This window comes from Ammospiza nelsoni, chromosome 1 (genome assembly GCF_027579445.1).
Source record: "Ammospiza nelsoni isolate bAmmNel1 chromosome 1, bAmmNel1.pri, whole genome shotgun sequence".
Classification (NCBI taxonomy): domain Eukaryota; kingdom Metazoa; phylum Chordata; class Aves; order Passeriformes; family Passerellidae; genus Ammospiza; species Ammospiza nelsoni.
The window spans coordinates 42,529,945-42,674,123 of NC_080633.1; the positions used below are offsets into that span (position 1 = coordinate 42,529,945).

Consider the following 144,179-nt stretch of genomic DNA (forward strand, 5'->3'; position numbering starts at 1 on the left):
TGGCCGTGAACTTCCCTGTGCTCAACCAGGAGTGCCGAGGGCTCATGCAACACCCGATGTCTTCAGGTACCACTTGGCACCACTGGCCAGGCTGAGCCAGTCTCCTACTAATACTTTTTCATCAGCTGCCATGAATTCCCATCTGGGTCAAGGAAACTTCCTTCTGGAAGGGCTCAGTTTTAACTTTTTTTTTTTTTTAAGCAGCTCTTTGATTTATATTCTGAACTAAAGATTTTAAGGATCTTGAAGCAAATCCCACCTTAGATGGCAGATCTTGGTATTGCAGATGAAGCAAATAACCAGTAGTAAATAACATGACATGCACCAGGTTTTCCACACATCATTATGGAGGAAGCCACGTGCCCAGAAAAGATTTACGACGTACGGAAGCAGAAAACTGCAGAAGTAATGAACACTTTAAAGCAAAGAATATGCCTGTTTAATAGATAAATCTTCTTAATTAATGAAAAAGGGGTATTATTCTGAATATACACATTCAAAGTGATTTTCTCGTATCAATACTTTGGATTTTAAAATACTATCTGCTATAGATCCCCATGCATCCATCCAGGATATTAGCTGATGGCAGGACAGCTTGTGTAAAGTGTGTGCACACAGCTCCTGGAAAAATCTTGTTTTCTGTGTGACAGCCACCACCTCCCTGTGTGCCATGGTTATTTTGGGCAAGGTTGGGTGGACTGGTGTAGAGACAAGCGGCTTTGAAATCCTCCGCTGTGCTTTGTAAGGCAGGATCCCAGGGATGCAGGATGCGGGAGGAGGGCGGAGGCACAGGCAAGCCAGAAGGAAACACCGGGAACACGGAGGTGGGAGCTTTGGAGGATAAAAGCAGGGGACAAGGACAAACTAAGGGGGCAAATAAAATGCTAAAGACAGAGTGCTACATTGCTGAATATTTCAGGCATTTAGAATAACCATTCACACCTCAGAAATGCCATGGTTTATTTAGCATGTAATTTTTTGCCCTTTTCCTCCAGCCCTGAAGAGGAGGGAGCAGATGTGTGGCATCCCCAGAAACCGAAATCCTGCCCCCTCTGCCTTCTGCAGAATAAATTTGTTATGGGAGCTTTGATTGCAGTATTTGTGCTTTGCCAGCTCCTGCATCTGCAGGTCAGGACCCAGTTTGGATTTTGTCTGCCCCTAGGATTCTCTGAGCTGACAGCATCCACAGATTGGTTTTGCTGCACTGTTACATTTTCCTGCTGCAGTAAAAATTAAACCACTGAGTAAAATACTCCCAGTACAAAACATGAAAATCTGCAAATGGAAAGCAAGGGAAAGGTCTTTGTTGCCATGCCAGCCCCATATGCACTGATGAACAATGAAATATAGTGACTTCTGCAACATTCATAAATGCAGAGTGCCAGGGCAGACTTAGGGCTGGTAGAGAATAGTCTCTGTGGCTGTTTGGTTGGATCCAGAGGTTGGACTGTGTGCTCTTCACTGCACAAAAAGGAAAGAGAAGGCAGAATGTGAGTCTTGACTCACCTGCACTAAGCACATATGCACAAAAAATTACCAAAGTTTTTCAGATGTTATTTGAGCAGGGAAAAAGCAAAGGATGGTGGAGGGATTTCTCACCAGTTGGAAAAAATGATAATATAATTGCAAAGATGAAATATCCTCTACCTTCCCTGCTCCAGGTCTGGAGTTCCCAACATGAAATGTGCTGCTTTATTCTTTATGATGAGGACAAAATCAATTAGAGCAGTGCAGCCATGTGGGCCAGCCATGGAAAGCCAACAATTTTGGGTTCATAAAAGGAACACTCAGTGTCCACTCCCTGCACCCACCTGGTACAGAGTGGGGCTCAAGCACCCCGAAATCAGTGTGGCTCTGGCAGGTGCTCCAGTGGAGGGGTTGGCCCTGTGAGGCGACTGCAGCAAGGAGACAGGGATGGAGCCCTGGGGGCCCACTGGTTCTCTTTCCCAGGCAAGGAAGGAGCTGGTTGCAGGCGGCAGGAAGGCGGATGGGGAGGGATGCAAAGGAAGAACCCCCCGAGCAGAGGCCACAGCTGATGGCCGTGCCCAGGGCGCGCGCCCCGGCTGCTTCTGCTCCGGAAACGCCATCGGGGGGCCCAGCAAGGGCGAGCTACGCCGGGAGAAAAGCAGCCTCAGAGCATGTCTAAGGTCATGACACTTGACCTTTCCTTTTCTTTTCCTTTTTGAAACCTGATTACATCTATTTTTAGGCCCGTGCTCGGGGAAGGAGGGGGAGCAGGGGTGGGCTGACCCTGCCCGATGGTGCAGCTCTGCTGCATTCCCTCCTTGTGCCTGCCCCTGTTTGTACATTGCAGCGATGGCCCCGTGTGCCCACGCAGACTCCAAGTCACTGAGTGAGCCAGGAGTGGTACCAGGGTGCTCTCACCAGCCCCAAAACCTCTGCAGACTGAGGTCTGCTTGGCACGTGTGAGGAGCAGGAGCACATGTTACACCTGGTTTGGACAGGAGTAATGCTCCACAGTGAGCAGATTCCAAGGGGATTTGCTCTGGGTGCTGGGGAAGACACGGTTTGGTGCAAAGGAGTGAGGCTGCTGCAGATCTGTTCTGAATTGAAATAACTTTGAGGGTGCTGCTGGTGAGTGAGGGGCTGCTGGGAAGGTACTGGAGGGGAGGAGAAACTTGGGGATGTCAGAGGCAGAACACAGATATCTCCAACTTTGAGACTGATTACTGCAAACCAAGTAAGGCTTTGGGTTTTAGCTTTGGAGCAGGCCAAATCACACTTCAAGCAAAAAGGAAAAGGGTGTGAAATAATCATGGGTGGTGAGATGAGCTGGTTCCCAAGACAACATTGTCTTAATCAAGTATATTGTCTATTTTATTTTGCCATTTTAGCTTGTCTGAGCAATAAGAAAATAAAAAAAACCCCGCCATAACCTTCTGGCAGACTGTTTTGCCAGGCAGACACAGTTTTTCTCCCACTTCAGCTGCCTGACTACCAGGAGCACAAAGGGTGAAAGGCAGGAGCTGGAAAGCCTCCAGCGTACTGGGGGTCCCCATGTGGGGCTGGACTTTCCCTTGTCTCCCCAGGACCTAGTGTTACTTCATCCAGTATGAGTTTTGCATCCTGCAATTCCCACAGCTCTGGCCAAAAGCTGGGAGCAGCAGTGGTGAAAATAAGGGCTGGGGCTCTCCAGTACTTTGTTCTGTTTTATACATTGGTGTTTGGAAAACAATAATGGTAAGGTGACTTTGGGGATAATGCTGGGAGAGGGGTGGACTTGGCTCCCCAGGAATCAGCTCCTGTGATCATCAGTCTTCAGCTTTTCAGGGGGATGTGAGATCATGCCCTAAAGGGACAGTTCCATGGGCAAGCACTGAGAAAGTGGGCTTGGTCTTTCTGTATGGCAGAATCCCTCTCTTTCTTTTTACTTTAAAGCAAAGGTTATCCTGCCCACCCAAGGCCTGACTTGTTTCACATCACCCATGCAGCAGCATCTCACAAACATTCAACAGCAAAAAAAGTTGTGTGTCTGTTTTCCAATATGATATTTACATGTTATTTCAGATACCAAACACAGACACATACACACACACACACACACACACACACACACACACACACACAGCTTGCTGCTTTGTGTTTTTTCTTTAAAAGGCCCAGGGTATGGTCACCAATTCTCTTGGCTGCTTAGCAACAGGCAATTGAGCCTGCCTATCAATTCTCAGTTTATAATAACCTGAGGCAGACCTAGATTTTTGTTTTCCCTTGAGCTTTTGTCTTCCCTTCCCTCTATAATAAATACCAGAAATGTAGGGGCAGCATGTGTCAGAAATCCCGCAGTGGAATATCTTTCATTGCGGTGCCGCAGCTGCTCCTCCGGCAGGACAGAGCTCCGGGTCCCACACGCCCTACTCTCCCTTCTTAAAACATTTGAGAGATTCATTCTGCATTAGACCACACCCCATTGTAGATTTATCATTCAAATAGCTAAGTTAAAATCAGAAATTTTCTTTTTTTGGTGTGAAAAACATGATCCAAAGATTTCACCTGGACAGAGATTGAATGAAACTCTCAAGATACACAAGTAACCTGGATATGTCTGTCTTTGAAGGTGCTATAAACAAAACCCAGAATATAATTAATTTTACTGGTCAGTGGAGCCCTAAACAGCATGTTCTGCACTGCTGTGAATTAAGGGGCTGGAGCTGAGGGGCCTGGCTGTGCCCCTGGGGAAATGGCAATGGCAGAGCATGAATGGATTGGGAGCAGTGTTGTGCCTTAGTGAGTGCTGAGGAACTGCTGCCTTGTGTTGGAGGAGGCAGCACGTGGTGAGGATGGAGAGGTGGGTATTCAGCCCACCCTGAGAGGTGCCTGATGGGCAATGGGTGGGATGTACCAGGGTGCCATGGCCAGCTTTGCTGTAACAGCACACTTCCTGTGGAACACTCTTGTTTTCCACTGGCAGCACCTTAGGGGCGCTGCTTGCTGACCATCACTGCCTGTACTCGGGAAGGAAAAGCAACCTGTAAGGCCTGGAGATAAGGCAAACCTCTGGATGTAAAACATGAGCAAATGGGAGAAGCCTGTTCATCCGCCTCTGCCCCATGAGCAGGCCCATTCACAGAGCTTGGCTGGGGATGGTGTGGTGTTTTCAGATGTGACCCCTCCACACCAGGAGGACTGCAGTTCTCACAGTTACCCTGTACCAAACCTAAGCATTCCCATCATAATGAAGCATTTCCAGGAGGCTGACACATTTTTTACAAGCAGGTGAGCAGCCACCCCACATGTCCTGGATCACTCTAGAAGGAATCAACATCCCTGGTGCTGGTCCACAGCCCTCAGCCTCAGCACAGCTGGGGTACACAGCTCACACAGCGTGGTGCAAAGCTGCAGCCTGCAGCACTCCTGCCCACAGCCATGCTTTCCCTGCCCATGGAATTCCTTGCCCAATCTCCAGGTAGCCTCCAGCTCTCCTGGATGGGCTCCTCACAGAGGATGAGCGTTTTCCCTCACGTGGGGAGTCCTGGTTCTTTGGGAGAGGCTTGGCACCATCCAGCCCCTCATCTTACCACAATATCACTGCCCAATGTGGGTCCCTGCACTCCCCAGGCATTGCTGGCCTGTGACCCACAGCAGCAGCAGATGCAACATCAGATGTAGCACTAATTGCTGATAACCAGTGTGATAAGAGCACAGCACTGTCCCTCTTGGCCCTTATGACATCCCAGCCCGTCTGAAGGGGAGCTACAAACAACCTGTTGCAGGGGGAACTGAAATGCTCTCCTTTCAATCAGGTCTTGGCAAGTCCTGCCGGCAGACTCTCATCCTTTCCTGGCCTGCACTGTGGGCACATCAGAGGACCAAGTGCTGTTTCTCCCCAGACCTTCATGACCTGAAGGATGGTCAGAAACTGCTGGCAGTGTTTTTGCTTTCTTGATCTTTCTGTGTGGACGAATGGCTCATGCAGGTTCTGGAGATGGCAGAACTGCTGTGTCACTGACATATTTTATGAAAATCCTTTCGCTAGGATTTTTCTCCTGAGAAGCCTCAGAAAAGAAATGTAAACAGTAACTATCTGATAGTTGTGGAATGTGGTCTGGAGGTTGCTTACCAACAGTTGCATCTTTGATTGGTCTCATGTGGATTGTTGTTAATTAATGGCCAATCACAGCCAGTTGTGTTGGACTCTGAGTCTGTCACGAGATTTTATTATTCATTCTTTTCTAGTTTTCTGGTGTCTCCTTTTTCTTTCTTTAGTATAGTTTCAGTATATAATTTTCTTTTAATATAATATATATTGTAAAATAATAAATCAGCCTTCTGAAACATGGAGTCAAGATTCTAATCTCGTCCTGGGGACCCTCAAACATCACCCCACTGCTGTGGGTGGAGAAACCCAGTAATAGGCATGGATGTCCTCTCACAAGCACCAGACACCAGAATGTTCCTCTTGCAGCGTGAGGGGAGGTCATGCCCGGGAAAGAGACCTGGGGGTCCCCATGGTTCCAGCACAGCTCATGTGCTCACAGCCCTCCCCTCCAGGCTGGAGCCTGCTGAATTATTCTGAGCTGCTGGATCATATAATTCCATCACTCAGCTTTTGTTTGCTGGAAATTTAGCAGAGGATCCAGCTTTTTACAAAACAGAATGTCTGGAAAGGAAAGATAGGCAGGCTGTAGAAGAGGACTGGTCTAGGTGTTCCCTCAAGTGTAAGTTAATGGAAGCAGCACATCACTGGGAATGCACATGGACAGGACCTTTCTCCACAAGGCATCCTTCAGGAAAGCCACATCCCTGCATGATGAATATGCAGACAAGTGAATTTATCAGTGTGAAGCTCATGGTATGCTCTCTTCAGAGCCTTCCTACAGTGGGAGGGAAATGTCACATTGCTCTGTTGAAAGTTCAGTTGTAACAATGCTGAAGAATGTCCCAATCTATCTTCTCCTTCATGTTGTGCCCTCCTGTTAGGACAGTAAAATTACAGGACAAAACAAGCTCTTCCTTTCAAAATAGCATATTAAGGGGAAAAAAACCCAAACAACTTATCACAAAATCTGTGCATTTGACCTGTTCATAGCAGGAATTAAAAATCTACAAAGAAATCCTGACAATTGGTACAGTATTGTTTCAACAGCAATTTCTGGAGGCAAAGCATCCAACAGGGATTACAGAAATGCTGTGCAATCTCTCAGGAAAGGGGAAATTTTATAAAACACATTAGCTGGCTGTCAGGTAAATGAGAAAGAGCTCCACTGAAGTCACACAAGGACTTGTCATCACAAAATTGACAGCAATTAAAATATACATTTAGTTTACAGTTACTCTGGTACAATTCCCCACTGGAAAACCACTTCTGCAACAGTTAATAAACTTTCAAAAGTTTACTTATGGCTAAGACTATATGTTTAAAAAATAGAATAACCAAAATGAAAACAAAATATGGGAACAAATACTCAGACATTAGCATTTTAGCATCCTGGATTCAACTCTGGCTCTCAGAATGTTGACATTTTCCTAGATACCCTCTTCCCATAGATCCTTGTATATTTATGCACCTGTACATCTGATGCACAAAGTGGAATGAGACCCTTTCCCACACTGAGGATGCAGCACTGGTATTTGAAGAAAACAGCTTTGCTTTACCAAAAAAGAGTCAGCAACATCTAGAAAGTCCAAACCAGAATAACACTGAGGATAGAATAAAGCAACTGGGAGTGCAAACTGCTGAGAAAATAATTCATACTGAATCATTGTGTGTCCTCAACTATTTATTATGCTCACACACATGCTGATATATTAAAATTCTTGTTGGCAAAATGTCCATTCAAAATTAAATGATGCTTTAGCCTCATCATGAGGATTTTTGTTGTACCAAGTCACGTTTATAATAAACTTTATTAAATGTGATTAAATATTACGCAGCTCAAACAGAGAAATCCAACAGGGAAATCTTGTCCATTTTTGTTAAACTAAGTGGTAGAGCTTTGTCACTGGCATTAGAACAGCTCTGAGCTTTGCTAGAGATACGTTCTAGAAAATCTCCCCTTAGCTCTTAATAAATAATTGAAGACAATTTATAACCCAGACGCTTGTTTGCTGCCTCCAGAGTTGGATCCTAGAGGACCATTAAATTAATTTTTAATAACATATGCTACGGTTAAAGTTATAGGACACAAATATTCATTCTAAATATACTCATCATATAAAGAGTAATCCCAAGGTTATAACCTGGCTAGCAGGAGGTGCACAATGACTAAAAAAGCAGAAAGGGAAACATTAGCCCAGCTTACAGCTACTCCAAGTTATTTTTCAGATATCGTCTGTTTGTGCCCCTTACCTACCTGTTCCATGACTTTAACAGTGCACCATGGTGTGAATGCTCAAATTTTCCAGGGCAGTTCTTCTTGCTTTTCCTTTCACCTTTCCCCTCCAGAAGCTGGGAACTGATGAGGCCTTTTGAGTGTACAGGGTCTGCACAAGATCTTACCCATCTAAATTATTTATCAGTGAGGAGGCAATTTCTGTTAGTGCCTCAGGGTGATGCTGCAAATGTTTCACAAATTTATTGTCCAAGAAAAATTCAGTGTAATAAGTTGTCTGCAAAATAAATTTGTAGAGAACAATGTAATCACTTGGAAATCCAGCCCATTTCAAGTAATTGCTAACTACACCTAGGCCTCCATTAATCACTGCATAATTGAGTTTCACCTTATATTAACTCCGTCCTCAGGAAAGGCTGGTTTATCTTTGGAATAAATGAACATAATAAAAGAAGGGAACAATGAGGGAATGACAAAATCAGCACAAACTTTACACCAAAAAAGAACAGAGGAGTTACCAAGTACTCTGTGCCATGGATGACTCAGTGTTTGTATAGAACTTCTACAGTTTACCATCAAGATGAGCAGCATGCAAGAACATATTTGAAGGCAGGTAGAATACATTTTGAGGGGCTGTGATAGAACATGAGGGTTTAGGACACTGTGCCTGTGGCCAGTAAAACTTTTTTTTTGTTTTGTCAGAAGCAGAAAGCAGTTTTGGAAACCCTGGCTTGCAATTTCTTATATGCAGATATACTGTGCTCCCTGTGCAGACTTACACAGCTTTACCTGGGTGAGAGAATATACTTTCATTTTGGTATTTGAGGAAGTATCTTCAAGAGATTTTTCAAATAAAGGCATGATTAAATGTCAAGGCTTCTAAGAGAGACCCATGAGCTGAGAAGGTCCTTTAGGACTCCTCGAAGACATCTGAAGATACCTGCAAATGCAGTAAGGTCTCTGTGGCTTTCCCCTACTACCCAGTTAGGGACATGTTAATAAATTATAATTAGAAATCTCAGCTACATTAGGAAGGAGGTGGGTAAAAAGTCATAAGTGCCAAGCTGAAGCAATCCTAAACTTGGTTGTTCCTTTTCCTCACTTTTAGGCCAGAGCACAAACAGTAGATGAACAGTGGCTCCTGTCAGAAGACTACAGTTATGGTTTTTATACCCAGTAAAAAGGAAGAGAACCCTACAGTAGATGTAATTTTTTTTTTTGACCTCCTGACTTTGGCCATGAGGGGGTTGGACCTGCAGGGCTGTTGTCCCACTCAATTTTCCCCATCTCAAATTGAAGCACAGATTCCTGGCTAAAATCAGGATGCACATATATCCCTCAATTTACAGCACAGCTTATTTTCCCTCCAAAATCTGTCATGCCAGCCCAACAAAGACCTGAGCAGTAAAGAAAACTTTGCAGCCATATGGGCTTTTAAATTCTCATTAATTAATTTGATTTAATTTTGTTTGTGGTAATACAGAGTGCAAGAGACTGAGGTATTCCAGCCATCACACAAATACTGTCCAGGACAAGCTTCCCTGTTACTAAAACCTTTGTGAACTGGTTAGTCACATTTAGATTAACACTTTGTGACCTTTTAGAGAAAGGTCTTACAAGCTCAAAGATTAAACAGAGAGGAATGTGCATCTGATCATGCAATACACTAATGGCCCTGTGTTTAAATATCACCTGGCTGGAGGGATTGTATATTTTGAAGACAGCAACATCAGCCTCCAGGAATCTTCCCTTATCTGAATTATGCAAAATTGAGTCAGAGAATTGACTCAAAATACCATAAGCTGTTAATTCTGTCAGCACTGTTACAAACTCAGGCAGTAATTTAAGAAAGGCCATTCCTCACTTTTGTTTCTGTCATTATTTTTATTTTTATTTTACCTTTTTATTTATCCGTTTTTTCAGACAAGCAAGGCTCCTCAGGTCACTCCACCTGGAAGGCTGCTGTGATCAGTGTCCTCCCCTGGGGCTGCACAGGCACTCCTCATGAAGACAACATCGGCTCACCTGTGGTAGCTCAGCTTCTCTGGGGCATCACCTTCACTGCCCCCTGCTAGCAGGATGAGCCCCAAATCATAGAGTCTATGCACAGCAGTGCCCTAGCTGCCAATTGGTGAGAGAGATCAAATTGAAGTCACACCTAGTGCTCCTTGTTAAGTGCTTCATAGTGCTTTGAATTGTGTGAAATTGAAGCGCAATAAGAATGTACCCATGAAGAATGTACCCATCTATCTTCTCCTTCATGTTATGACAGTAAAATTACAGGACAAAGCAAGCTCTTCCTTTCAAAACAGGACACTAAGGGGGAAAAAAGACCTTTTCACAAAATCTCTGCATTTCCTTTTTTTTAGCACTGCATAAAAGTTGCAGCTTTGTCTCAAAGGACTGTCTGGAATCAATGCAAACTGAAAACAGAAGTTACCCATGCCCTTGGATGATAACACAAGCAGGATTCAAAAACTCAGTCTACAACTACAACCCACTGACTCAATGAACTTGAAACATCCCATTAAAAAAATAAAACAGCTCTGAATGAGAAGTTCCCAGGAGCATGACAAACCAGTGGGTAAAATAACGTGTGGGCTGGCAAAGAACTATCAAGGAAACGCCTTGATCTTGAACTGTGGCCGCCAGATCACAGAGCAGTCTTGAGGGAGGACATCAGGTTCCCATCCGATTGCTGCTTTTATTAAATGGTCCCAGAATATCCCATTACAGAGAGAGGGTGCACACAGCTACCACAGGCATTAGCTGACTGCTCAACTATGTCCCTGCAACATAAAAAATCAAATGACAAAGGAGATGATGAAAGAGAAACAACCAAAAAGAAATTAAAAGTGACTGGTGTCTTAATCTACAGTATAGTACCAACATCCCTGCCTGAATAGCTAGGCAGGGATGTTGGTACTAAATAAGAAGAAAATGAATCCCGCTCTTTTTATTTAATCTTGATGATAAGAACCATTCATGTGGCCATTGCAGCCATTACATTTGGCACAAACTTGGGCCACTCTCACTTTTCTGAAATCTTATTCCCTGTTCTGAGGAATCTTATTCCCTGTTAAAATCCAAGAGAACTTTACAAGGAGGGTAGGCAGCCCGATTTCAGGCATGTTGGGGGAGTCTGCAGTTAGCACAGTTCACAGCATAGACATTTAAACCTCTTTTGGTAAATACGTCAGCAGAAGCAAAAGGGTTAAAAATCATTTAAAGTCACTAAAATATGGAGCCACACAATAGCCAAAAGCTATGGAAATTGAAGATCACAGAAAAGACACTTTCAGAATATAAAAGCTGGCAAAAAATATTGAATTTCAGGTCTACTAAATAAAGTATCTTCTAAAGGTTTTTTGTCATAAAGAGATTGTTGAGCTCATAATCAATCAGTCTGGCTACTTAGACACAGCACCCCATCAGAGGATTTAGCAAAAATGAAGTACTAAATTATTCAGCACTTAAGCAATTGTGTAAGGAATATGTAGCTGAAAAGGATAAACTGCAAAACAAGATTATTTCCCCATTACATCAGTATATACTTTAGTTTTAACAGGGCTTTCCAGGGATGTATCTAGACATTTTTCCCATGCACAGAATTGAGATCCCAGCTTTTAATCTTGCATTTTAAAGTCAAATTACTGTAGTATTTATATGCATTTGAAAAGGATCACTGCTCTCTCAAATTTTAAAATTAACATTTTTACTATATTTACAGCTATGTTTTCTCTTTCTCAGGCTACTTTTCTATAAAAAATACCCAACAAAACTTCCTGCCCTTCTCTATTACAAATTTGCATAATGTTAAGCTTGTAAAGAAATACTAGGAAAGTCTGATCTTTATGTACGTGTACTACACACATACCATACATGAGTATGTCCAAGGAGTCACAGAGATAACACACTAAGTACTATATCTTTTCAGAAAGACAACTGGAAATTACTAAGTGTAAAAATTTCAGTTTTCTCAGAAAGGTTTTTCAAGCTGTCATGTTCACAAATCAGATGAGATTTACTTTTTTCCATGAAGAGTTTTGATGAATTTTGGATATGCTTTGATGCATCAGCTCTAATCTTCTGGAAGACTTTCCCTTTTTAAGTCTTTCTTCAGATTCATTATCAACCTTTTGAATGTCTTACAAAACATTAGAACCTGCTAGTGCTGGAGACTGTATCCCAGCTGTTAATACCCATAAGAACAATGACAAAATGGGCACTATTGCATGCAATTTCATGCAATTTTCATACACAGCTGTTAAAACACAGGCAGGAGTTCTGTAACACTGGAATTCACAAAGAACTGATACTGTAAAATGTTACACCAACACCTGACAAAATGGAAAATGTTGTTTGCCAGTGCCTGCAACTCAAGGTCACAGCATTAAACAGCATCAAAACAACTTGTTAAGGTGATAAATTTTGTCTCAAGCCCCCATCTCTTTTATTTTAGCATTGGATTTCCTTCTGGCAGCTGCACTAAAACACTAAACCATGCTGAGAGGCTGAATGACACGATCTGGGCATCACAGTTTATTGACTCATGATGGATAACCAACACACATTTCAATTCTTTGATCAGTGGTAGGGTTTCTTACTTACCTTTCAAATGTATGCTGCAAATTTCTGAACAGTAGAAAACCTCAAATCTAAGCCAAACAATAATGATTAAAACAGCAAGACATCAACTCCACCTAATTTAATATTAGGATTTGTTTTTAAAGAGGATGCTTCATGAAATTCATACCAAACGTTTTCAGCTATTGGTCACAGAGCAAGCAGGAGTGTTGTACTGGATAAAACTACAGTAGATGTCAGTATTCATTCAAATATATTTCCAGAGTTGTGACAGCACTGTCTGTTGAACAGAATTTGAGGTGTTCTGCACTATTTAAAAACACAAGAGTTTCAATTCATCATCTGTTTCCATGCTGCCATAGTGACAAAAGATTTTCAGAGTTCTAACTCCTTTTTCCCCCCTGCCATATATAAAATGTTAGAAATCAAAATGTAATTCTGACAGATTTAACCCATATACATTTACCTAAATAATGGATAATTCTGTTACTTTGGTGACAGTCTTCAAAATCAATCAAACATGACCAAATAAACACCTACAGCACCACCTTTTTTCCCCAGTTTTCTAAGTATGTTAAAGAATGTAAAGAGGTCCATATGTTTGTAAAGGCAACTTGATCATTCAGCAGCAAAACCAACTTAGAGAAAGTGCACTATAAAAAAACAGTTACACCCAGACCTTACAGTGCTGAATTACTGACCTACACTCACCCTTCATTTTCATACTGCTAAACTTATGAGCAGTTTTAGAGATTTCATAGTGCATCTCCTTCAGACCTCAGGGGAAAAAAAAAACAGAAGAGGGAAGGCACACCCCCATGGCATGTGAGACAACCATCCCATTGATTCCAGCACTGGAACTCTGGTTTATTAGACCCAAGACTCTAGCCTGGAGGAACCATCAGGAAAGCAAGCTGCCATGCTACCCTTTGAGGGCTGACATATTCTGCCAGAGGATTTTGGCTATTTTCCCTTAGAGAGAATGGTGAGAATCTTCAGTTGCATCCCAGATTAGAAGTGTTCTACAGCAACTGCTTCACTGCTTCTACACTTAAGCTCAGTCCCATTCCCCTTTGTCAAGCTTTGCCTTCTCCAACCCCCATTCCAGGTCAGGGTCCCCATTACTTGTGGAAACATCCCATGCTCTATTTCATACAGGCCCTTTATGTCTTCTTCTCCAGCCAGTTCCATTTGTCCATTCTGTGTTGCATGGAAAAGGCACAGTCACTGCTTTCAGTGACATTAGCGTCAGTCCTCACAGGATGGCCTCAGGCTCTTGTTTGCATCCACTCACCTTCCTTGGACCTTTTATTATCTCCTCTACAGTCAAACTGGACAGCTGCTTCTTCCCTCAAGCTCTGTAAGGAGTCATTCAACTCAAGCAGGAAAAACCCCACTAGTACAGTCTTCTTATTCCCAAAGACACCCTACTTTCCAAGAGCTGAATGAGGGAATTATTGCTGGGTACAGCTGATGGCACTGGCTCACTTTCTTGGCACAGGTGGGACACAGAGCAGCAGCAGTGCTAGATGGACTGAGGGAGGGCATGTGCCATGGAAGTTAACTACTTGGAAGAAACTGTCAATTGATCTTCAAAACCTCTCCAGGCCTTGCCAGTAAATCCCCCGGATTGAAGGCCTTGAGGAAGTCACAGCTTCTGTCCTGACATTTTAGAACAGATATTTTTGAGATCACAGTGGGGGTTTTTGCTTTAAGTTTGACATCTTAATAAACAACTTGATACTGAGCCTTCTAACAGGAGAAAATGGAGAACCACACCAATTTCCCAGCTCAATACAAATAAAAATACAAGGCAAGTAAGCATTTGATGATTCCTTTTCTTTTTGCCAGTTATGGTAAATTCAAATCCAGAAATGTTAAGCAGTTGACCTTTCTCAAATGATATTTTGCTAAGTAGTAGTCCAAATACCAAAATGCATCTTGGCATGTATTACAATGAAAAAGTGTTGACATGCATTCACACTTTATTTCATTTTTTTTTCAAGGAATAAAAAGTACCAGTAAGGATCCACGCATTTGCCATACTGCAAACTCCTTGTTCTTACTGAGAAGTACTTACTCTTGCAGACAATCCCACACAAATCAGTGCTTCCTTCCCTTAGATGTCACATTAAACTACTCAGGGTTTAAGTGTTGTGTATGGGATTTGCAATCTGTTATAGTGTAAGTAAAGAGGATTGTTGGTATTTATGGAGCAAATGCCAGAAAACAAAAAGAGAACGACATCTGCTTTAAGGTAACCACAGACAGTAAAACTGGCACATTTTGGAATTCTAAGGCAACAATGTTGGACCAGCATGTGAAATTCTGCTGTAGACTCCAAGTAAATGTACTGCTGTCTTCTGCAAAGGAGAACTATTCCAATGTTTTTTCCCTTGTTTTTTTCTAATTCAGTGATAGGTAGCAATATGAAATGCCAGCATTGTCACCAGATAATTCTATATTTCTGCATTCAATGAACCCCTTAAGATGGTATGTAATGCCTGGCTGGAGTAGCACACTCTTTATTTAAGATGATTTATCTGGCAATATTAATGTACATTAAAGATACACATGCACATTTTTGCAGACTTGAAATTTAATGTATTTTCAGAATTCACTACAAAAACGGGTTTCACAACTGTAACCATACACTGGGACTTCTACAGTAGTATGAATAATGTACAGATGTCTTTCCCAGGACTACCAATACTGCGCATTGTGCAAATTGTCTAGAACTGCAATCCTTCCTCAGCAGCAGTTGGAAGAAAATTTGTGAGCTGAATACTGATATCAAAATACAGATTTAAATAATTTACTCTTAAAAACATTCATATTTATAACCTCTTACAGAAAATAAAACAATTCATCTGATTATCAGATACATCCCTCAGTTTTTCCAGTTCCAAGGTATACACAGGTCTCCATCCTGCAGCACAGAGTAGAAATGCGAAATGCAAAGGTGCATGCCTTGTAGGTAGGGTAAGGATTCCTCCAGCAGCCTCTTACAACAATCTACCATCTGTGCACTGGAAACACTGGGCTCCTTGTACAGCCGGTCCAAAGAAAATCTTTCTGTGGAAGTGTTGATTAGCTCCTTCTCTCTAAGCATCATCCTAGCAAATGGAGACAACACACAGTGACAAACTTACAACTGCATCTCTTAAAACCCCTGCCTTAAAAGAAGCATTTCAATACATACTGAACATATATTAAAACAAGAAATACTGAAATAAGTAGATTAAATGCATGCAAACAAAGGTGTCAATTCATATACAGATATGGTGGAGCTGAGATTTTTGTGGCCCACGACTATCAAAGAAGTCAGAGTGAACATTCTTCCATGACTATGGACACCACATGACCATGGACTACATTTCAAAGACCATGCCTTGACATCTTTTTGCTCATTAAGTAACTGGGAAAAACACAAAAATAAAAATCCCGTGAGGCTCCATTTTTAATGCAAGGAATGAAAATACTTAAATAACATTGAAAGCTTAGGTTTTAAGCATAAAATCATGTTGATAAGTACCCTGTCTTAATTAAACCAGTACTCTGTATGTCATCAAAACCAACAACTGATGGGTACAGTAAACTGATGCATATTAAGTGTGTTAGTAACTTTCCAGTTGCAGAACTTTGTTGATGTGTTTGGACCCAATGATCTTAAAATTCTTTTCCAACTAAATGATTCTATGAATTTTGAATCCAGATATTGCAGATGATTTTTTCCTTCACCTCAGAGAAATAAGACACGACATGCAAACTCAAACTATTCAGAAAGAAAGTTAATGTGTAGATTTAATTAAGGCACTGGAGCTGTGACTGATCAACTGATGAAGAGACAAGTTCAGGTTCAGCCAGCCCCACCAGCTCGGGCACTGTGCCACACGAACACAGCTGCACGTCCAAGCCAGCCTGGCTGCAGACTCAGCTCCACTGCTGACCTAGAGCACAGACCCTGTGCTAGACAGGGGAGGAGCTCCAGAGCAGCAGCACCAATGGGATGTGAATCAGCCCAAGGCAAGCACAGACACAGCTACTGACACCATTTACCTCACATGAAAATGCTACTGTAGGGCCTTGCCACTACTCCCCAGAGCTCAGGATGGGACCTCTCTGTGCTTGCATGGCACTGAGCTCTGCTGAGGCCCAAGAGCCCAGCCCACTGTGGCAGTCAGAAATGAGCTGAGCCAGTGAGTTAACCCAGGGCAAGCCTGTCCTCTCTATGGACCATTTCCACTCCACCTTCCTGAGTGCATTCCCAAATACCAAGGCACCAAGCTTTCCAGTTCTGTGAAATCTTAGGCTCCCTTGAAGGAAATCCAGTCAGCTGGAGAACTGCAGGTTTGTTTTCTGTCCCTTCCACAGGGAGGCTTGCACCTTTATCACCACACAAACCTGACACTTTAAAGAAGCATGGGAAGGAGAATCTTGCATTACTACAACACTGACATTATCCACACAGATACCAGAACTTCGTAAAGCAGCATTGTTTGGATTTCCTTGTGCATTTAGGTCAGAATTAGAGCCACTCTATACTGTTTACTGCATGCAAAACATTCAGATCCATGTGCAAAGTACAGCCAGTACACCTCAAAGTATTTTCCTTTATCACAGCGCCTTTTTAATCACCACAAGAGGCTAAGAAAAATCAGAAGGACATGAGTAAGTCCAAGGAAGCATTAAGTGGAAAAGGAGTTTCCAGCTTCGATAAAAAACAAGTAAGAGGAAATGTGACACAGCTACAAAACAAAAGCAGAGGTGATACAGAATGACTGTTTTGTATTTCCTATCACACAAGAACAAAAGAACAACAAATGACATCATCAGGCTGCGGGTATATGAATCACAGAAAACCTCCACCCTCTTTCATATACACATGCCATATGGGATTCAAATATGAAGTTTGCTGCCATTGGATATTTGGAGCCACAAAAGGCAAATCGGCTCAAAAAGTAGTAAGGTAATTAAGAGGGGGAAAAATAAAAAGTCTACTGATTGCTATTAACATGAGATAATGTTTCCACCTTCAAGTACTTTCTTGAGGGCAGTCAGACACAAACTGGGAAGGAATATGGAGTAAAAAACCCATCACATTTTTTGCCTCAAGCATAAAGCCTCTCCATAAGCTAATGGATGATGGGGACATATTGTGACCCAGTATAGTTGTTTACTATTTCATACAAACCAGCATCATTCAGCACACAAGATATGCATCTTGGCTCTTACATTCTTGCAACACAGCTGCTTTTACTCTGAGGGCACAGTTTTCCTGGATTGGTGTCTTTATGAAGTGCAGAAGGGTGAGGTTTTTTGGAGAGTTACCCAGATGCAAATGCATATATTTACTACAACATCCCTCCCAAAATCTATGGACAATACTCTACCAGCTGTCACATGTGGACAGTTACATAGAGAGCTATTCAGTAGTTACAATTTATATGGCTAAAATTTAGCTTCCAAGCTGGACTAGGGTTGTGGAAAGATTCCAACAAATCATGTTTACTGAAGTCCACCTGCAAAACATACCTTTACAAGTAATGAGGTCTTAACAGAGATAAAACCATAGAGCCTTCAGGAAGACTCATGCCTAAAATAACTTCACAAGAACATATCTGGATCTATACATCATGTATATTGATGACAGTGTGATAGTTCAACAACTCATTAAAAGCTTTCCAAAGCAGAAAAAAAGACTTGCAGTAACAAGTCCTAAAGGAGAAGTACCACCCACTTACCTGTAACAGTACTTTATTTAAAAACCCCAGTAGCTCTACTTCATCCTCAAGGACACATACAGGGTACAAGGTCAAGAACCAAACTAACAGTTCTGATGGATATTACAGACCATAGCCCTAATATTAAGTATGGTGCTGTGACTCCCTATCATAATCACTCTCATCATCTGTGAGAGAGTACCCACAAGGTGTTTCTCTCATCATTCTTCCCCAATTTTCTTTTCCTTGCCTTGTTAGGTATTAATTAATATCTTTCTCAACTGCCTGATCAACAACTACAGATAATGATTCTCTAGTTGGTCTCAGTTATTTTGAGTTTAGATTTCACTGCTTTTTTTGTCACATTTTAATTAACATTAATAAAAATTGTTCCTTTTCTTATTCATTAAGAAGGTGTTTTCCACCTTTTCTTTGAGGACATTATTGTAAAAAATATTATACAATTTTGTCTTGTGAGCAAAGATATTTTACTTCTGAATGATGTACAATTGTCTCTACAAAGGTGAAAGAGGGTATTTTCTAATAACTGCTTGCATTCCCTAATGCTGTAATTCTTTACTTAGTAAAGCTGATGGGTAAAGTTCTATTTCAGAAACAAAAGGGGTTTTTTCAGCAAAAGAGTATGAATATATTTTAAAAAATTCTCCTCCTTCTTCAAATAAAAAACAGGACATGTAAAGATTTTAAAGAGCTGAGTGTATCAAGTCACATGAACACTTACTCCTCCTTTCTTTTCAAATTCTCTCTTGCTTCCTGTGCTTTGGCAAAAATAAACCATTGAAGAGCTGCTGGATCACAGATGGTTGGGATCATAAAGTGTCCAAGTTCATGTAGGCTTGGTGCATATCTGTCACTAATGAAACACAATGGAAGTAAAGAACAAGGTATAATTTTTTAATGCAACTATTTATATAAATTACATTCAGAAAAAAATCTAGAGATACAAGAATATAAGTTAATCACAATCAGAATAATTGGTAAAAAGTTACCAAGTTTAGTTTATGAGAATGGATAAATATAGTTGGTTATGCTTTTTTAAAATGACATTTCAAAAGGAGCTGACAATAATACTCAAAAAACATAAACACCATCATGACAGCACAAAACTTTTGATTTAACACTCTAAACTAGACAGAATTGAGACCAACTTGAATAAAACTAAGCAGGATTTTCTTCAATCTGATTTCTTCTTAACCCATAAAAATGCACTTGAAACCTTCAGGAACAAAAAGACTTTGACACAATGAAAATCTGAGATTACACTGCTTTTCTTCTTAGTGAGAACAAAAAGCAGTGTAACAAAAAAAAGAAAAAAGAGTAAAAGCTCTAAAAGAAATCAACCTTCCTTGCCAGCACTTACCTTTCCAGAATCATTTGCAAGCCTCGCAGACTGCGAGGATGAAAAGGTAATCTGCTGTCACGTAGTTTATTATAGAAAGAGTTCAGAGTCTCAAAGTACTCTTCTAGAGTCAACAGAGGCTGCAGTTCTTCAATGTATATTACTTGGATGCCTCCCAAAAGTTGGCTTATCCGATCTTCCAAAAGCAGCAGCCTTTTTTGAAGCTTATAATAATTTGGCAGTCTCTCAAAAATCTGTGCATACACATGAATGAACATTTTCTATGTTACAGAGCTTAAAAGTTAATTTTAATAAATTAAAAAAGTAACAAGAAACCATAAAAGAGACACTTAACAATGCAAACATGGAACCAGAGGGAAAAAATTACCATCAAAGAATACCATAGGTGAGAAATATCAAGTACATATGTTTTGGGACAAGATATAATCCAACAAGCTTTTAAGTATTTTCTGTATTTATAACATAAAGGTACCAAAAGGATGCAAAAACATGGATGAATATCCTCTATATATTCAAAAATTAATAGTCTCAGATAAAAAATATATATATATATAATCTGATGCCTATATAAAACATTTATCACCACAGTTATAGTGGTAGAGCTAGTCCTCATACAGTAGTCATTACCTACCATCTACCCTGTTGATATTATTTTAAAGCAGCTTTTCATACAAAACAGAAAAAGCTGCTGCCACAACAAGTCAAGGGATTTCAGACCTATCTCTTTAGAAACTCAGGAGAACAGTAGAATAGACAGTAGATAGTTCTGCTAGTAGAGTCAGAACAGCTTTTGGTACAATAAAATTTGGTTCAGCATTTGCATTTGTTACAGAGAAAACCAGCAAAAATCTTTTAAATATTGTATCTCTGACCAAGCATCCTAGAGACTGACTTGGACAGTATTCTACTGCTTCCTTCTTCTAGTAATTAGTAACAAAAAGTAATAGCACTTAGGACTGCTTTCTAAAATGAGGTAGAATTGGACAAATATGCTCTCTAGAAACTGACCCACCAACCTCATCAAGATTTTCACTGACTTTCTGTGTAACATTTCACATAATCTTCACTGCATTTCAAAATAAAAAGCCTCTGATTTCAGGTTCAAATATATACCACACTTTTGTCTTCCCAAGCAAATACCATCACTACAACTAACTACACACATTGTTCCATCTGCATGTCATTTTGTGTGGCCTTATGATGCCTTTGGAAAAACCTGCAGCAAAGGTTAGAGAGATGAAGCATTTATCTTTTCAAGAAGTCAGTTTTTATTTTAGTATAATCAGAACACTTTATTGCAATGACTATCAACACTCTTAAATCTCAGAAAGTTTTCTATTAAATTCTGGTTTCTCAGTTTAAGTTCTTAGTAAATTGTTCACACTAACAAGCCATGGTTTGTTTCCTCCCCCCAGTGAAACATATATAGGGAAAAATTCAAAGCACCACCAAAAAAAGAAGATCAAGTGTTAACTTTTCATATTATTCACTGACTGGAATACAGAAATAGAATATTCTGATATTCTAGCAGGGTGAAATTTCCAACTATGAAATTCCACCAATAATCCCCTTTATGAATAAATATTTTTGATAGAATTATCAGTAATGTTTCAGTAACCAAGATTAAAGAAAAATTCCTCAAGTGACATGTTTATATTGCAACATATTTAGTTTTTGGTCCTTTGCATACAATGCTATCATTTAGGATGTCAGAAAGCTTATCAACTCTGAACTTTACACAAGCAGCAGCAGAATTGACATAGTCACTAAAGATAAAATTCTGCAACATCCACATTAGCTGCCTAAAAGAACAAAATAGAGCGACAGGGTTGGTTAGAGTCATTGACTGAAATTATCAGTTCACAACTCCCTTTAAATCTCATATTTATAAAAGATGGGAATAAAATCCATTAGCTCTTCATGGGAATGAGCTCTTTATAATCACAAAGTATTCTGCCAGGACTCACTGCACAGACTGGAACAGTGCATAACAAATTAGTTTACTTTATCTCTAATCAGAAGTAGTACTGACTTACTAATGAAAGCAAAGATCTAGCAAAGACTTGTTAGTAACAGCACACACAGGATTAAATCTCAAATGCAGTGTACACTATTATGCTAAATGCTTTAGCTAAGTGTTTGCTTTACAACACTAATTGGTTATCTGCACCTATTAATATTTTGTGTTTATAGTTTAAAAAAGGATGTCACAACAAGGGGCATTTTCATTGGATTTGAAATCTTCTTACTTTGGTCCAGTGATGGTGAACATCCATGGTCCCCAGCATTATGTGACCTGCTGCACTCATACCCGAGCGGTCTGTAAATACCACCGTGCGTCCTAGAGATGGAACAAAGCTCTTTACTAATTTGGCTTACTGCAACCATTCCTACAATTGCTGAAGGCTTAACCAGGCTGCTAACATGTCACAAGAAATGTATTTCTGCAGCACAAATGCATGTGAGTAGGTGCTTCTGTTATTCTTCAAATTTTGAAAGGTTCCTGAAAAGTCCAGTTTAGGAATTTTTTTCATATAAACCTGACCCAGCATTTGCCTTCTCTCTGTTTCAACTTGATAGACTTTTATTTAATTGGGCTTTTTTCTTATGACTGCTTTTAAAATAAGAGAAAATCTCATCAGAGAGGATATTCAAAGAATCTGTATAAGTCATGTATAAAGTAGGAAATGCACACTATATATTTGAAGTATATGCAAATTAAAAGTTGGTCAAATAATTATGAATAAGCATTCAACTCTATTTTCGAATTCTCAGCAACATGCAAGCTGTAAGAAACACTTGCACATTATGTTTTCATTCTTTTTTAAAACAGAGACAACATAAAGGGCTAATTCTAGGTGAATTTTTAAGGGGATAAATCAGTTTTGAGTGTATGTTTTTTTAACAAAGATCTTCAAGATCTTCAAGAACAAAGTACAAAGATCTTTAAGAATTCTTTAGGGTAAAAGCACAGGCAACTATTTATCAAAATAAGCTTCCATAATTCTTCAGTGTGATGTATTAATCTACAAGAGAAGGCTTAAGTAGAAGCTCTTGCTCTTAGAAATCAGTGTTCTGAAATCCCAAAGAAAGAGCAACACTGACTTCAAGGCATCTGATGCATCCTTGTACCCTAAGGCCACATCAACTGTACTTGTATAGTTACTGATAGGTATTTATCCAGTGCATTACTACATGTCTTCAAAAATGGAGACTACATCAGGTTCACAAGACAGACTTCTGTAATGCTTTCTATCTTTAGCATGCTCAGGAAAAGAAACTAATTTGAAATCTGATACAATTTAAAACTACTACTCATTGTCCTTCCTACTCTGTCTTTTGGCAAAGGATTAGGTGAACCCTCAAATGAAAGCCACTCAAAACTGGGTATCTGCAGACAGGCATAAAATGTGGAATTACAATTAGAGGAAACAGCTACTGCCACAGGTCAAACAGCTGTATGAGAAGAATGGTAGGTCAGGTTTACAGAATATTTTAGTTTTTCCTGAGAAAATACCAAATTTAATATAGCTATTTTATGGAACTCATGAGAAAAGAAAGCAAGTAGCATTTTAAGGTATTCTAGCAAATCATTGCTAAGGTTAGAGACCTACTCACATTTTTGACTTGAATATACCATGGGCAACAATCTATTGCTAACTCAATCCTTTGAGAGCTTCAGTTTAGATTTTTTACTTTCATTGCTAATATTAAGCCTAGTGCCGTCAACAGACTCCACTTGCATTTATTAAGAAGCAAACTAGAAGCTGAGTGCAGTCAATCAATTCTAAGGAAAGGTCACTTTGAAAAATAGCCAGTAGCTTTAAAGGTAAGTTCTCACCAGCTTTTCTGTAAGCCTGACAAGTTTGTTTTTGCAGTTATCAAAAGAATAATTTGTAAAAAGAACTAGAGCTCCATTGTCCCAGGGGACTCATGCTCATTTCTGAATCAATGCTGTATTAGGATATATGAAACAGGAAACAGAAATACCTTTAACATTCTCCAATATTTCAGGTCGCTGTTGGACCAAGCGACCCAGACTGTGTAGCTGGCTACAGCGGTGAGCAATGCCCCAGCTTCTCTGCCACCTAAATAAAAATGTAATTGAAAGTATTTAATCCTCAATATTATTTTAAAAAAGTCACAGAAGTTGAGATGCAACTCAAAAGCCTTATAACACAAGCAAAATAGCACCTCAACAGTAATAAAAGCAAAGGCTACCCAAAAGCTGTCCATGTCATGTGCTATTTGAACTGATAAAAAGCCTAAATAAAATTCCAATGTTTCTTAAAGTGAGTCCCAAAAAACAAACAAAGAAAACCAACACCAGGAAAAAATAATAAAAATAATAAATATAAAACCAGGTAGACAGAACTCATAAATCTCTCCCCCAGAAAGAAGGGGGTTAGTAAGAGAACAGCACCAGACAACCCAGTATTTGGTTTGGTCATGGACCATGCAGTTTGTTTGGACACTGTGTAATGTTTGTCCAGAGGAGCAAATACAGTATGTAAGGACATTGTCTTCTTTTCTTTTTTTTTTGGTTCCTAGCCCAAAACATTACCACAATTCCAATGGAAAGTTGTTATTATTAATATTTTATATTATTAAGTATTATTCATATTTTTTAGTGGAGTAATTTTTGTTAAACCATACAAGAGCCAGGTGTTACCTTGCTGGCTTTAATACACATAGTTTTGACATTTTTTTTACCACAAACCGATCAGACTGATAGCTAAGCAAATTTCAAAAAGCATCTAAACTGTGAAATCCCAGTGTATTGGAAAAATACACCTTTTTACAGACTATTAATTGATGGAAAACTGTCTCAAAGTGGAAAATTCCTTTATTGTACTGTGTTTGTCTGGAATTTATTTTCTTCATAACACTCATATTTTATATTTTATTAATAGTGATCATAACACACCAATATTTTGGCTATTGTGCAGTGCTGGCACAGTGTCCAGGTCTTTACTTTTTCCTCCCACTCTGCCCCCCACCATCTGGAAGCAGGCTGGGGTGGACAAGGTGCTGGGAGGGGACACAGCCAGGCTGGGTGACTCCTACAAAAACCAAAGGGATATTCCAGACCATATGTCATGTTCAACAGTAAATGCTGATGGAAAGAAGGAAGGGGAACCTTTATGGCTGTGGTGTTTGTCTCCTCAAGCAGGCATTACACATGCTGAACCCCAACTGCCCAAAAGTGGCTAAACACCTGCCCATCAATGGGTAACACATAATTAATTTCTCCTTTTGCTTTGCTTGAACTCACAGTTTTGCTTCATTTCAGCTATTAAACTTCTACCTTAATCCACAAATTTTCTTGCTTGTGCTCTTCCTATTCTCTTCCTCCTTCCATTGGGAGTGTATGAATGAACGAGTGGTTGTGTGGGTACTCAGCTGCTGGCTGGGATCACTCACAACATCTCATTTAGGAAAACCTAACTGGCAAAACCTCATTCTTTGGTTTGCAGAGAATGGCACTATGCCACAGCACTTGTGAGGCAATTTAATGAAATACAAATAATTCAAACAATTATTTACTGTTATCTAGCAATATCACTTTGCTTTCAGCAGCATCAGACTGGAGCAGAAAAAGGTGGCCATTTCTTCATCTGCCCTAAACTTATACATGGAATAATGCCAGTGACCCAGCTATTTTTCAGATCTCTGTGAACACTAGCACAGGGCTCCAGAACCACAGGTCATAGTGCCCTATTAAGATACTGACTTGTCAGATTTCCAACACTCACATTCTTTTCTGAATTAAAACAATGTAACTCATGGAAGATAAATAACTCTTCATGGAACACAATAATGTTAATGTATTTTAGAAGTACAAATTATTTAAGAAAATTAATATAGGCCACGAATAAAATCAAACCTATGAGTTTAATACTGAAGACTGTTCCAGAATGTTAAAAACCCTCACCACAGAACAGTTACAGAGCATTAGAAATTGTGTTCAAAAAACCTGGCTTCAGCTTAAAGGAAACCAGGGTCTTTTGCAGGGTGAAAGTACAAAAGCATGATTTCAGAAGCTTCAACTCTCTCTTTCCTGGTTAAAAAAGTAGAACATAACAGATTAGTCCTTGAAATAATCCCCCGAAGTTTATTTTTACGTTTGTGAATACCTTCACTGCCACTTTCCCCACCCTGAATATGTCACTTCACAATATTCTCACTCAAATGCACAAAAATGAAAAAAGGATTGCAAATTATTTTCTGGAAGTATTCTGAAGAATCAAGACCTCCAACTGTACTCAGATCTTTCAAACAAAGAAATCTCCTCCTCTGGAGAGTGAGAAACTAAACACTAAAAGAAAGAACATTTTTTTTATTAAGCATTCACAGGATGTCATTAAGTACCATGTGCAAAGCTGCACTTCACTGCTGGTCTAGTTACCTTTGTAGACAGTAACTTGATTTCAGGAAATGCAATTTTAACCAGCAAAACATTCAAACTAACACATACACACCAGTTCTATTTCTGTGTTTACCTCAACTGGAGCCTACACTTTCAGTTACAAATAGGAGGTCTCTCAGAGCAGATTGTAACAGGAAATTTTTGATCCAGTAGAACACTTCTAGAAATTTACTCAGTGCAGTAACACTTCTTCATATATGAAATATAGCTGTTTTGCTGAAAGAAGCTTTTAAAGTTCATAGCAGAGTATTAGACAACACTTCCTTGCTTTGACTGTCTTAATCCAAGTTCAACTGATCTAATTAATTACCTGATATCTGAGAGCTGGAGTTCATGAGAAAGTTCAATTTTTAAACGTTCTAATTCTTTTCTAAGTGGCAAACTCTTTTTCAGCTTTTTTACTGCACTTGCTGCATTATCATCTAGCCAGGACCTGAAAGAGGAGGAAAAATACTCAACAGTAGAAGCATGCTGCTGTGTGATTTATCATGTAAGCAGTACAAGTAACTCAGTTCTTACTGACAATATGTTTCAAGCCAAATTATCGGGTAAAGGGATTTTTTAAAAATACAGGATAGAAGATGAAATTGCTAAATGCTTCACCTTAAGATATCTACAAAGGAAACCCTGGCACTTAGTATCTTTGGAGAGGCCTAAGAAATCTAATAATCAAAATCACTGACAGTGTTCAAACTGTAACACTTGGATGTTTGTTTAAAAGGCAAAAAACAACAGATCACTGTGACTTCAGGGGACACCTTCAGAACTCTGATTTAATTTAAGGAGTTTCCACATATGTGCCTTTAAAAAACCCGAAACAATCCCACACACACCAAAACCTAACAGAAAACCCCAAAGTGATCATAGCAGACTATCAAATATGGGAGGTAGTACTAAAGGGCTAGGTTAGGTAACTTTTAAAGAGCTGACATGAACATAGATTAAACAGGTCAAAGTTTTATAGTTTTTTTGCCAATAATCACAACCAGGCAAACACGACTCTTTGAGTACATCTAAAATTTCAGCAGGTAATTTTGTTTCTAGGAAAAGGTTACTATTTAAGAGATTTAGTCTTTTTCATAGTATAAACTAATTTTCATACTCTAACTTTTGCAAAACAAATAGTTGCATTCTCATTTGTATTTGAAAAAAATTCAAACTCAAGTAAAAAGGGAGGCCTGATGCCAGCTGTCTGTGTATTAAAACAAGACTGTTAATACGTAACTGTCTGTGGCACTCCTTGTAAATGTGTAAAAATAAGTAAAAATATTCTCTAGCATGTTAAATCTCAGTTAAATGCTTTATAATTGTGTATTTTAGAGTAGTTTTATTTGTGAGTTGGTATGCAGGACAAGGGGCATACTTTGCTCTGAAGATCCTTCCAGCATAGTTCTGCATTCATTTCAAATGGGACTTAAATCTCATCGTTACAAAAGTTTTTCAAGGCCCCAAAATGTGAATGTGTCAGAAAATGAGCATGTACAAATTTTTTTAAACTACCAACTTTACTACAAAACATGCTACATGTAATGCAAGTTCAGCATTTATAACTACACTGTTATATTCAAGTTTTTCTGCTGAACAACAAATGAGAAGCACAACACTAAGATATAGTGTTAACATGCATATTAAAACCTTTTAACCCTAGTTTTCATGTATTATCTTCCACCCTCAACAGAATGGGATAATGAAATAGGAACCATGAAGTTAACAGCAATACAGGTTTGTGTTACAGAAGTCCTATAAGAGGTAAGGAGCTATTTGGAGCAGTGGGGCCCCTGTCTCTTTTTGAACTGCCACCAATATTTCATAAATCTGAAAAACTAGATCAACCATGATTGACCAAACATGACTGCTGGGCAAAGCGACCAGAATGCTTCAGCTTTGCTGGCACTGTAGTTATTCCAGGAGCTCATCTGAACTCTAATTATAACGAGCATGGCAAAATTACATGTTGGACAATAAGGTTTTGTATTGTTCAGAATGTTTATTGCCTACCTTTAAAAAACTCAGCATTAGAATAAGACCAATTTAGGTTTCAAAATTTCAGTTCAATGAAAGCATTACATACAGTAAAGTTGTTTCCACTCTCTGGGCTTGCTCTAGTTCCTCCTCAGGATCCTTGAATCCAGTAAATGAATAATAAGTTTTATCCCATTTGATAGGTCTGTTCACTGTGCTTTTTGCTTCCTTGTGGGGCTGAGAGTTCCCATTCAAACTCTGAACATGCTCTGTAGATAGACTGCAGGAGTTGAGAATATCTAGTACTGTGCTCAGGAGATCCCTAGTATGTAATGTAAAACTGACCGCTCGAAACCCTGTAAAAAACAAGTATTATTTAATTAAAATTATTTTAAATGCATTCCCATTTATTTCCTCTTACAGAAGAAGCTAGGCAAGGCACAGGTAGTTGAAAATTGTGATGATACTGTTATTTCAATACTCACTGCAAAATTCACATGCAGCTTAACTATGTCCCATCACTTAGCTACTGGGCCTAATTTCCCTAATTAGAAAGTAAGCTTTTGACTCAAGAGCAGAAGACAGGTTCCAGTTCAAATGTTATGTTACGGAGACCAGACATAACCCTACTACCTTCTTGAAAAACAGCAAGATTTTATTTTCTAGCATGAGGGTGCCACACAATTTGCTCAAGTGTTTTGACTGTCAGGATACAGAATGTAAAACTCTTCTGTTAGGTAAGGCATATTGGTACTGCAGAGTAAAGTCAATCAAAAGCAACAATCCAAATTTGGCAATATTTTTTGTAGTCTCAAAGAAAAGACACAATGAAGTAAATTAAAACTTCAGATATCATAGAGCTTATTCTTAGAGAGTAAGTTCCTACTGATTCTACAAGTGTCCTGACACTGTGTACTACATATGAACTGCCATGAGGACAAGGACCCAACTGTTGCTCCAGTTAAACATGGCAATGGAATTAAAATGAGAAATATGATCATTTACATCCACCTTTTTTACTTTCTTATACTGTAACTTGACCTCAGGGCTGTAATGTCTCATTCTTTCAAGGCTTTTTAAAGCTTAAGATGTTTAATTACTTGGGATGGGCCCACCTGCCTGATCTAATACAGATTTTCATGGTTTGACAGGATTTTATTCAGTTGAAAAGTCATTACAACTGCACAGGGCTAAGCAATGGTCTGAAGGAATTTAAACACAGGAAGATACATTCTACACGACATAAAAGCACCTGAAGCACTGAAGGATTCCTGAACATTAGAAGAGTTTGGTTCTCTTTCTCTTACATAAAAAGTAAGCTGAGTTGGCTTAAAGGAACGAAATCCTGGTTTCTGTAGGTTCTCCAAGTAGCCATTTAGCCTCTTCAGAGAGTTTTCATTTACTTCCTGTTTTAAAACAAAACCAAACAAAAATTACAGATTATTAATTTGGGCATTTTTCATCTAAACCTTTTCAATCTTATATGCAGAATTAGGTTTCACAAAATGTAAGTTGCTTTTAACAAGTACTAATATGGTTCATATTCCCAGCATTTATAATCACCTTGTACAAATAAATTTGTATGGTGAACATGCTTGTATATTTGTGTACATTCCAAAACCCACTGGTTTTCAAGCTTAAAGAAATTAATTGATTCAAATACAATGCACAGCATTTCAAAGGGATAAAATATATTATGAATTCACCTGGAAGGACTCAGTACTTTCTTCATAACAATTAGAAAATATGATTAACAAATAAGGCACTTTCAAGGGACCTATCCCTGCTAAAAATAAAGAAAGTGCATCTTTTTGTTCTCTGGTACCAACCATAATTAATTCTAACGTTACTTTTCTCTCTCTGACAGCAGGAAAACTAGAAAATTTCCATCCTGGATACATGAAATATTTACAAAGAAAGCATACTAAAGTATTTTACCCTCTCTTTGGGATGCTGGCCAAAGAAATCTGGATGTACAGCAAAATAGAAAGGTCTGAGAGCATTGATGGCATCGGCGCCTGACAAAGTTCTTGACTGACGAATGCACTGCAGCAGTATCTTGTCCAGACACAACCTAACAAAGTAGTAAAATGTTTATGTATGATGTTACCAATTAAGTGACAAACTGATACAATTACACTAAAATGTGATAGAATGGAGTAAACATTTCTAGTTGCAAGTATAATAATTTAAAACTGGGGAATTTAAATTAGGAGTCTGAATTCTGGATCTTTCCCCTTGGGATTAACAAAGAGTGTTTTGACAGTGCCAATCCCATGGGTTTGAGGAATGGTGGATGCTAATGGTTGAGTAAGACCATGTAAGTAAGTACAGAAACTTTTCTCTACTTTCTCAAATATGCCTCAAATAAAAATTCCGAGTCAAGTAGTTCAAACTGGAAATACTGCTTTTAGTGCTATTTTTTGGTAGACATTGAAGCTGCTCCAAAAAGCTAACCTTTACATACCTTTACATACCTCTGAACCTCCAAGGTAAAAAGCCAAACCCAGTATTTTTCAAGCAGTGCCAAAAGAATATTAAATTTTACCCAGGAATAATAATCACAACTCAGTGAAAAAAAGTTCTGCATTAGTTTCTGAGCTCTATACTTGTGCCTATTAAAAAAAAATACCTACTTTCCTGAACATACTCTTTTATAGAAAACATCAAGTAAAAAGACAATACTTTTTGCACTTTCATCTTCATTGAATTACAAGAAACCAGGACTAAAAGAAATGTAACGGTAGGAGAAAAAGATTGTTTTACCTAAGATCAGAAGGAAAAGTTAAGTTGAAGAAGTTCTAGGAAGTTCAGAGAGTTCAAATTACAGAATGCCTGCAATTATGTAGAAATTAAACAACAGTTCTGTAAGGAGCACATTTGTGTTACAGAAGACTGAAATGGAAAGAAAAATCACCAAAATATCCTGCCATAGCTCAAAGGTAATATGCACGTTTAGCAAACTAAGAAGCAAGAGAGTATACATTAAAGCAGCAAGAAAACGTGAATTGGGAGATATACAATAGGTTTCTCCTTCAGCTGATTTCACAAGCTACAAATTGATCAGGGCAATTCTGGTGATTAACACTCATTTTAGTTTGCAATCAGAAGGGCAGACTCTGCTCTGTCAATGCAGTCTCACTCCTCACAGTGTCACTCAAACTGCAACCCCCAAATAGGAAAATATATGGCAGATTACAGACAAAGCTGCTTCCAACTCACATAAAACTAATAACTTTATTAATAATAGTTAGCAGGACTGTTTTACAGAGATCTATTTATCCAGCATCCTAGATCAAATAATCATCCTGGACACAAGACATGTGAGACTTTCCCAACTGCTATCATTAATTAAAAAAAAAAATTTAAAATCCCCAAATTTGTGCTCAGACAATAAGCAGAATGCTTTATTTTGGAAAATAATAAGAGATAATATTTGAGTTGTCAAGCAGAAGCAGTGACCCTTACTTTACCTTTTTTTCTGTCAACCTTCCCAGCTCTTGAATTAGAAACATGAAAGCAGTAAAGACTAATTTTTTCTGCCTAAGAGGTGGGCAAATATTTAATTAGCAAATCTTAAAAGTTAGCTTGCTGAAAACAGAGGTTATTGTAGAAAAGTGGGACAAAAACCTCATGATGTAAGAAAGCTGATGGAATTCCAAATCTGCTATGACTAAAAAACAATTTTCATGCATGTAGATGAAATGTAAGATTAAAAAAAAGCTAAAATATATCACTGGCAAACACTTCTACCTCTTTGTTGGCTTCATCTCAGAGACTCTAACACTAAAACTAGTCATCACTACAGCCCAAGATTCTACTCAAAACAGCAGGAGATGGTGAAGTACCACAGCAATATAATATTATTAGGGAGAATGAAAGCTCTTAATGACAAAATCATGCCACAGTTGCCCAGTGAGGCAGGAAAAACATCTCTACTAGACGAGGCAAGACAGGCAGCAAAGCACTCTGGATAAAAGTCCACTTGGTCATATGCTTTACCAGTTTGGAAGCACCAAAATAACTGTCTTGCTGAGAAAAAAAATAGTGATTTTTTTTTTCTCTTTTTTCAGGCAGCAAGTGGACACAAAACAGTAAAAAGAAAAAAATATTTGCAGCAAAGGAAAACAGTAAACTAATCAGTTACCCTTCTGATTGCAGTTGACTGACATGCAAGAAATTCACATCCTCCTAGACCAAGGTGCTAGGAGGAAGAGTAGCTCAGTTCTCTGTTCACCATTTCCCACATCCACTCTCAAGCTACCCTGCATGATGTTTCCAATAGTCCAGAAAGAAAGTTCAACATAGCTGGAAACCATTAATCATGCTTTTGAGTTTATTAATCATGAAGTTCCATCTGTTATTCTAGATGAAAAATGCCCAAGTATGGCTAACTTTAATTCCCTTGTTTTGTATCTAAACAACACTGTCATGCTAGAAGGAAGGCTTAGGATTCCAGCCAAAAGTCTATTTTGAACTTGCTTAAAAGAGAAATGCTCAAAGGCCAAAATTAGTCTGCGTGACAGAAGGAAGAATTCATTCACTGAAGGTGAAAGACAGAACTCCGAGGCATCTTTCAGCTGGAGTGACAAAGTAAGTGAATTAAAATGGATTTAGAGGGAGAAAATGTAAGAAAGATGTTTATGGCTTCACTCACAAGGAGCAAAGATTGTTCCAAGAGCTTCATTTAGATCTGAAGCGCAGAGAAAGGCTTCGTATCAAAATCAAGGTCACAGCCACTTTGAGGGCAGTGCCTCTGCTTCACGAAAGACATGAAACACAATCTCTACTAGAACACATTGTGCAATCATACTCCAAGACTGATTTAATTTATTGGTTTCATAATTCCCTTCAACTTCCTTTTTCTTCACATCTCTCCAAAGTTCAACTTTTTGGCGTAAAGCTTTGGCACTGAAAAGCTCTGTTAAATTAAGTTCATAGTTACAGATGTATTCACACAATTTGAAGCACTGAGCTTTAATAACTCAATAATGCAGTAATATGTTGGATATCATATTCATATTTCTCATAATTAAGCCATTTTAAAACCCTTGTTTTGTTGAGAGCCTTTTTAATGTCTCACTTGAGGACAGGCATATGGCTTTGGAGGATTTTCAACTGTGGATGCTCTGCTGAAAGTTCCAAGCTGTAAAGATGAGAATGTCAAAGAAATAAGCATGAAACAAAAGTACCAAACCAGTTTCACAAATATGCAAGTCATAAGCAAACACTGAAACATATGCTAAAGGTAAATTAGGTCAGTAACATGCCATACCTTCTCACGGTTCTCAAGCAGCAAAACATTTCAGCAACTTATTGGTTGAGCCAAATTTCAGCCATCCACTAACTCACTTAAAAAAAAAGGAGAAAATAAAAAAAAACCTTTTAGAAATGGACATGGTATTTCCCCCTGTTACTTGCCAATGCACTTTCTAAATTTTGGGTGATAACTTCTAAAGTCACAATAGTAATACAAAATTCAGCAAGCACATATAAAACCTAAAGCTTTTTGTAAGAATTCTTTCAGTTTCCTCTACTAACAGTGAGTCTTGCCAATATTATGAGTTGTTACAGTATCTTGATTTGAGAATGAACATTTAAAGGTATTCCAGTTAGGGAAAAAGAGCTCCTAAGAATTTAAAAAGCAAACAAATAGAAGCTTTCTTTAAGCACTAACACAAGTAAACTTTTACTAAGTCCTACACCCTAACAAATAATAATACCTTAAAAACACAAGTGCCAATTACTTTATGGGAGGGTAATATAAAACCAGAGGGAAAATCACTGTCATACAGCCTGGGATTCTTAATCAAAGGTTTGCTGACATTTATAAAAATGAATCAGCAATTCTTAACCAGTAACTTAGGCAATTCTTACCAATAACTTATGCACTAGGAAACTGTAGGCTAGAGTTTGCCAACAGCCGACAAACCACTTGGCACGTCAGAGTGCAAATATACATCTAATTATTAGGGATTATGTGGTAAACTCCCTATTGGCAATGCTTTCAAGCTTTTTTTTTTTTAATACACTTTGCACTTATCAAAATAACATGCCTGCTATATATGCCGTTTTAAAGAACCCGAGATGAACAGCTATCAGAGAAACATCATCTGCGTTCCAATACAGAATGACACTTCCTATGCCTACTTTGTAAAATACTTGAAGCTTCAGAAGTGCATATTACTAACACCAAAATACTTAATGAAGAACCTAAATTTTCACTAGAGGCAGATAGTAGGAGGCAAAAAATACACTGAGCTAAAATATCCCCAAAACATTTGGTAATTTTTGTCTTCTGATTTTCAGATAGGTAGGCAAAACAGTATCCGTGTCATTTGCACTGTCTGTAAGAAGAGTCCTAATCATAAATTAAGTTAAATACATTAACAAGCTCTCTGGTCATAAAACAGTTTTCCTTCACTGTAATTTCAGCTTCAGGCATCTGGGCAGAGGATGGAAAAAACTCAACAGTCTCACTTAATCCGCGGTGACGCTTTATATAACCAGACAAACGCATCATTGTTTCTTGCTTTAAACGCTCTATTAACAGCTTGGAAATTGGTACACGGCTTAGCTGAAAAACAAAACCTCCTGAGTTAGGCTAAGCTTCACCTGCACCCCATCTTAAAGACAAGCCCAGTGAAACACAACGAAATGTGAATTGTGTCGCAGAAGGCTTTGGCACCCCGAGGTGTCACATCGCTGGCAGCCCCGCTCAGCCCGCTGCTGTCTGTCTCAGGTGTTTACCCACACTTGAGGCAGCACGGAGACAGCGCGAAAAGCAACAAGATGACAGCGCTCAGAAAATCAGCTGGGGTGAACGTGACTCGCTCACCGCCTGGAAGGGAATCAGCTGCGGCGCTCCGAGCACTAATAATTTAAAGCACCGAAAACAGAGCCCTGTTACAATTCGCGTTAAGATCTGCTAAAGGCAAGGTCTTCCCAGAGGGCGGCAGAGCTGACCGCGATCCGGCTCTCGGGCCTTTCGCACCCTCAGGAACAAGACGCGGGATAAGAAGCGGCCGATGCCGGGCCGGGCCGGGCCGGGCCGAGCTCAGCCCAGAGCCGGGGCCGCGCGTGCCCGCGCGCACGTACCGCCGCCGGGCCCCCACCCCACCAGCGGTCACCGAGCGACGCGGCCCGGCCCGGCTTCAAAGCAGACGCCCCCCACACACCGCCCAGGCACGGCCTCGCACCGTCCTCCGGCCGCCGTCCGAGCGGACCCCCCGCACAGGTGGGCGGTGGGCCGCGCTGCCTTCGCTCACGCCCTCCCCTCGCGGAGAGGCCCGCCGAGGGCCCCCGCCCGGCCCCGCTTACCGCCGAGGCCGGACGGCGACCGCCGGGGCTCGGCCCCATCGCCCCCGCCGACGGCCCCGGAGGGGGCGGGTCCGGGGGATTCCCGCCGGGGGCGGGGCCGGCGCGCGCCTGCGCTCCCGCCCCCTGGCGGCTCCTCCGCCGAGCGGCCGCTCGGGGCGGGCGGGGCTCCCCTCGCCCCTCGCCCGGGCCCCGCCCCCGGGGCCGGACGCACGCCCCGCAGGCCCCGCCCCTCAGGGGTGCCTGAGGGAAGAGACCCCTTCCCTCTGCTGAGGCTGCTGCGCCCGTCAGTACAGCTATGCCTGCAGCGGGTTCTCACGGATACAGAAAATACGTGATAACCCGATACGGGAAAACCCCGACAAAAGGAATGCCTGCCCTTTTGCTCAGGGGATGGGAGCAATTTAGCCAAATGCTTGCGTGCGCTTCACGTAGCCTTTTGTTCTACAGAAAAAAACCCACCAAGTAGGCGAAGAAGCAGGCGTGAGCTCTGCAGTCCCCAGGGGAATGGAAGAGCTGCTTTCCTGCAGTTACACAGAATCAGTTAGGTTGGAACAGACCTCTGAGGTCATCGAGTCCAACCTGTGACCCAACACCACCCGGCCACTATTCCATGGCACTGAGAGCCACGTCCAGTCTTTGCTTGAACGCCTCCAGGGACGGTGACTCCACCACCTCCTTAAACACATTCCAGTGTCTAATCAGCCTTTCTGTGAAGAAACTCCTCCTATTGTCCAACCTAAACCTCCCCTGGCACACCTTAGACTATGTGCTGCAATAGTAACACTCGACGTACACATATATTTACACATCTCTTTTTTTTTTTTGACATCAAGCTAGTTGGTGTCAAAATGCACCTGATACAGGGACATGGAACCTCGGAGCAAAAATGTCTATTGCTGCCGGTGTTCGAGTACAAAGGGAGATTAACTGTTAGGGATTACTGTTACTTGCATGCAATGTATTGCATTTCCAGACAAAAAAGGTTAAAAAGAGAACCGTCAAGGTTTAGGAACTATCTGTAGTCCAGTGAAGCTTTAAATCAAGTTAACATTCTCACAGCCCTTGGGGGATTTTCATAATTTCTGTAACATGCAGTGTGTTTTTCACTTTTCAACAGAAGCCAATCAGTTATGTAAGCAAATTGGCTGGACAATTATGCAAATGAAAAAATAAATTTAATTGATTCAACAGAAAAGCATGCTGTTTGTTTCACCTGGATTTTCACTTGCTGAGGAATAAAATAAATTGGGAGAGGTCATCAGCAAGTCCCAGTGCCAGATACCAACTCCACCGCTTAGGGTACGTACTTTCAAACAGAGCACCCCCATCCTGCCCCAGCTCAGGAATTAATTCCTGCTTTTTATCTAAGTCCCAACATTTCTTGTGCTGAAGGGAGTACTGTGGTTTTATCTGGCCATGATATTCCCTATCCATATATCCATACCCAGGACACATCCCACTAGCTCAGCAAGAGCTGCACAGATTTCTAAATGGAAAGCTTGTTTTATACCAGATAAAATTATCACCTGAAAAAGTTTGTCTTGAGCCCTAACAGAGAATTTTAAACATTCTTGCTTCTTAATTCTAAGTTGCTACAAGTGGCAATGGGAACTGTTTTCTCCTCACTTGTTTGTTTCTGGTTTGGTCCTTGGTCTGTGGAAGGTCAAAAAATAGCATCAGTTTCTCCAATCCTCACACATGCAATGGTCCAGAACTCTTGCAACAATCATGTCAGTATCATTCAGATACTACACATCATTCTAGTAATTAAAAAAAAAAGTTATGCAGGAGTGTAGACTCAAGACTATAGAGCTGGATTTGCAAAAAAAACCCTCTCCAAAAAACCACAAAGGTGCGAGATGCATCTGGAGAATGTGAAAGGATAAGAAATGTGAATAATTGCTTTTAATGTGGCTAAAGTTTATTAAGCTGAGGAGTATGACATTGAGATTTTAGTAATTAAACTTCTACTACTACAACAGAGATATTTAATTTTACTCTCTCTCCTCAAGTGAAACTCTTACTAACATCCATTTGAATTCTTCAGTGAACTGAGCACAGCCTGTAACCCTGGCTGTAGCCTCCACTCCCAGTTAAAACTGGAAGCTGGCCATCTCCACAGCTGGGAGTTTCAGCCCAATTTATTCATGAGCATTCGCTACATTGTGTGCTCTGGTGTGATGAAGAACCGCATAGTCTGACTGATTTCACACTTTCTTAACCTCCTCATGTGGCGTATCATTCTCCAGGCTCTTGTAGTGGTTACAAGATATTAAACTCTCCACCTCTACTTTATTGCTTGCCTATCTTGCTGCATATCTAAGAGTGTTCATTACAAAAATCAGAATATAATTAAATAATTTAATGACAATACAGACTCAGATATTTTGAATGCTTTATATAAATATTAAAAAACATTTATTAACAACTTAACAACTCCTCCAAAATGCTCCCCCTCCCTCCCCCATTGCTCTTTATAAAACACCATAAAACTATCAAGGCTCTACTTCCAGTTTCTCACCTCTGTCCTGCATCTTGAAACTCTCAAAATTATCAATATTTGAAATAAAATTGTGGTAAGTCTTCCAAACCACATTATTCTGTTTTAGTTACAAGAAACTGTCCATACCCAACAAAAATAAGCTTTCCAAGAGCATAGTGTGAAATCAGTGAAAACTGAAGAAAGATTTTCACAGAGGGAATTTCTCATGTATCCAACAACATACTGAAGGAGCACAGTGTTGTCTACTCCAAGCTGCTGAGCACAGCACAGGGAAGTTCTTATTTGCACATTTTTCCGTCTCTCTCTCTCTGTAAACAGGTAAACATACATTTTATTTCCTATATGAAAAAATGATACCAAATATGTTGTTTAATGTCAAACAGAAGTCCTTTCAGCTTAACTTATACTGGGAGAAAGCAAAAATATGGATATTGCCTACTGAGTGGCTGGCTTTGCAAAACTGCATTGCCTCTGCTGTACTAAATGTTATTCTTCGGGATACTTTTTCCATCTTTCCAGGCTCGTTTCCATTCCACAGTGGGGTCTTGTCCTGTTTGGCACATGGAATTTCTCTAACCAAAATACTGAGAATGTTACTGAGTGTTACTCTGGCCTTCTGATACACATCAAACTGATGAGAATTGCATTGTATTTCACATGGACCCAGACAGAACAAAAAGTGAAATACAGGACTTAACAGCAAACTTGTTTCAGTTGCCTACTGGCTTATCATGGTGATAAATGGAAAAACACTATATTGACACAAACACTAGAAGCCTCAGTTGTAACAAAACTTCTGGGGAGCTTGCTTTGCCTGTTAATATAAAACATGACTGAGATTACATCCTATCAGCTGAAGATGATACTCAGGAGATGGAGCCAAAACTTTGCAAATATTTTACACAGTTCCAAGTTAAGCTTGAAGGTCAATGATTAACCTTTGTCTGAAAAATAAAGCAACATTCGCAGTTTTGTTCTGGGGATGATCTAAGTGAAAATTCAAGGCTGCTTATAGACGAAAAAATTCTGCTGTCTCTAGAACATCACAAGTTTTGAAGCCACTCAAAGAGAATTTTGTCCTTCTGTGTCTGTCAAACACACTATTAGCCACATCGGGTACCACTCACAGAAATGTGGGATTTAGCTGAAGTTCAGATAGCCTATGGCTTATTCCAAGGGACATTAAGCCACAAAGGATCTTACAAGAAGTAATTAGCAAAACTGACTTTGCTTCTTACTACCAGTTTTAGTTTGTTGCAACCTTTCAAAATTGCTCTTTACACTAACACTAGAGTGCTTGCAAGAGCATCAGTTTAGATCCCTCACCTGAAACCTGATTACTTCTTACCCAGTCTTTCAGCTACTGGGAAGCAAAATCAGCAGAATCCAGTTAGATTTGACCAGGTGGACACCCTTACAAATGGCAGAGCTATCTTCATGCATGTGAAGGGGTGGAACCCAAAGTTTGTTTGGACCAGTGCCAACTGTACTCTAAGACTGAGGTGAATGGCTTCTACAGAAATGCCATCTGGTACCACTGGTACTGGATCTACCATTTTTTACAAGGCAGGCAGATGATCCCTACAGAAGAATGATACCCTGTGAAAAAACAAGAGTCTCTATCCTAGCATTTTTCTGTACAGGTGGCACAGGAAGAAAGTAGCAATCTTGGTGGTCATCAGATTCAATTCTCTCTCTTCCAGTAGCAATTCCCTAACAGACTGGATGAGAAGTGGTATTGAAAAAGTTCAGGACCTGGCCCTCAGGAGGTCAAGAATCCAACAACTGACAATCAGATTCATGACATCAGATCAATGGCATAAACCACAAGACTGGAATGGCAACCTCCCCTAAAGACAAAAACCCCTGACACCAAAACCCTCCTCTCAACCATCCAGTACTAAGGTCATGATGGCTTTCATGATTTAGAGCTGCAAAGGACATGTGAAATAATGCTGCAGGAACTGGAAAAGGACTTATGCTACTCCAAAGGAGAGAGATATGTGCCCCCATCTTAATCTCACTTATGATGGAACAGCCTAAAAACTCATGAACTTCTATACCCAAAATAGCTTAAGTGTTCAGAACAAAAGGCTTTAAAGGGGATGGAGAGCAGACCAAAAGAGCTGTATTACTGGCAAGTTTGTGAAGGCTGGTGCTAAAGATCTAAACTAACAACACTACAAAATTGGTGAGCTCAGTAAGCATCAACTTTGACAGAGGCTGTATTGTTTTGTCATGAGAGGTTTTCTGGTATTAAATGTTTGGTTCTTCTTACTCAGGCTGTAGAATGTGTCTTATGCAACTCATGCTTTGAATGTGATTCAGGATTTTCTGGTGGAAAAAAAGCAGAAATCCTGAAGAACCAGGAATGGTGAAACAAGCTTGCTAGAAGTCTCCATCTCATCGTGCAGTTGGCAGAACCTAGAAGATGGGCAAACCCACCTCTCTCTAAGAGCCCGATCAAGGGAGAATGCAAGTTTTCCTTTTCAGTGGAAGCATCCATATATACAAATATGAAACCATACACAAGCTACTGTCTGCTTCAAACAAAGAGCTAATTAGATTATCAACTAAACCTTCAGCTGTGAGCAACGTGTAGGCTCTCAGTTCTGTGAAGAAAGGTATCCTAAATCAGGCATATCTCAAGTGATTTTGAAGTTATTTTATTCTCAGTGCTTTTTTATTGGGCTTTTGGAGCAAAGAAATTAAGATCTAAGGTGCAAACAGTTGGGACAGTGACCTCACAAGTTACTGTAAGGCAGACAAAAGTAAACAGGTGTTACTTCTACAGACTATGAATGAATGTGGAAAATATTTCACTCAAGAACAGCAGATGCACTCAACCAATGTACTTACCTACACCTTTATCTATGCTTATATTATACTTATATGATCATCTGCTGGGAGAAAGAAGCTAAGTGCTAATTCTTTGTAAGAATGGAGAATGTAGGTTCTGAGGCTGCAGCTTCCTCATTATCTGGTGATGCCATTGCAAAACATCTATATAAGTTAGTGTGATAGGGGAAAAATTGCTATTTCTGTGCTACTCTCTGCATTATCATCAATACAGTATTAAAAACCACAACTTGAGTTTGAAACCTTGCTGTAAATCAGTAAGGCACAGTCTGAACACAGTGGAAACTGTTTGGTAACTACTGGGACAGCCAGACCTTCTCAGCCCATTTCATATTCTCCTGCAGCCATTTTAGAGCAGATGAATGCTCCAGTCTGTAAACTTCTTCCATATTAACATTCACTGTCAAATGCTTAAGAAAAAGCTTTGGATCAGATAAATGAGCTGCCTGGATCAGCCTCTCCACTGCCTCGTGATAAGCACTGCTATTCTGAACTGTATCTTCAGATCTGTAAGGGAATTTTAACAAATATAAAATTAGGTACCATACAGGCCTATGTGTCACTTGTCTATCATTTTATACAGGCAGGAAAATGACAAAAACATTAAAATAATGCCTTGTATTTTTCGCTGATAAATATTATGCTAATTTCTAGACAGATTACATTACTGTTCTGAAGAATTAAAAAGTTATAGAAAGAGTATTTTTAACATCTTTAATGGTAATGAAAAATAGTAAGCTTTAATACCAGTGCAAAGTAGCTCTGCAATATTCACAGCACATTTAATGAAAATAAAAGTCTCTGGGCTGGAAGATTCAGTAAAGGAATGCAAACCATTTAATGAACTGGATATACCAAGAATTCACGTACATGCTTGAATCCATAAGGTTCACTCAGTTTTGGCATGTAATTACTTTTGGAACAAGGCTGTGCCTAAGTGACATGCCTACATTTTTTGCAAAAGCAGAACTTACTATTTAAGAAAACAAACAGATATATACAGTAGCATACACATGGGAACAAGAGATAAAAAACTTCTCACTTATCCAAGGAACAAAAGGAAGAGATGTATTCTTTGAGAAGGATAAGGAAATCAAGATCTATTACTTACATGATCACATGAATAAATACAATCAAAATGGTACATATCTGACAACAAACCTTTTCAGTATTATTTGAAGAGTCTGGCTAGTAGTCCTTGAACTTTGAATATCACTGGCATTTGAAACAAGAAATATCTCAATGGCCAACAGCATCTCAACTTCAGACAGGTAAGAGGGAATCTTCAGAAGTCTGTGATATAAATTTCCCTGCAGCTCTGGGTAGCAACCCAGTGATAAAGCATCTGAGAGTAAATGCAGAAAATGAGGAATTAGGATTGCCAATACTGAACACAGATCTCTCTTCTGTGTGACTAAATGTGGAAAAACCCCAACCCCAAAGCCTTAATGGATTTTACTATTTCACCTATGAAATGGCCTGACTGGAGAACACAGCACACAGCATTCACACTAATATTCACAGTTGTAAAATGTTGAGATTTTTTTTCAATGAGTTGTATCAGCTATGATTAAAAAGCTGCGTCAGAAGTCTGGAGACAGCAAGTCTGTGATAACACAAGTACAATTTAGGCAGGTCAGAACAGAAGCTGTTAATCATGGTCAAAGTGAGAGAACATTTGAACAGCATTTCCTGCTTTGTTCCCCTTTCTTCTGTCAAGTGATCCCAGAAGCCCAACACAGCATTTCAGGAGAAAAAAAAAAAAGAGCTGAGGAAAAACTCTAATTCCAATGTTAACAAAACTAAGTATCCATGCCAGAAAGGATGGTCTCTTAAAGAAGTCTGCTAACCACAATGATTCTAAGACAAAATCAAACAGTAAATAATGTGACTGTATGGAGAGACCCTCTGCAGAATGGCTCATCCAGTATTATCTTAGCTCAGAAATGGAGAGTTGAAAACAATTACAGACTATCAGTTTTTAGCTGAAATGAATTTTCTTCTAGTTGGGATAAAATAATTAGCTAGACTTCTCAAATCTTAAATATTAATAATTTTACCACCATAGAGATGCTGGTACACTTCTAGAGAAAAGTATCAGGAAATCTAATTTGCCTAGATGAAAATGTGAAGATGATGCATTTTTCAATCATTTCAGAGCTCACATACTTGAAATTCTGGAACTGAATGTAAAAACTTAATTTATCACAATTACATTTATTTCATGCCAGATAGTATGCACTCTTTCTTATTTTCAATTCACCATTTCCTAATAAGTATTTTTGGTTACAAATAAATTCCGGAGAGTGACACAGAAAGCACTGTTTTTCTTTTTACTCATACTGAAATGTTATGAGCACATTATCTAAAGAATGTAAGGGGAGCATATTATTCAAGAAGGAACTTACTTTTGTAATAGGTCCTAGCTTTGGACCATAAAGAACTTCTTCCCAAAGCTGTGATTAATCCTCTAAGTAAAACAAAATCAATAGCAATTTTTTTGGAAAGCATGAAGTCTACTGCAGAAGATGAGACCCCAAGGTTCTTGTTCTCAAAACAGGCATTTATCAGCTTGTTAAAAAGGCAGCTGTATTGAGAAGCATCTATAATATCTGAAATGAAATTAAAAATATTAACTACTGAATTAATGAAAATGCAAATCTAGTTGAAGGATCATTTTCTCAATCAGTACCTAAATCAGAACTCTTGCCCCTATCAGCAAGATGGAACAAGGTTGGGATAACATGAATGCTTTATTCATCAAAAGTCTTTTCATACAGTAGTTCGTTCACATTTTGAAGGACAAGTGTTAAGGTTCAAGTAACAATTTGCTGCCAAAACCAATAGAATCACATAAAAATACATTCACTTGCTCCAGCCTATAAATACAATCTTCATCTGATCTCTCAGATTTAAGATTTCCACCAATAAAAACCTCCTTGGTTTTCTGCTTCTACTCTTACTCTGAACTGTCACCTTTTTGGCAGGACTGAACAGCCTTGTTGTATTTACCTCATAACTTGAAGAACTAGGTTCCTTTCAGTATTGTCTAAAGTAGATGGTTTTCCAACCAATTTCTCCTAAAATATCTAGAAGTGGCAGTAGGCTGAGAGACCTACACACAGGAATCAGCTGAGGTTTCCTCAGTGGAGCCTAAGTAACTACATATCTCATTTTGAAGTACTCATCCAAAATTTGTCAGATAAATTGAGCCTGACAGAGCAGTTGGTTTTTAACATGGTACATAAGAGATGCTTAGGTTAACCAGCTCAGTTAAAGAAAAAAATCCCCACCTCATTCACCTGAAATTAAGATAAAATAAAATTAAAATATTCCTATTTTATCTCGCTGTATAGACTGTACAGATCCTTAAAAAATTAATGAGTCTTTCTGTTGCCCTGCGTAGTAACTGAGCAAAAGAGGACGGGTGTGTGTGCACATCCAAGAGTGTGTGCACAAGTGCAGCAAGAGCTGCAGAGCACAACACATATTTAACTGACACTATACTCTTTGGAAAACATAAACAGGCTTGTATAAACCCATCTTACTTCAGCAAATTTAGTTAGAAAACAATACAAGAACAGCACAGAATCATCTGTTAAATTTTTAGCTCTTTACACAATTATCTTTTTCTTTACTTACCAGAATGTTTCTGCAAACCCGGTAAGTTCTGCAGAACTTCAAATGCCTGCCTGTACAAACTCTTCCTCAAGTATTTGTGCACTATTGCACATAACAGATTATGTCGATTGAGGATGTCCATTTTATCACAGGGCCACAATGGTGCATCTGTGATCCACTCTGACTCTGTGGCAAACAACAGTGCAGTGTTATTTCTAGGAACTGGAACTTCTGATGTTGAGACTTTGAGCCATTAAGAATGTACTGTAAATTGTACCATGACACAAACTTCAGAACTGCACAGGAAGTGCAGCTTGACTTATTAATAATTTGTTTCTCATGACCAATATTCCTTAGACTGATTCTCTGAACTGTTATATTGCAAATCATCCCTTTTGTGAAATATCACTGCAGTAAAATGGACTTTCAGTGGCATATATGTATGTATGTATGTATCAATGTACAGCTATAAAACTGAACAGCAAATTTACATCCTCAATATCACTTTACAGCATACATTCTATTATTTTTACTTCTGAATTTCTTCTATTTTCAGCAGATCAGAGTGCCAAAAAGCCATATGTAATAATTGCATAAATATCGTTCTGTTCTAAAGCAATTATACTAAAAGAGGATCCTATGAGGTGCAAAGGAACATTGCATGGACCCAAGCCAGAAATTTGACACTGAATGTCCCCTAGTTCAAAGGAAAACTACACTCCCAGCATGGGACAGCATCATTTTCCAAGCTGCACTTCTCCTTCATTATGGCAGATTTTTAGGTAGAATGGTGTTGATACTGTGAAAGCATCTGAAAAAATTAGCTGTAATATTTCTTATACATATAAAGAAGAACATTAACCAGTAAGATGATCACCTTTCCTTTGCCTCAGTATTATTGACTGTATTTAGTAACACAGACCAGCTTGTAACTTTTATCTGAAATCTGTCATAGAAGTGAACTGTTCAAATTTAAGCCAAAATTTTAAGACAGGCTTACCTCTCAATACCCTTGTTGCTCCATCCAAATGTCCAGAATAAAGATAGATTTCTGCGGCTTTATTAACAATCTGACATCTGGATGCTGACTTCCCTGCACCTACAAGTCCTTTCAAGAGTGTAAAATCTATCTGCAGCTCATGCAGTTTATCCAAAACCTTCCTTCCCTGGTGTAAGAGGGAGAGGGAAAGAGGGAAGGTCAGAGAAAGCAATGGTATCAGTGAACACAGAGTATATTTATATAAAATATAACAGACTTAATTTGGTGACACAGATTTATAGGTATCGATGCAGTTACCTGTTCCAAACTGAGTCAGGGGTGAAGTCTAGTAGAATTTCAAATGAAGAATTTAGGGTTTTTTTACTATGTAGATAAAAAACTCTACCAACCTATTGTCGAAGAGTTCCCAACACACTATTACCCATAACATTATTTCTACTATATAATGTTCAATACAGTATTTTTAATATATTTTGTAATTTATTTTTATGTGCTTACTTTGGTTTAATATTTTTAATTTTGATTTCATTCAGTACTACACAATCTAAAAAGATCATACAGAGAATTTTCATTTTGCAGCAGAGACGTAATTGTTAAACTGAAATAATTACTCCAGCGTAAGTCAAAGAAAACACTGATGATTGTAAGCGGCAGGACTATAAATGGGAAGAAGCTGGGCCTATCTGGCCAACACTGTAACAACCAACAACTTTATCATCACATTCCAGATTGGTATTTAGACGGGTTTTCTTCAGAAACTTCATCTTAACAACTTTTTGGCTGTTTGTTGCATGTTTTTTTGAAGTACATCTGTTTTATGAAGTTTCCTTACCTCTTACAAAGAAAATTCTCTTCAGGACCAAGCAGCATACATATTTTACCCCCAAGAGCCACCAAAGCTCTGCAATAAAGGGGTTTGATGTTCATGAAGGAAAAATGATATGAAAAGCACATTTTGAGTTTCAGGCAGTCCAAAATATTCATAAAACAGCACAGGGCATGTCCTAAAGCCAAAATTAACTTGGGCAGAGCAGGAAGAGCAAATTCATTACTATCTTACTTTCTTGACTACCTTTTGGGCAAAAAAGACATGGACCAAGTAGATCCTAGTCCATCAGCCCAGGATTAGGGATTTATCTGATATATAATGGAGTGAAACAGGTAGAGAGAGGTAAGAATGACAGCTTCCTGAAGCAGAGATAAATTTGGGATCTGCCAGTTTTGATAAAAATCATTCAGAGCAGAACCTCATTCACACTCTAATATGGTGAACACAGGTTGTCTACAAAGCTTTTTGAGGATCTTGGTCAGTAATCTCTTGAGAAGTAGGTTTGATACTAACACAACACTCTCAAAGAAATAAAGATCTTTTGCTATAGACATGAAAGAAATCATAGTACTACTTTTAGTAACTCATGTTGTACAAGAATAACACTATATGTGCTTCTCACACATTAGGAGAAGAAATTAGGATATGAAGATGAATCTCCTTGAAATATCAGGGGTTATGCAATCCAAGATGAGGCTCTCCCTTAAGATGGACTGGAAAACAGCTAAAATGCCTGAAGGCACACAAACACTATATGCTGAAGAAGAGAGCCAAAACCCAAGCCAAACGAAACTCTTCAGTGGGCATGTGAGCACTGCCACTCCTCAATGGCAAGAATTTAGATTCTCTCTTCTGTGGTCAGGAGTAGCTTAACTGCTCTAACTGCTAAGTTTTATGGAACAAAAAACCCTAGAGTTCTGGTGCAGTATTATTCAAGTGCTAATGCAAAGACCCCCTCTCCTTCCCTTTACTCTTAAACAGTACCACACTGTGCTGCAGTTCGAAAGGAACCTGCTGAAGACCATTCAACTCATGAAGGTAATGCTGCAAAATTAATGGTTTATCAGAACAGGCATCCTGTCTCTAGACCAAGCACCTCTAATATATATCTCCTTGGCTTGACCCTGGAAACAGACTGAGCAGTGGACAGGTTTTTTATATAACAGAATTCCTGAAGGGCATCCCCGAGAGACAACTGTACAAAAGACAATTTAATTCCTCGATGTGAACTACGAAGGGTTCCCTGATGGTAATTTGCACAGAAAAGCCAACCTAAAACTTCAAGAGACAAAAGGGGACTGAGAGCATTTCCTTCTGTTCATAAAAATGTATGCTAAAAATCATCCTGTATGGGATGACAAACATCCCTAAGGGCTTGGGGATTGACCAAGGGGGGAGAATTCATGGGATGCTACACATCCCACTACAGCATAATTATTAGCGGAAAGGACCAGGCACAAATTCAGAATGGGATCACTGACCAAAACACAATCTAAAATGACTGGGGGTTAATATTACTTCTTATGCTATCACTTTTCATGTTACTTTCTATAAGAGATCGAGTTTGGTATGCACTGGTTCCTTCCAGGAAGAAGACAAATTTAACATTGAAATGGATCTTACTGCAGTGAAATTATGACCAATACTGCCTGGAGCATAAGGAATGTAAAATATCCAGTCAAAAGTCTAGTCTCTTAGCCCTGGCTCTGTGTAATGTTTGATAGCAAAGATTTGATTGTAAAGGTATTTCTTTGTGACCACTGGAGTTTTACAAGACTCACGGAACTTAGATTCAGTGGAAGAAAAGCACTTCAGCAGTTCTGGGGAGCAGGGAGATGACCAAGCACAGACGTGCTATACTGACTTTCTGTCTTCCTGGCCTTATCCATTCTATTTGAGGTCAGATGCAGAAGCACCAGTGCAGGAAATTGCCCAAACTTCTCTAAATGTCACTTCAGCTGGGAGGTCTCAGAATACAACATGATTGCCAAGTGGAAGAAAGTAATGTTTCTGGGAAATAACGCCATCAGCGCCTCACCTCAGAATCTCAGGAAGGCCTGTCTCTTAGTTCAGATTCAACCTCAGCTCAGAAAAATCACAAAATGAACATGAGCAATCAGTTTCTAGGTTGTAAGACCAAGTTATGACAGGCTCCATAGAAGACTACTGCTGAGAAAGCCACGATAAATGCGTTGGTCCAGCTGGACAGTTAGAAAGTGCTAAGACAGCAGGGAGGCAGGTGGCACACCCAGTCATTCCACCAGAGAAGCTAGAGTTTAATATCCAGAACAGAAATTGCTAATTCTTTTTCTCTTTTTCTTCCAGTCAGGCTTCTGTAGAACTGCATACCTTTATCCACTGCAGTACTTTGTGATACGAATACATTACGCTTATCCCAGTTCTTCCAATGAAAAGGCTGTCTGCTTTATTATGCTGGGAATTTTTCATTACTGGAAAGAAAAAGAATAAGACTTATTTGTTTATTTATTTAACATGTAAATGCAGTTTTAAAGAAATTACACATTTCAAAAACACAGTAATTGTGAAAATACTAAATGCATTTTTCTAAAATGTTTGCCATTGAAAGCAGCAACTTCCTAAGTCTTAACATCAGAAGGAGAGTAAATAACTATAGTTTATTCAGACAGTATTTCATAGTAGTCCAAGTCATCCATAAAATGACTGGACATGTGATGGCATAATTTAGTAGCATCATTACTTGTAAAGTAAGCTTTACATTTTATGGCACTATGAAGAAATGATGGCAATTGCAGAACTGAGTAATTACAACCTCTTTGGAAGCACTTAGAATTTTTGAGCAGTGGTCTCAAAATAGGGTGTGAGTACAACAATCCATTCAGCTGTGGGAAAGAAATATTTTTTGTACTATTAGAAAATAAAAATAAGTAAAATACTTTCAAATACATTGTTTATTTAATATTTAGCTCGTATTTGTAATTCCTGTTTTTGTGTACGGTTTATAGAGAATTTAATATTTTGGAGTAGTAGCACATGTATATAACATATAAATAAATAAATTGTGGGTCACTGCTCAAAAATTTTTTACTGATGGAGGTGCCTATCAACTGGGAGACCACTGCTCTAGGAAAGACAGACTAAGTTCCAAGCTCCAACAAAATCTTCTCTTTCTGTCACAACTTGAAGCTTTTTTATGATATGAAAGTCTGTGGTCAGAAAGGACACGTCACATATCTGGAATAAATATTCATTATGTTTTAGTAGATAATACAGGTTGAAAAATATCTAAGTAATCCTTTGCAAAACGATTTAATATTCCACTGACACTTTACCAAGCCTCAGTAATCTGCAAACTCATTAGGAAGAATGATACAGATATGCAAATGAAGGGGCATAGGGAGGAAAGAGGCAAGAAAACCTGCCAGAACCATTAAAACATTGGGTTCTCAAGCACCCAGCCCTTGCAGAAACCATTGATTCTTTGGAGAATAAAATAATTCTTAAAATCCAATTTACTAAAAAAAAAAAGGTAAAAATTATATACACGTTGTAAACTGTTCAATGTGTCTTAAAACACACAAGCATATATATACTTACAGCAGTAAAGCTTATTTATGCTATTAATATGATGTAACATTTTCATGTGACACTTTACATGAAAATACTGAAATACATTTGCTGTTGTTCTTAGCATAGGCCATTTTTACTGAAATATCATGAATTCTGGGCTCTCTTTTTGATTTCACAAAACTCTACTGCTCCTCCTTCTGAATCTTCCTTATGTGTAAGCATTTTATTTCTACTGGAAAACAGCTTGTACTGAACATTACAGCTGACAGTATTTACACCTCAAAAGATTCAGAATATTGTAACATAAAATTAACTAATAATCAGAAAATGATATGAATTAATTTTTTATCTCTTTTAAAACCTCTACGAAAAGCACTTCTTGCATCTTAATTTTACCTATATCAGCAAAATCACAAAAAGGGACTCCTGGTCTGTCTGCCTCAGAATCCTTGGTTAGAATTTCAGCAATAGATAAAAACAATTTCTGAAGATCCTCAAAATGTTCACATCCAGTTCTTGCATTAAGATACAAAGCTCCCAGCTTGGTCCAATCCCTTTTTTCCTTGCAGTGCTGAAAAGGAGGTAAAGGATAAATATAAGCAAACCCGATTCCAGAAAACCAAACCAGAAAATAAAGTGAAATTTGAGATATGTACCTGGGATAAGACTTAAAGGAGAAAAAATGCAGATGAAATGCTACTGCCAAGAACATTCATGGTCATATGGCAGTTACATGTTGCCAAACTTGCATGGACTGATAATTACTTCTATCCCTCAAGAAATTAAATTCCTTTTTTCATGTCATGACCCCAATTGAGAAAGCTCATAACTTATTCATCCTATTTAGGAACTGGCATTTATTCAGTATTTTTTTTCCCATGATGCATGCTGAGTTTATGGTTATTTTCTATATGAATTAGTCTTTTGCTTGCCAGATAACTTGATGACTTTGGTGTTAAAGGAGTAAAAAAATCAGTACTGTTTTTTCCCTTTTTATATTTCAATCTCTGGATCTACACAGTATGTGTGATAATATGCAAACTATATTAAAATTGTGCATAATGAGTAATCTGACCTTGAACATGAAAGACACAAGCATCCAAATAAAGAATGTTTTACAACATTTTCTTATTCTTTAAAGTTTTGCTCAATGTTGTCAATTGCTTTGACAATTTTCTTATCTATTTTTATACTAGATATGAATTCTATCTGCCAAATATTGTATTAAATAAATTTTTGGTGAGGAGTGATGTACCACTACCAGTTACAAGCACAACAAATGTAAAGCAGAGGAAATAATTGCTTAAGTTACAAAATCTTTCAATTTGATGCAAAATGAAGATAAAAAACTACAAGTATGTAAATCAAAAGACTGACATTACAGAAGGGCCAAAGACATTTTCTCCTGCATGTTAACTCTTTCCACACATGGCTTTGCATAAGCTCACTATATTTGATAATAAAGCTCACTAATAAAAAAATCTATAGAAATTGCTATTTCATGTAGGTTTTAAAGAAATCATGAAGAATGCACATACTGTACCTGAATTTCAGCCACTGCTAAGTTGAAGTCAAAAATCCATGTCTTTTCAAAATATCTTTCCTTAATTCTTCCATATGAAAAAAAAAGAATACTTGAATTTTAACATCCTATTGAACAATAAATTATCAAATATGAACATTAAATAGATGTGATTTTTGATCCTATTTGCTTCACATTATATAAACTGCACACTGGAAATGCTCATTTAAAATCTTGCCAAGGGAAGTTAGCGATGTATTAAACAAATAATTGAGCAGAGCTATTTTCACAGATGCTGCGTATTTGGTTTCCACTAAGAATCAAAGGTATGTTTATGAATCACAAATTTAGTTTCTCAACTTTTTTGTTTGTGTATTTGAGGCAGATGATACAAAAATGAAAAAGGATCACAATCTGGTTCAAGAGATGGTTCAAGTATTAGCAGTTTTTGAACAGATTTGACGTTTTGTCCAGCATATCCCAGCAGTACTCAAAAAATGACCCTCCTCCCTAGCAGTGTTGGCACAAATGTTTATGTAGTCACACTGTAAAGGAAACTAGAAAACTACTTCAGATTATAAGTAATCCTAGAAGGGTTGTTTATTGCAGAAGTACCATTTGCTGAAGTGGGTAAAAGATATATTAATATTATAAATTATATATTATACCACGATGTTTCTAATTTGGCTAGCTATATGAACTATCACAGCTGGCAGCAAATTGTACAATGGTGATTGATATGGAAAAACTAATAATTGTGGTCAGAATCTAAATTTTGATTTAACAGTGCTTGGTCTTTAAAACACAGTAGATTGACAGCACTTTAAAATACAATTGGGCATGATATGATAGTATTTTCATTCAACACATCTTTTAAGGATTCCACATAAATTTATAAAAAATAGATGCTGAAGAAGGAGCTAAGCAGCTATAATTAGAGAATGGCTCCTTAAAGACATACCTGGACTTTATGTTCAAGACAGTACTCATTTCCCAACTGGAAACTTGCAACTGGCGAAGTAACTTAATAATGTAGTCAAAATGTTCTAACTCAAGGAACATACCAGCATCAATGAGCTGTAATATCAAACAAGGTAAGAAAAGTAAGCATATTAAAAGTTGTGATGACTTAACGTATCTTCAGAGGTAAATGGCAAACAACATTGGGAAGAATACATTGCAGTGAATCTCAGTCAAAAATGAAGGAATAAATGAAAACCTATACCACGAATTCAGCTACTCACAATAACATTTTTCATATTATTTCAGTACTGGTTTTTAAATTGATATATCTGAGTTTTCAAACAGGCAATATGTGTAAACACAGTATTCAGAAATTCCAACAAGCAGCAGTAGTACAAATGAAACTCATACCTTACAGAAGGTACTGATTAATGTAGGCACAGCATTTCTTATATTCAAAGAAGCCACATGCTCAAAAACTTTCAGAAGAACTTCTACAGCTGGCTAATATAGACAAAAATAGCACATTCAGTTTTTCAACTCCCTTCAATTAGAAAATGTAGAGATTTTGTAATAAGGTATTCTGAATTACTCCCCTCACCCAAGATTTAAGTACCAGAGTAAAAACAAACTTATTACTATAAATAGCATAGTGCTCAAAAAACTGAAATTATGAAACTAAGATTTAAAAAATATTAGAAAGTCACCTACCAGTGTCTTGATTTGTACAATTACATTCAATATCTGAAATACTTCCGGCAACAAACAGTTGTTGAGCAATGAAAGAAGAAGATCATTCAGCACTTCAGAAGCAAAATCTATACCAGGAGTAACTTCTTTGTAATACTGCACAAATATCTGGACTGAAAAAGCAATTAAATTGAATTTCACTTTGGGGTTAACTGATGCTAACTATTTAAACAAGTTATTTCCTTACATTTTAGACACAGTGTAATGATGCTTAATTATCCAAGATATTGTGGAATAGGGATAGGAGAAATATGAATGAAAGGATCCAGCTTGAATACAGAGTTAACCTTTCCAGAACCAAACTGACTATTCTGAAATATGTTGTATCATTGAGCTGAGCACTGTAAGCTCGGTAGGTTCCCAGCAAGTTCAGCTGATTTGGTGCAGCACAAGAAGAATGCACAAACCCAGGTTAGATTTGGTACATGCATCAAGGTAGTAAGGCCTTTCCAGACAGGAAGCTCTAGGAAGTGCTGTGTTACAGTGGATGGTCTTACAACCTGTTTCAGTGCCACCCTTCCTTGACAAATAAATACTGTGGCCTGCTGGCCTCCAGTGTTACCCACATTAAAACACTCATGTTCAGCATGGAACACTGCAGCACACGGAACAGCTGAATTCCCCATTCTCATTCTAGTACACTCTAAGAGGCTTTCAAAACCTTAAAGACTGCTCAGGACCGGTGTAAAAGAAATCACTGTCCAGAGTAAAAACAAAACAAAAGCCCTTTCTGACTGAACTCAAAAGCTCAGATGGGCCTGAATGAACTGCAGTCCCTAAAATGTGTTAATCATAATCCTTTGCATACATGGTGTAAGGACTAAACTAAATCTGTTGGGGATGGGTGCAGTAGCAACACTTAATTTCAAGAGCTTCCATTCTCACCTTTTTGGGTTTCTGATGTTTGGCCACGATGTTCAAAAGCACCTTAATAAAATCTAGGTTCTGTTAAACCTCCTACCTGCCCTATTGACGTATTTCTACTCCCAAATCTAGTTACAGTCAGATATATTCATTTTATAAAGAAGTAAGATTTCTAAGAACCTCCTGAGCTAAGTGCTTATCTAAAATTCTAGCCTTACTGGGAAACAGAACCACTAAAACACAGGTATTGAATGTATTCTTTAATTTGAAGAACTTTTTATTCACTGCTGAAGTGGCAGTCATTTCTCTTTTGACAGCCTAATTAATTTGCTTAAATAAGCAAAGTAACAAAGATCATCAACAGCTACTGCTATACCATACCTGCACGTTTTAGGAGGCCTGATTCTTTGATACTAATGTATGTCCTAAGAATTGCCATGCAAATCTGTAAAAAAAGAAAAAATTATAGTAAAATGTAACTTCAGTTTATGTTGAACAAAAGAACTACTCACAAGCATGAGTTCTATTCTATAATGAGCTTTACATTACTTCCATGTAAGCCATACATACTGATAAATGATTTAAGAAGGTAATGGGGTCTGTAGGCAAAGGCTCTGTCAAATGGCCAGCAAATCAAACTGAAAAATAATGCAGATGCAACGTTTGGGAAAGAGGCTGCTGGGACCACAAATGTTTGCATGTGTATGTATATACTATAATAAACAAAAAAAAGAAGAAAAAAAGAAAATTTGACAATGCAGTTACTTCAGAGCTAGCATTAATGTGGCAGACTGTAAACCAAGAAAGGGAAGCAAAAATGTGAAAGTGAAACATGATAAGTAAAAATTCCATGAAACTACCAACTAAGAAATCAAAAAATCATCCAGAAATTAAGCTGGTAACACCAATTGTCACAAAGAATCATTCATAAGGACACAGAACAAAAAGCTCAGAACTAACTTGATTTAATGAGCCATTTCACCACAGACTGAAGTGACTAAAAAAAAATCCACACCTAGATATTTTAATGTTATTTAGTATTGGAACATTCTTGTCTTAACATCTTAAGCTGTCAGCTTTGTGATACTTACACATTTTACATATTTACATACTTACACTACTCCATCTCTGCAGATGAAGAAATAAAGACTACTGATGTTATATCTTAGAATTCCAAGTTCAGGAAAACCCCCACCCCCTTTTAGAAATTCTCTGTCTCTTCTAGAACATTTACAGTCTTTCTGCACAACAGTGTAAACTGGTCATATTTAATACTATTTTGTGAAATAGTTAAACATCAAGAGACGGAAAATGCCCTAAATTAGTAGTCATGGTAATATATAACTGAATCAGGTTTACTTTTACATGCAACTTCAAAATGACACAGGATTTACTCATGAAGTTCATTATGCAGCAAATTAATTATCATCAAAGCACTGGTTTATGGCCAAGACATCTTATTTTAAAGCCATTAACCTGTTTAGAGCATCAAGCCAAAGTATACAAAAATTATACATCTAAGTATAAATAAAGCTTATTGTTTTTATTTGGAAGTAGTATTGCAATGTTGAGCTATATTCCAAGATATACCTTTCAGAAAATCATGTCATATTTTTGATCATTAATTTATGTGAAGTGTCACTTGGGAACAGGTTAACTCACTTAATCCAAATCTAAACTCCCAGGTGGCTGAGGGCATTTCCAGAATAAACTTTAGCTTACAGTAAGGAAATTAGTTTGCTTTCTTATGGAATCAATTTTTTTCCTTCTTTGGACTGACTCCCAAAAAAGGTCAAGATTGCATCTGGAGCTCTGTCTGTTCCAAGTATTGGTGAAATTGCTTGGACAACCACTTGCAGTAGTATTCAATCACGGGACATGCTGTATTACATTAATAAAAGAAACTAAATGTGTTACTCATTTACACCTTCTAGAAGGCTTCAGTTGATTTAGTTGTCCCAATTTTGAAAGGTGTTACTGCACCCACAGACAATGTAAAAATGTCAGAATCTTTAAATTTTGAGTTAGTTGTAATAGATTTTAAATGTAGGTACATGAAAGAGATTATTCCTCTTTTCAAAAGGCAGCATATATCACACTATTCTGTCATGTCAGTTGTTTCCTGACTCATTTAATATGACAATTTAATAAAATCATAATAAAAGCCTCTGTGTTTTATAGCACCAACCAACCAACTCTCCACTAAGAGCATGGTCCTACTACAATAACACAGAGGTGCTTATTCAGAAGAACAAGCACAGGAATTCACTAAATACTCCAGCATCTCCCAGCCAGTGCCCATTCTGTTGTTTAAAAAGGAAGAAACCCCCATACTGCAGCCTTTATCTCAGTAAGATCAAAACCAGGATCCTTCTTACAGGAATGCTGTGGAAGCTTTGAGATGCACAATTCCTATTCAATGTGGCTGAAACTCACCAAAAGGTTCAAAGGTCATTTAGTGGTGGTTAGAGACAGAAATAAAAGACAGTGTAGAATCACATTTCTTTAGGAAGACACATTAAAAAAACAAAACCAAAATCCACCACAACAGAAGCATATATCCAAGGCCCTGAAGTTTTAAGATAACACTAATGAAGGAAGAAATATTCCTATTTTATATACTTTTTGTTTCCAGTTAGGAGGTTCACAGGATGAAGGAAAAGGAGAATATGAAGTCACAGAAAATAAAAACTTCTTCAATAGGATAGGAGTAAAAAAAAAATTAATGACTGAGGTTCACGAAGAGAAATAAAGGCTTGCATAACAACATGTTTTGAAACCACTTATTTAACCATGAAATGATTGCCTGTGCCACACTCTGAAATGTCATTTGAGCAAAACAATTTACTGTATTAAGCTCACTGTGTCTTGTCCTTTCACTGAGGACCATGGAGTAGAATCCAGCATCATCTCCTTTACCCTCTTCTCCATCACTGACACATATTGTTAAGACCCACCCTTCCCTTAAATACTCTTTTGTTTACTTTATCTAATACAAAACAGATTTCACTGTTTGAAAATGAAAGGCATCTTTAAAAAAAAACCCAAAAAATTGATAATTTGTACAACCTGCTGAGCTCAAGAATACGCTGATTTTCAAAACATATGATGTTTTTATGAATTCAAGCATGGCTGTGTTGTGTGATCAACTACAACTGTAAAGTGTTAAATGTTAGGAAGTTATGCTTTAAAAGCATCAACCAGTTACTTAACGAAAAAGAAAAAATGTCATTATGGGGAAAGGTATTTCTCTTCAAACACTCAGTGACTATTATCACTGAGCTCTAAGCAAATGGAGTATCAGTCTGCATTAACAGAGATTTATTCCTCCTGGAATAAATGATCCTGCAAAAGATCAGACGCCTTTATAGCTTCTTTACCTGTTTTTCTTTTCTGTACTTTGGTGCCACCATGAGGTGCTTGGCCTATTATAATTTTTAAATGGACAGGTCTAAAAACATAAATACATACACAAACAAACAAAACTCAGGCATACTTTTAGACTACCAAGAAAGTTTGTCTAGGTTTGGTGGGTAGAAGTTTTAAAGTCTGCTGGAGTGCTGTACCACAAGTCAAATCGAATGGAATGGATTTTTAATAGTCATAGGCAAACAATTCTTTAGTGTGCCTGTAATATAATGAAGCAATAAAAACCACAATAATTCAGATAAACTAGCTGAAAATTACAAATATTCACAACAGCCTGCCAAAGATGTATCACACTTGAGAAAAAAGGAAAAATGTTCCATATAAAATAAATACAAAAGAAAAGAGAAAACATTAAGAAAAGTAAAACCAAATTACACTGATGTATTTTAAAAATTTGGACACAGTATATTTAAGATATCAGGAAGATGGACAAGCTGCTTTAGGTGTTAATTTTTCTAGCAATCATGTCTAACAGGTTACCTGCAAGTAATTTTTTTACATTTTGATTCAGAAATTTTTTACTTACTGACATCAATGATAAAATTGCACTCATACCAGTAAGATGGTAGGTAAGAAATAAATCTTGTAAGACCTGATGAGGACAAGTTAGTCATTTGTTATTGGTTACCTGCTTTGATGTTTTTATTTACTTTCAGTTAGCTTACGAAACTTTCATACAGCAAATTTCAAAATCTTTTTACTTGTCAGTACAACTAGCTTGCCTTGCACATTTCTTGGAAGCATTAAACTCAAAATGCCTCTCTTAAATGATCTGAAAATGATTTGAAAATTTGCCCATCATTGGAAAACTATTCTTGCTTGCAAATATTATGAGAATTGCTGCTCTATTTAAGGAGATTACAGCATCTTAAAACAAACACGCCTACTGTTGCACCAAATATGCACAAGGTAATATACCACAGATGGCTTTTGGCCTTAAAAGTACATACAAAGTCTTTGCACAGGTTTGCTTCAAGTCTCTGATGCCCAGGATAGAAATGTCTCAGAATCTGCTACTCTGTATTTGTACAGCCTAATTACTGATGTATGTTAAAGCACCCACTAGTTCAAAATTACACCATGTTTAAAAAAAACTTTAGAAGATCTTGGGAGGAAGAATTTCTCAACAATTTTTTCATCCATCATTCTCTGATTGATTACTTACTTTCCACATATAAATGAACAAAGGAGATGATGCTTTGGTTTTAAAAAGTGTTCACATTTAGAATATTTTCTCTACTTCACTAAATACTTTACCTTTTCATCCCCTTGTCCTGGAACATGACAGAACCAACATTTTGTTCTTTCACACCCACGTGAAGTCATGAAATAATATCTGCAGTATTTACGGGGCAAGTTAAGTGCATCAAGGATCTGCTGGACTGAATGAGAAGCCTGGAATAAAATAAAATTACAACAAGCAGAAAAAGCCAAATAATATTTCTTGAAAGGAAACATGGTCTTTGTTTTTTTAAAATTTAAAAATATCTACAAACTCTAAACAAAAGCAGAAAATGTGATCTACAATTCAGCCTCTGAAACAACCCTCACCTCTCTACTGTACTTGCAGCATTTCTAAGATCAGTCCCTTGCCATATCACATTACTGTCTAATACAACAAAAGCCTGTCTTGAAGACCACAAACAGGGATAATATAAGAACTGCTTAATGAGATGGACAATGAGTAGAGAGGAAGGAGAAAGGTGACAAGTTCCTGGACAGCTCTGAGTCATGATCTGAGAATTCTGGGGCATCAATTTCCTTAACCCTTTTCCAGCGCCCAGCATCATGGATAAAGCAGGCTGTGTTGAACATGTGAAACCTTGTCTGCTTTTCAGTTCTATGAACACCAATAAAGCAAAAATAATTATTTGATTTTGCTTAAGCTGAAAACAGAAATCAAGAAAAATTCACTGTGAATAGCAGCCCCTTCATCACTGATTTTGTTCTTGTAAATTATACTTACTCAGTGATAGCATCTTTAAAGGCGTAAAAATATAAACATATACAGATTCACAGTTTGTGACTTGATACATGGGGAACTGTCTAAATAGCCATAAGAAATTTAGTGCCAAAGGCAAAGATTTAACAACTCACACTTGCATTTTTCTCCATCTTCCATGGCTCGAAATCTCCACAATTCTTCAATGGCAGTGAAGTACTTCTTCTCGAAGATTTGTAACCTAAAAATTAGGATGAGGGCACAAATCACATAATAAAAATGAATCATATTGAAACCATTCTCATTTATCTTATTTTCCTTTATATTTATAGTTCCTTCAAGTCACAGCAATGATTAATGAAAATTTGATTAATGCAGTCTAAAGCCAGTAATTTAAATTACAGTTTTCTTAATTATCCTAAAAGTGAGACTTTACAAAAACTTTAAGAGTAAGCACATTTAAATTAAAAACTTCACTACTTTATCCAAGGATCCTGCTCTAACTTACAGAGATAAGAAAAGGAATAAAAATATCCAGAAGTTTTAATTTCAAAACCTACCCACTTTATCAGTAATCTTTGCATTCCAACATCACTAGCCCTAAATTTAAGCTATTTTTTCTGAACTGATAGAAAACCTTTCATATTCTTATGTTTTAAGCAATGCAAGTAGAAAGTTTAAGCCCAGTATAAGTAACTGGTTTCTTAACCATGAAACTTGGTTTTAGAACTTTAATTATTATTGAATGACAGTTTTCTTTCTTTGAAAACTGAATAATGTTAATGGAAGATAAAAGTTCAAGTTTTCAACTCCATATCTAAAGACAAATGAGAGTTTTTGAATGCCCTGCATTCTAGGATTCCCATCTGGCCCCTTCAAAGAACTGAGTGCTCAAAAGACAGGGTGCTTAGCCCCTTCCAGCAAACTAAAGTTACTAAAGAGCATCCAATAATTAATGTTCTTCTATAGACTGGTGCTAGGTACATAGTTCTTAATCTCCATGTCTTCCTAACAGATAGGGCTATCCCAGGATAGGAAGCATAGAGCACAATGTAGAACAATGAGTATTAAATGCTATGTATTGTCACATTGCAAAAACTTGTGAAGTGACGGTGGGCTGCTCAGTAAGTTCAGGATTGGATACATTTAGTATCCAATCCAAGAAAACGGCTGAGAAAAGAGCTAACCACAGCTAAAGAAAAATGCCACGGGGAATTTAATCTTTCTCCAGATTCTTGCCATCCCCAAGCACAAAGTTTTTGACCAGCTCCTTTCAAGAGTTCGCATTCTCCCTTGTTGACCGTAGGTCAGACTTGTAGGGAAGCAGGCCCTAAAGTGGAATAGCAAATCCTGCCTGCACAGTTCTGGGAATAAAAGGCTGCTTTGCCCTGTCTGTCCTAGCACAGAAACTCTTACTTTGGCAACTTTCAAATTACTTTAAGAAGGAAGACTTTGAAGAGATCTTCAGAAGGTGTACTCTGAAGGCCCAAGACATGAATAGTTTCAAAAACTGGAGTCTGAAGACATATTCAAAATGTTTTTTTTATAGCATATGCTTCTTGCACTACCTGAAAATGCTGTTAAATGACATGATGATAAAATTGTTCTACAAGCTCAGACTGACAGTACAATTTGAAACTAAACAAGAACCCCTGTCACTGATCTTAATTCAATAAATCCATGTTTATAAATAGCCATTTTAGTCAATAATTCTAAAAACAATGATTTCCAAAGCACCTGTTGCAAAGAAACAGAATGCAGTATCTATCCACAAATAATTGATTCCTATTTTTCTCTATCTCGTATGCCAAATAAACCATACATTTATGCAAGGCTAAATGTCAGATTTGTTATGTGCAGTGACTCCAGTTCCATTATGATTTCTCGGGTGGCACAGATATCTGTCCCACATGTGAAACAGACTGGGTCAACAAGAAGTGCTACTTATGAAATCCATATAATTATTTGATCCAGTCTAGTGAATGCCTCAAAACAATTTGAATTGGCATAAACAACAAAGTTCTGACCTTCAGCAAGGTGGGCAAACCACTTCAGCAAATCTTACTATGAACAATCAACCAACCCAATCTTCAGTCACATTCTCTGACCACAAATAAAGGGAAACAAGTTACTTGCTGATAATACATGTCAAACACAATGTGTCAGACTACTAAGAACACATGCGCTCCCCCTACCATTAAAGTATCTGAGAGGCAAAAATAACAGATAGAATTATTTCTAGAATAGAATTCTGATAAAAACCCAACCCCAAACCTCTCACTAACCCACCAAGATATCTTACAGTTTTACTTTTATATATGCAAAGTAAAACTCCAGACAATATCTTCAGGAACTGAAGACAGTCCTTACGATTTCATTGACAAATAAAGCACAAATAAAAAATTATGACGGGCTCATCAACACAGCATACAATACCATTTGTCCAGGATTTCATCTCTGTAGTTCCACTGAAGATATTTACTTTTTGGTCATTCAATGGCAATCCTGATAGCAATTCACAGTTCACTTTGTATTTACAGTCACTGCTGAATATTAAAAACCAAAATTTTGTTAAAATTAGTTTAACAAAATTTAACACGGGTTTCATTCATGTACTGCATGCCTTAAAAGAAGGATTAAGTGTATAAAAGATGAGAATTTCTTCAACACTTTATGCAACACTTTATGCAACACTTCAAAACTTGCCATAAATTTAAACAGCCAGCAGTCCCAACAATTTTACTTTCATTACTCTCATTTGCCTGGTCCAATCTGATTATGACTTTAGCTGAGATTATCCTGGCCTAGCGCATGACCATAGGAAATTCAATAAATAAGTAGAAAAAGCACCAGTGAACCACTCCCTCCACCATGCTGACAAGAATATTGAGATGATTTCTGTCACCTCTGAAGAAGCATCTACTTAAGCTTAGTCTGTTACATACATATCTGCCAAAGAGTAAATCCCAAGGCTCTTCAAATTACATCTAAAGAGTCAACTGTTTTCTTTCCTAAAAACTGACTACTGGACAGAAGACTTAGGTGATTTCAAAGAGAACCCTAATAAAAGACTGTTCTGCTTTTATTCTCAAATATGTACATTCCAGAGAATTAAATGAGTAAAATGTGATGTTTTCAAAAATAAGATAAAAATATTGCTAGCAAAACACTTGGTAATCTCTTCTGTATTTGTAAACAAAGCCACAGGAAAAATATAATCCCCTTTCATGGGATCTTGCTCCCCTTCCCCCTTTCCATTAAGAATCCTGGTTCAGTACAATCCTGGTTTTAACCTGCTGGCTCCTCTGCAGACAGAGTTGCCACCTCCTATAAGGGATTCCAAATATTTAATACTTCTCATAACCAAGACAATTCAAATAGTTCCTAAACTTTAGGATGTTTTCAATATAATTTGAAATAAAAATGCTAATGTAGAAAGAAAGAAATTGCAGTTAACAAACCCAAATTTTTCAAGATGAATCTTTATTCTCATCAATGCATTTGGGTTGGTTTCCAGAGGGAACAAAAAATCTGCAGTTTTAGTTACTCATAAATTTCAAATTACCACATAAAATCTTATGCTTCCTCATGATGCTAGCCTCAGTTCTGACACAATAGGATTTTCATAGCAGTTTTCCTTCAGATTTCTTTAATCTAAACATGAAACTACACACTATTTTGTCAGGAACTGTAAACTATATAGATCTACAAGCATTTTTTTTAGTAACAGCATCACTAGAAGAGGAGTTTGCTAAATAAGAACAGCAACTATGTTTTCTTCTAGATAAAACTTAGCAATGGTAACATTTTTCAGTAAAACTAGAGAAAATAGTTCAACTCCAAAGGAAGGCCTCTTCTCTAACCACACAGAGTACTGCATTGCACAAACATAATTTGTTCAGCACAATCTACTTATTCTGTAATATATAGAACTATTTATGCTACTAAGGCAAATTTAAATGGGTACTTTATAGCAGAAGGAGGAGCTTGGAGCTCTCTAGTGGATTAACAAAAAGATGCAGTATTCTCCACTAACAGACTTCTGGCAGACTCAAGTCTGTCACAGAAATGTGAGCATGGTTGGAAAAAAAGCAGTACACTCTACTATGTCAGCTAAGGTTTCTTGGTTATTTTGAAAATTACTATGTCCTAGTTTCAGCCAGGACAGGGTTAATTTTTGCAGTAGCTAATTGGTGATTACTGTTCCTAAACCACAACACTCAAAAATAAGCTATTTCTCTTTTAATTACTTGAGAATTTTATCCTAAGTATACCTTTCCTACAAAAACGAATTCTCTCTTATTTCTGGATTGCTGATGAATGAAAATGTCTCAGTCTGACAGTAATTCAGGCTCGGACAATCACCCACCGTATAAAGTTCAACAAGGGAAAGTGACGGATTCTGCATCTGAGATGGGACAACCCTGCAAGTACAGACAGACCAGGGAATGAGAGGCTGGAGAGCAGTGCTATGGAAAGGGACCTGGGGTCCTGGTTGATGGCAAGCTGAATGGGAGTCAGCAGTGCCCTGGCAGCCAGGAGGGCCAAGCGTGTCCTGGGAGGCATCAGGGACAGTATCTCCAGCTGGCCAAGGGATGGGACTGTCCTGCTCTGCTCTACACTGGTGTGGCCTCACCTTGAATATTTTGTGAAATTTTGGGTGCCACAATGTAAGAAAGGCATTAAACTATTAGAGAGTGTCCAGAGGAGAGCAATGAAATGGTGAAGTGCCTTAAGGGGAAGCCTGGTGAGGAATGCCTGAGGTCACCTGGTCTGTTCAGCCTGGAGAAGATGAGACTGAGGGGAGACCTCACTGCAGTCTGCAACTTCCTCATGAGGGGAAGAGGAGGGGCAGGCACTGATCTCTTCTTTCTGGTGACAGGACCCAAGGGAATGGCATGAAGATGTGTCAGGGAAGACTTAGGTTGAATATTAGAAAAAAGTTCTTCACCCAGAGGGTGGTCAGGCACTAACAGGCTCTCCAGGGAAGTGGTTACAGCACCAGCCTGTCAGACTTCAAGAAGCATTTGGACAGTACTCCTGGGCACATGGTGTGACTCTTGGCAATAGCGCTGTGGTGGGCCAGGAGCAGGACTTGATGATCCTTATGGATCCCTTCCAACTCAGCTTACTCAGTGATCCTGTGATTCTGTAAATCAGACTAAGAAATGTGTACAATAAACACTGCAAACACAGCTTGAAGCTAGAAGAACAGTAAAGCACATCCTTAACTGCATGTGACATGTTTTTAAGCACCTTTTTCTACTGCTGTACAAATATTTGTCAGTCTGAATTTGAATGAGATCTTTCAATTCTTTCATAAGCAGAAAACAAAAAGGAAAGCCTCAAAAAGCAAAAGACTTATTTATTACTATTGTTTGGTTTTGTTAAGTTCTGGTAAGTTCTATTGTGGCAAGAAATGCATCTCATGCTATGCTCACATTGAGATGCAAAAGTGAGACACTGACATGAAGTTAATATATTTTGTAACCAGTCAAAAGTCAAAATAAGCCCTATTGTCCTGTCAGGCTATGACTACACTTGTTCTGTACTTTGTGGAGTGAAATTATATTATTTCATGTATTTATTTTCTTCATCACATAGTTACAGTAACATGGAAAACTGAATTAAATACTGGTGGTTTTCAGGTAACAACATCATGTTTTATTTGTATAGTAACTGGGGAATGGCACAGGTAACATGAAAGACACACTATATATACCTTTTTCCAGCTTCACTCTTATTTTCTTCTTCAACATCAGGCACTCCATCTGCAAGCTGTAGCTGTGAAGAAATTCAAAAGTTATTTTCAGGTATAACAAAGCACTACTAAGGCTGTTATGCTTTACAGACTTAAAACTGTTAAGAGATCATTGCAAGGTGTGGTAAGACAGCCTTAACTGTAAAAACTGTTATTTGGTGTGTAGGATTATTCCTACAACATCTTTGTTAATGAACAGACTGCTTTTATACACTGTGTACTTTAAAATAGTGATTGTTAATTGGAAAAAAAGACACTGTGACTGTCTTCACTTCTCTTTGCTCCCATAATAATCTCAGCAATTTTTATGCCCACTGCCCAACTTTAACTGTGCCTGACAGATGTGTGGAACACCACAAAAGTTATTCCAACAAGTTTAATGAAATTTAAAACTGCACTGAGGAGGAATTTAAGCCTTTTTCTCAGCTCTATGCAATCGTGGACAGTTAAAAAATCCCCAACGATATGAAGAAAAAAGACAGCACAAAACATATTTGGAGGAGAGAATCTGAAAAGACTAATTCAGAATGAAGTCAGAGAATCCTGGCTTCACAAAGTAACTTAGGACTTCATATTCTACTACAAATTGATTATAGCCAAAGAACTAGAGATGACTATGTTTTCATTGGATTTCCAAACTTTATTTTACCACTTCCTGAATAGTTTTAGCATTTTCTCCATGTGTAGTTTTTGCCCTTCTCACAGGATTATTAACTGGAAAAACCATCACAAAAGCATAATCTGAAAATCTCCCCGGATGGTAGAGTACCTGCAATAAGGGTTCTGCCATCGCATTCCCCCTGCAGGTGTGCACTGCTATTTTCTATCCACATACAGAACAGGTTTAGCTAGGGCTTAGTATGCATCTTGTGGTTTAAGTTTGGGTTGGGTGAGATTATTTGTACATATTTTCTACTGTCCAACATAGCACAGAAAAGGAAGCACTAGGACGCTGATTTTATAGAGCCACAAAGCTATGAAACAATCCAAATGGGACTGACCTGGTAATACTGCAACAAGTACCCCACCTTCAGCAAACCTTACAATTTGACAGACCCTTTTTGTCTCTCCAAAAGATCAGCAAACAAAACGGCACTGATAACTTTGTGAATTGCATGTTAGCCGCCCCAATTCCATTTGCTGAAGGAAATGCTTCTCTTCTTTTAAATAATTTTTTGCTTAAAGGGAAACTGATTCTCTGCTGTTTGATTAACTTCCCAATTACTCACCAATTTTAACCCTGTGAATTTTACAGTTTAACTTATCCAGTTAAAACCACTAGCCACTCCTGGAGTAGTGGAAAACAGTAAGCAACAACGTATGAGTGGCAGAGAGATGTAAATTCCAATTAATTATCAAAGAAGCAAATAGTATAAAACTTCAGTAAGTCTTAGAAGACCTAGACTTATTATCTAGAGGAGGGAAGACAGAGAAAGGTCAGATAAAGTCAGTAAGCATGAAAATTATTCCCTCTGAACAGCCAGAAATCTGTATGTTAAAGGCCCTTCTGCCCAAGTAACAAAGCCCAGAATGATTTTTTTTGATGCATGATGGCTGCGCAGCTCCCCAGCTTTCCAACATTGCCCCATCCTTCTGATACTGAGAGGCATTAAACAGCACATTTAAAATTAGGTATGTTATGTAAAAATGTCATACATGCAAAGCTCATAGGAGTACACTGGAACAGTAATTTTCATACCATTGGGAATACATCATCAGTTGTTACTGCAACAACTGATGTAACAATATCCTGTTTCACTTCCAATTTGAAGCTTAATTGACAATTAAGAAAAAGTCAAGTTCTGTTAAGTGAAGATTACATTGCCAATACACAGTCATCTACTAAATGCTAATATTTTTATTTCAGGAAATTTAAGATTTTGTTGATAAAACAGCATTAGTAATTAAAATTGTCCAATTATGTGGATTGTAATTTCTTAAACTATTTAAGTAGAGAAAGCATAATTTCTCAGTACCTTTTCATCCACATCCAAACTTGTCAAAAGTTCATCTAGTTTGCTCTGCTGCCTATCTTCAAGAAAGTCCTCACTAACATCTCCTGAAAGACTGCTTCCTCTGGAGGAGTTGTGGGTCTTCACATCTTCAGCTGAAAATGTATAAACGCATTGCTTTATGTGTTTCCCATGCTACAAGACAACAAAGCTTTTATTTCCTAAATACTACAAGGGCTTAGAACTAATGATATTTAAGAACTCCTAGGACCCTCTAAATGTGAAATTTATGGAAAAATATTTCATGCTTAAGGCAGGAATAATTTCAAATAAATATTAGGCCGAATCTGCAATTAAAGTTCTATCCAAGCACTATGTTCTTTAATGGTCCCTGTTGAACAGTACAACACATTTACTTATAGAATATTGAATTCAATACTTTAGAAATAAATTCAGTTAAGCTGTTTTATTAAAACACAGCCAAAGATATGTGTGGCAATTTGCTAAGCAAAAAGACTTTGCCTTTGTTACAAAAGGGCATAAGTTAATCACACTGACATGATGCAACCCTGAACTAAATATAGAAAGCTGTGAGAAACTCCAAATTCCTGTGATATAGTAAACTCAGTAAGAATTCAGTGTCAGGAAATTTCAGCACCTTTAGCAGATGCCACAGGAAATGAATGACACACCTGGCTGCAACTTTCTGAAAGGGCTCTTTAAGTACAACAGAAGAGTTCTGCATAGAAAAGAAATTCACTACTGGATCACACAAATGACTTCCAACTGCACTGTGCTGTCCAGACACAGGAAGAAAGAATCAGATTAGTCTGGAAAGGCTTTTCTCTTACAGTCCCTGGTCTCTACGATCACCAAGTACAAGACACATCTGGCTGAAGACAACATACACAAGATTTCCACTTGAGAGGCGAAGAGGATTGATGTCATCCAGAATATTTTAACTGTGGTACTTTTTCCACTTCTTAAATGGTGAAGCCACTAAGGCAAGGAGCCATGACTTCACTAACATAACACAGGACACCAAAGCAGTAACACCTATTTCTAAATAAATACATAAATAGTCAGTAATTAGCAAAACCAGGCACCCTTCTTTTGTTCTGTGCAGGTTTTTTTTAAAAGTCATGTATTAAACAGTAAGTTACTGTGTGCATATTCATCTAAGATTATGATGGGATCCTGCTTCTCAGATCTGGGAAGGACTTTAGGTACCACAAAAAGAACCAAAGACTTTCAGCCTCAAAGTCTGCTAGAACATGAAGTAAGACAACAAAGAACATGCAGAAGTTACTGAATAGTACAAAATTTGTTGCCAGGTTTGGCTTCAATCACCTCAGCATTGCAGATTCCATGGCCCAGGCCCCAATCTCTTTACATGACCACAGGCATAACTGCGAACTCCTCTTGACTCCTCCTAAGGAAACTTGCTTCTTGGTATCTGAGCTCTTAAAACCTTTTATTTTGCCTTCTAATACCTGAAGCCTGAGATCTTCTCTTCCCCTAATAGTCTCTAGTCACTCCTTTCCAGGAGGCAGTATCTGCTGAAATCACTCTTTGTAGGTGAACATACATTAATGTGGAAAACCAGCACAAGAGGTACTGCCACAGACATCTTTCAGGCCTAAAGCAAAATCAACATGTAATGTCAGAACGAAAGATTAACAACAAGCTGACAAACTGATAACAGAAGGGAAACACCATGAACCTCCAAAACCTGTCTCAGCACTCTGTATGTTCACCACTGTCAGTAAAGGGCTTCTATCTAAAGTCAAAATCCTGTTCTTCCAACCCATCTAGCAGAAACTTCTGTATTAGGTATACCTTGGTATACCAGTAGGAAACAAAACAAATCACATGCATGTGCTGCCTAGCTGGACTGTTCTGCTTTAAACAGGAAGAAAAACCCCAGTAAATCAGAAGTAACCTTATTTCATTAGAAAAAGGCATTCTTTAAAAACAAAACACTGTCTCAGTAGAATGGGCATAGCATCCACAAAAAAAAAAACCTGAAAGGACAACCTGGAAATGAACCTGACTACAAAATTCTGTGTGCTGATGAACACAACAGAACAACCACCTCCAACTCTGACCTAAATTCTAAAGCACTATTACAGGACTCAGAGTCTCACTATGATTTCAACAACAAACAGAATTCTTTGCCTAGAACTGTCAGAGAAATGTCAAAAACCCCAGAATCACAACAAAATTAAAAAACCCCACTCCAACCCACTAGTCCTACCAACAGACAAGTACTACAGAGAAGTACATGCTCCCTCTATGACTCAGGCTTGTGTCATTTTGCAAGATGTTGACTCAATATGCATTAGGAAACAAACTGCTGTAACAATAAAAAGATAATACAAAACCAGACAAGTAGACAAGTTCTTTTTTGTTTGTTTGTTTTTTTTCTTCTTTGGATTATATACCAAAATTTCCAGAGACCCTTACCTTTTAACATCAAATTACAGGAGTTTTCAGTATCACTTGACTTTCCAGATTCTTGCATGCATCTGTTTTGAACAAAAAGTGTGCTTAAGATTTCCATCTTGCACAAAAGCAAAAATAATCTATCAGTTACATAAAATCAAAAGTTCTCAGTAATACTTTTAGCCGTGGACAGAACACTTACAACCAACACACTGTTTTATGACTCTTTTTAGCTTTCTCTTTTGGCTTTCTTATGTTCATCCCTTCAGATGTACACCTAAACATGTTAAGTAAAACCAAGACATTTCAAAACCCAAAATTTTCAGTAAAAGCTCATGATCTCATTTAATCTTTGACTAAAATACTGGGAAGGGAAATTTTCTCTGTATAGCAAATCAAGAAAATATTGTGCTAATGAGCCAATTCATCAGTTTCTAAAAAAAATGTGATTTACAGTAATTTTATATTCAAAATAATTTGCTTAACAATGAATCTCAAAGAGAGTAACAAAAACAACTGTTCATAGGAAGATACTTCACCTATTTCAAAGATAAGTTAGGGAAAAATAAATACTTCTTAGAAAAGCTCAGGAGGGACAAATAGATATCTTAAATGTTACACATAGAATATATAAAACATGCTCATGATCATCACACATTTTAGAAGCCTGTACCTGGTGAATGACACCAAGTGTAATGACAGCAAGCTGTCCAGTCAAGGCAAGAGAAAGTGGCAAACAAAAGCCATGTGAAAAATTAGTTTTACTGCTTCAGGCCAGAATGTTTTCCCTATGCCTGGAAGTGACCAGCATTCTTCTCTAAGTAAAAAGCAAGCATCAGAGAAATAACCTGTTGAAGTCCCAGTTGTATTTGGTAAAACTAAGGAAAAAACCAAACAAACTCTCAACTCCCCCCCCCCCCAAAAAAAAAAACCACCCCAAAAAAACCTGGACATGATCTGGTACTATCTGGTAATATCATAAGTTACCCAACAAAACTTATTTCAATATTCTCATATTGAATAATAACAATAACAATATCAATAACAACAAGAATAATATTAATAATACTAATAATACTAATACTACTAATAATAATAATAAAAATAAAATAAAATTATTCTCATATTGAATTATAATATTAATATGTTCCTGACTGCTATCAACTATGTGTAATCATCATCTAATGATCTGCATCAAATTATGGAAGGTAAAAAGTAAAACAAGAAATTTTGCCTGTTTCTTTACCAAATGCAGGGGAAATTCTAAGAAAGAAGAACCATGCATTTTTATTTCCCTTGGCTAATGGCAAACAAATTCAACAGGTATCAGAAAGAAATTAATATTACTTCTAATAAATTTACTATGCTACAGCCTAGCTGCTTCTCAAGAAGTTGGCTGCTCCTACTACAGACTCGCTCTGTTCTCTAGAGGCTTGTTTTGGCAGAAATTTTATTCTGTTAACATCTAGAAGTTTTATATTCTCATGTTCAAAAAAATGTTCAGCACCTCAAAGAAGATTCCTTTCCTCTTTTGCACATGGGTTTAATGAAAAGGATAAGGAGAGAAGTGAGTTAGAAAAAAAAAAAGAATGCAGCTACAAGGTGGTACAATCCTGAAAATAATGGAAGTGTTACTTAAAATACAGGTAGCATAAAGCCACCTAGAAAGACCACACAAAAAAAATTAGAACACCCATCCCAATAAAAAAACTAATCTTTGGAGGAAAATCTTGCATTGTTTCTATCTAAATATCTTTTTTTTTCTTTGAAAAAAATGAAAAATTCATTCTTAAAACTTTTTCACTGAACACAAGTATCAAAGCTTAAGAGAGAAAATAGGCTAAACAATAGATGACTTCATTCTATCAAGAACTACTATCTCATTCATGAAAGTTAGGTTCCACTTTAAATTTCTTTTACTCCTCCTATGACTTTTATTATCATCTGAAAACCCAGTAAAATATTAACATCTGATGATTTACACCAGGAACTTGCTGAAAAAAGATGCAGGATGATAAACCTCTGCAACACTTTAGCCAAATCACATACCTGAAAAATATTCACATGTCTGAGGATAGGAGAAAAAGAGGAAAGAAGAATGGCAGAACAGAACACTATTGTAGAGACAACCATTTACTCTTACAGACTCAAGAGAAGAATAAGCTACACCTAAAAAGTAAAAACATTTCTAGTATAATACCACTTTACAACTAAGAAAACTGCCTTCAAAGGGCTAGCTGCTATCTCAAATCAAGAATATTAATTATCTTTGTTTCTATTTTCATATTTCCCTTCATTTAAAGAAGCACTTTAGGACTACCTTGTCCTACAATTCAGAGTTTATCCCAGATCTTATGAAGAACAAATTAATGTATCTGCATTCAGAATACTGTCATAGCTCAATCAAAATTAGACACTGAAAATCAAATAAAGAAATAATTTAAACAAAAATTAGTGGAATTCTCTAAGGAAGCCTGACCATTACAACCAAAGCATATGCATATGAGATAAAAGTACTTGGGAATATTGTGATAAAAAAGGAATGATATGCATACCTGAAACTACTTTCTACTGAATATTTATTTTCTGATGTAACAGGAGACTCGGGTTTAATATACACCTTTGTGTCTTTAATGCAGTTTGCCGAGGATGCTTTCACTGGACAATTTTCACAGCGTGCAGGGGCAAGCTCCTCTTCATTACTGGTTCCAAAAAGGTCTGGGTCATCCTGAATCACATCAATGACAAGAACATCTTGGTTGTACGCTTCAAGGACGTCTGGTAAATTTTGACTTTTGACTTTTTGTGAAAAATTCCCTCTTGATTTTCTATCACCATTTATTTCTAATCCAACAAGGGGGTCGACTGCATTCCAAGAATGATCAGGAAAACTAGATTTCAGCACACACTCAGAACCACTGAAATCAGGCACAGATGGCTCTGGCTGTCCATCAAGAAGAGGATGTGGATACGTAGAGAAACTTTCAGGGAGCGCAGACGTCTCATCAGAGAGGTTTACAGAACCATTGTGCTGGAAGTCCTTACTATCAATCTCATCTGCTTTTTTCTGTATGGAAGCTGGAGATCCAGCATCATTCAAGACAGGAAGAGGACCCTGCTCAGATTTTACCAAGAAAGTCTCTTCACCTGTCTTCTGCCTTCCTGGACTAGTGCTTTCAAGAAGCTCTAGTGGACTACAAGTTTTGCTTTCAAATGAATGGACAGATTCCCGTTTCTTGGATTTAGGTTTGTTTCTGCATAAAGGAATTTTGAATTTTGTCAAGCTTCCAGAGGTTAATGGTTTAATTAGGTTTAAATCAGAAAATGTCTGCTTCACTACTGATGCTTTAGGGCTGAAGTTTGTACTGTTTGTGTTACTTGTAGAAGTACCATTCTGGACTGTCACAGACAGGTTTCTGTTTGTCACATCTTCATTTTCATCCTTTTGTTTCGTTATACCAGTTTGGACTGTTGCAGGCAGGTTTCTGTTTGTTACATCTCCTTCATTTTTTCCCTTTTGTTTTGTTATACCATTCTGGACTGTCACAGACAGGTTTCTGTTTGTCATCTCTCCCTCATTTTCATCCTTCTGTTTTGTTATACCATTCTGGACTGTCGCAGGAAGGTTTCTGTTTGTCACATCTCCTTCATTTTTATCCTTTTGTTTTGTTGTGCCATTTTGGACTGTCACAGACAGGTCTCTATTTGTCACAACTCCTTCATCTTTATCTTCTTGTTTTATTGTACTGTTCTGGACTGTCACAGACACATTTCCTTCTGTTATATCTCCTTCATCTTCATCTTTTTGTTCTGCTGCAAAATTCAAGGTTGCTTTAACTTCTTGCACATCATGTTTAAAAGCCACAGCATCTTTATCTGCATTAACTGGTGATTCCCCATTTTCATTGTTCACTGTCAAAGTCTCATAAATATCCACAGAAGAGGATTCCATTGTTTCATGTGAAGCCTGACAGTCAATATTTGGATCAATCTTTTTATGTGTAATTTCTTTTGTAATTTCTGCCAATGATGTATGCAAATCCAGCTGTCTCACATTCCCAGTCTCTGCACTACATTCCACAGCTTTAACACTGCTTTTATCAGAGGAATCCTCAAAAGCAGCCTTTAAAAGTCTTTTTCCTTCTGAGATGAACCTATGACTTTTAAGAAACCATTCAGAAGTCCTGGCACAAGATTCAACAGGCCAAACTTTTTTACCAGTCATGGGTATTGTTCTTTGACAGGTAAACTGCTGCAATTTCTTAGTAACTTTGTTCAAATTTCTTCCTGTCTTGCTTTTGTGGTGATCAGAAACATCATGGATCTGAGCTAGTACTCTAAGGCTATCTGAGGCAGCTGCATAACGTGCCACATTGCTTGAATTTTCTCCTTTTACTATTGCAGAGAGCTCAGGTATCATCTTAAAGCCAGTTTCAAATGCAAGTAATTTGGTACTATTCTTTCTCCAGGCTGATACAGTTTTTACTTCCTGAGTATTTTTTTCTGTATCAAAATCTGATGTATGATCACACAAAGTTGAGAAAGTATGATTTAGTCCTGAAACTGAAAATGAGCTTGACATGGTAACTGCTGCTTCTGTTTGTAACTCACACTTCTTGCATTTACTAGCCATTTCTGTAGATTTCTCATTGATTTTCATCTTTTTTCTAGGCTTTCTACCAATATTCCACTTTTTTCCCCTTAAACACTTGCTGCTTTCACTCAGGCAGCATGAAACACAACCTTCTTCATTTTCATTCTTTTCTTTATTAGGTGAAAAACCACCTTTTATGAGTGATCTCTCATTCTGCATTCTACTAGTGCTGCAAATTCTATCACTCAGCTCTCCAGTACCATGGGCTACATGGAAGAATCCATTTAATTTATAACTGTTGGTAGTTCCACTAGCTGAGGGCTTCACTAACGTGTTGATGTAACAACAGTCCTGTAACACCACAAATGGATTCTTTTCAGCTGCACAGAGCAAGCCACTGCAATGGTTTAGGGCATTAGTGCCACGTTCAGCACCACATTTTGCAGAAGCATTCATCACTTCCTCAGCTGCAGTCACACTTGAACTTTGCAAGCGCCTGATTTTACCAGATCTGTGTTGCCTTTTTCTACACTGCACACCAGGCTCTTCTGCTACAGCATGGCATAGGAAGCTCTTGCTTTCAGTGTCATCTGAAGCAGAAACTCTAGAAGATTTAGAATAGTGAGATTCCTTTCCCTTAGAATCTTCTACCCTGTTTTGCTTTGTCTTAACCTTCTTTACAGCCTGTGAATTACCAGAGTCTTGCTCAATTGCTTTCAACTGCTCCTCTGCTGATTAAAAAACCAAAAAAAAGTCATTAAAGAAAACTCTAAGAGAAAAAGACTGTTTTATAAAGAGAATCAAAACCCCCAAACATTAAAGGCTGCTAAAGAACATGACACTATATAAGGCTAATATATTTCAGTGAAGTTTTATGACTTTTTTTTTTAAATGAAAGCTATTAGGACACTTAAGAGTAAAAAAGATGTATTACCTTCAGGAACAAATGCAAAGAGGAGCAGAACTGTACAGTGTCATAAGGACACTGGAAGTTGTGTATTTGTTGTGTACTCCACATAAGTGGAAAATAAATAAGAGCAAATCTGGCAAGAAAATGCAGATATTGTTTGCATGCTCAGCCTTAAAACCTTTTGTTTGCACAGCATATTCTCTGTCATAGGAACACTAATTTGTAAGAGTATCTTTCAGATACACAGTCCAACCAAATGCATTTGATTGATCAGGAAGATCCAGAAAAATTGAAGGACCTGCATTTTTAGAGACTACTACTTCTTATTTAAAAGCAAATACAGATTATGTAAAAAACTGTATATCTGAAAATCTAGAGAATGGACTCAAGAGCATACTAGTACAATGCTGGTTTTTTTAGACCTTTGTTCTCAAGGTAAAACACAATGTTAGTATCTGTCTTTCAGAATATGTTTTTTAGATAAAATATTAATAATCTACAGTAAGTATATGTCATTTGAATGTATTCACTTCAAAAGCAATGTTTTTAGACAACATCCTGAAAAAAAAAGAAGACTTTAAAAACCCCTCTTTCAAAATTGTTCCAGTTTGACTCAAAATTCTCTTAAAACATCAAAACACAATCATTGCTTCTACATCTTTTGGGATTTTTCATAAAATAGCAACTAAAAAGTCCTGAGAGCAAACCCCAGCATCCTATAAAGGCAGACACTGTTAAGACAGCATCACACATAATCAAAAATAAACAGATAATAGACAGATGAATGAAGACTTGAAATTACTGCCCCCTTTCTTGCTTGTGGCTGACCACCTCTGAAGAAAGGTGGGGAATGCTTTTGAGAGAAACAAATTCCCAGCACTCCCCACCAACGGCCTGCCTGTTTCTGTCCATATCCCTTCCTCTCTCCCTTCCTCCCCCCTTCCTCTACCCCCCTGAAAGGCTAACTGGTCTCCTCTCCTTGGTGTTAAATAGGCTTCTTTTCTCCTTCAGGAAAAGCCTTTCCTCTTTCTGAAAATCTGTTGTCTTCTAAGACTGGTGGTATTCACATCACTGCGAAGCACACCCTAGCTTTTCTCAGTCAGCAGCCAGTTTTTAAAGGGGTCTTACTTCAGGAACAATTTGGGAGCACAAGTTCTGTACCTGTACCTCTACAATGGAGCTACCAGCGCTTACCACTTTCCCCTGGGCTGTCTGGTCGTTTCTGAGGGCTTGAGCTCTGCTGCTCTTCTTTCAGGCAATGCTTCTGAGTCTTTCTTCTGGTGGTTGGTTGTTCTTGTCCACTCAGATCCTGCAGCTGCTGTGACAGCAAGGCATTTCTCTTCCTCTTGCTCAGAGCTCCTTTCCTGGACTCTGGACACTGTGTATGCTGTTTTAGTAAGGCAGAACTACCCCTCTCCTTGGGACCATGTACTTTTGGTTTCCTCACCGATCTCCTGCCTTTCTTGCCCAAACACCTCTCTTCTTTTTCCTGTGTCCCTAGTGTTCTTGATCCAACTAATGGACACCCATTCAACTTCTCTAGTATGAAAACCTCTTCCTGAGATTTTGGTTCAGGGACAACTTCCTGAGCACCCAAATTCTTCCTAAAATCTGGGATTTGCATATTCTGCGTCATTGTAGAGTCAGTACATTGCACTTCAGTACTCCACGTGACATTTTTTGGTTGAAGAACTTCTGGTTCTGGAAAACAGGATATTCCATGTCTCTCTGTGCTCTCAATTCCCCTCTTCAAGTTCGGGACTTGTAATTTTACTTCCATACAGGAATGTTTGCCTTCTGTTCCTGAGCTCCCTGAACCCTTGTGGAAACCTGAGAAGTTCAGGTCTTCTGAGCAATGTTCATTCCTTTCAATCCCTGCTGAGAACTTTTTCTGCAAAGTAGTTCCTGAGAAAAACAGCTGTTGGCTTTGACCTGTCCCTCTCAGAGTCTCTTCCCAGCACATTGCTGCAGCCGTGGCTGCTGCTTGCCAATCTTCACACTCATCTGTGTCTGAAATTAGTGAAGCTACACCCTTGCTTCTTCGGGGAGACTTCCTGCGCTGGATTCCCTTAGTTTTTCTACCTGGGAATTTCTGTCTGTTCTCAGCTTGCTCCTTCTGCATGGACATAGGAAGAGCAAAACACTTAAAGGAAGTGTGAGAGAGCGTGGCAGGTTGTGGAAAGAAAGGTAAGGGCTGCTCAGGCTTTCTCTTTGGTGCCAGGCGACGACCCCGCTTGACCACCAGCTTTCCCTGTGGCTCACACCCTGCCTGCGGAGAGCCGGGGCTGCTGACCTCGGGGTCAACCAGCTCCACCTCGCCGGGTCTCACCACCTTCCCTGACCTCAACTGCGGCATCTCGGTGGCGCAGAGACGGCAACAGAGCCCACAAACCCCGCTCGCCAGCGCGGCTTCCGCCGCAGCCTCGCTAGCTCGGCACCCACGATGGCTGCAGGCCCGAGCGGGGAGCGGGGGACAGCCCCTCCCAGGCTGCCGCCTCCGGGGACTGCCGGCGGAGCCCAGGCCGCCCAGAGAAAAACCACGGCCACCGACAAGCCCTTCCTGACACCCTCACTGCCCCGGCCCCCAAACACACACCCGAGGCAACCTCTCACAGACCATGGCGCTGAAGGAAGCGGCCCCGCACCTCTCCAAACTGAAGAAGGCCGCTGCCTGCAGCCTCCCGCGCCTCCTTCCCACCCTCTCCCCTTCACTATCTGCCCTCGTCTACCGATCCGTTCCCCTCGTCCAAGCACAGCCGCTCGCCCAAAGAGCCGAGCTGCCGCCGCGCCGACGGGCGAGCGTGAGGGCGGCTCCGCAGCGCGGCGAGGCGGGGGGCGGCGGGAACACCCGCCTGGCCGCGCTCGCTCTGTCGCCGGATCGGCTGGGCCGCCTGCGCGGTCCAACCCCGGCAATGGGGGTGGCGAGCGCGGCTCCTCCGGGCGGCCGTGCCCCCGTGTCGGCAGCCCTCGGCCAAGCGCTTTGGTTGGCGCGGCGCAGCCGTCGTGCTGCCCCCATGGTGCGCGAAGCGCCGTGCGGGGTTGCGGGTCCGGCCGCAGGCTCAGGGCCGCCCAAGAGACCGGGCTGCGGTGTGGAACTGCCAGAGCCTGGGCGCAAAGGCCCAACTCGGCCCGAGGTCGGAGTCGTGTAGGTAAACACCCAGGCTCGCCCATTTCGTCGGGTGTTCCATCCCCCTCAGTGATTCCTTCTTCGAGCACAGCACCAAAGAAGCTCGCCAACACTGAGGGGCCATGCCGTTGTTTCACAGAATGGGTCAGGCTGGGAGGGACCACAGTGGGGTCACCTTGTCCAACCTCCCTGCTCAAGCAGGGCCATCCCAGAGCACATGGCACGGGATCATGTCCAGAGAGTTCTTGAATATGTCCAGTGAGGGAGACTCCACAACCTCTCTGGGCAACCTGTTCCAGTGCTTAGTTATCTGCAGTTATCTCACATTCCAGCAGAGCTTCTGTGCATCACTCTCTGGCTGTTGCCTCTTGTCCTACTGCTGAGCACCACCAAGAAGAGCCTGGCTCTATTGGCACCCACCTTTACATGCTGGCAGACATTGATGAGGTCCCCTCTCAGCCATCTCTTCTGGAGGCTGAACAGGCCCAGCTCTTTCAGCTTTTCCTTTTATGTTCCAGTTCTGTCATCAGCTTTAAAGCTCTCCATTGGACCTGCTCTAAGAGCTCCATGTGTCTCTTTGTCTGAGGACATCAACTTTGTATTTCAAATAATACAGCTTCTTAGGACTTGAGTGAGGGGGAAAAGATCACTCAAAAAGACTGTATTGTCAGAAAACAATAGAAGTTGGTGTTTGGGCTTTGAATGGGGTGGTAGATTCAACACAGATGGAGAACACCAAAGCTTCAGAACCATACACTGCATGATAATGTGAACATGTAGAAGTTAGCTTAAAAAAATAGTTGTACAAAGGCTGAATCTAAGTGGCAGGTGTTATGAAAATCCCAAATTATTAAACTTAATAAGGTGGTAGTCTAATGCCGATAATGCCATCAGCAAAATTGCACATGGCTGCTAAATGACCGTGTCCTGCAAGCAGTCTCCTTGTGTTTTCCTCAGCTGGTATCTGAGGGATGAAACACCTTACTCAAATTCATTTCACTGTGGCTTAGTGCTTTCTGGTGTTCACATTTCATACATCCTAGTTTGAGATCCGTGCAAAGAAATAAGGTGCTTTATGTCACAACTTGCTGGAAGTGCAGTCCTGTGAAGTTAAAGAGTAGTTGGAAAGGTGTGTTTTACTAATTGGCATTGGCTCACTTTATGACTTCAGCCCACGTAACTCACTTCATCTCTGTTTCTCCACCCAGAGGTAGAAATAATATATTTCAGTCCAAATAAAGACAGAGAATGTTGCATTTTTGCTAAAATCTCTCCATAGATGAAGAAAGAACAACAGGGAGGCTGGGAAATTGCTAACTTTAATTTTCTTGCGGTATTTTTAGATTGTACATACATGCTGAAGTACAAAAAGTCAGCAAATGGCTAACTAAAGCTAATAAAAGCAGAAAATACAGATTTCTTAGGCATTTTCTCCCATGGCTCAGTATTGTGCTTCTAGTCCTTGGGACAGAAAGGCCCTAATAAAAGGGAGTTAACTGCACAGTATTTATCATTGTCAGTGTTCTGCAAGGCTGATATTACATAAAACATTCAGCTCTGGTGAAATTTAGCCATTTAACCTTTCATTTCAAACCTTCTTCAGTGAGTAACAGAGTCTTTTAAGTTTTATAGCAAGATGAAGACATGCTGAAAAGCAGAAGTAAAGGAAATCTGGGAAAATGGCATATGAATTACCTTACTGCTAGCTCAAATTTTTAGGATGTTAGTATTTAGTCAGTTATTTGCAATGATGAGAACTCTCCTCAGACCAGATTTTTATGAAATTGAATAAAAATCTACTTGAAATGAATACTAATTAAAGGCATTCTTCATTAAAGTACTTTGAAAAAAGCACTAGAGCTTCAGAAAGGGCATTTTGAAGCAGCTGTGGATTATGTTAAAAAACAGCTTGCATTCAGTTTACAATACTGCTAAAAAGAGGTAGTATAAACATTGTCTTGCAAAGTGGATCAATTTAACCATCTTTTAAAAATACTTGAAAGATAAGAGAATTTTAATATATAGGCATATTTTAAAAATCCTGTGTCAAGTGTTTATTAAAACTGTAGGTTATTAAAGTGGAAAAAACTTTGACAAAATCATATAAACAGTTTATGGATGAAAAATTATTTATTTTTACATTCCAACATTTGAATTACTAATATTGCAAGGAAATGTTTAAACTTTATTTTTAAATGATATCTTGTTTAGAAATAAAGATAAATGCTTGTTCTTCTTGAGTTTTATAGTTATCTATCTCAATGCCATATCTAAATTTTAGAACTAATTCAACTTTTGCTGATCTATTGCTTTGTTTCACTGATTTCTTGTTCATTCTAGACACTTCAAGACAGTAATAGAAAGATGAGGTACCAGGTGTCTGAAAGTAAAAAGGCAATTGTGGTGCCCAAAATATTTTTTCCACCAGAATTGCCAGTATACTTAGAGATGCCTGGCAATTTTCAAGTGGGAAAAAGGAGCTTGTGTGACTACATTTATGTAAAACCCATAAATTTTTTTCTTTTTTTTTTTTTTTCCTCAGAGGAGTGTATGCACTTATCTCTGCAGCTGATGTAATTTACATTGCTGCTGTGGAGAAATTGTGGCTGCAGATCTAACAATGATACATTTGAGCAATCTTCCGAAAGTTTTTGAAAGATTGAAATTTATAAACACATAATCCAGCTACATAGGTGAGATGATCATATAAATTTTTTATTGGGCTGTATTTTAGACTTTGCTAATATACTCACCTAGCAACAGGAATTAAGCTGTCTTTTTTTTTAGCTAGGGAACTGGAAAGAATTAACTTGAAAATGAACCTTTTTTCAGTGAAGCAATGTGAAAAATGTCCCCTTGGACCACTTCTTTTTACACTGCTCGCATCTTTATACTTGGCTGAGGGATAGAGTTGTTATCTCTAGCAAACCATGGTGAAAAGAGTTTGGCTGTGCTGTAATAACTGAGACTGAGCTCTGAAGAGTATGTCTAGTCTGTTGCATTCTTAAAACATGCCAAATTAAGCCCTTAAGTGATACAACTAAAGAGAAAAAGAGTTTCAGTCTAGTATGTCAAAGAAACTATCCTTTTATAACCCTAAGGATTTATTAACAATTCTGAGCTATTTGTTTTGCTAAGTTAGAACCTAAGATAGTGAATATTGATATGATTTTAAGTAACTTCTTTATCCCTTGTTTTCTGTTCAAATACATGGGTGCCTTGGAAATAGGTGTATTGCTAATCTGTTGAAGTAAGAAGTTGCTTTTTCTTTCAAGCCATTCATGTATATTCCTCTAAAATTGCTTTTGCTTTTCACTTCCAGGCTCTTGAGTCAGGAGCCACCTTTGATTTGGCATCTAACGAGAATGCTGCCCACTACCCATGTACTGGGTTTGGGGTACAATGTTCATGCTCAGCTCGTGTCCTTGGTGTCTCCCCTGTGCAGGTGTTGACCCAGCTCATACTGACAGCTGTTTCCTTGTCTGCCCTGACACTTTAACTCCATTGGACAAGGGCCAGTAGGGTGGTGAGAATAAAGATACCTTGGTGGAAATATGTGATCTGTTTTGTAAAATTGCTGAGTGATTACACTACATGGCAGAGTAGGTGAATCAACTGAGTAGCTGGATACCACAACCTTTATTTTCATGTCTGTTTTTATTATAGAGCTGTACAGGACAGATTAAAGTAACTTCATTTTCCACCAGTTTAAAATGAGTTATTGGAGGAAAAAGGACAGCTGCTATATTTTGTAATGAACCATCTGGCATTTCTTGGTAGATCCTCTCATTCCTAATTTGCTACTGAATTGCCTTGAAAGTCATCTGTATAAGTTGCCTTTTTTTTTTTTTTGTTTTTTGTAATTATGCTGCTTTATATTTATTCTGGAAGACTGATTTCCAGATGATCACATCCAATCTGAACCTTACAGAAGGTGCAGTAATCGGTTTTAAAGTTCCACAAGGGAACTCCCATGTAAAGTTTGTATTCTGTTTTACTCCCTTGCATTCATGTATCTTTAAATGTTTAAGAATAAACTAGCTAACTTCCTGGAATTAGAAATTAAAAAATACACAGTAGAGGATTAACTAGTCAAGTAGAGGACTACACATTCAGTCTCAATTTATTTTTTAAATTCTCTAAATAAAACATATCTTTTCTTTCACACAGATAATACATACCATGTACCTACCACTAAGTCTGCCTTTAGAATCAACACCTTCTAGTGGCTGGATGAAAAAGATGGAGTTAGGATGAAAGCATCTGCACACCAGCAAGTACATGACACGTCCATCTTGCTGCCAAAAAAAGATTATAAAATGTCATTTCTAGATGAAAAAGTTAAAAAAGAAAGGAAAAGAGGAAATTAAAGTTGAGTAAATCAGAGCTAGAAAAGGCATAGGATTAGAAATGGTAGTGGTGCAGTAAGGTACAGATAGAATGCAGTAAACCAGTAAATAATCAGGGAAGACAGTGCTAGACAGAACACAGACAAAAAAACCACGCCAAATGGCTTCAGAAAATCACTCTTTAAAATCAGAAGTGAGTGATGAAGACTAAACACAGTAATAGAAAACTTTCTTGTGGTTTAGACTGACTGAAGAAACAGTGGGGGATTGTTTTTAGCAGTGCTCCTAAGAAAAGTAAAGAGAGCCTGAACTTTGAAAAGTGACAGTGATCAATCGCAAACTGGGACCCTAATCTGAAACCTAATTCATCTTGCTGTTAGGCATTGAAAGTGACTGGCTCCTACATTCAATTTCTTGTGCCATGGTCATCCATTAAGGATGAGCTTACATCTTTGTCTGCTTAGCAGTGTCAAGGTGGCTGATGTACTGAGTGTGAAGCCTCAGAGCAACCTGCTGTGTCTTTCCATCCTTGGGTGATTCATCCATAAGCATCAGGTTGCTCCACATCCCTCAGTATGTTACATAGTTTGTATACATGGTTTTGAACCTGAGGAGTGTATTTGCAGTTACTCTGTGTTTTTAGAGCTGCAGATCTAGGAAATGTCTGCTACTTATATATTTATAATGTTTTGAGGCAGTATCGCTCTGTAGCAATGGAAGTACCTTCTACAGTTGATGAAACCATCCTGACTGTTGTGCAGTGCACTAATTATAAAGCTTCCCTAACCAAAGCAGCATGCAACCCTTTTTGAATGTATACTGACTTTACCACTGCACATTTTCCCACTGACGTATCCAGGGTAATCTATGGGAGGAGTTGCATGAAAGCTGACATTATTGGTTCACATATACAAGAGTGCAGCAGCTTGCTGTGTAGGAAAGAGCAGAGTAGATGAGAGATTTACCTACATTTGCATTCATCTGCTTACTTCTTCACATGTTATTAATTATGCCGTTTGAAAACAACAGAAAATGATCTTCAGATAAACCAGGCACACACTAGGTGCTGTAGTGAGAGTTGGAGGTAAAATTTGTTGATGCTATGGCAAACCAAGGCAAACTCCATTCAACATGGAGTTGCATCCAGCATAGATTATTTGCTTAATATTGACATCACTTGCATATCTTCATACTTCGGTGGGCTGAGTGGCTGGATCATAACCTCTGAGTGGTATCTCAGCTATTTGCATTCTGTGTGTGAGAAGACAGTTTCATTTAAAATCTAAATTCTCCTTTTCTGTGTGTCCTACAGCATTTGGGGACAGACAAGTTTTTTTTCACCTCTTCACCTAGATAAATATTTTTCTTATCAGCATGAGGATTGTTGTTGTGTTTGTGATGACCTAAGTTTCATGCTGTGCTGACTGCAAGAGTATCCACTCTTTGGCTTGGCTGTCATTTGGTGGGTCAGACTGAGCACATCAGTGATTTTGGAAAGTATGATTTTTGGAGTCATTGCCCTTCAAGCAACTGCTCTGTTACTGTGGAGAGCTGATAGAATGTCACCATGCTTGCTGGTGTACACAAATACGTAATTACTGAAGAAATTAGATGGTTCACTGTGATAGGAGGAATTATTTGCTGGACTACCCTTCAGTCTTGTCACTTTCTAGAGCAATTTCTTTAACACAACATAGAGAAAACATTCTTTAATAATATAACACAACAGCTCTGAAATCCCATTATGAGTCACAACTCCAGTGTAGGTTTTCTGCATAATATTCCTGTTACTATTACTATTAGGTTGGTAAAATTCTTAATGAGTAGTTGTATTCCTGGTCCCCGGGTCAGTCAGCTGAGCACAACTGAATGAGCCATCTCCAGTGCTAGTTTCATGAAGATATGAAGACTTTCTGAGCAGAGACTGTACATGGATGGTTTAAAGACTTTAATTCTTGATGGTAATTAAAACTGTAGTTTCACATTCACAACATTTGGCATGTTGCTCGAGATGAAAACTGGGGTGTTTTGCATTAATCATGAGCAAATGAGGTTATTATATTCACACAGCGCAGGGTACAGAAACGAAGAGTAGGTCTTCTCTGATGTTACAGTATCTGTGCAGAAGTACTTTCCTTGCACCTCAGGAGCCTTTCTCTCAAATGCTGTAATTTGAAATTTCACCTGTAAGAAGGCTGGCAATAAGTGATAATTGTCAATGAATAGCAATGTTGTTGTCACCATCCAACACAAGTCAGAACTGCAAGGCGGTCAATTTCTTTTTTGGCTGCAGCAATTGTGTTACATTCATTATTTGTGTGCCTGCTTATGTCAGTCATTCCTTCCTGGTCTCTCAGTAAGTGTTGGGGAATTTTGTCTAAATTTGACTGTCATGGGATAGAGACCAGGGCTGTCAAGTTCCTGCGTATTTCCGGAAGATGGACATACATGTAGACGAGAAGTCATCCATGGAAAAAAAGGCTCACCCTTTATTAAATGAATGAATCCACAAAAAGAGAGATGTCAGACATCAGGTCTTGTCCCACTGCTTACAAAGCTACAGATTATAAGATCTTGAACATGGTTTCAGGCACGATTGGGTGGCAGGGGGCATCTTGCTTGTGAGGGGAGAGAGCTTCCATGGGAGTTAAAATTGTTGGCAGAGCTTTATGACCAGAAGTCCCTAAATGTTGTCCCTGAGGAAACAACTTCCTAAAGCAGGGGCACGCAAGCTGTAAATCAGTATTAATCCCTCTGTGGAATAATATGTTTCCTTACATGGCACATCTGAATGTTTTTCAGGACTCTTCCTTGGTCCATGGGAATTTAAAGGAAAATAATTTATATATGTAGTTTATGTTGTGTAGTGAAATTTCAAATAAATGTAAACAATATATTTATTTACATTAGACTGATATAAGTTGCTTTTGTAGACATGCAAATAGGTATTTATTTTTGCAGCTTATGTTTGAGTTTCCTACTCTGTTTTGAACCGTGAAAGAAGCCAGGTATTTGTATTCATTTCACATGCTCAACAGTCTGAAAAAAGACAACTGAAATCAGTCAGTTGCCTTATCTGGGCTAAGAATGATGCTGGCAGAGATTCAGGTGATCAGGGCTGGGTGAATGCTGAACTGAAACCAATGCCTGTGCTGCAGGATACACTCAGTACCTTGTCTTTTCCCCACTCATCCATAACATTTACACTTCATCTTCAGGTAGTGGTGGTTTGTCACATAAATCTGCATTGTGGTCTTTCTGGGGGCTGTTAGCTTGTTTTTCCTGTCTGCTGAGGAAATTAGTATGTATAGCCAAAGACAAAGAGTTATTTCCAATCAGGAATCTGTTTGGATATTTTTAACTAACATTTTCTTCTTTGGAGTAGTTACAGGCTTCTGTGAATACAATATGTTTCCTTACTTTACGGGCTGTATTAATTAAAACAGAAAGGTGAATTAACAAATTGCTGCCTCATTAAAAAATGAGGCACTATATACAGCATTTGCTTTTTCAGAGACCTGTTTTCTGATACCCTCATCCTCTTCTTTCTCTAAATAAATGTTTTCTGTGTAGTGGGATGGGAAAGTTACTGGAAAAAGTTCAGGGGCTGCACCAAGTTCTTACATTCACTTTGGAATTTGTTGGTGCTGCTGAACCTACTGCACTGCCAAGAGGCTGCACGTGGGGCTGTGTAGAGCTCTGTGATGGGTTTTCTTGGCCTTGCCCTTTAATGTGTGAGTAGATGCTAAGGACACACCCCAATGTGAGTGAGAACTGGTATTCTAACAACAAATCTCTCCATGCTATAACCTCACCTTTTCCATGTTTGAATGCTCAGCTTGGGTTTTGTGTCTGTTTTTCACTTTCAGGGTGACATGTAAACCTGCTTGATCAGTATGTGCTGGCCCCATGAGCTGGAGTGTGTGCTCTGCCCCTACAGCCAGGCTTCACACATGTACAGACATCTGAATTTTGGGAGAAGAAAAAGAAACCGCAGAAGCAGACTACAGATAGGGAAATCCTGGCATACTCTGTGAGGACACTACCATTTCTTTTTCCTTGTCTACTTGCTGCTCCACCTTGCATGAAGGCTTCAAGCCATATAATATGAATTAGTACATAACCTATAAAAAGGCTATAGTATATAGCCTGCTTTTGCTATAAAAAACAAACTAAACCAGCACGCCTCATTAGTCAAATGGAGATGCAGAGGTACTGTTCTGAAAAGGAATTATGTACACTGCAATAGTATCCACTAGGACACACAACCTATTAATTTTATTATCCCCTTCCTGATAACCCTTCATGTCATCCTTTTGGGGAGGCTTGTCATTTAAACTGTAGGCTTTTGGGTCAGGGACAATTATTTTGGGTGTTGTTGATACTTGGAGTGAGGCATCAGCTGATGGGGAGTGCAAGTTGCTGCTGTGCCCTGTGCATGTGAGATAACAGTGGTGACATTAGCAGGGGCAGCTGAACAAAGAATTTTGTTGTATATGGCCTTTAAATACTGACTAATTGATTTAGCATTTGAGAAATATTTGGGGCTTGTGGATTTGTCTACTGAAACTGTACATAGCTGCTGTGAGCAGTCTCCAGCTGGATTCAGAGGATGCTGCTGGTCACAGTGACCTTCCCTCCTGTTCATTTTTTGTTACTAAAAATAGTTGGAAAAAGAAATTAATCAGGGCTGCCAGGACTGTGAATTTGGATTATCCAAATTATTCATTTGGATAATTTAATAATCTAAACTCTCTTAATTCCTATGTTAAAATGTACCTTTTGTGAAATGAAACCTTTTTTATGAGAAGGAATCTAAACGATGTTGAATTAAAATGCCAGAGGTGGTTACTAGTTAGGTATTTATATAGATTTCTACACTCAATTTTCCCTGCTATTTATTAAATCCTCATGATAGAAATTGTTTTCCAGATTTATAAAATGTTTTAGGAGAAATATAAGCTATGGCTAGTGGATTGGATTTTTCAGGAATGAATGGCTGCCCTGCTTGCAAATTCAATTGTGGAGCAAATGACACAATGGTGTAGTGACTTTGCAAATCTGAGGCCAGGTAGTGATGAAAACCTAGTAATATTTGGATTCATTGATAAACAGGGAGCATTTATTTGAAAAACATGATGGATGACCCTTTCTTGGTTGTTAATCCATAACAACATTCTCAGTGAATAAAAAGTTAATTCTCACCAAAAGTCTGAACACACAAGCAGACTTGTCTGTGCTAACTCAGTCCATGGGGTTACCAAAGAAGTGGAAGAGTTTTTCAAACAAACCAGATGAATCGGCTCTCCAAGTGCCTCTGGTCTTTAAATCTGATATATTTTGCCACTTTACAGCGTGCATAACTGCTTAGCTGATACTGAATAATGCCTACCATTCCACCAAGAATTCCTGGACGTCTTTCCTCTCTTTTACTCAGTGTAAAGATTGTACCTTAAGATGATACCATTTAGTTGAACTCACTCTAAGCTACATCGTACTAAGGGATCCTTGGCTTTTGCAGGTTTTGGGTTGCTTTTGAAGGAGATCCAAGAATTAAGGTTTTGCCAAAAATGTCCCACCCCAAAACTGTAGAACCTCCAGGAGTATCACTCTGTATTTCCTTCTGTAAGCAAAAAGTTCAGACATATTTCATTAATGTCCTCCTGGCCATGCCTGTGCCACTCAACAAGGTGGCATGAGGAGATTCCTGAGGAAGGACAAATTGAGGTATTGCCCACAACAGCAGCAGTATGGTTGTCTCAGTGTGTTGCCTAGACTCTTAACCAGCCCTTCTGAGGTTGCAGAAACTCTATCCTGCAGTATCATTTCAGGGTAAAAGTTTTCTAATTTCTATCAAAGGTTCAAACTCCTCCTGCTTTTCTGAGAGAAAAAATAAAAGCCTGCCAAAATTTTCCAGCTGGCTCTTGTTGGTAATGTAGGGAGGACGCATGGTGTTTTTCATAGCTAATAAAGATGTTGATGTCCTACTTTATAATGAAGCTTAGTTTTGACTGTGGAAATGTGTCTGATTTTCCCACAGATTTAACACTGACAAAATAACTCAGCAAGTGCTATGCTCACTAGCTTAAATCTCTCACATAGTAGCTCCTTTAGCTCAATTAACCCTTATCTTTTCTGTCTCAATTTTGAATGTCTGAAGCCAGTCTCCTTGCAAGGGTTGGACACTGAAAAACATTGCTCAGTCCACAGGGCCCTACCTCCTGTTCCTGGCTTCATTTTGGCATCACTAACCTGTAACTGTATTGAAATGATTTCTTGAACAGGACCTTAAAATGCCAGCTTTCTCTGTATCCTATTTCTTTCTGCAGAGTTCCCTGAGCTCCCAAGTGCTCAAGTAATAGTCTGATTAGCCTGTGGTGGTTAATCACTTCATATTTGCTGAAAAAAAGGGCAGAAAAGCAGGGAGGTGGACATTTTCTGTGTGTGTCATGTTTAGGACAGGTGGGGACAAACGCTGGTGCTGGAAGGATTTGTCCAAAGTGTCTGTGTTCCCAGTAGATGGTGCTGCACTGGTGGCCACGAGCGAGGGATGTGTCCAGGACTGACAGCTGCTCATTCCAGCACCATCCCCCCTCCAGCCCTCTGTGAGATGCAACTCGAGATGCAAAGTTTATTGAGGCAAAGGGATCCAGAGGACACTGGAAGTCACCACTGTGCAGTGTGGAAGTGGCCTGTGTACCCATAGGTGCTGTGCAATCTGAATTTCCCCTTGTGGTGTTTTCTTATGTTTTTCTTACTCTTTAGCTCATTTGCAGTTTTGGCTTTGTATTGTATTCCCTCAAGGTTTGCATAATTTATATAAATACACAACTTACTTCTGAGTCTAGAAATTATGGGGCACCTTCATTTTGTCAGTCCTCTTAGATAGGTCAGGGCAGTTCTCCTCTTTCATTCTTGAATCAAGGATTATAGAAGCTTTTGGTAAAGAAAGACAAAAAAATCATTCTCTCACTTCTCTCTATTTTGGAGTGATTTGTAAATGTGAACAGCACTTAGCAGGTGGGTAAGTAAAATTGCAATTTTTATAGTTTGCATTCTAAAAATCACATTTTTGCCACTGTAACCACAAAGCACTGTAATCAGGAATTAACACTAAAAAAGGAGAGCTTTCACTGGCTAGTGAAACTAGCACTGGCTGATGCTTCCTGAACAGGAAGAGGCTGGCAATAGTCAGAAATTATTTTGGAGATGTCTTCCTGCCATGTGGAGGATCATTTGCCATGAAGTGACCCATGAAGTGACTAATAGGGAATCAAAGGTCCTGAGCAGTGGGGAAGGGACCTCATAAGTGATCTCATGGCTGATAAGACCAGCCCTTGCAGAAGTAGCTTTTTAATATTAAAGTTTTCTTACAGATTTTGTCTAATAGTCTGAACAGACAAACTTTTTAGGATGGCCTTCATGTGATTGGCATCTTTTGTGCCTCATCTAAATGTGTTTCATAGTGCTCAAATGCTGTGTTTAAAGTATGTGGGAGGAAGAAAAAGCATGTGCAAAAAAGCTGTGAATTATCCAGTGCTTTGGAATATAACGTGACTTTTAAAGACCTTACTACAAAGGTCGTACTAACAATATATTAGAACCCCTAGTGCTATTTAGTAGTAATTTTTTATCAATTCTGGAGTCAAAAAAACTGATTGTCTGTGTTGAATGTAATCAGATAGAGTGAGCATATAAGAAATCTTTACAAGCAACAGAACAAACCAGCTCAGTGTTTTTTCCCTTGCAAGGCCATGGCCTTTTCCTCACATTGATCACGTAGCTATAGCAGGGCTTGCAGTATTTTCTTCTTTGCCCTTGTGATTATCACTAAGCAACTGGCCCCTCACTGTTTCTGTGCTCAGATCTGGTTTAGAGAGATTTGCCTAATTTTGAACTTTTTTTCTTTTAGAAATTGCATCAGGAATTAATGGACTAAAAGGAAAGTGCCTGGGATGAGTGACATTTCTTTGTTGAAGAATTAGAAATTGCATTATCTTCTCCAGCCGTCTGTGGAGAGAACATGAAAAGTGTCTCTGCCGCCCCCACAGCATCCTACTGCTGTTGAAATTTTGCAGGTTTGGGGAAGGTGAGTTCTGGAGGTGCCTACAAACAATATAGCAAATATATGTGCTTGCACATAAATGTCCTCATTCAGCAACTGAGTAAATCATATGCTGTCAGTGCAGTTCAGGTGGTTTGCTACACTGCAGCACAAGAAACAAGAGACTTTTGTGCAGAAATCCAATTTGTATAACCTGTTTCCCTCTGAGGATGAAATCTACTGAAACAACAACAACAAAAAATCCTTCTGTACTGCTCCTTTTAGGTCATTTCCTGGAAGGAGCGAGATCTATATAATCACAGAGTTTGAACTGCACTGGTGAATAGAATCACAAAATCTTAAAATGTTAAGGGCTTGGAATGGACCTTAAAGGCCATCTCGTCCCAGTGCCCCTGCCATAGCCCACAAATCTTTCTGTCCCACTCCAACCATCACACGTTAGCTATGGGAGAAATAATTTTTAGATGTATGTCTAGATTTTCTTTCTAAACACTGGGCATAAAAATGAGTGCAACAAGAAGTGTGTGTCCTATACAAGCTCTATTCCATGCTCACTGAATCTGCCTAAAAGGAGTGGTAGCTTTTTCCAGGGATGCTAAGCTCTTATATACTGCATCACAAAATTTTCAGGGTATCAGCTGAGTAAAGCCTTTTGTTAGCCTCTATTTAGTATCAACAAAGAGAGATAAAAAAAAAAAAAAAAGGATGTCCTGGAGATTTTCCCAGGGCAGACTTCATCCCTTTTTATTCCACCACAAAATGAAGAGACGTCCCTGAAGGTACCACACATTTATGAAACAGGAAGCACAGAGATGCTTTGTAGTAAAGCAGCAAGATGCAAAAAATGATGTGCAACCCCATCACTAAGAAATGGCATACATGTCATGTTTGTAAAATGGCTGTTGCTGACATAAGTTATGTGGTTAGTACCTGGGTGAAGCTGACCACCTTCAGTGTCAAGTATCTTCAGGGAGTAGAGGAAAATCAAGTGACTCTCAGCTCCTCCTTTTTTTTTTGCGCTTTAATCCACTTCTAAATGTCATGGAAATATGGGTCGTTGTGTAGCAAAAATCTGTACTTTTAATTCAAGTTTTAATTTCATAAATGATCATGTTCTTCAGTTCATCTTTATACCAGACTTTCATTAATAAGTAGTAGGAAATTATCTAAGAAACTTCATTGCTTGATACAGATGACTGTGGCAAGTTAATTGCTGGTTCAAAATTCTCCCCTTTTGATTAAAGTTTCAGAGAGCCTCATGACACAGTTATGGGACACTGCTTTTCTTTAAGATTAGTTGTCTTTCAAGAAAGACTAGCTCTACAGTTTCTGGTATTGGGTATTTCATTTGAAGAAACCTTATTTTTTTCCCAAGCAGATAAAAGCCATTCTTCTCTCTCTGATGAGACTGAATTGAAGGGGGGCTTGTAAAGATGGTATGAAAAATCCCATTTCTGGATGATAGGCATAATAGGAAATGCCATTCCCACATTCCACAGACACACAAGGGAAAGCATGCCTTGGCCCCAGACAATCAAACCTTTAATTGTAAAGGTAATGCTGATTTATTGCAGACTACAGTGTGATTTTTTTTTCCCTTGGCACTCACTCAGAATAGCCAGGTCTCTCCCCTTTCCCTTGTGCCATTCCCCGTGAATGGCATACGCCGTGGACTAAGGTAGCTGCGCTCATGCCTGGAGCCGCAAAACTTCCCCTTACAGCAGCACAGCAAGCCACCATTTATTTTTAATTGCTCCCCACCGTGTAGGCCAATTAAGGATGAAGCCAGCAGGGCAAGGATCACTGGCAAAGCCTTTGAAGGGAGCAGACCCAGCATTTGCTTCGCCGGAAGGCTGCCATTCACACATTTGTGCAAGAATGCAAACAATTGGGCTCACTCAGTGGGATCAAGTGCTATCTAGTTCAGTCTGAACCACTTTCTAGTACAGATGGCAGTGAGAGTGGCAGCACCACTGAATATTATCCTCGGGGTTAGAAACTTTCCAAATGAGATTTCCATTCGTGACCCTCCCCATTTCAGCAGGAAGCACCTGCTAAAGCAGCTTTAGGAAATGCCTCTCATTAGCAGCTTCTGTTTGAGCTCAGGTTTCCTAGCCATCCGAGTTCAGCAGGCTTAAGAACTTGATCTTTTGATAATATGAAAGGGGAAATATTAGAGGATAGTGGGTACAGCCAACATTTTGGGCTCATGTTTTTACCACCTTAGTTATTCCTTTCAAATCCTTGTTTGACATATTTATTTTTCCTAGCTTTTGAACCTCCTAGAAAAGAGGATTGCTGGGCATCCTAAACCACTTGACCATTCCCAGGAAATCCAGGAAGAAGGATATGGTGGTTAGATTGAAATTAGCAACCCAGTATTTTTAATGGTTTGGGGAAAGAATGAGTCAGCAAATTTAGTCATGAGTGTTGTGAGCAGTCTGTGCTTTCCCGCTTCTGCAGAAGAGACCCAGGATTTATGTGCAGGGAAATACCAGCCAGCATGCACAAACCCAAAAATCACTGCAGAAAAGTAGGAAACTCGGTTTTATCCTGGGAAAAGTTTTCAGGAGGGTTTGCTGTGCCTTGCAGTGGGCTTTTACAAGCTGTCAGTTGTGACTCACACGTCAGCCAGGTTGTGTCTGCTCAGTGTTAGGGACATAGATGCCGGGCTCGGGAGGGGTTTGGTGTCCCTTCATGTCTGAATGCATGACATGAAGGTAAATGTTAGTCAAAATAAGACCAAATTCTGTCTTTGTTCTTCTTCTCTTCATTGCACGAGGAACCTGCTGGTGTCTCCATGAGCTGGTTTCCCAGGGAAGCTTTCCAGTTACTCACTGGTTGGGATGGTGAAAGCAGTGGGTGCACACAGTGCTTCTGGCTAATAACAATGACCTGCCCTGCTGATCGTTGGCACATCTCAGTGATGCCAACTCCACAATTTTCAACCTTTAAAAAACAATGAATTTATAAATGCCTTTGTGTTTTCCAGTGGGGGAGAAGACCCTGTATGAGAGATCTTAGATTATTAACAACCAGCCTTTTAAGAATCACTTAAAATTCTGGCCAAAGCTTATATATATGCATAGGGGTCTTTTCTAGATGAAGATAGCTTTCAAAGTGCTCATTAAACCTCTTACCTGGGTGATTGTTTAGTCATCTGTCTAGGGAAGCCCTGTATGACTGAAAGGGCTGATGCCAGGTTTTAAATGCTATTCTTTATACAACAGCAATGGAAAATGTTTCAGCTGAACTGAGACTGCAGTTCCATCATGAGTAGGCAGGTTTCATTTCACATGTATGCCATGCAGCCTGGTTTTGCATGTCGTAGAAAACAGCCACTCCCTGTTTTGTCTGTATATTGGATTTCCCCGCAGAAACTCCCACAAACATCTGAGGGAGAAGGCTGGTGTGGCTTGGGTTATTCCCAGCTGCTTCCCACCTCCCCAGGCCCCTGCAGCACATCTCCCTCCTCCCTTCCCTGAGCTGCTCCTACTGCAGCCACTGCAGTCCTGCCAGCAGAAAAGAGGAGGAATTTCCTGACACATGCCGAGCCCCAGGAGCGTCGGCTCCCTGGGCTGCCGGGCTCTCACTGACATGGCATTGATGCTGAAGATGAGGGGACTGGCATGTCTCTAGGGCTGGGAAAGAAATGGAGCTTCTGGGATTACTTCTGTTCTGATCCTAGTTTCTCTCTCTCTGTGTGACTGCTTTTTAAGATTTCCCTGCATGTAGACTTCTGGGGATACTGCAGCTTTCACTGCCACATGAAGTCATTGTGAGGATCACTTACTGATGGCTTTCAAAGCAAGCCAGCTATTAACATTGCTATTTTCCTTTTTGTTGTTACATTAAATGTACTTCAGCAGTAATGTAAGATTTAAATTAAATTTCAAAGTCTTTCATGACACCAGAAAAGCACTGTTGTTTTACAAATTGTTCACATATCTGATGGGTGTAACTTAATCTTAAATTTAGAAAGCTAATAATTATATACAAAATATGTATAAAACAAATTGCTGCATTTATATATATATATATATTTTTTTTTTCCTTTTGATACCCATAACATTACTATGTTATAAGGATGGAAATTCTCAAACATTCTTTTCTGGAAAGAAATTCAGCTTCTTAATACTGTATAAATAATAACTGAAAGAAGATGTTTTTGTGCTTTGCTGATAATGGAGTAATATGGTGCCTCTGTACGCTTTAATCTTGCATTTGGTGATTGTACAGCATGGTGGTCTAACAGTCTTTAGATTTCAGAGCCTGTGCTGGATTCAGCAGCACATGCAGAATTGTTTTCAGCATGGCAGAGAATTGTAGAGAGAGAAGAGACAAAGCTGTTCAGTGTTAGACAAGGGTTTATCACACCTATTGTCAGTAGTGTATGTTTTGTAAGTTAGGATATGACTGAATGTCTATTTATATGGCTGTTATAGAAATATGTGTGTGTGTGAGTGTGTGTGTTTGTGTGTGAAATGTGATTTTTCAAAAGCAAGCTGGATATGCACTCCTAAATGTAGTTAATAATTTCGCTATGATGCTTATATCATGAAAGCTCAATAATTGTGTTACACCCCCCCCAATATTACCATGGTTTGTCTTGTTTTCTCCACAATTGATAAGTTCTAGGTTACATCAATACATCAAAAGCAAGTTTATATACTAAAATAGGAACCTGTCATTTCAGAGAAAAAAAACACTGTTAGATAAAAGTAAAGTGCTAACTTATATTCATGAGCACCTATCAGCTTTTAATAAAATAGCATTGAGTTCACAGCAAATGCCATATCCTGCCTTGTGTTGACAATGCTATCTCAGCCTGGGGATTTGACTTGTTATATTTGCTTCCCATGATTTTGTAGTCAGAAAGTCTTTGAAAGAAAACTTTTGTTCTGTTTTCTTACTGAGATGAGAATCACATTTCCGTCAACAGGGAGTGGTTGGGTCTGCAGGTGCTGCTGAAATTTTGGGTAACTTTTTGTGCCTGTGGTCTGGAAAGTGCTCTCTTGCATCTCCAGAGCCTTAATATGTGCTAGGGAAGCTGAGATGAGAAAACAGAGAGTCACCCTACCATGACTGTCCATGCTGCTGAAGGGGAGTGTAGGAAACATAGCAGGTGTTGGAGGCTTTGGGAATCACACCCATTGTCCCTGAGTCCTGTGTGCTGGGGAGGGAAGATGGCCATGGCAGTACAGGAAGGGATGGCTGGGCAGAGAGGATGGCCAAGCTGCAGGAAAGCAAGTACAGATGGAAAGAACAGTCACACTCTGGAAACAAGAGACGGGAAGAAAAGCTGGCTTTGGCTGTAACTGTGAGCAAGACCCCCAGGATCTGGGTTCACTATTTACTTTGGCCGGGGCTCCCTGTGTCATAGTGGGTAAAACCAGTGCAGTATTTCTGTCTTTCAGTCACCCATGTGCACCCAAGGAGTTTCTCAAGGCTTAAGACGATCATAATGTAGAAAACCTTCTGGTCAGCAAGCTCCAAACAGCTTAGTGTTCTTTGTTTGAAGGAATTTCCTTGCTGGGGTTCTGTAGAGTTCAAGCCTCTACCCCTTTTCCCAGGAGCTGTCTGTTGCTGTCAAAAGACAGATTTGTCCTATCTGGGTACAAATATTTGCCTTTCAGTTTTCATCTGATTTTGGTAGATGGGCAACACCCACTATTCAAGAAATGTATGTTTTCTCTTGCTAGAGGGATTGCTTTTCTTTCCCCTGTTGACACCAATCACAGTATCAAATATGTTCCTGAACCCTTGCTTGGGTCACAGAGCTGTAAAACCAGCACTGCAAAGGAGCTAGCATGAACCTAAGCCCGTGCTGGCTCAAAAAAACCACAAACCTAGAGACACTCTCCAACCTCCCTTTTACATGCACAATGAGGGAAGAGAGCACAAAACTGGAATTACTGCATGTCAGCAAGTATCTGGAATAGAACAAATGAGGATGTGTGTTTCAAAGATGAGCTGAACATCTAAATCTCCATTTTGTTTAAGATTTATCGATCTTTCGTGGTCATACTGAGAAGCAGTCATACAGGGAATGCTCAGTGGTATGCCACAAGAACAGGCCAATAAGACTTTCTTTATCTGTGTATTTCAAATCCCCACTTTTATCACATAAACACTAAAATTAGAAATGTCTTCTCAAAAATCATCGTGCCCAAAACATTAGCAAAAATTATTTTTGCTAACAGTGATGCATTTAATTCTCCTAGTGCAGCCCAGCATCTATCTTACTAGCTCAAATTTGCATTTGATGTAACTGCATGCCATGGATTTTGTCACCAATTATCATTCTTTTCAAGGGAGGATGTTTGTGATTTGGGCTGAAATATGCTAATTACTGAAAACCACCGACACGTGAAGAACTCAGTATTTCAGGCTGCTCCCGATAGCAGCGAGAGCGGTGAATATGAAATACCACCTGTCAAGCACTTGCAGCAGATACAGCGCGCATCCTGCAGTGTCCTGCGGGGTAGGAGATGTGGGAAATAAAACTGCTGGAGGGGGGCGATGCTTTGCTTGCCTCTACGATCTGTGCATGGAGCAGCCCAGCAGCGTGGCATGTCAGGAATTCCTCCGCTGAGTGGGAAAGGCAGCATCGCAGCAAGCTGCTGAGCTCGGCAATGCTTCCCGTCTCAAAGGGGGAAAAGTTTGCATGGGGATTTTTTTTTGTTTGTTTCTTTAAAAATCCATACTTGCAAAGCAGCGACTTACACACAAGAATAACACGGAGGATTATTTTGAAAGTGCTTTAAAAAGATTGCAAGAGAAGGGGACTGCTGATTGTTCAGAGCCACGCAAAGCTGTTGCAGCCTATTCATTTCATTCATCCTAAATACCCAGTCGCAGTTTAATTCCTAGATGTACTGTATGCCCTTTCGTGGATAATCAGCCTAATTTGTCTTCAGCTGCAAGCAAGTGAACCAAGATTCATTTAGCTAAGCAAGCTAAGCAAAAACATTCTTTGCTCACAGATGGGTAAGCCAGCCGATATCTTAAGATAAATGAAGGGGAATTTTGTTTTCTTTTCTTAGTTACTGTAAGGACTCCTACGGACGGAAGAATGACAAAACAAATTTTGTCCCTCCATGTTTTTAATTAGTTAAGCAGGGAAAGACTAATAGATCTCATCCTGGAATCTGGAATCCTAATTTGCAATATTGGATGTTGTTTTGACTTCAACTGGCACTTTTAACAAATAGACTTTTCACTAGAGGTTTCCAGAAAGACCGCATGTAATATTAGATGAGAGGTACTTAATTAATGTAGGAAAGTGCCAACAAACTATCAGCCAGCACTGACTTGTCTTGGATTTGAAATAAAAGGTATTTGCTCTGTGCTGCCTGCCTAGCAATTACCATTAAATGTGTGTGGATTTAGGCCAAATCTTAATGAAAAAGGGGCCAGCTCACAATAAATGTCACCCGTGTTGTCTTGGGTTACCCTGATAATGTGGTGAATGAATCAAACAAAATGCAAACATTAATCTGGCTGACCCCAGGGCAACCAGTGGGAGGCAGAGATCAGCCTTGACTCCCCTTATCCCTGTGCCCTATCTGAGGGAACAAGGCAAGAGCCAAATCTGCCCATCACACCTCCCATGTGAAGAGCAAAAAGATTTGCAGAACAGCTTCAATAGGACATCATGTTGTCAAAAGAGAGTGTATACAGAGCAAAGTGGTGGGAATTGAAACACTTTTAACCCCAATGATCAATTTGCATATTAGCAGGACTTCCTACCAAGAGAGCTGTGCAACCATTTTTCAGCCATATCCTTCCTCCTGACTGCTTGCAGGTGGGGAGGGGAGAAAAGCAAGTGAAAGCAAGTGGGGAGGGGAGAAAAGTGCACCTTTCCAGTCACTGGCATTTTTTTGGTAGAGGAGCAAAGTCCAGGACAATTTGGAATTGTCTCAGCCCTTCATCTCAGTGTTGCATCCTCACAGGGTCAGAGAATAAGTGAGCATGAACAGCTCTTTCTGCTCATCTCTGTCTTCCTGGGAGAAATTCTAGAAGGTGCAGGAGCAAGGGAGGGCATATCCTGTTCTGCCCCCTGGAACCAAGGAGCCCCTCTAACTAGGGATGCAGGGGAAAGAGGAACAGTTTGCTCTAGAGTTGATGGAGAAGGAGGCTTTGCAGTGAAGAGGTTAGTTTAGGAAAAAGGAGACAGTATCTCCCCAAGACTATAGAGGGAACCCAAAGATTGTGAAAACTGCAGAAATCCTGAGAACTCTTGTTGAAAGGATTTTGCTTGTTACAGAGCAGGGTGCTTGCCTTGGGACCAGTAAGAAACTAGGGAGCTGGATACTCTTTTCTGTCTTCCCCTCCCTGTGGTCATGAACGGATTTCTCACCTGTGTTCACCCAACGGGCAGCAGGAAGCAGGTTGGCAGCTCCCTTGAGCTTCAACATACAGCAGAGGTAAAAAATCTGCTAACTCCCCAGCCTAAAGTCTCATGTCATCATCATTACCTTCCTTCTCTTCTTTTTGAACAGTTTGCAAATAGCAGTTTAAGGTAAAGATTTTCTTTGTCATTGTCCTCTCCCTGTCTTCACCTGCTCCTGGCCAATCTCTACAATAGGCACTACAAGAGGCTCTTCTTGTGTGCGAATGTTTTTCTAATTTCAGCACGGGAGTTCAGCCCTGCCTGGGGCCAGGACTCTGCATGCCCTGCTGCTGGATAGAGCCTCTTCTCCATTTCAAGCTCCTTCAGGTCTTTCAGCTCCTCCTGGAGCAAGCATGTCCTGTGTATTGCTCCTCCTGGCAAGCACGGGCTCATCCTGAAGCAGGTCAAGGTAGTTACTTGGAAAATAAATCCTGTTCAGAGAACTTGTTATTTCTTCAGGTTAGTCAGGCACAGCAGCCAAATGGGGATTTTCTGCATAGTCTTCAGAAGTATGGGATACACTGCAGCTATCTGGGAAGGTATGGTTATATTTTGCACTGGGCACTCACAGGTGTAATCTCGCCTTCAGTGTCACAGCCTCAGCTTTTCTGTGGTAGTGGTGCTCAGCAAACCTTTCTTTTCTGAGCCAGCTTCAGGTGCACCAAAGGAGCAACCTTTGGTATCCACTTATCCACCTGCAACCCTGGTTGCCTCCCATTAATTCCCTTTGGCCCCCTGCCATTTGGATGACTTCTTTCTGTTATTACCTTTTTTTTTAAATCTCAAAAAGCAATCAGATTAGTAATAAATTGAATTACTTTTTCAGTTACCTGGTTGTTTGTGTAATTGAAGGAAGTGGTTAATTTTTGAGCACAGTGGATTATTCACAGGACTAAAATTAGTCTTTCTTTTGTTAGACCAGAGATACATGTGCCACTAACACAGTTAAGGAACAAATCAGTATTTAGATGAGAGGTGAGAAATGAAAAATGCATTGATTGACCAAAACCTTCTGTGCCACTGAACACTGTGCAGTGATCTAACCAGCGGTGAAACAAATAAAGTATCACAGCATTGGAATTGCATTCACGTATTAGGAAATTCTCTTTTTTTTTTTGTTCACAAAAGGACTTGATCACATGCCATTATTCAGAGACTAGCTGAAATCTCTGCAGGCCTTTGCTCTGTAATCTAAAAAGCCCTTTGCTTTTACTATGGTAGGCTTTGGCAGCTACAAGAAAATGCAAAATGATGGCTGTGCTTGTATCGATTATCATCCTAATTCTGCTCTCAGTGAAGTCCATCACAAACCTGCCACAGCCTCCCGTGGGAGTGACTGCAGGCTGTGTATAATTGCAGTTACTTTAATACAAATTTACTTACTTGACACTTGAAATTCTGCATTCTTGCTGCAGTAATGTTGTGAGCAGCATTAAATGAACTGTCTCCCAGAAACAGGCTGAGACTGCCCATACTCACCTATGGCCCTGTTTTCTTCAGCTGTAGTCCTATTTTCTGCTGGAGGAGTGTCAATCCCTTGCCTGGAGCAGGTCCTGTAGCAGTGCAGGGCTTTCTTCTGCTTCCCCATGTCACCTGTGAGATCTCTGTGACATACTATGTCTTTGTGATGGATGCGCTGCCCACTGGCAATTGCTCATTTTGATGCTCTGCATGATATCTCTGCTTCATGTCTGGTCCTTATCTCCTTATTTATTTTGTGACCTCTCTGCCCATTCTGATCTTCAGTCACTCCAAATTCTCTTTGTTGCCTACTTCTCCTGTTTGGTTTGCTCAGTTAGTAGCCTGCATCTGGTTTTTGGGTCACGGGGAATGAACAGGATCTGGTTGAATGCCTCCTTCTTTAGGTGGGAGGTATCTATAGTTTTAAAGCCATTCAGTGCCTTTTATGAGTTCTTTGCATTGTCCAAACACAGTATGTACAGACATTGAGCTTTGCTAATGGGGCACCTTCAATTATATCTTTAATTCAGTCTGAACAAGAGGGGGTCATGAGGCTGTGGCTTTTTGCAGAGTCTATTTTAGGTTTGTGGGTTGGGCAGGGTAACAGAAATTGAGCAGTTTCTACCATCTCTTTATAAGGTACAGTGTAAACCTGAACAGCCCTGATGCTGTGTTGCACTGGGGAGTATTCACCTGCTCACAGCTGCTCTCTAAGTGTGTCACTGGAGCAAAGCCTCCTGACAATAACCCATGAATTACCTGCTTCTCCTGTGTGCCAGATCAGCAGGTGCAAGGTCAGGACCCGGTTTTAACCTTGTATTAGATCTTAGGTGCCTCCATGTACCCACTTTTTGCATACAAGAATCAGCAACTTCAAAACTGGCTGTTCTTACTGCCTGCAGTTCACCAGCTGCCTGTCAGTGCAATATCCAGGTTCTACAGAGCTGCTGAGGGAGGAGGCAGGGCAGTGTATCACAGCCTACTTGGTTTGCCTTTCAGAGAAATCTCTGTGCCCTAAAAGATCTGAAGTACCTCAGAGCATCATTTGCAGATTTAATATGGACAGTGCTGGGTACCCATGGGGTACAGGCATCCAGGTATGCCTTTAGAAAATGTCTGTCCCAAAGCTGGAGAAGTCTTACGTTTGTGTTCCCTATTGAAATTATGACCTTTTGCAAAGAAATAAATATTTTAAAGATCTCCAGCTTGTCCTGGTTTCAGCAGAGTTCATTTTCTTCTTAGTTGCTGGTACAGTGCTGCGTTTTGAACTCAGTATGAGAATAAAGTTGATAGCACACTGATGTTTGGGTTGGTGCTGAGCAGTGCTTACAGTAAGTCAAGGACTTTTCAGTTGTCCATTCTCTGCTGGTGAGGAGGTGCACAAGAAGCTGGGAAGGAGCATAGCCTGGACTGTTGCTCAGAAGTGGACAGAGGGATATTCCATACCCCAAAACAGATGCCCAGTATATAAACTGGGGGAAGCTGGCCAAGAGGTACCAGTCTCTGCTCAGTGAGGGGCTGGATATCAGTCACTGGGTAGTGAACAACTGTAGTGTATCAAACGTCACTTGTTTTACTTGGGATTTATTTTTCTTGGGGTTGTTTTTCTACTTTCATTAATTATTAACAATAATAATAACAAACAACAACATCATCATCATCACCATTATTATTATTAATTATTATTGTTGTTATATTTTATTTTGTTTCAATTCTTATTAATTTCAATTACTATCTCAACGCATGAATTTTTACTTTTTTCCAATTCTCCTCCCTATCCCACTGGGACTGAGGACATGAGTAAAGGGCTGAGTGGTGCTTGGTTGCCATCTTGGTTAAGCTATAACACAACTGAGTATCAGCAAGTTCTGTCTATCCCTGCAAAACCTTGGGGACCCCATGACTACTTTGGGGAGGACTTTGCAAGCACAGCTGGTAAGAGTGTTCAAAACTGTGGCCTTGTGACAAGCCTCTGGTTCCCTGGGTGAAATCCATATTTCCATGGACTTGGTAGATGTAACCAAAGATGAGAATGGTTCATGCAGCTGGTCTTTTCATGGCACACATATGAGTGGACCTGATCCCATATATCCAAGCTCCAGAGGTCCTCTCCACAGAGATCCTCTATACTCTCAGAGAGATGGGATGTGGCTGTACACTGTATAATTGTTTTTTTTTTTTAATTTGTTGAAAGAGTGAATTGGACCCCAGTTGATCACATTGCCTCATGGGAACTTCCTGGATGACTGGAGCAAAGAGATAGGCTTAGGAAGAGTTTAGAGTTTATGCTTGCACAGTTGCACAGAGAGTTTGCTTCACCACATCTCTTCCAGCCTGGGAGCAAAGACCACTGGTTAGTCTGGAGACAGCTATGTATAGGGGTTGTGATAAAATCCAGTTTAAACAGGGAGATTACATAATTTGCACCAAACCATTTTTATACCATGATGTCACAGAATGGATAAGGCTTGAAGGAACCACTGCAGGTTACAAAGTCCAGCTTCCCCAGCTCAAGCATGTCAGGCTCATCAAGCTCAACTTGTCCTATGGTCTAGGCTCAATTATCTTGCAAAACAGAGCTTCAAACTTTGCAGGTTTAGAGGCAGAGCCCCAAGAAGACCCTGAACACAGCTGGTTTGCACCCTGCACTGGTGCTGTGACTTACACCAGCTCACACTGACAAGCACTTCATGATAGTCAATCAGAACTAAATTAGGTGTCTTTTCCTTCCTATCCCCATATTTTCCCCTTGAGGTGATCAAATACACAAATATTAATTTGACAAGACACTTAAATCTGACAGAGGGGAGAGAGTTTGAGAGAGGGTACCAGCCTTACTAGGCCTGAATTGCAGACACCTTCTGGCCTGTAGCTGAGCTCTGGAGATGCAGGAGGGTAATGCCAACGTGTTACAGGGCTCTGTCCCTGCACACAACCAGGAAAAGAAGAGGGTTGTGCACATGTATGTATGGGACTTGGTGCCTCCATAATCAGACTGGGGAGATTTTAATGTATGGCTGAGAAGCTGTGCTGAATCTATCCATCCTCTGTTGCAAATGAGTGATTTTATGAAGCCCTTGGTGAAATATAAGCCGTGATGGTTTTTTATCCCCACTCATCATGAAATAAGATTAATGTGTCACGGATATATTTTATGAAAAGTACTTTTGCTACGATTTTTCTCCTGAGAAGCTGAGAGGCCTCAGAAATTAAATGTAAACAATAATTATCTGCTGCTGTGGAATGCAACAGGTGCATCTTTGAATGGCCTCATGTGGTTGTTTTTTATTAATGGCCAATCACAGTCCAGCTGTCTTGGACTCTCTGGTCCGAGATTTTATTATCATTCCATTCCATTCCATTCCATTCCATTCCATTCCATTCCATTCCATTCTTTTCTATTCCTTGCTAGCCTTCTCATGAAATCCTTTTCTTCTATTCTTTAGTGTAGTTTTAGTATATAATTTTTCTTTTAATATAATATGTATAATAAAATAATAAATCAGCCTTTGGAAACGTGGAGTCAAGATTCTCATCTCTTCCCTTGTTGGGGTCGCCTGCAAATTCTACATTCAGGGAGTAGCAGAAGACATCAGATGAAATAGGGAAGGGATTCCATCAGGGATTCCCCATCAGGGAAGGACCTGTCCACTGGCTGCCTGCAGGAAGGAAGGAGCTGAGGGCCCAGGGTCCCATGGGCTTGTATGAGCCCTGGTCTCTGGTTCCTATTCAGCTGAGATGTCTACGAGCTCACTGAACACTGTAGAAACTATGGGTGATTCTCTGGTCGTTCAAAAGGCAGCATGTTTTTTTTATTCCACTTCAAAGTGGCCAAGAGAACTCATTTTACTTGGCAGTTGCACATTGACAAGAAATTTAATTTGAGATTAAAAGCTTCCCCTTTCAAGTTTCGCACCCTTCCCAAAGCAGCTTGAGGACCAGTGTCCCAGCCAGTCACTGACTCACCTGCAGAGGCTGAAGGCACAGCTGATCATCTGTTGAGGCTGAAGAAACTTTTTCTGGTTGAGACTTTTGGTTTTTGTTCAGCTGACAAACAGGAATTATTGGAAACTCATTTGCATTGCAAGTGTGCATTAAAATGCATGAGGCGTGTAAGGCTGGGGCTGGTAGAAGAAAAATGTGTGCAATTTGTGGAAACTGTGGATTGTTATGACTCCTGAATTGGCATATTTATATGCTTCATTGTTCTTAGATTTGGGATTTTTGGTTTGTCAAATCTAGTGTGTGTGTGTGACATACATACCATGACAGACTTTTTGCTGTTTTTTCTTTAATGGAAGACCTTCCAGCACAACGAGGGCCATAGCATGGCCATCACTACTGGGCATCAGGCTAGATGACCCAGGGGAGATTCTATCCAGCTTAAATCATTCTTTTTCAGGAATACAGTTGCCAAGCTATGATATTTCTTGAGAATTCATCATACCACAATTCACAGTTAGGGAATGAATACAAATCCTGTGTGATGTCTCCAACTGAGACAGTATTTTTAATCTTCCTTTCTCAGTTGTCTAAAGGCAGTAAAATTGAAGGCAAGATTAAGACCTGCTAAGCACAGGATCAAAAAATGTTTTTTGAGGCAAAACATTAAGAGGTGTTTTTTGATTTGGGGTTCCCAAAAGCAGAGGTGCTTTGGAAAGGTAATATATGCAGACGTGTACTGACAAATGACAAGCTCATTTATCTTAGTCCTCTTCTGCAGAACACTTGGAAGAGCTTTATAGATCCTGAAAAACTTCGGATTCTTGCAGATAGAAAAATCACTGATGCAAAGAGGACCAATTTTAAATTCTTAACCACTTCTCATATGCTGCTCTATGGGACTAAGAAGTCATATAATGCCATAGCATGTAAAACAATATGTCACTAATTATATAAATTTTATTTCTTCTAGTCTCCAAAATACACAAGTAAAATTTATGAGACTGTATCACAAGTTGGATATTGCCACATAAACATGATAGATACTGCTTTTTCATTAGATGCATTCAGCATTCCTCTCAGAGAACAGATTTATTGGATAAGGTCTTTTTCATCCCCAGAATGATGCAGGGCAGCCTCACCATTACCTCCAGGAGCTCTGCAGACCTCCAGTGTACCAGCTGCAAGCTCCTGGTCCCTGTCATGCCTCAAACCACGGGGCTGTAGGGTGGGTTGCAGCACACATTTCTAGTGCCCGACAGAGAATGAGCTTCTTGGCAGCATGAGAAAAGGAAAAAGAAATTTAATACCTTGTAGTTTTTATAATACAGGCAGCAGGACAAACTGCCAAAGAAAAGAGCGACTGACTGCTTCTGGTGCTGTCTAATGCTGGACTTGGATTTCAGGAACTGGGAATATGGCAGGTGTGTGGGAACTGTGAATGGGTGAGGAGAAGAAGGAGCCAGGGAAGTTCCTTTTGTTCAGAGCTGCTGTGAGGGAGGGGCCATAAAACTGGCATTCTCTTGTGTGACAGAGGTGGTGACAGAAACACCCCACTTCTCCTGAGGGATCATAAAAAGGGAAGTTGTATAGCTTCAGGCAAAAACAAGTTATCCCTTAAAACACAGAGAAAAATACAGTACATTTAATGTTTGTGTGGCACTTTTAAGCTAGAAATTGTTAAGAACACTAAATATTACGTTCTCTAATGTGTGTAATACTATTACATTCTGTCATACAAGAGCCCTTGGGATGCAAATTCAGAGAGACACAATAAATAACTGTAAAAGGAAAATAAAAAGGGAAAGAAGGAGAACAGAACCCCATTTCTCATTTCAGGGAATGTGTTGATTGACACCAGACTCATGGAGACATTTCTCCTCCCTGCTTGGGCTGCAGAGGACACACCCTGTTCAGGGAGGAGAGCAGCTGTGGATGGGCACTGCCTGACTGCAGGAACCCCCTGTGTAGAGTCCATGGTTCTGGACCAGACTCTTCCCCTCATCTATTTCAAACCAGTGAACAGAAGTGGCAATGCTGCCCAAGCCTTACACTTCCAAGCTGTTAAAGTAAAGCTCTTGGTGAGTTTTTGAGAGCCCAGCAGCAGCTTTTCCTACAATAGCTCTATTTGAAAACTGCTGCTTGTCTAAAGCAGCATCTCACTGCCACCCACTCTCCTGACTCCTGCAGGACACTGCCAGTGCTCTGGAGTGAGGGATACAGCCTTCCTTTCTCCTACACTGTGTCTGCATTCTTTTTTTTTTTTTTTGCAGAGTTTTTATATAATTTGTACGTGCTGTTGTCAAATGAAATTGCTACTGGCTGGGGGAAGAGTAGCTGGAAAGTAGCCCAGTGGAAAAGTACCTGGGTGTGCTGGTTGACAGCCAGCTGAGCATGAGCCAGCATTTGCCCAGGTGGCCAAGAAGGCCAATGGCATCCTGGCTTCCATTAAAAATAGTGTGGCCAGCAGGACCAGGGCAGTGATTGTCCTTCTGGTGAGGCCACACCTCAGATCCTGTGTCCAGTTCTGAGCCACTCATGACAAGAAAGACATTGAGGTGCTGGAGCGAGTCCAGAGAAGGGCAGTGGAGCTGGGGAAGGGTCTGGGACATGAGTCCTGCGAGGAGCAGCTCTGGCGTTGTTTAGCCTGGACAAGAGAAGGGTCTGGTGAGACCTTATTGTTCCCTAGAACTACCTGAAAGGAGTTGCAGCAAGGTGGAGGTTGGCCTCTTACTCTCAGGTAACAAGAACCAGGGCAAGGTAAAATGTCCTCAAGCTGTGCCAGGGGAGGTTTAGGTTGGACGTCAGAAAAAAATTCTTCACAGAAGAAGTGATTAAACATTGGAATGGGCTGCCTGGAGAAGTGGTGGAGGAGTCACCATCCCTGGAAGTGTTCAAGAAACAGCTGGGGGTGGTGTGGCACTTAGTGCTATGGTTTAGTGGACATGGTGGTGTTCCACCAAAGGCTGGACTCAGTCTTGGAGTTCTTTCCCAACCTTAGTGCCTCTATGATTCTATTAGTGGTTTGTATTCAGTTTTGGGGGGAAACAGGATTGTGCCTGACCAGATCCCTTGCACCTTGGTCTCTAGACAGTGGGGAATGGTGGTGAATGCCATTGTCCCTGCTGTAGCATGTTTTTGCCACAATAGCCCACACTACCCTTGTAGTGTAGCCAAACTGGTGAGATGTGGTTAGGGGATCATTTCTGGGGCTGCTACAGTTTAAAGTTCCTATCAGTGAGCTGGGTAAGGGGGCAGAGCACACCCATGGCAAGTTCTTGATGGCACTCTGGCAGGTGTCAGTTCTTACAGGAAGGGATGGTCCTGACTCAATGCCCCATGCCACTGGTGACAGCCTGGTCAAAGCACCACACAGGTCACAGCTGGGGATGTCCTGCAAGTCCTGCTGGTTGCTGCTGCTGGCTCTGCAGAGGGGCAGGGTGTTGGAGGCAATTTGCAGTGGGAAAATCCAACCCAGAAAGAGAGTAAAAGATAATGGGATTGTTTCCCTAAACCCAGATATAATGAGCAGAGCTTGATGAAATGTGCTGGGTGAGTTCGTTTTGCATGTGGCTGTTTCTACGGGAGTAATTTTTTTCATTTTGCTTTTAATTAGCCAGGCTTAAATTAGCAGCATCTACTGTTGATATTCCTCCTTGAACAGCCAGAACACTTTCAATCAGGAGACTTATTAACATGCAAAAAAGTGATTTGTTTTGATTTGAGTCTGGAAGGGTTCCCCCCCACCCCCCCGCCCAAGTTTCCATTTCAGTATCTTCTGTTCTAAATGAAGGTGAAATTGCTGTGGCCATGTAGGAGAACTTGGGTTATCTGGGGAGAGAGAAAAGTCTTGACTGAGAGTTTCAGAAACTCCCATGTGGGGGCTGGTATTTGTTCTGCTGTATTTTACTATGCTGAAACAACACTGTGCCGTGGGATAGCAGGAGACTCACCCAGGCTGCTGTGCTCTCTCACAGGGTAATTGAAATGAACACCATACAAATATTTTTGCTTCCCAAAGGTACTCAGCTATCTCCTCCTCTCCCAGCCTACAGTTTTGGATGGGAGGGTGGTGTAAGTTTCCTCACTCCATAGGTACTGAATCACTTCATTGATATGTTTACATCACTGTATTTACACTGCAGATAATTGATGCTGACCTGCACACAAAAAGACAACCCAGCAAACCTCACACATGGTGGGCAGCTTCACTGGGTCTTGCTAAGAATGTCAGGTCCAAGCACCATTTCCTTGCTGTGAGTTTTTTGGGGTCATGTGGCAGCAAACTTAATTTGTTTGTTTCTCTAATCTGGAAGTCTTTGGAGAGGTGTAGGCATCAAGAGTTAAACTGGGTCAAAACACTGAGGCAGGTGGCTGAGGGGTGGTTTTGGTCTGTAGAGCATCATAGGTCTCCTCCCCAGCTTGCAGTGGTGGGACTTGCTCAGCCTCTCTGTAAGCTCTGTCCTGTCTGTAGCACATTATTGAAAGACCACAGGTCTTTAAATCCATTTCTGTGAGACACCTAGATGGGGATGGCCTGGGCTTTTTATTATCACTTGTGTGAGTGGTTAAAAAAACCATGCTGTGGGTCATAACCCCGCTGTGTTGTGTGTTACGTGTATACAGAGAAAGCTGGGAGAATGCTGAAAGGAAATCTGAAAGGGGACAAATTTCTTGGCCTTTAAAGCTCCCTTGCAGCAGGAGTGGCAGAAGGAGAGATACATGCTTGTCCACTCTGCTCCCTCATGGAGGTGACTTGGGGTACCCAGACCCTTGCCACTGCAAGGTCAGTGCAGGCAAAAGTTTTGCTCTCTGCCTTAATGCTTATTTTTGTCAGAAAAGTGTCATTTAGAAATGGTTTGGATTTTTATTTTCCTCTAAGAAAATCCCAGAGTCTGTCACTGTTAATCTGGGTTATATTCAATAACAGAGTGTCTGACTTTTTCTATCAAACTGTTTCCAATTATGGATTTTTCCTTCTATAAACATATGGGGGAAAGTACTTTTTTTTCCTTGATCAAATATAGCTATGAGACTTGGTGGACACCAGTCATGTGCTTAAATTCAGAGACTTGATTCTTCAGATGCAGAGTCAGATTTGTCTTGGGTTTGAACCAAACAGATTGTGAAAAACAGTGATTTACACAGTGCTGATCATCTGGTCTGGCACTATTGGCCTTAGGCTGGTTGTGCAATGACAAGTGTTGAGTTACAGAGCGTTACCTGATGTTCATACTCCTCCCCAGCCAGGCACACCTCCCAGCTGGAGATGTGGGAACACCAACGCAGGAAGAGAAAAGAGGCTACCCCATAACAGAGCCAGGAGAGAACTCAGTGCAGAGTGAAGTCCCCGTGCTCCCCTTCAGCTGGGGACAGCGAGGCTGCGAGCAAGCCCGAAAAACAGCAGCTGAAATGGGGCTTTGAATGACCTGGTGGCAGAACTGATGGGACAGACTGATGGACAGAAGGACAGAGGCTGTGGGTCCAGTGAGTAGAAAGTGTGCCAGGCTGCTACAGCCCTGGCCCCTGTCTGTGCCCAGGGAGCATTTAATATTCAAAAAGCCTGTGAAGAAAGAGACTTGGACTGCCAAAGCGTTGACTTCAAAAGAAGAGTTTGTGATTGAGAGGCGTAACAGCAGTGCCTCTAGGTGACATTTGCTGTGCAGGATTGGAAGGACACACTTCCAATGTGTTTTCAGTGTGCCTTTCTTCAATTGCAATTCCTCCTGACTCCAGGGAATTGGAGCCCTGTGTGTCCCTGGAAATTAAAACAAAAACTGGCTTCAGTGATATTTCCTGAAATGCGTTTTCATCTCATTGAATCTGTCCTAAGAGCAGCCCCTAAGCATCCAAGATTTCATTTTCATCTAGTAGTGATCAAAAACAACATCAGCAAGGAATAAATAGACAAAGCCATGCTGCAGGGATATTAATTCACATGACAAGGCAGAGCAGTTTGCTTTATTAAAAAAAGAAAGCTCATGTGAGGGTTTTCTTGGTCACTGAGTATTTCAGTCAGTATAAACATCTGTATTTTGCAATATGGTAGTTTTGGGGTCTTGTCTTGGAAAGAATAAATCTTCAGCTTCTTGTGAATGAAGCTGCAGCCCTGCTGAAGGTGCCTGAATTTGTGATGTGCCTGGGACACAGGCAGGCAAGGACAGGGATTGAGGGGGAAGCTCAGCTTCATCACTATGGAGGCATCAGTATTAATGGTATTTAGCCATTGGGAATCTGCTAACTCATCCTGGCAGGGACAGGGGGGCTTTTTGGTGAATGTCTCCCTTTTCCCCAGCACAAATTTAACTCCTAAAGGAAAAGAACCAACCCCAACCATGTGGGTTGTCTTTCACACAGGTTAAAACAAGCCAACTCCACCCAAAGCTGCCCAGGACTGAGCCACTGTGGCTGCCCTGGCCCTGGGGCATGCACCACCTCCCACGCAGGCAGCTGCCTGCATGCTCACTGCTGCATTGCTGTGGGCACAGAGCATTTCTACATTTCTTTTTCCTGACAGCACACACATCTCCCCCATGACAGGATGAGTGATGCTGTTCCCTCTGCATGTGCTGTTGGGAGCAGTCCCCAGCTCTGCTTCCCTTACCTTGTCATTAAGCAGCAGAGACATTGCCATTTTGAATTCAAGGCTCAGAGCCAGTATGATTTTAATTCGAGTGGTAAAACTAGAAGGGCTCTTACAGCAACACAGCTTCCAGAATGTGATTCAATACTTTTGGGTTTAGACTAGCAGAAAGTGGGAAGAGATCAAAACCCATTCCTGGAGGAAAAGAGCTGCTGCTTCTCACCAGAGACTTATCACACACTGCAGCTGACATGGGAGATGCTGTCACTTTGTGACAGGCTCTCTGGAGGTCCCCACAGTCGAACAAGAAGTTTATTTGGAACAACAAAACAGTAAACTAGATGTGTTGAAATCCAGCAAAGGGAGAGGTTATGGAGTGCAGGAGTACTTTCCCTGGTGACACCGTGTGCATGTGCAGTGGTTCCCAAGGCATTTGGGGATTTTTAATCTCCAAGAGTCTTCCACAACATATCTTCAGAGTTGGGGTATGTGCTGACCCACATGGCTGTTACTATGGAAACCATTATTCTAACAGTAAAAAATAGTCATGTAAACCCCCTAAAAAGGCTCAAGCCTTTTGCCATTTATCAAGGAATAGGACCTTTTATCAAGGAATACACCTATCCCCAGGTGTATGGGGATAGCAGCACCTTTTCCAGAAGAGCTTGGTATCAGCTGAGGGTGGTGGGCACCTGCAAAACTCAACACAAAGCTCTGCCTCCTCAGACGTCCACCAGGTCTCACATCTGCAGTGGTGAGATTCAGCCAGAGATCTGGAAATGAAACATCATTTGCAGAGTTTCAGTCCATGGCTGCCATTCACACAGAGAGGCTGCTGGCTTTCCTGAAGAGCCCAGGGACACATGCTGCCACAGCTACACATCCCCAGTGGCAGAGAGACCAGGGTTGAAAGAGTTCAGGGCATGACACCCCTGTGCAAGGAAAGGAATTAAGGTTTTGTTTTCTTAATAACCACTTCACTAAAGGCATATGGCAGGCAACGTACTGGGATGTTGAGTTTTTGACATATGCCAGAATTCTCTAAAATTGAACTTTTCTTCCCAAACTGACAAAATTTTTTGCTGAATCACGGAGATGCCATACACTCAAAGTACTAATATAGACCTCAGATATCTTCCCAGCTCTGCTTTTTTTGTGCTATTCCAGACCTGGAATGAACCAGACCATCCCAAGCCCTTGCCTCAGACTTTGCAGACAGAGCAGCAGCAGGGACAAGGGGGGCCATCCTGCAGTGGTACAAGGAGGCCAAGCTGCAGTGGTACAAGGGGGGCCACCTGGTGCCAGCCTCCCTCCTGACACCCAGACCACATCCCTGTGAGAAGAGGAGTTTTCCTGGCATGAAGTGGGTATCAGAGTGCAGCTGGCTGGACTGCTTTGCACATCATCTTTTCCAAAATGGTCTTTGACAGCAAGGACTGTGTGCATTAAGCTTGCATGCGTGGGCAGCGCTTTCCTGCTAATGCATGGTTGGAGAACTAGGTCTAATCAAATGCAATGTTAAAAACTCGTTTATTGAGGCACAGATAGTTAGTCTTGTTAAGGAAGGAGGCAACTGTTTGTCAAAGAAGTATCATAATTTTTGGAATTTCCCATATATATAAAGACAAAGAGTATGACACAGCAAAGTCTCTGCTGCTTTGGCTTTTAAGTAGAAAGAATCTCCTTAGAGAATAGGTTATAAAACTTCTCCAAGTAGTTTATGTGATCTTCAGAGACTGCTTGCTCCCTTCTGTTGTTTACATCAACCTTTGAGTGAAAGTTATTTAGCCTTGATTATTTAGCCTGGTGATTTTTACGCTCTTTGTGGTGCCACTTCACTGCACAATGGGGATGTTCCTGACCCTTTTACGTGCACATTTGCGGCCTGACTATATACTGTGAGGACTCCTGATTTTTCTAAAAATACCTATTTAATATACCTAATATGCTGTGTTTAAAACAGTACCTGTGAACAAGCCTCTCTTCCTCCTCCTTAATGTCACCTCTTGCTCACCATTTAAAGATGCCTGAAGACTGTTTCTGTATTTTTCCCCTCCCATGGTGAAGCATTTATAGCTGAAACTGAAATAAAACCTGACTCAGGTTTGTGGGTACCAAAATTCAGCCCCACCTACTGTTTGCTTTGCAATGCTGCCTGAAATATCATTTTAATTTCACATTAGTTGCTTGCCAAAGAGGAAGCCAAATTAAAGAGACGAAGAAGAAATCTGTTAATGGCACTTTTCAGGAGGAACACCACAGTAACAAAGCAGCGTGCATGCGAACACAGAAAGTGAGAGATGGTGAGCCCTACTGTGCCTGTCAGCTTGGCTGTTGTATGCAGGGAAAAAGAGAACAAAATTTACAAGGCTGCTGCTCTCTGAAGTGGTATGTGAGCTGCTGGTGAGCCCGGGAAGGAAACAAAAAACCAATTCAAAACAATTGAAGAACAGCGTGGATGTGCTGGGAAAAAAACCCACCGCATTCAAATTTCAAGGGGTTCAAGGGTGAAATTAAATACTATTTGCTTAGATATAAGAACCACTTTTGGAATAACAACCCTATAAAAAATGTCTCACAAGAGACTACAGCCCAGCATTTCAGGTTTGATAGACTTTGCTCTTTTCTCCACCCCTCATTGCTGAGCACAATGTTTTATTAAGGTTGTAAAATCAAGCCTTTCAACAATTCTAATGGGGTATTTTTGCAGGGTAAACTTCCACTTTTTTTTACAATAATACACAAGTAGGAGAAAGGATCTGTAAAGTACCAGAAAACTCTCCAAGTTTTCTGCAGGGACCTGCCTCTCTTTTGGGGGGCTGTCCAGAAACCTGGTGAGCACCTATTTTTCCACCTCAGCATCCAAGACTGGGATTGACATGAAGATGAACTGTAGGTGCTAGTTAAGAATAACACTCCACAAATTAAAAACCTATACTGAACTATTTATTTTGTGCGTTCACCTTTCACTGCAGCACATGCCAGCTGCTGAAGGGAGCAAGCAGAAATTGGTTCCATCACCTGAAGCTGACAGTCAGGTTTTCAACCAGCAGTCCTCCTCATGAGATGACATGATTAGGCTGCTTGATGACAAGCAGGAGTGCTTGATTTTCAACAGTAGCAGAGCTGCATTATGGCCTGCATTAATTTGCTAGGAAATCACTTTGGAAGAGCATGAAGGGTGATGCATTTGAGTCAGAGTTGTAGTACAATAAATGCCCCAAAGGTACCTCTGAAGTGGGCTCTTCCCATGAGATTCTTTAACAAAAGGAGCTGAAAATGACCTGTCTCTAGATATCATAGTTGGAGAAGTATGGAGGTAGTCTATGAGGTCACCTGACAGCAGATATTAAGTGTTAATGTATTTCAAATGTTATGTGTATTTACTGACAGAAACTGAATAGGTCAAACATGTTTCTGGCTCACAATAAAAGATGAAATGGTATTTATTTACATGTATGAATAGCTGCTCACATAAATCAGTGGGTGTGCATGCAAGGGTTGTTGGGACTATTTCCTTGATGCTTCTTGTTTCTAAAGAATTTTGTGCATTGTCCCAAGAAGCAAACTCTGTAGAGAAAAGTTTCAAGCTTTAAAACAAGGTTATAACAAACAATGAGATTACCACACAGAGCAAACAGTTTGTGTTAGCAGAGAACAAGTTTATTAAACAGTGTTCTTGCATGTTGGATTCACAAATTCATAGTGCACAAACGAGAAACATGATCTAGTTTTTCCTCTCATCAATGACAAAACCCCACAGGTTGCCCTCCTAATGCACGAATGAGCCTCCCATACACCTCTTACATTGCTCAAGGTATTTGACTTTTTGCTACAAAAGGAATTCAGGGCTACTTGTGCAGAGAGTCCACCTGAACAGAAAGATTAGATGGGTCCAATGAAACCACTATTGTCACCTTTCATTTGCATTTCCAGGCTGTCCCATACTACTTCAGATATTGTGCATATCCTGACTCTCCCTTACATCTATCTCTCTGCCAGCAATAATACATCCAGAATGGAAAGTAAAATAATTTTTACTGCCATCTTCAGTCAGATGAGTTAGGATAATGAAGAAAACTTTCACAAAAACCATAATTGGTTCTATGTTACCTGAATAATTTCTCTCTGCACTTCTCCACTCTTTGCTTTAGACATATCTTGTTTATATCATACAAGGGAACAGCCAGACACACCTGAGAGCATAGAGCCATCCTGAGGGGTGGGAGGAAGGGAAAACTCACCAAAGAAAACCCCATCCTGAGACCAAGACCACATTCCTGCTTTCTGAGATCAAAACTGAACAGCATTTCAGTTTGATTCAAGGGATTGTATACCCTGGCCATCAGGTGTGTGCCAACCTCCCTGTACGTAACCCAGATTTGGATGGAAAGCGCTCTTCTGTAACCCACTCTTCTCAAACTAACATCACACTGGTGGTGTGGTACAAAGGAGGAGGCAGAGAAGAGCCTGTTTTTAAAATCTGAAGTGCACAGCACATGTTACAGGGTCACTTGGTTTGAGTGTGCCTCACTGTGTCTCTACACCTAGGAATTTATGAGGCACTGCTTTAGCAACATTTTCTCTATTTTAAGGACTGCAGTTGTTGGTACCACTTCTGGATGATGCCACCACTAATTTTTTTCATTCATCACAACACACCTAGGGCTGGTTTAGATAGAGGCACGTTGGCAGAGGCTGACCTGGTGTAGTATCAATAGCAAGGAGCCCAACCTTTTCCTGGTATGTACACGACCTTTTACAGAGCATACGTGCTTGGGTGTCGAGGTAGGGAAGGATCAGAACAAATCACAGGCAAGGACCACAGATGTGACTGTCAGGGAGAACCACACATGCAGCATGCAGAGGGGGTTTTTTTACTGTTTTCCACAGCTTAATGAAAGCTTCCTGTTCCTTAACATTGATGTGGCACGAGAACAGGCAGTGACCATGCTGCTGACAGTGCTGCCCTGTGCCTGCTGAAGCTTGTACTGCACAGCGACGCAGGGTTTTGGGGCCAGACCCACAGAGATATTTAGGGGCCAAACTTCTATTTCAGACTTCAGTGGGAGGCTGGTGCCTAAATAGGAGTTGAGCACCTGATTACCTTTGCAGGTCTGGGCTTGTGTGGAAGCAGCCAGGAGGTGCTCCACGTCCCTTGCCTGCCCACAGGAAACGCTGCTCTTCTCCAGCCGGCCGTGGAAGCGTGGTGCGGTGCGACCCTGGTGTTGTGAAGTAGCCGTTCTCCGACTGGTGACGGCCTGATTCACAACACCAGCTGCTGCACAGCACCTGAGGGGGCCCCTGGCCGGGCTCCCTGCTCCTGGGCTCCTCTGTGCTCTGTCCTTCTCCTCTGCAGTCCATCTTCTATGCTGTCGAGTGCTGGAAAGCAAAGTGACAGGGTTAGATCCATCGACCCCAGCAGTTATATACCCCTGTCTGTTTGAAATACAAACTTGTCAAGGGTGAATGCCTCCAAGAAAAAAAAAAAAAAGAAATAGAAGTGGCAAACTGGCTTGGCACTCGAGATCTAAGGCTTTGCAGAGGTGGCCATTGCAGCACAGTACTGCAAACGTGTACAGCTGCACTCCTGCAAATCATTCCCTGCACTTGTCTCATGAGAGCCGGAGGCTGGAAGGCGGAGGAAGCAACCTAGAAACTCAGCCAAGCCCTCAGAGACATGGGAGAAGCAGGCTGCTTTTTCACAGATCCCAGGATGTTGTTGAAAGGAGAGCAGGGCCCAAGGGACCGCTTCACTTCCCGAGTGCACCGTGGCCATGAACCTTCATGCCTGCACCCTGTCTGCTCCTCTGAGGTGGGCAAGACACCAGAACGTGTGTGGGCCATTCCCAGAAGCTTCCCAACACACTGGCACGCAGGAAAGTGCTTCCCACCCCACAAATGTCCCAGCCTGCAGGCCCTTCATTCCCCTCCAAGGCATCCATCCCTCGGGAGCTCTCAGAAGCTGAGGGACACAACCCACTGCTGACCAGGAAAAATGAGCTTCTTGTAAAATCACAGGGGAGTTATGGATTCTGGGACTCAAGGGAAAAGGAAATCTCCCTCCCTGTGCAGGACTGACACTGGTGAGCATGCCAGCCATCACAGCATGCACACAGCATCTCTCGAGCAGCACAAGGGCTCAGGGTTGCAGTGCTGCACCACTACAGAACTGGGGAGAGCACAGCTCCAGGTGGTCCTGCAGCTTTTCAAGCAGACAAAAAGAGGTGGAAACAGACATGCGGTTCTTCCTGATTCCCCTCCAAATGCTGCACTGGTGGTACAATGAATCACTTGTCAGGGCTGGGTCATTCTTAAGGGGTTACCAAAAACTCCTTATTGGGTTAACTAATCTAGGCTCTTGTGAAAAATAAGCAAATAATAAACTTGATCTTGTGTATTGGAGACCTTCCTCAGCAACCAGCCTCCAGAAGAAGGCAGAATTTCTGTGAGTAAGTTTAGGACTATCCCTGGGATGAGGACTCAGTGAGGAAGTCCTTAAGCACATTGGATAGAAAGAAGTGATATACAGCCTAGCACATCTCCAGGGAGAACTGCTGGTTTTTAATAGTTCTCCTGAAATGGGTTGGATTTGGAGGCATAGGAAGCATCCCTCCCTCTATGCCCACTGCCCAATTTAATCCAAGGGAAACTTCATGCCCCTGCTTAGAAGGGACATGTGTATAGTCCTTGGGCAGAGAAGCAAGTAACATATGCAGTAGCAAAAAATATTCCAGAGAGACAGGTTATGCAATCTAGTTGCTGTAGGAAATGGAAATAAATTTCTTGACACTTGTGCATGTGTGCACACTTGTAAAGTCCCAGTAATGTTGTATTAACAGAGCTTTTATTTAAAGAACAGTTTTCAAAATTTTAACGCGTTGAAACAAACGAAAAAAAGGAGTATTTACATTTTATGTGTATCTAATATTCCCACCAGCCTTCAGCTCTGAAAGGAAGAACCAGAAAACTGAACTTGGGTTGTGGCTGGTGCTGATCAACGGTGACATGCTAATGCTGTATGAAGGGGGATCATCTCACCAGGGCAGATCTTTCAGTGTCTGTGGTGGCACTGAGCACACTCAGTGAACCACACTGTGTCACACACAGAGCAATGCCAAATACTTTTAGTACATTCTCTGTTCCCTGGGAACACTAAGGTCTGCCACTAGTACTGTGGGTGGGAAAAAGGAAAGCAAATTGTATGAGCATTTTTCAAGGTTGCTGAAATCCTTCTGAATCCTTGAATACAATCTGTGCTGAAGCATATCAGATTACTTTGAAAAAGCACACTACCATATATGCATTGCTTGTAGTCAAGAAGAAATAAATTTAAAGGACTTTTCAAGTGAAAAACCAGAATTATATGTTGTACAAATGGGAAATGAATGCTTAATCTACTTTCTCTCACCTTAACACACCAGAGACAGAGGTTGATTTTCTGCTTCTTTATCCCCTTGGTCAGATAGTCCAATGTAGTCTTTGTGTACATCTAAAATTTTTAAATTTTAATATTCTCCCATTTTTACTTAATATTATTTTATTAGTCATCTACTGGCAATAGCATTCAGGTTCTTTGGCACTACATGGTCTGAAAGATTTTTTACAATTTCAGCTCGACTGCACACAGGGAAGTGTAGAATCTCCTGAACAGCTGAATAATATACAGTGAGGGAACTGCATTCCCCCATGGCCAGCTGGGTCCAGAAGCCCTGAGGAAAACCACCAAACCCAAATATTTATTTTAGGATAACACAAGTGCATTAGGAGAAGAAAGTCATCTCCTATAAATAGGAAAATAAATTTCTCAGTTTGGGGGGGGGAAAAAATCCACGAACACAAACCCACCCGGTAACACAGACAATCCTGCTTAGGAATTAGCATTTGTTTGTGTGTGTGTGTGTGTGTGTGTGTATACATTTATATATAAGTATTTGGAAACAGGAAAGAGTAATAAGAAGCTGTGCCAATGAGCTGGTTTTTGTACCCTGAGTTGCAGGCAGTGAGCGGGACTTGGGCATGGGGTCAGCACTAGACTGGGGGCATTAACTGCAACCCTACACTGAAAGGTTATTATCGTCCCTAATATCCCATGCAAATAGATTTTCTTGCTTTGGTCACAGCAGTCTATTAATTCAGCCCTCTTGTCTGGTACATCTTTATCCTCTGCAGGTTAATCCTGCCAAATTCCCTTGCTGTAGTACATGTCACACAGCATATAATATCCAACAATGCAATTTTGCTAATCCTGTTTTATCAGCTTTGTTGCCTTGTCTGGTCAATCCAATAGCGAAAAACCGCACATAAGGTTTTTGCCAAGATCTCCCTCTCTTTTGCCCTTCCACTCCCCTCCTTTTTGTATGGTTTCAATTAAATAGTTTGAGAGCAGAACATAGCATTTGGATATCTGCCAATGTCCTTCAGAAGCAGAATGTCAAGGCACTTAATTATATAGGTCTCCCAATTCTTTCACGCGCCCCATCTACCCAGTCAGCTGAATTTACTAAATGCAAGTGTAAAAAATCAGCTCAAATCTCCTTTTAAAACACTCCCTATGCGTTAAGGACTTGAAGATGGCTGAATAGCGACATATTTATCGCCCATTATCTTAGTAAAAGATTAAACAAATGAGTAAAGACTGTCTCATTAACAGTTCTTTGTTGTCTTGTTTACTGTTTAGTGGACTCATTAACATTAATTATTAGAAGAGGAACATCAATTATTGCAATAACCTTTGTCAAGCCAAGCAAAACTGACTGCTAAACGGCAAACAGATCCTCGTTTACCAGTCAGGATTTGCGTGGACAGAAAGAAGAAAAAAAAGAGAATCCCATAAAATCCTCAACATCACTGTAAAGCAGGAGAGATCCAATGTCGCTTGTTAAGTCTGGCATCAGCAGCACGTCCTGCTCGAGACCTCTAGACAGGGAATAAAAGCGTGAGTAAATTCTGAGGTTAACTCTACAAGACTTGCTTACCCAGCTCTAAGTGACGAGATGTGAACAAAGGGATCCCTACTTCCTCTGGCGCTTGCCAGGCTGTATTTATTACACTAATTATTTTAACGCGGGGAACAGCCCTTTCTCTCCCTCGTCATCAGCGCAGTGCATATGCTTGTATAAATATAACGCAGACTGCAGCATCGATTTCAGGATTCTCCATCAACACGCTGCTAGAGCTGACTGCTTCACTGCCTCAGGTGAAGGGCATTCTCACAGTTACAAGATATTATGGCTCAGGCTTTTTCCTCCTCCCTTCCCCTCTTCCTCAAATTTCTTTTTCCTTTTGAGAAAACCAATCCCAGGTGGAGATCTCCTCCCCTGCCTGAGCAGAGATTCGATGTTGTAGCAGTATTTTAAAGATACCATATATTTCAGCAGCTCTGGCAGGAGTTAAATGCCAGCAGTAGCACATCCATTATTTAAAATACTCTGAGGAAGAAAGCTGAGTCACACTAAGCTGTATCTGTCACCTCTGACACTGCTTCTCAGCCTAAATACAAGTGCTAGCCTGTGCCCAAGAACAGAACGAACCTTTGCAGAAGTACCCTGAGCCAAATGCAGAGGTTTGAGATTATATTTATATACAAATAGAAACAAGGGCAGCAAAGTGCTGCACTTTCTGCAGATGCTTCCACAGGTACACAATGAGTGAATACACAGATCTGTCCTTACACCAGCCAGGTTTTAGAGAACAGTCCCTTGCAATTTCTGAGCAGCTGCCCTGTGACAGCTGCCCCATGCTCGGTGTCACTGGGAGCCTTCCTCCTCACCCCGGCCCCGGCAGCGAGGTTCACAAACACCTTCCCCTTGCTGCCCCTCGCAGAACACTGACTGTGTCTGGATCTCCCCACTAATTAAAATGTGAAACAATTAAGCTGTTTGCTAAATGAACGATTCTGGCCCCACAGCCCGCTGGCCAGAGAGAGAGGTCCGCAGAGATGGCAGAGCCTGTTACCTCGGCATGAATTTGTGCTGACAGGACAGTCCATCCGTCTTCACATCTTTGGACAGCTGTGCTTACCTAGCAGAATGCAAACATCTCTGAACTTTGCTTACTGGATAAAAGGAAGCATTAGTTTCCTATTGCATTTCCTCCTACAAGATCAATCATACACACACGGCATCCCTGTGTTTGTAATTAATCTCGTGAAGGAAGAACATCTCCTCTCAATCGATTGTTATATTTGTATGCAGCCTTCCTGCAAGGGAGGGAGTAGAAGAAAACAAAGGCCAGTAGCAGAATAATAATCAGCTTATTTCTAATAAAGGCTGATACATGCTATATATGCACAGCAAGATGCTTTTTTAGGTGAGCTGATTCTCTGTTGGAAAAATCACCTCGTAATCAATGTTGATCATTAACATTGAGGACTGCAGGATTGCCTTTGGATGTCCTGATGGCGGAACTTGGTTTGATCACAACAAAATTCAAAAGGATTTTCTGGCTTTTTTTCTGATGTTTTCACTGAAACAATAACATGTGTACTTCAAAATAATCTTCCAGATGCTTTATTGTCTCTTGCTAAGTGTTACTGATTGCAGATAACCAAACTGAACACCACACAGTCACTGTGTTCACTGCCTGGTTTGCTTATAGGAGACTCCTTCCCACCAATACATTCACAAACAATGTCTCGTTCACATTTTCCTTACTGTGTATGGGGATGTTTAAAATCCAGACTAAGGAAATATTTATTAAGAAACCAACACCCCCACAGCACAACTTGCTATATCATCCTCTTAATGAAGAATAATTTCCTGCCCTCTCAGAGAAAGAGGTATGTGCAAAGTTACTGCCCTTCTGAGGCCGACCAAGACTCAAATTAGTGGGCAGAGGGAATCAAATGCACAATATTTAAAAAACAAAAAAGTTTTCAGCAGTTCCAAGGACCCAGGCTTGCCTCTTTCTACTGTTTTAGATTTGTCTGTTTCATTGCACAAAGTGCACTGAGCTTACTGACATTTACACTGGGCCAGAATATTCTTTATAATGAGAAAATAAATACTCTCCAAGACATGTTAAGATGAAACGTACACTTCTGATAGGCACCATACTAGTCTAGGGTGCTGCTGCCCATTTTGATTTAAAGGAATAATATGATGATTTGCTTGCTGAGTGCAATATTGAGACAAGTCAGCACCCTCTTCCCCATTAGACAAACAGCAGCAGGACAGAACTGCTGCCATTCATGACAGAACTTACTCCGAGGTGCTTCACACAAGCTGCTTCACAGGGTCTAATGCTTACATGATCAAATATTTAGAAATATTGAATTGTACATGTCTGAGAAAAAAAATCCATATATTTTAGGAAACTGATTTATAGCAATAGAGAACAGCATCAGTATAACCACACTTTAAAATAAAATGCAGGTGTGGTATTATCTCCCTGACTTCCAACACTGCAGCCTCATCTGCAAGGCTGTGAGGATCTGGAAGCATCCTTCTTCCCATGAGCATCCCACCATTGCATCAGGCAACAATGCAGTCCTTGATAAATGCTTTGCTGTTGTACAGCCTCTTTCAGGATAGAGGCTGATCATTTTTATTTTATACTGCTCCTTTCTTATTTAAACATCCTTTATCTCCACAAAAATGGAAGTTTTGCCTCAAAGGAAAAGATACCTCAAACATCCACAAAAGTGTACCATTTTCTTTCAGTAGACTCAAATTATGCACTTCTCTTGGATATATGTATATATATATATATGATTTTAATAAAGAATTGGATGCCAATACATCCATTTTAGAATTTCTTTTTTGGAAAATACATCTATGTGGTAACAAGCAGGCTTTCAACTGGGAAATCTATAGCCCATTACCAGGTTTATAGGAACAGCCAGCAAAACCAAGTTACAAATCATTGCTCTGAATCCTCCCACCTCTATTTATCTGCTCCCTGCACAACAGAGGGACAGCCCTTGGACAAGGGGTGCTGGCATCTAACCTGAAATGATGGACACTTCAGGAAGAGTGTTTGAGTGGCCAGCACCTTGACTCTGCCCCTCTCCCAGCAAAGGACATCTTCCCTCACCACCAGCTAGGAGATTTCCACAGCTGTGAGGTGAGCAGAAGCTCAGACATGTGAGTGACTCTTAGGATGTCTCCTCTCTGCCTCTCCTTCACCAAAACAATCTGGATGAAAAGTGAAAAGATGCTGTTTGCAAACACTGATCACTATAATTAAGACGCTGCTCAAACCTGCAGTGTTTGATAAGGTGCAAAGAAGATACAGTCTGGTCACAACCCACTGGCAGTGTAAAATACAAAAGTGGTACATACTCGACTAAAGGGACACATGGTGAGCCCAGGGCTGGGTACTGAGTGTTAACCTCTGCCTCCTCTTTAGCAGGAGACTTCAGACACTTGGCTGACTTGGAAGTTTTCATGCCTCGCCAGTTGCCTTGAGGCTGCAGATCTTAGAAGATGAGATTTTCCTGTGGCGTTTGACTTTTCTGCCTGAAGCCCAGAGAGCTGAGGAGCAGATAGAATGCAGGTGAAAGTAACCCACTACAAATGATAATGATAATTCACTGCATCCTCTAAGTAAAACTTTCATAGACTGCAAAAGGAAGGGAATTTTCCTATTCCCATTTCCTCCATATCCATATGACCATCATGGTCCTTTGCCCCTACATATACTGCTCTCAGGTCTGGAAGACCAGTAAATGCAAATCATTCTTCAGGAAAAGAAGGTCCCAAACTCCTTTAAATTCTATCTGCTGTTTGTTTCTCTTTTTTTCACAACTAACTACCCTTCTGTTGCCAGACCTAGAGAGGTTGGAGACACACATTTCTCAAAGCCGGCAGGAAGACAATAACAATTAACAGAATTACTCAGTTCTGTTGAAGCCAGATAAAAACCATGATCTGCATAAGAATTCAAAATTATATCCCTAATGAAATTTAGTTTCTGATCCCAGATATTTTTTCCTAAATAAAACATCCAAACAACCAAGCAAACAAAATGAGCTAACCAAACCCAACCCCCCTAAAATCCTCAAAAAAATCCCAAAACAAACAAACAAACAAATGGAACAGCCCAAATCAACTCCTAAGGATAAGTATGCAAAAGCTTCCCTTTCCTTAGCAGAGTCACAATACAACCTACATTTGTGCAAGCCAGCTGCACAAAGCCAACTCCTCTTTTGTTATTGAACCAGTGAGAAAATATGAATCAAAGTGGAAATACTTCAGAGATTTCCCATTAAAGCTGCAAACTTGACAGAAAATCACATATGGTCAGTTGTACCACACACACAAAGTCACAGTCCTAAATCCAGCTGGTCTCCTTCATCAGAACAGGATGTGTCTGTCTAGCAGTAGTCACTGAAAGAGTGAAGCAATCTAGGATCTGGAAGAGAGCAAGCTGGAAGGAGGCATGTTTGAGGATTTCCGTTTAATTAATAGCAATAGATTTTATTATCCTCTGCCTCCAGTTTTCTTTTAGTTCTTTTCATATTTGCTCTCTATTAATGAACAAAATATAATCAGGAAAATGAAGCATAAAAGAGTTTAATTAAGCTTTTTCTTTTCTTTTTTTTTTTTTCTGGGAGGAGGGGTTAGAAGCCGAAACAAACCAGAACGACAAACCCGCGACAAAAAAAAAAGCAGGACCACCGTGTATTTCAGATTCTTACTGTACAATATTCACGTCTCCATGGGGGTGGGTGTTATTATGGCACTAATTTGTTTAACACAAACAAGCATAAGCAGCTGAAGATGAAAACCTGTACCTAAAGACATGGCTGACAAAACATACTCATATGTGCAAATAGGATGCTTGGGAATAAAGCTAAGCTGGAGTTATTTGCACAAATAAGAGGGATTTTTTTTCTTCCCCAGCAGAGCTGACAATAAAAGTACTCCTGTCATCACCACAGCCTCCTGCAATGCTAACATGAAATTTTTCTGTGTGCCTGTGTGCAGGCAGCTTTTGCTAGCATTTGTCTATAAAATCATAATAGGTGTCTTTCCTTGTGCACTGGCTTGTGTGATAGCGGTTTAAGAGACAAAACCAAGCCCTGTCTTTAATATAGTGTTATCAGAGGCATCTCCCTTGGGGAGGGGTTATGGCCATCTAGCAGACACCTGGATGAGATATGTGCTTCTTTGGAGAGATATTGCTGCAAAGCATTTGAGAGAAAGAATGGATGCTTAGTTAATAGATGCGCATAATTACTAATCTGCGATGCTCCTTAATGGGAGATTTTGACAGGCAGTTTTGAGAGGTATCATAAAGACATGCAATAGTGCTGCTGAGTTTGTAACTCATTCCCCTAGAATCTTCGAACCTTAACTTTTATTAGCTGTAATTTACTTTTTTTTCCACCTCCAATGATTATTTGGAGAACCCAGTCCATTGCTGCCCTTCCTTCCCAAGGCAGCGTGTTAGAGCATGCATCCAGATTTCCCTCATCTGCACATGCTGGGCACAGGCATCGCATCACAGCTGAGCAGGATTGGTTCTAGTGGAGGAAAACACTGCTCCTGTTATGAGAGAGGTTAATGTGAAGAAACTGCTACAGAAATGAAAAGGACTTAAGGTGAAAAATCTAGGGGCAGAAGGGGTGTTAACACAGCAACACATCTTGGGAGGCCAATCACCCTAACTCAGGCTGAAAGTATATGGGGGACCATGTTTTGCTCTCACTACTGGCAGCTGCAAAACCATGTATAGCAGTTGGGTGTAATGGAAAAGACCATGAAACTCAGAGGCAAGTGACTGGCTGTATTTCCCTATGCCTTCCCTCTGCATTCCTGCATGCCAGCACAGCTGAGGGCAAGATTTCTGATTCTTGCTATTCCTGTCCTGGAGAGGCAGGGTGGCCTGATTCACCGCTCAGCTGGTTTTGCTCCTGTGATTTCAGGGGATGGCCTAGATGTGCTGCAAGGAATTAACCCCTCAGCCTCCTTCCTGCACATGCCATTTTCTTGTGAAGTGTAATATCGAAAGAAACCACTATGACAACATGTCTCGCTGTGCGTGAGAATGATCAGCACAAAGCACAAAAAGCCCAAGCCCTACTTGCAGACTGTTTTGAGTACTTTAAAGCAGCCTACATTTGGCTTTTGTCCCTGTCCTTCCTTTGGATTCCTATTGTACCTGGGCATCCTGGCAGGAGGTGGTCATTCTTGCTAAAATCCCCTCATTTGCCTCACTGTCCATCCAACATCAAAGCACATCAATGCTTTGAGCAAGCAACCCAGAAGCTCCTAGATTAACAGAGCAAAATGTGACTGAAAATGTTGGTGAGATCACACATGTGACAGGTTAATGTGGGCTTTTTTTGAAGGTGAAACGGAGGCGCTGAGGTCCAAGGGCAGCAAGTGGCACGCTCCCAGCCGCAGCTCATGATGAAACCGGCCACTGTCTGTCTGCGGCTTTTCAGGAGCCCTGTCATGCATTGCAAACATATTTTGAAAGGTTTTATAAACAAATCCAAAGGAGGTTATTAAATTCATCATTCTGTGTGCAGAAGGCATGAAAAAATTGTTGTGAATTGGGTAAGTAAATAGAAGTCTAACAGCAAATAATAAAATGACATAAATAATACAAGAATGATGACTAGATTGCTGTATTTTCAGCGGATTTCAGACAGATGTGAAACAGGTGGTAATTATTTGCTACAGAGTAACTGCAATTTACTTGAATTAACTCCATAATATATTTTGGCCAGAAATCCTGGTATTAAGGCAATGTTTTCTGAACTTCTTTAGGGAAAAACGTCAGTTGTGTATCAAGTTGCATTTCACCACAGCTGTCATTTTTTTTTTTTTTTATCGTCAATGAAATACAAACATTAAAGCAGATCTCTAAGGTCATACAAGTAGCCAGAGCAGCAATGAGCAGGAGATCTCAGCAGAAAATGGACACTGGCTCCATGCAAGAACTCCCTTCCTGTGGATTTCACCCCAGATTCCAACAGAGGAGCACACCACGTCTCCTGCTGCCGTGCTCAGAAATTTCCCTCTGCGCAACTCCATGGGCCAAGCAACGGCTTGCAGGGTAACTCCTGAGGCTCTGCTTCTGCCACAGACGCACCTACTGCATCTCTCCTTGTAAACTAATTAGAATGATGTTCCAGAGGAAACTTCTTCTTAGATTTGGCACACAATTCTTTCAGCACACGATGCTGAACAATCGTAATTTCCTTCAGACGATCCTGTCAGCTGTATTAATAAATTAAAACACCAAAAATAAGAATAGCAGTGTCTGAAACTCCACTGGCAAAAAAAAAAAAAAAAAAAAAGCATTAAGCAAAAAGTATTAAAACTACTGTGCAAGGCATGTATTTGCTATATTTAGCTTTTTTGCCCTACAGGATGATAATCCTAAAGTGGAAGGAAAAATGTGCTGAATCACTACATCTAAAAAAAGGTATTCTTCTTCAAGCAAAATGTACCAGCCATGTAACACTGAATCTGAGTGCTTTTCACCCTACATTAAAGTACTTACTGAACTGAGGGAGATTAAGGAAAACTCGAGACCTCCCAAATGCATGCTTCAGAGGAGCGGGGAATTAAATCAGAATTCACGTAGTCAGAAGTTGGTATGCAAATTGTTCTGTGAAAGGAGCACTCTATCTGTTTTGATAACCCAAAGCTCCATGACCACTGCAGGACACAGGCATTACACGAACATCTGATCCCAAACTCACTACCTCCTTCAGGAATAAGGGCAAGGAGACCCAACCTCAGCAATGCTATTCACACAGACCCAACCTCAGCAATGCTATTCACACACATTATAATTTAGTCCTGCAGATCCTTCATCCAGTGGCGAGGCTGATAAAAATGTGGGGAAAAAAAATGCAGATCCTCGCCATAATTTGCAAAAGGCTGGTGTAGGAAACTTGTCAAACACACGGGCAATATACATGAACAGAGCAAGCCTCTAAAAATGTAGGCAAATGCTGAATTTTTGAAGATGTATTTTAAAACAGGAGTCATATTTTGTCAGCTAAAACATAATTTTAGAGAAACTGTTCCTACCTTGCTTGAATATGCTATGGTACCATATGGCAACTTCCACCAATGGTGGTAATAATATCTTTTTATAAAAATAATATCCTTTTTCCTCTCAAAAAGCTTTACAGATGAGTATAGGAAAAAAAACACAGTTGAATTAAGCAGATGCTTATGACATTCCTCCTGGCCATATAAAATGTGATTTATTGAGTTATACTGCAGTCTTTGGCTTTTTAACCAAATTAGGCTGAAAAAGAAGCCAGCAACTAAAACATTTTTCCTTTTTTATTTGTATTATATTTAGTTATGTTGTATTTTTAGTTAAATAAAGTTGTGGAAGAGTACAGAAGCTACAAGACCTAATGGCCCGGATATGTAATTAATCAGATTTGAAAAGCAAGGACCATCTATCTACATAAAACAAATAGAATCTACCCTATTAAGATAACCCATTCAAATCACAAACCTGGCTGCTGCTGGTGAGAATATTTTGCTTGGCAAAGGTCCTAAAGGTTCTAAAATTATGTATGCTATTTTTATTTCCTCCTTGGATTGGATTAGTTACTAAGCAACTGAAGTGTTCAGTTCTCTTGGTTAACAGACATACTGTATTTCATAAAATTGGTTACTGTATAGGACCTAAATGCCTGTGAAGAAAAGACAGAATCGTGTCTTTTGGGGACTGTTTGAATAGTTTTGTGTGATGGACTGTTCTGGCTTACCTTTCAAATGTATGTAATTCCTATCTGGGTTGCAAGTTTTTTGGAAGTTTTATGTCTAGGTTAGGTTTTTAAGAAAAGAAGAATATCCAAGTCAGTGTCCTACTTGACAAGGGAATTTGATCACTTTTCATTTCCTGAAGATGCCACTAAGGAATTGGAGGTATATCATCAGTGTAATGCTCTTTGGTGCATTAAACAGAAATAGGACACAGCTTAATAAAAAGGAAAAAAAAAGGGTAAAAACCAGCAGGGAATATAAAGAAGATGCCCTGAAATAGCTCTCCTTTGGAGTGAGAATGGACAAGAATTCTGTCATAGAGGCAGAATACTGGCAACATCCTTTAAAGCACACCCAAAAGTTCTACCTTTGGCTGATTTGATGGCATCAGTTGTAAGTACATGTGTTCTTGGTTAAACTAGGGTGGAAAAAGTACTTCAGGCCTCCCAGGACTTTGAACCGTGCTGCTTACTGATGCTGGAGCCCTATAAAAGCTTCATGGTACACCAACTGTTCAACTTCACACAGTATCTCCCCAGTGCCCCTTAAACAGCATAAAATGGGAAGCTGATGGTGGTTTGATGGTTGATCCCCGTGTTCTTGCTTGTTTGCTTAACCCCAGATGAAACCTCTGTCAGCTAGAAGGAGTGATATGCTAGCTTTTACATAAAGTTACTCTAAAACAGTCCTTGGCAAAATGTGTACCCCCAGACACACCCTGGAACCTTTTCTGAAATTAAAGATAGTGCTAGACAACTCAGCCTCCTCTCTTTCTGAGCCAGCTGATTGCCATGTTTCCACACTGAGGGTGTGGTGTGGCTGTGGATCCCAAAGGTGCTCAGACACACCTCAGACAGGCAGACCCCACAGATGCTTCTGGGTCAGACATGGAGAGCACACACTTCTGCTGTCACAGCAAAGATCTCCCCTGCTCTTCTGCAGCTTGGTCAGGTGAGCTGCCTTTCTTTGCAGCATCCAAGAAAAAAACCCTGTTAACCTGGCAAAACATTTCTGAGCTCAGAGTGCGCCGAGTACCTAACCTGGCTTGCTTAGTTGAGGTGCAGTGAGGAAAAGCCAAGCTCATGTGAAGGAGTTGCCAAGCAGGGCATCTCTTCCCTCTGCAAAGCCCTGGGGAATACCTGGTGAGCAGAGGGACAAAGAGAGGTGCTGGAGTGTGTATCAGTCTCACAGCTGATCAGTTTGTTCTGGGCAATGTGTTTAAGCTCATACACATCAATAGACTCTACTGGATGATGCTAGAAGTAATTTGAAATTCTTAAAGCAGCTACTCCATAAATCATTTGCATTCACTGGGTTCCACCTAGGCCCTCACTGTACTCTCCTTCCTCTGCTTGGCTTGACAGGCAGAGCACAAAATGGGTCACTTTCTGTTCCCTTGAATATTTTATCACTAAAAAGGGAAAAGCAAAAGGTCAGTGTTCAAAGGACTCCTTGTCCACATCTCTGTGCAACTTCAGCAATCTGGGTAATCTCAGGACCAGACCCTTCAAGATGCACACAAGACCTCTGACAGAATCACTGCTCTCATATCACAGTGCTGTCCCCTGCGTGGCTCCTTGCTGTCTCAAGGTTAATATGCACACACAAACAAAAATCTACTTGTGGGTACTAAGGCTGACCCTCAGCATGTACTGCACTATTCTGGAAAGTAGTTCAGGCAATTCAGTGCCTTCTTTCAACTGCAGGCTATTCTTTAAGCATCACTCTTCTACAAGTTTTAAAACAACACTTAAAAAGAGCCATTAGTGGTGTCTGTGTAGGTACCACTGGACTGCAGGACAAGAAATGAACCCACCTTCTGCACATCTGCACTCAAACCTGCTTGCTTAAGGACCCACAGCCTTTGCATAAGCCTGAAATCTGACAAATGAGTAATTTCAGAATCAAAGGCAAGGAAAGAAAAATCCATAGCTGTGATGACTTCCACCTCTGTTCTCTGGCCAGCTGCAGGGAGAGTGGAATTTCGATCACTTCTGTGCTCCTATTTAAGCCCAAAGCAGGCAGAGCTTCACCAGTGAGAGCCAACAGTACAAATGCCATCAGGAACAGTGATGCTTTTTTTCAACCAGATACTGCACCACAAGACAGGCTGCTGCATGACTCAAAATAAATGTACTTTGCGTACATTTGGGTGCAAGGCACATTTAATTTAAATTCTAGGAATGTCTCAGCTTTTCCATCAGGAATTCCTGGGGTATCATCCTGAGTCAGCTGCGAGGAGGACAGCAGATGCAGAGGATCCTACAGGGTTGATGCTGGGGAAGATGGAGGAGGGTGAACAGTGTCTCAGCCCCTACCAAACCAGTGGTGTCGTTTTAAATGATGTTTAAAGACCAGTGTTGAATAGTGACATGAACGAAATGTACTGGAAAACACGAAACATTTGAAAATCGGTGGGGAGGGGTGAGAGAGATGCTGATCTGCAGTTCCAGCAGAGGACAGTCAGCAGTGCTGGTATGCACGCTACGCTGTGGAAGCACACCAGGACCCTAACACAAAGCAAAGCACAAAGGCAGCCCTTTCGTTAGCTTTTTTAGGGTCAGCTTCTCGTGCTTCACCAACCCTTTGCCTTAACGTGCAGTGACACAGCAGTTCCACCCAGAGCATAATGGCTGAGAAAAGCTAACACGATTTCAGGGATTGGCAAGAAATAGTATCAGAACCAATGTTTCAACACCAGAATTGCCATTCTGCAAACTACATGTCATATGATTTCTTATAATGCCACAAGTGCACAATAAGAAAATTCTTCTGAGATCCATTTTATCGGATACAATCCTGCAAAATCTTGGAGCAAAGCTGCTAGGAGGTCTTAATTTTTGACATGTGCATGGTCCTCCTGACTTCAGCAGGGCTGCTCACTTCCAGGTCTACCTAATCTACAGCTGAGCTTTCAAAACACTCCTTATTTTGAAGTAAAGAAATGAAGCAAGGAGGTTGAACTTCACCAAGGAAGGAATTCTAATAGAAATGCCTCACCAAGCATGAACTTTTATACCTTTAATTTATTTTCCAAAACAAGCCTATACTCCTGCAGCCTGCTCCTGTGGGGTACAATGCACCAGTGACTTCTAGGACTTCCCTGCAGCAGGGGATTGTCATCATCTGCTTCACCCCTGCAGCTTGAGCTTTGACTGCCCACCAGCAGAAATATTCAAACTCCACTACACAGGAGCTCAAACTGCACTCTTTCTACTTCCCAAACCACAACCATACAAGCCAGGCTGCTGATTTAAATGGGAATACTTGCAGGTTTGCAAAAACAGGTCACAGGGAGGGGACAAAAAAAAATCCTGTTTTGTAATGCCTGGAGAAGGTACATGTGGGAGAGATGGGGTTTCTTTTCTAGGAAAAGAAATACACAGGGAAACTCAAGTAAAGGAAAATGAAGCCTTGCTTCTGAATCGGGACAAACGGCTGTCTTCCTGGCACAAGTAAATTGAAGGTGAAAGCTTTGTCAGGAGCTATGCTCTGTGGAAGACAGCTAGAGAAGAAGAATTTAAGATTTCTGGGACAGGAAGAGTCACAAGAGATGAACATTGTATGATTTAATTATCCAACTGGAGGGATAAATTAAGCTTTTGACTTGGAGTTGCATATAAAGAGAGCAATTAGACTTCTCTTTAAGAAAATTAGCATATGGTTTAAGAAGGGAGTAGTAATTTAAAATGCTAGTATGAAATTGTTACTTATATGCAATGGTAATAGATCTGTAGGCTAGACAGATTGAACTAGGTGCTCCATTGTTTTATATCAGTATTCCTTTTCCAAAGCCAGCAGACCTGGAGCTGGTTTTTACTGTTAGAAGATGTGCCCCAGTAAGTCCATTTTCAGTGTGGACACAGCCTCCACCATAACTCACAGAAGTTTCTTCCATTTCCAAACCCACACTGCTGCTGTTTATCTTGTACATGTATTATTCATAGATTATTAATCCCCTTAAAATAGGTCTGTGCTGTGAATATGCTCTTGAAATGAGCTTTACATATATGCACATATGCTTAGCTTGGGTTCAGGTTTTCATGATAGACTTCTGTACAACAGTAGCCTCTATTAATGCACTCTTCTTATAAGGATGCCTGGTGTGTTTGCATGTATCTGTACATATGCACCTTTACTCTCCAGGCTCTGCTGGCACTGCATTAAACAATTCCAGTAAAATGAAGTTGTTTCAAAAAAAAAAAAAAAATCTGCCAAAACACTCCATCGAGATTCAGATTTCTCGAGTTAATCGGTATGAGTCCTCTGACCAAAATCAAACCCTACCAATCTATTCTAGCTAGGGAACAAACCCTAAATAATTGCAAAAGCACTTAGTAATTTATTCAAAGTTTAAATTAAGTTATGTTCCACATCAGAAGGATGTGGAATATAACTTACACTGTGTGTCAACTTGCAATAAACTATGCTCTCTGTTTGGAAACCTACCAAAACTTGTTGAGAGAGATTTCATCAGTACAGAGATGAGCACTTTTGACCCCGTGTAAGATTCTGCTATGGTATTCCTATTTGAACAAGTAACAATTCTGAGGAAGTCGATGTTTGCTCTGCTATCGTATTTCTATCTAGTAGCACTTTCCGGAGCGAAGAAATTGCTCTATCATGCGTGCAGAAGCACTTGGCTTGCACATAAAAAGTCCCCGGAGGGTTAAAAAAACAACAACCCACCACTTTTTGAAACCCTATCAACATGCACACAAATTTCAAAGCAAAGAACTGGCTAGTATAAATTTGAATGTATTTAATACCAAAGTGAGGAGCAAGACAGTAACTCTGAAGCAACAATCCATCCTTTTTGCGTACCTTACTGTCAAATAAAATGCTTAAAAGAGGATTAATTTTCTACTTATGATCTTTCACCAAGCACTTTTATGCTGAGTTAATTAACTTCTCTAATGAAAAAAAAAAAAGAAAAAAGAAAATATATCAGTGCAGGTTTTAGTGCAGTTAAATAAGCATACATTAGTTTAATTTTCATGTTTGAAGCCCTGGGATCTCAATAGTGAAAACCTAATGTGATTTGACCTCTTTTATACAGAAAATAGGTCAATGAAAAGAAGATATAACATCTGCAGCTCTACACATTTCCTACATTCACCAAGTTTTTATTGCTAGTAGTACTGGAGGGGAAAGCATCAAGAGTAAACATACACGCGAAAGGTCTCACTGTGTTAGTCACCAGTTGGGAACTCCATTGTGTACACAACTTCTCACTATAACACACCACCAGAAATGACTGGGATGTACATTTCCAGTGAAAAATAGCAGCTCTGCCTTTTATAAATCAGATAGCGTGACTTTGAGCTGAATTTCAGCTGTGAACATTTTGGAGAGTGTAAGAGCAGCAAGCATCGTGATGACTGAGGCTGCTGTGGGAAAGCTTCCCTGGTTGGATGTCATCTGCTGGGGTGGCACTGGCATTAGTTGATGCTGATGTGGTCCTCATCTGCTCCCAGGGGACGGCTCAGTCAGGAGCAAATGCCTGTTCAGGCTGCAGCTCTCAGGGACACACCCCAAAAAAAAGCCTTGTTCCAGCAGGAACAAACCTGTTCACGCACACATTACACTGGTGTTCCTCCCAGAACAGACCTCCCACTGATGGGCAGGAGAGAGTCTTCAGGAAAAGGAATGTTTGTGCTTTTCTGTTCCTATGCTGACACTTGCTGCTTGGATAAACATTCAGGTGTTTGTTTATTTTTTCCTTTATCTGTGCAAATCCTTGAAAACACTGCCCCTTGGGAGCAGGTTATTGGAACAGCTGCCCAAGATGACAAGTGAATATTTTTCTCTTTGTGTGGTTTAGTATGTAACTACCCTTGTCTCCCACTCTGTTAATCAAGTTCATATGGTCCAGGCAGCACTTCTGAGGAAGCTGTAGAGAAATGTAAGGAGTGGGCTGGGGCTGCCAGATGGCCACATTATCCATCTATCTATCTATCTATCTATCTATCTATCTATCTATCTATCTATCTATCTATCTATCTATCTATCTATCTATCTATCTCCCAGTCCCTGGTGCCACCCCATCATGCAGCATCAACTGAGAGCTCCAGTGGGAAATTAATTCTCTCCCCTGCTTCTTCCTACTCAGGGAAGTTGCCACTCGCCATTTTAAGTTTGCACCACCAAACAAGCCCCAAAAAAGGGGAAGACATCCAGACTGATGTTAAATGTCTTGCTCAATGTCAAATGGCAGCCAGCAGCAGAACTGGAAATACAAGCCTGGGTTCCACATGGTGCAGACTGTAGCTACGTTTGCTAGTTTAAAGTTTGGCATACACTTCTGAAAATGGTGTATTACATACACTGTAGTATTCAATGCCTTGTGTTTTCTTCTAACAACACCACCAGTAGGCCATACAGAAGTCTACTCAGACTTTACTGTTTTGAAAAGGCAAAAGATCACGTTATTCCCAGGTGAAACCAAAATTACTCCCCCACTCCTACATTCAGGTAAACTGACTGTGTACAAAGTATCACAGATATAATTTAGCAAATACAGGTTGTATTTATTTATTTAATACAGAATAATATTTTTATAACACACTGGAACAAGCCTTTCTTTGTATAACATTGTGGGATGCCACCATCTTACATGGAGACAAGTCTCCCTGTCAGTCCTCTACCTTGCTGTACCTAGGAACGGTATGCCTGAATTACTGCCTAGCATGGGTGTGAAATATATTAATGCAGATCTTACAAAGACTAGTTTTGGAGGTTTATAAAAACCTGAATGTTCTATTGAACAATTAGTTCTGGCAGCAAGGCCTTTAATCCAATAAAACCTCATTATGTCAATAACAGACCCCATGCAACATGCAAATCATACAGCTTTAGTGTCAACTCCCTGCCTGGTCAATGTTAATGAGAAGGGCTGAGGGGGGATTTTCAGGGGTTTGGACACTGCTTTGCTTCAAATGCAATTTTGTTTGATTTGCATTTTTTTTGGCAGCAGCCCTTAAAAGCCAAAGGGCCCCACGGCATCCCCAAAGCACATTGGGACCATTTGTGTGCGATGTGTGCTCCAAAGAGGTCAGAGCCAAGACCAGTGCAGTGGCCACTGCTTCTGGTTGTTCTCTTGAATTTTAACACATCCAAAGCAGGACAAATCCCCTTCCCTTTTGCTTTCCAGTAGCTTCCCTCTCACCCCAAGATCACTAGCCTCTTCCCTCATTGCATCACTCTCAGCCACATAGAGATAAAGACTCTGATTTGTTTTTCAGGAGCTAGGGAGAGTGGGAAAAAAAAAGGCAAAAAGAAAAAAAAAGGACAAAAGCACTAGTTATGGAGGAATTCAGTATTTTCATCACCTCTCCCCCCATCCCCAGCTTTAAGCATGAGCTCCAGTCAATTCCACCCAGGCAATAAAGTCATTTGTCACTCAAGGACCCGCACAGGTTCAATACCTGATGTAAAGCAGATGATTGCTTCCATTGATTCAGATGAAATATCCACGCCGAGCCGCAGCCGGCCGTGGCTAGAGCGCATGCACCGTTTGGGATGGTTTAATAAATAAAGCATTGATTATAAAATGGAGCCTGATAAATCCTGACAGGGCAGATCTGCAGCTGTACCTCTCCTCTGACTCCTATAATTAATGGCTTAGTGCTGTGCTACTGTTAAGTGAGGGCCCGCTCATCTAGAAGCAATGGCACATATTAGCAGCATTTATGCAAATAAGCATAATTACCACACCCGGCCTGATTGACAAGGTCACTCCTTGCTTTGGCCGAGATTTTCTTGGGGGAGACCATCAGTGTTGGCTGGGGATGCCTTGCCAGAGAACAGGCCATTTCTTCAGCTGCCTGAGAACACAATAGGATGTCAGGCAGGCAGGAGATGAATCCCACGGCAAATGGGGATGTGAGCCCTCAAATCAAGCAACCATCAGAAGATGCTGGGTGAGAGATGTGGGAACTGGGCTGTGGATGGTCTGCAGGCTGGGAGAGGGACCATCCCACTCCTGGTCACAGGTGGAAAGAAAAGCTTGACATAAGATACCCCTTGACAAATGGCATCTCACAAGCCTGAAAGAGAGAGCTGGGCAACTGTAGACAGATCCTTCTCCTAAGGAACAAAACTACTCCCTTGTTGTGAACAGTTGTTTAAATTACTTCTTTTTCTCTTTAACAAGTGCTGGATGTAGAAGGTCACAGCCAGGAAATACTCTTCCCACCAGCGTGATGCACAACCCTGAGCTCAGCCATGACTCAGAGGCCTTCAGCCACAGTCCCTGGTGTTGCCAGCTTTTGCCTCAATCTGCATGGATGACATCAGGAGACAAATAGTATGTCTCTCTGTAACTGATATATATGCTTTTCCAAGAATGTATTTCAGTATCAGGACAGGCTAATACATGCGCAATTAGCAGTGGAATTGCTTCACTATTTACCAACCTATTAGACTCTCCAGTCAAAGGCAGGTTCCAACTATCAGACAAATCTCATACAATAGCTACTCATTTATATGAGACTCATTTAATTTCCTAGTATTTTAACAAGGTTGCAGGTTCCTCATGACAATTCTTCTACTATTTCAAGGCAAACCACCACACCCTTAAAAGGTAAATATATTGCAGAGGAGAATGGCAGAGAGAGGCAAGGAAGAAGGGATTTATCTTAAATTTTTATTTGACTCCTTCTCCCCTAACTGGAGACGGGAACAGACACAAGATTTAAAAAAAAACCCCAACCCACGCACACATACACTAGATTTTAACATGGTGAGTTCTTGTAATGTAAAGGGGCGACTTTCCCCATTTCAATTTAAATGGAAAATGAATTTTCTTTGCATACATTTATGTGTAGATCTACAAAATCCATTAAATAACATGGGGGGATTACTGAGTAGTGTCCATCAGAAAGTATTCATCTGAGTTAATTCTGTTTCCAAAATGAAATCAAGTGCAACAATAAATAACAGCTAATGTGTAATTCAATGTAAAGTCAGGATCAATCCTTTCTTTCATTAGACTTGGTACAGTATATGTGCTATGCATTTTTAATACCTTTAAATAATTTAGGAGAAATAGTGCAGAATAAGACTGACAGGAAATAGTCAAAGCTCCTAATTTTAGGAAACAGTCTATAAATTAAATTCCAGGAGGACATAACTTCTTGATTAAAGGTAAATTGTTGTTGTCACACCCAGAAAAAAAATGCAGCATTGTATCTTATTACTCTAATCTATTACATTTGCTACTTTAATTTAGGAGAGTACCACAAAGGTGACAACCAAAGAACCACAGCCTGGGACCTCAGTGTGCTACATTCTGCCCAACCACTGCAGAATGAAGAGCAGCAATCTAGAATTTGAAATCTTAAAGCAAAAAAAGCTTTCTTTTATAAGCATGCATCAGCTTCTGATTTTTGGCAGCCACAGCAAATGCATTTCTGACTCTTTCCATTTTCTTGCTGGCTGGTTGGTAACTATCTCTCTCCCTCCTCCCCACCTGTCACTCCTGACCCTCATTTCCTGCACGGTTTTCTGTCCTTCCCTTGGATCTGATGCGCTGATAAAGCGGGCATGCAGGATGCTGATTAGCGCTGCCGGCTTTAAAGTTTCCCTAACCCATTTCCCAGGAAATCTCGCACAGGCGCCTATCTCCAGCCAGCACATGTGGCAGGGATGCAGTGGCTCACCTCTTATTTCAGAAACACCTGCAGTAAATCAGAGAAAAGCTCTTAGCCCAGGTGCTGAAAGGGAAGAGCACAGCAGCCAGGCTGAGGCTGGAGCTCGAACCCAAATCCCACTGTGTGCTCTTCCCTGCAAGCTCATCGGGTGCAGGGTGGTGCTGGGTCCATGGAGGGAAAATAAAAGGCAAAGCGTAATGCACGAGCTTAGTCAGGCAAATAGCACTGCAAATGAATAACTCTACTCACACAAGCAGTCTCCATAAATCCCAAATCATGTTTGTGTTCAAATACTTCCTCCCACGGCTGCAAAATGTGTGAAGAGGCTGAGAAAGAGTCACCCATAACTACAAGGATTCACACCTCTTAAAGCTGTCCTTATTAAAAACAAACTGTATTTACCAAAACAGTACACAAGCAAACTCAGCTGTCTCCCTTCCTTCAGTCATCGCAGGGAGAGCTCCAGCTCCTCCAGAGCAGACCAAGAAGGATATGCTTTTCCATACCCCTTCCAAGCCAAGGGGGCTGAAACAGCTTCCACTTCCACTTGGGGGATTCACTGCAGAAACTGCCCAGTTTAAATCACATCTCATAGCTTGTGTCACACCAACAAAATAATTTAACTGCCTCTTCTGGCTTTAAAATCTACCTACCTATTGCATCACAGGTGGTAAATCTTTTTACCAAGAGAAGGGTAAGCTTGGCCTCGACAAACAGGGCTTTTTAAAACCAGTCAACCACAGCCCCACATAAGCCAGCATGTGAGAAATTTGACATTGTGAAAAAGATGAATTTTGGTAAAATCTCAGAGCCTGCAATTTTGATGAGTTTGTACTAAGCTCTAAAGGACTGTGAAAAACAACGCTTCTTGCCATAAAACACTATTATATTTGAAGAGGAAATTGTATATAACGAGGAACAGAGTATGAACTCAATTAACTCTACTGTAAGCTAAAAATACCTAGTTTAGCACAGTGTTTCAGAAACTGAGCCCTAAACATGAAAAATCCAGCCATTACACAGCATCCTGCCCTGCAGAGACCATATGAGGTTCAGCCTGAAAAAAACCAAAGAAAATGCTGCATGCTGTTCCACTCAGTCCAAAGGAAACTAGAACATTTAAAAAAACCTAACTGCACTTAAAGTCCACTTAGAGGACTTACACAGCAGCTAGTTGTAAATCAAGTAATGGATTTCATGATTTCCACTTGACAATGTATTTAAGCAGGACAACTTGTGTGCACAAAGACAGAAATTTAGCTGTCTGTCCTTTACATTTAGAATAAGTGCCCCATGTGTTATTCTCCCCCAAACTGATGTTTGCACATGACGCCTCTCCTGAGAAGCCTGTGTCTCTGAAGGGGAAGTGCTGAGCCACAGCCCCGCATTTCACAGCCAAAACAGCAGCTCTGAAGCCTCCTGGACTTTTCTCTCAAAGACAAGCAGCCCTAGGCATTTTTCCCCCACAGAAATGGACACAAAACTTGGAGATATCATTGAGAAAAATGCCTTCTGATCTCTGAGGAGCTGTGCAATATTGAGATGTGCAGTGCTTGGTCCTGCTTAGGTCCCAAGCACTGCACTTTCAGCACATACAGATCTTCAAAGCTCTTGTATCTTGGAAAAGTTTTCTCTGTCTGAAAACTGCTGCTCTTATAAAGGAAAAAAACCCAACAAAACAAAGACCAGGAGAAATGTTTTCTGTCCTCAGGGGAAGAAGCCCAGTGTATTCCCTTTAAAGGATAGGAAATTCCATAAAGCATAGAACAAATGTCTTCCTCAGTTTTCAAACAGCAAACACACTTCTGGTTTTCTTCTGCACATGCAACACCTCTCCACCTGACATTGATCTAATATTTTGAATTTCTCAGCAGTTTCAAACCTAATTAAAAAAAAAAAAAATCTACTTAGCAGAAAGATGTTTTCCTCTTTTTTACTGCCAAATCTTTCCACCTCGTTACTGGCTCCAGATGTAAAGTGTGCAATGCCCAGGGAACCAGTGACAGATTTAAGAGCCAGCCCCTGATGCCCATGCAGCGTTTCAGACTAGCACTTTGGGACCAATGTGACTAACTGGGAGGTTCACAGTTTTCCAAATGAACACAGAATAACAGCTTTTCCTTTCTCATCTGGACCCAGCAGCAGAAGGCATTCAACTTCTGGGGAACAGTAATGTAAGTGCTCCCAGACAGCAGTAGTGGATATTTTTAAACAGCTTTTCTATAAAGTCATACACTGCACAGAGCCAAATAAATTGAGTTTTTTTAGCTCTCACGTAAAGTGACCTGAATAACTTTAAAAAGCAGCTTTATTATCTAATAAAACCTTTCATCACACTGAATCAGCCTGTGCGTTCACACACAGAGAAATAAAACGTGTGTGTGTGTGCACACGCAGCCCTAGCACGTATCCTCGCGTTTTGCCATCTGGCATCCTTCTAGGGATTAATAAAAGAAAAAATAAAATTAGGTTTAAAACACCACATACACACCCAGGGAATGAGAACTCTTACAGAAGGTTTAACAACCTGCGTGGAGGCGCCACGGGACGGACAAGGCAAGCCAGCTAAGGCTGCGAGCATGTGTCAGGAGCAGCAAATGCACATTTATCAAATCAGCGGGCACAAAAAGTTACAACTCTCTGAGTTTTATGTAGCATAAGGAAGCTGCAGACCAGCACGACTGATCAAAGCTTGCTCGAGTCCGGAGGAATTGAAATTTGACAAATGGTAATGTGACAGAGAAATGTCAAAATAGATGAGGAATTACACATGCCAGCCACTGAACAAAAACTAGCTGAGATTAAGTCAGAGACAAAGATGAAATGCCAGATTGCCTAAAGCTAATTATCTGGACAATTAATGGAATGCCTGCAACTCATTTTGATTATTAAGAGCACAGTCAGTCGGAGAGAGGACAAAGCTATTTGCAAGAGCCCACGCCGCTTTCCTCGGAAGAGGATGCTGGCAATGAAGTGGAAGAAATCTGTACCCTGGAGATCACTAAGCCAGCTGCTAAGCTGTGGTACAGCCACGTCACCTGGTACCAAAACGATACCAGTCCTTTCCTTGGACTCTCCCTGGTGTCAAAATTCAATGCACATCTCATTCCCAAACTGATAATTCAACTGGAATACTAGATAAGGAAAAATATTTGTGTGTCTTTGATGCTGCAAAACAAGACACACACAAGTAAGTAATTCTGTGCCCTGACCTGCCAGAAATTAAAACTGAACTTCCTCCCTTAATTTCTTCATGCACCAGTTTTCAGGAAATTCATATATTCTTCTATATTTATCAACTCAAGAGATAAATGTGGTTCCCAGATAAATTCTTTATGTGATGACACTTCTTAAACCCGCCACAGACCAGCCACATGCAAATACCTACTCACTCAGCTAATATAAGGGAATATCAAGATGTTTAATAAAAATATTCACTTGCTTTAGAAAAAAAAAAAAAAGAAGAAAAAAAAGAAGGAAGAATAGGGTCTAATACCAAATACAGAGAGACTCTGAAGAGTTATCTGAGCCTTTTTCTGTTACTGGTACAGGACTACCTTAGTATCTGGGATGAGAAATACCCGGCAGGTTTCCCTTCTAAGCCCACATTTGTGTCAGTAAAAAGCACAGAGGCCACATTCTTTTGAAGACATAGTACTACATTTTAGCTTTTTTTCCCCCTCTAGTGAGAACCTGGGAAATATGTATGCATTCACCACTGCCATTAAGCATCACATCCATCAACTGAGAGCCACTTTACGCTGCAGAGCAGAGAGTAGAAATAGATGTGATCCAGCCCTGATGTTTCTCTGAAGGGCTTCCCCGCAGACAGTGCCTTCAAATATCAGATGTAAATCAGAGCCCACATCTCTCTGGGCTGAGCAAGGCCTGTAGTGCAGATTCCCAAGGGTGAGCGGCCTGGCCACAGCAAGACCCGCTCATCAGCCAGCTCAGATCCGCCAGGAAGAACCCAGGGCCTGGGTTTATTCACTTGGGCTCTGGCATTGACTGACACAGTTATGCTGCTTTCAGCACTTCAGTAATTCTTTTGCACACATGTATATTCATTTTGGAGCTTTTGACATCATTTAACTGCTCAAGATGTGGGAATTTCCAGAGCTGCCTTGATCCTGAAATGAGGATGTCTTTCAGCATAGGGATCAAAAAGCCAAGCTGTTCCTGCTTCGTGTTTAAGTTCAGCTGTGTTGCCTTAAAAAGCGAAAGCCTAGAAGACAGCACGTGCTAGAGAATGGACTACAATCTGCTGTGCTTCTTGGGACAGACCCTTCCTGAGGTTAACAGCAGTTTAACGCCCCATGCAGAGATTAAAACTGGTTTTACAAACTCAGTTCCTGAGTAGGCACTGTATTTTAGCCGAGGGGAAGGCAGCCAGCTTTGCAGCAGGGAAACCAACTTCTAACAGAGGTAATAGAAGGGAGCCAATGCTTTCAAACACACTTCTTCTATCCTTGGATGATGGAGATAAGATGTTGCATTGGGGAACTGAACTTCCTATTTTATTCTCTGCACAAGAGGGGCGGAGAAAGGGACCAACATTTAAGGGTATAGAATTGATGTACTACCTCAGCAAAAAGCTGTCTGGTGAAAAAACACAGCTCTGCTGACTGGTGGGTGAAATGGCACTGGGCAATAATCTCAATACCAGAATAAATCAATTTTGGTAAAATCCCCAATGAGGTTTGCAAATGCAAATAACACTTTGCACATTACCCAAGAACAGCTGCCTTTGTCCCTGCTCCCTGTGAAACTCCAACTCCCAAAGTCATCAGTGATAGCAATCTGGAGAGGAGCTCCAAGCAGGACGGTTGTCCACTCCCTTCATCTCAAACTATTGCTAGAACTCAGCCACACACAAATACCACCTGCGGGTAATTACAAACAGAAAATATTTCAAGTCCACAGGCTTAAAAGGCATTTTTCCCCTAAAAGAAGTGGAAAAGTACACTAAATGCTTTTGCTCATTTGTTAAATATTAGGAACATTTTAAAATTATTTTATCTTGCTAACAGTTAGGGGTTTCCAGACCCTTAAAAGAAAAAAAAAAAATCAGTATTTCATCCTTCAGATAGGCCAAATCTCTTTTTTGCCATTTTAACTGATTTACACTTCTGAGATGGCGATTAACATCTCTGTCAGAGACATCAGAATAAACAAAAGCTCTCAGCATATCAGGTCCTACCACTGTTTGAAGAAAGGGCTTATATGGTTCTCAGCTTTTATTTTGGTTTGCCAAAACAAAGAAATCAGCTGTTTCCCAGGGGAGACATGACAGACACAAGAATTTTCAAAACACAAATGTGATGGGGGCTGGTGCAAAATCAGCCACACTCAAGGAATCCACAGCACCCTGTTCTGCAGACTGCAGTCAAGGCAATGAAGTGAGGGAACAAAGCACACTGCAATGTTTTGAGGGGCTCAAAAACCTGATACATCTGTGTCTGCCACTGGAGTAATTTTTTTGTGATCTTTGCTCACAAAAGATGATTTAAGAATCTGAATGATTTTTTTTTTCCTCTCAAAATAGCATGTCAGAATAATACATGTTTCTGCTGGCCCCATGGGAGACATGGGAACTGTGCCAATCCATCACATTGATACCACAGTCCACCCAGCATCCACCACGTCTGTGCATTTAAAAGATTAAAAAAAACCCTCTATGTTTTGTGATAGGATATTTTTTCCTTTATCCCAGTCTTAAAAATAGTGGGAAAATGATACAATCTGTACCCATTCTTGGAGAAACAGTGCAAGGGGAAGAAGCATCATTGCTGTACCCCAGATTTCTGCACAGGTTTGCCAACCCTGAGCCACTGGGAAACAGAAGTGATCAGGAGCTGAGTGCTGCCCTATGCTTTGATTCACCTCGTATCAAACAGAGCCAAAGAGACTACAGAAATAAGTATTGCAGGCTCCCCTACTACAATACATCCATCTCAAACACAGACGTGAAAGATCTTGCAAGAGTGAGGCTTTGGTAAAGTGACAACTCTGTATTTAAATGATGATTTGTTTGGACAAGGTTTTCAGGAGGAATCCTGCACAGCAGCTGCTCCCAAGGAGCTCAGCACGAGCCAGAGTGCTCATTTTATCCTACCTTTTCATAGCCTTAAAAAACATGGTAGCATTCTCTAATTGACTACTCTTTTCATATCTCAGGAGAGGGTTTTTTTCCATTACAAAATGTAACTTGTATTCTGAATCTCA

The 144,179-nt window shown here is 40.2% G+C and overlaps 2 protein-coding genes across 3 annotated transcripts; both read right to left on the reverse strand.

Annotated features, from left to right (window-relative positions):
* Nucleotides 1-14,886: 14,886 nt before the first annotated feature.
* Nucleotides 14,887-35,091, reverse strand: TCAIM (T cell activation inhibitor, mitochondrial). 2 transcript variants are annotated; one of them, XM_059483221.1, is made up of 11 exons: nt 35,073-35,091; nt 33,149-33,224; nt 29,812-29,947; nt 29,126-29,279; nt 27,983-28,229; nt 26,222-26,344; nt 23,472-23,569; nt 21,731-21,822; nt 19,482-19,714; nt 18,843-18,974; nt 14,887-15,493 (listed from the first exon to the last, which is right to left on the reverse strand). In XM_059483221.1, exons 2-11 carry the CDS (start codon nt 33,175-33,177, stop codon nt 15,268-15,270), a joined length of 1,470 nt encoding a protein of 489 aa, XP_059339204.1. In that variant the 5' UTR covers nt 33,178-33,224; nt 35,073-35,091; the 3' UTR covers nt 14,887-15,267. The 2 variants fall into 2 exon arrangements, with proteins under 2 accessions (XP_059339204.1, XP_059339196.1); XM_059483213.1 differs by lacking the exon at nt 35,073-35,091 and having other exon boundaries at nt 33,149-33,685.
* Nucleotides 35,092-38,182: 3,091 nt separating this feature from the next.
* Nucleotides 38,183-77,042, reverse strand: TOPAZ1 (testis and ovary specific TOPAZ 1). The gene is made up of 22 exons (XM_059486903.1): nt 75,881-77,042; nt 72,642-74,507; nt 71,738-72,581; nt 69,204-69,265; nt 66,762-66,892; nt 64,747-64,808; nt 61,461-61,567; nt 59,180-59,265; nt 58,340-58,477; nt 54,035-54,098; nt 52,751-52,902; nt 52,451-52,543; nt 52,038-52,153; nt 51,098-51,164; nt 49,951-50,125; nt 48,355-48,455; nt 45,177-45,342; nt 44,198-44,362; nt 42,964-43,167; nt 41,717-41,900; nt 40,870-41,062; nt 38,183-38,266 (listed from the first exon to the last, which is right to left on the reverse strand). The coding sequence occupies exons 1-22, from the start codon at nt 77,040-77,042 to the stop codon at nt 38,183-38,185; spliced, it is 6,222 nt and encodes a 2,073-aa protein (XP_059342886.1).
* Between the last annotated feature and the right edge of the window lie 67,137 nt (nt 77,043-144,179).

Coding starts and splice junctions, on each gene's coding strand:
- TCAIM (XM_059483221.1), bottom strand. CDS start 33,177: ATGTTTTGCTGCTTGAGAACCGTGAGAAG. Junction 28,230..29,125: donor GGAATCCTTCAGTGCTTCAG/GTGCTTTTATGT, acceptor TGTTTTTTACAG/GGTTTCGAGCGGTCAGTTTT. Junction 23,570..26,221: donor CTCCAGCTCTCAGATATCAG/GTAATTAATTAG, acceptor ATTTTTATTTAG/GTGGCAGAGAAGCTGGGGCA.
- TOPAZ1 (XM_059486903.1), bottom strand. CDS start 77,042: ATGCCGCAGTTGAGGTCAGGGAAGGTGGTGAGACCCGGCGAGGTGGAG. Junction 64,809..66,761: donor GTTTGGATGTGGATGAAAAG/GTACTGAGAAAT, acceptor ATTTCTTCACAG/CTACAGCTTGCAGATGGAGT. Junction 61,568..64,746: donor AAGAGTGAAGCTGGAAAAAG/GTATATATAGTG, acceptor AATATTCAGCAG/TGACTGTAAATACAAAGTGA.